We start from the raw sequence: 126,318 nt of genomic DNA, 5'->3' as shown, positions 1-126,318 counted from the left end.
GATGTAGGACAAGGTTCAGAGGAATTATCCTGTTAAAGTTAAGCCTGTTGACCCATCAAATTGGAGGGTTGTATCGTTTATTTTTTACCAAACTAGGATAAGGGGTCAGCCAGTTAGGACTGAGATGAAGAGAAATTTGTTCACTCAAAGCATTGTAAATATTTGGAATTCTCTAACCCATGCTCAGTTGTTGAGTATCGTCAAGACAGAGACTTTTGGGTTCTAAGGGAATTGAGGGATATGGGGATAGTGTGGGAAAGTGGAGTGGGTTTGAAGATAAGCCATGATCTTATTAAATGGTGGAGTAGATTCAAGGGACCGAATGGCCTATTCCTGCTCCTATTTCTTATGTTCTCGTGCTTTCAGGCTGTTCAGTGGAGCGATTAATGCCACTGGAAAAATGTTTACGTCAGACCTGAGTTTGTAACAGGAGCGTACAGTGATATCGCATATGACTTTCATGTCCCCAATGGTAAAAAGCTTCATTGTTCTCGTAGAAGCCCACTCTCCTTGATACTTTGCCCAAGGTCAGGTTTTGAGCTTGTTTTTGGAAGTCAGTTTTCATGTTAGGTACAATGAAAAGTATTGGCAATGAACACAAATCATAACACTTGCCTTGGCAACTCAAAAGTGAAGTCATTGTCTTTGCAATTAGTTTGTAAGCAAGGGCTATCTAAAGCTCCATGGGGGAGTGAGTGTCTATCTCTCACTCAAATCCTATAGCTCTCTATCTTGAGTGATTTCTGTCTGGTCTCACTTCACCAATGTAGAGTTTCAATCATTTTATTCAAAAGGTATCTCATTCTATCTAACTGTGTTCAATTTTGAGTGGATAGTACATAGGCCAATCTAAAACTACATAGGAAAAGCCTTATACAATATATATAAAATATATATATATGATCGTGTGAGGCAAGATATTACTCTCATTTCAACAATTGTGTGTATATGGTATATACATCATGTACTTGAAGATTATAATGTGTATAGAAGGATTAAATGCAATGTGTTAATACCATGCCTGATATATGTGCTCCCTGTCAGCCAATACTACTGTACAGCAGTCGAGAGAAGAACCTGTGACTTGATTATAGTAACCACTTTTAGAAATAGTCATGATTACTCATTTAGGACTATGATTAGATTAAAATATAATATTTCAACATTTATCAGCTTTTTTCAACAGCTTCTTGGCTAGAGTACATTGTCTTGGATCCAACATGTTGGTGACAACATAACAATTTTCTCATGGTGGCCTTTACATGTCTTGAAAAGAACAAAATTTAATTTGCTCAGGCTTTTAGATGAATAATAAAACATTTTTGCCATTGGGAAATGTATTAGCACGATATATCACTGTTCATCCCTGTTACAACTTCAGCCTATCAGAGACACTTTCTCGGGTTTAATTGCTCCGCTGAGTCCCTTGGGCATTTCACTTCTGTGGAAATGAATGCATATTCCTCTATGAGAATGGTTCGAGTGTGGAGCTACCACAGGAAGTGGCTGAGACAAACAGATGCTTTCCAAAAGGAAAGTAGACGAGTACATGAGAGAAAGGTGGATAGAAAGATAGGCTGAATGGCTGGGATGAGTCACTTGGAATGACAGGAGACTCATGCAAAGTATAAAGACTAGCACAGGCTAGTTGGGCCAAATGGTCTTTTTCTGTGCTGTATATTCTATATAATATAATATTCAGGAGTTACTCAAAAGGAAAATGTATATCACTGTCCCCCTGCACGTTTTACATCTTTATAGCATTCTTAGCTGTGGGAAAATCATAGGTACACTTTTACATTGTAAAGGTGACTGAAGTACATCATTCTGCAAGTAGCTAATGTTGATTTTATTTTAGTTTTAACTCCTTTGTGTCAGATAAGCACTTAAATTTTCTGGATATAGCACTTCATCTGGTGATGATATGTTAAATATTCCCTATGGTGCGTGTCCGATACCTCTTATTGCGAACAATAGCAGCTTTCTTCCTCCAGTGCTAAGATCTTGATTTTACTGAGTCTGTCTTTGCTGTTTTCTTCACTTTTTTCTCAGGTTTACTCCGTACTGCGAAAAACAACCACATTTTCTGATCGTTGTCTTGATATTTATTTCTGTTGCTGAAGGCCCTGTTGCCTGTAGAGCACAGAGTCATGGCCACTTTTAATTTGTGTTACCTGTGACTCAGTTGGTAGCACCCTCGCCTCTGAATCACAGCGTTCTTGGTTAAAGTCCCACTCCAGGACTTAAGCACAAAACTCATGATGCTCCAGTGCAGTAGTGAGGGAGCATTGCACTGTTGGAGGAGCTACCTTTGGAGTGAGACGTTAAACCAATGTCCCATTTGCCTGCTCAGGTGGATGTAAAAGATCCTGCAGCACTATTTCGAGGAAGAGCAGGAGAGTTATCCCGGGGTCCTGGCCATATATCGCTCAATCAGTATCACAAAAAAAGCAGATTATCTGGTCATTATTGCTGTTTGTGGGAATTTGCTGAGCGCAAATCAGCTACTGTGTTTCCTACATTACAACAGTGACTACACTTCAAAAAGTGCTTCATTGGTTCTAATGCACTTTGAGAAGCTCAGTGGTCGTGAAAACTACTAGATAGATGTAAGCCTTTCTTTTTTTTAATGATATTCCACGTCACTTCCACAGACATTGATTTGTACTGTATTTGTTACAAGCACAGTGTTTATCCCCAAGAGGATGGCTGCTTCATTAAGCCTGATTTTGTCATCTTTTGTGAAGAAAGCACAGCCATAATTGTTAACAACAGCAACATTCATTTCTGAAACAGAAACAAAAGTAGCTGGAAAAACTCAACAGGTCTGACAGCATCTGCGGAGAGGAACATAGTTGACATTTCGAGTCCGTATGACTCTTCATCAGAACTAAGGAAATAGAGAAATGAGGTGAAATATAAGCTGGTAGAGGGGGGTGGGACAGGTAGAACTGGATAGAGGACCAGTGATAGGTGGAGGCAAAGAAGAGATTGCCAAAGATGTCATAGACAAAAGGACAAAGGGGTGTTGACAGTGGTGATATTATCTAACGAATGTGCTAATGGGGACATTAAGGGTGGCAAGCAGGACAAGCTAGTGGCAGATGGCCCTAGTGGGGGTGGGGTGGGGGGAAGGGATCGAAATGGGCTAACAGGTGGAGATAAAACAATAGATCGAAATAAATTTAAAAGTAGGTGGGAAAAGAAAAATATATTCTGTTCTGATTAAAGTCACTGGCCTGAAATGTTAACTCAGTTTGTCTCTCTCTCCACAGATGCTGCCTGACCAACTGAGTATTTCCAGCAGTTTCTGTTCTAATGTCAGATTTCCAGCATCGACAGTATTTTGGTTTTGTAATTTCTCCAAGGAGAAAATTTTAGAGGAAAGGGAGGCTGGTAATGAACAAGGACAGAGAGATTGAGGGTGGGCTTTTAGTGGGTGATGCTGGACACGTTTAAATAAGGTGGCGGGGGGGACATGCCTGAGGAGAGGGAATGATACATGAAATCAGTGGTGAGCACTCAGTCAGATTCTACTTGTTGTGTTGGATGTCAATATTTATTCTAAAAACAATTCTAATAGAAATATGAAACATTATATAGATTTTAAAATAAACACTAACTGAGCAAAAACATTTAATTACAAAAAATTGTTTCATATAATTTCTGCAATTCCTCTTGGATCAAGACATATATATAGAATTCCTATCAGAATAATGTATGTTTATATCAAATTGCCTTCCATTGGAAACAATGAATTTATGATAGAAAATTACTTATGGGGCTGTAGAGAGGGAGAGGATCACGGCTCATGTTAAGTTAAACACCTGAAACCAATTGGAGCAGAATTGTTGTGAGAGAGACGCGAATTCTAATTTTCTCAATTTTTAAAAGGCCATTAACAGGCACACGCACGCTTTCTGCTATGTTTATGTGTGTACGTTTGCATGGAGACTAGGGTGTAGGATTGGTGGAGATGGCGGGAGACATCTCTCTGAATGAATTTGCTGCATAGTGGTTGGAGAGAGTATTGTATTACATGATAATCAGCTCTGTTCTCCTTTACTGAAGGAGCGTTGCAATAAAATTGTTTATTTAAATGAAGCAGTCCAGCATGACTACTGGTATCCGAAAAGAAGCAGCACTGTATTAACACTGCCCTTTTAACTGAAGCAATGCTGGGCTAAAACTGCCCATTAATTGAAGCAGTACAGCACTCACACTGCCCCTTTAATAAATAAGTGATCTACTATCGCTTTGCTTTTAATGAAAGTAGCACAGTGCTAATACTGCCCCGTAATGAAAGCCAGTCTGTGGGTGATCACGGCTGTCCCTTTAATTACACTGACTCTGCTCTTTTAATTGAAAACAGCACAGTACTAGCACTGACCCTTCAAGTAAAGCAGCACAGCTCTGAAGAAGCCAGAAGGACTCGAAACACTTAACTCTGTTTCTCTCTCCACAGATGCTGTCAGACCTGCTGAGTTTTTGCAGCATCTTCTGTTTTTGCTGCATTAACAGTCCTTTTTGCAGCTGAAGCAGTTTTGCATTAACACTTCCCCTTTAATGGAGAAATGTTGCATTAATAATCAAAACAGAAAATGCTGGAAAATCTCAGCAGGTCTGGCAGCGTCTGTGGAGAGAGAAACAGAGTTAACGTTTCAAGTCTGTATGACTCTTCAGAGCATTTTGGATTTTTATTTCAGATTTCCAGCATTCGCTGTATTTTGCTTTTATCTTAATGCTGCATTAACGCTGCCTCTTTAAATGGGGCAATGCTGCATTAACGCTGCCCCTTTAACTGAAACCGCACTGTCCCTTTAAGCATGTGACGCGACGGCTGAGCGGCTACGTGTGCTGCCACGTCGCCGCGCAGTCGCAGTGACGGATTTTGGCGGCGCCGGCACCCCATTCCCGCCTGTGCGCAGGCGCGGCGACCGGTAACCGGCACTCCGGCTCCCACTTGCGCAGGCGCGGGTGCCGGGAGCCGGCGCTGGCTCGGGTGGTGACCGTTGGGCGAACATGAACTTCCTCCGCGGGGTGATGGGCGGCCAGAGCGCCGGACCCCAGCCCAGCGGCGCCGAGACCGTGAGTATCAGCGAGACATCCTCACCCAGTCACACACCCACCCACCCGGGGCTCCGCCGCGCAGCCCCGGGCTGATTCACTCGGGGCCTAGGCCCCAGGCCTCGGCCTGGATTTGTTGGGGAGGCCGCTGAGGGAGCGGGTTTAGCGAAGCCGGGCTTGACCCGCGGGTGACAGACTGTCCCGGAATCAGCGGGTTGTGGGTTCAAATTCTGCTCCAGAGAATAGAACACAACATCTATACTGCACTACAGAGGGAGTGCTACACTGTCGGAGGGTCAGTACTGAGGGAGTGCTACAAAGTCAGAGGGTCAGTGCTGAGGGAGCGCTGCACTGTCGGAGGGTCAGTGCTGAGGGAGCGCTGCACTGTCGGAGGGTCAGTACTGAGGGAGTGCTGCACTGTCGGAGGGTCAGTACTGAGGGAGTGCCGCACTGTCGGAGGGTCAGTGCTGAGGGAGCGCTGCACTGTCGGAGGGTCAGTACTGAGGGAGTGCTGCACTGTCGGAGGGTCAGTACTGAGGGAGCGCTGCACTGTCAGAGTGTCATTACTGAGGGAGTGCTGTACTGTCTGAGGGCCATCACTGAGGGAGTGCCGCACTGTTGAAAGGTTGGTACTGAGGGAGCACTGCATTGTCAGACGGTCAGTACTGAGGGAGGGCCGGACTGTCGAGGGGTGGGTACTGAGGGAGGGCCGGACTGTCGGGGGGTGGGCACTGAGGGAGGGCTGCACTGTCGGAGGATGGGTACTGAGGGAGGGCTGTACTGTCTGTGGTTATGTCTTTTGAATGAGAAGCTAAACAGGGCAGGTGAGCTGAGCCAGATGCAGGGATGGGCGAGGTGATGGAGGTATGAGTATTCTTTCGTGATTGCGGAAGTGGAAGCTCAGTTTTGGATGAAATGGAATTAAATTCCTGTAACCTTACTCTTCTATCCATCTCTGTTTGAAGTATTTTTTAATATATTTTTTCTTTCTCAATCTGACTGATATTCAGTCTCTTAGCTTGTCAATTGTTCGAGCCCTCTATTGCTGCTCTTTGTCTATGCTCATCAGTGCTCATGGCTTCTAACTGAGAAACCTATTCTCCTGTCTCCCTCCCTTTTTGGGTGTCTTAATTTAACTGATCTCTTCAATCTGACATTCTGTTATTATTTTTCTCGTGTTGGATCTCCTGCTGGGACGAATCCCATTCCCATATTGAACCTTCTCCCTCAGTTGGCTCTTCCTCCCTTAGATCCCTTTTCCTGATGCTGTCTTTTAAGATGTGAATATCATTGACCCACATTCTTGACATTCTCAACCCTCCCTGAATAACTTTCAGACCCCAGTAAATTCCTTCTCTAACGACATGGACTCTTTAACATCCCCCACCCTCATGCCATCGCTCAGAATGTTAATACCCTGACTACAGTACTAGCAGGCTTCAGCACTCGCCGCTTTCATTCTACCAGACCTAACACTATGGAAGTATGGGGTCTGCACTACTGCCACACCCCAGAAACCTACCCAAAATTTTCACTGCTGCCATACACCTCTTGAGTACCTTTCAGCCTTTAAGATCTTGGATGCAATCTTACCACTTTTTAGAGGCAAAGTTAACTATTTATTTTGGTGAAAGGAACATTTGATAAGCAAGGTGGCTTATTTTCACTGTCCATGCATTATTTGCACAATTTGAGTCCAGAAATACCGTTTCAATGCTGTGAAATTAAACAGAATGTCACTTTAACTGTTACTGTAAACTGGTGATCTCTCAGTTCCTTATTACATTGCACAAAATACTGTGGCCTCGCAATTGCTTGAAGCAACACCACCCAACATTTTCTGAATTCCTACAAACAGCCACAATAGAAATACTCTTTCTGACTATCCCGATGTTGAGTTGGCCTTGAGTTATCAGATGAAACAAACCTTTTTCTGTGGAGGAATTAAAAACAAATAATCTTAGATGACCATAGGTTGAACCTTGAAGTAAAAATGAAAAAAGCTAGAAATCCATAGCTGGTCAGTCAGCACAGTGAAAGAGGCTTAAGTTTAGGTGTGATTGATCTTTCTCCTGTTTAGCTGATCAAAATCAGCATTGTGCTGTTTGTGCATAACCTAAAACTTCTGAATGGGCAGAGGTTGTTTAATTTGCCATGGTTTCATACCATTTGCATCCTACAGCACTTAATCGGTGAAGAGGACTGTCCCTGTCCTCACTGTCAGGGAAATGCTGGCTGGATGGTGATTTAAATAAATTGCCAGAAGTAGAATTTGAAAAATGAAGATTTCCTCCATCTGTGTTTTCATCATCCTTATATTGCTATGTCTCATTTTCCGACTGAGGGGGCAGGCAGATGATCTGCTTTCCTGTTAGCATCAAGTCAGTAACTGCAAGGTCCACAGGCAATTCAAGTGCATTCGCTTTTATGTCTTTGGTAAAATGCTTGATAATTTTCTTCACCTAATAGCATGGTAGATGTCACAATCGACACGTGGCAAGATCTGACATGCTTTACCGTTCCTTATATTAATATCAGGAAAATGAAAGCAGCCATGTACTTACTTAGATAAGAAGTGCATGGAGTTGATTTAGACATGTGGTTGTTTCCTTGAATTTTATGATTCCAGGCTTCTTCACACAAATCACTTAACAGGATCCTCAACCTGATGTTCGTTTCCTAATTCCTAAATGAAATCTAATTGAAGTCTAAATGAAGTTCAAACATAAATGGAAAACTCCAATCTGTAGCACTCCTGCAAATATATTTTATTTTATTAGATGTTTTTTGACAGAGAATACCTGAGCATCCACAGAAACAGTGAGCTAAAATACACATACGATGAAAGTAGAAACAGAAATAAGGTCACACGTAGGAAAAGCTAACACGAACCTCGATGGATTTCCACTTAACTATCGATGGAAGTTGAAGGGCTGAATGATATGTTTCTTGTCTACAACAGTCTAATTGTAAACGTTGTTTTCAGTAGTGGTCAGCTTGGCTCAGTTGGTAGTACTCTTTCTCTGAGCCAATTCAAGCTCTACTTCAGGACTTGACCACCTAATCCAGGCTGACCGTCAGTACAGTGAGACCAGGGTAGTGGCTGGAAACATTTTCATTGTATACTTTAAGCCTCTTCCTTGGCCCCCTTTTTCGTATTCATTGCTCTTTAGTGCCTGCTTATTGTTTGGCCTTTCCTTCCTGGTTGCTTTTGTCCCTCATTTTCTCACAATTAACTTGTTCAGTAATGAGCTATTCTGCAGAGATTAAATTGATCAATGCCAGCAGTCCTATGTCATGACCTCAAAGTAAGACCTCAAAGGTAGTCATCTCAGGATTACTACCAGTGCCATGTGCTAGCAAAAGTAGAAATAACAGGATATATCGGATGAATACGTGGCTGAAGAAATGGTGTAGAGAGGAGGGATTCAGATTCCTGGTACATTGGGACCAGTTCTGGGGAAGGTGGGATCAGTACAAACAGGACGGGTTGCATCTGGGCAGGACCGGGACTAATCCTCTCAGGGTTGGGGGCGGGATGGGGGGGCGCGGGGAGGTGTTTGCTAGTGCAGTCAGGGAGGGTTTAAACTAGAATGGCAGGGGGTGGGAACCTGAGCAGGGAGACAGAGGAGGGGGAAACAAGGATAGAAACGAAAGGCAGAAAAGTAAGAAGCATAAGTGGAAGGCAGAAAAAACGGGCGAAAAACAAGTGCAAAATAAAGCTGAGATGACTAACAAGGTTAAAAAGACAAGTCTAAAGGCATTGTATCTTCATGCGCAGGGCATTCGCAATATGGTAGATGAATTAACAACGCAAATAGATATAAACAGTGATGATACAGTTGCAATTACGGAGACATTGACGGTGATCAAGGATAGGAACTGAACACCCAGGGGTATTCAATATTTAGGAAGGACAGACAAATAGGGAAAGGAGGTGGGGCAGCACTGTTAGTAAAGGAGGAAATCAATGCAATAGTGAAGAAGGATATTGGCTCGAAAAATCGTGATATAGAATCTGTTTGGGTGGAGATAAGAAACAACAAGGGGCAGAAAACATTGGTGGGGGTTGTCCACAGGCCCCCAAACAGTAATGAAGATGTAAGGGAAGGCATTAAACAGGAATTTAAAGATGCATGCAATAAGGGTACAATTGTAATCATGGGTGAGTCTAATCTACATATAGACTGGACAAACCAAATTAGCAATAATACTGTGGAGGAGGATTTCCTGGAGTGTGTACCTGATGGTTTTTTAGACCAATACTTGAGGAACCAACTAGAGGGCAGGCTATTCTAGACTGGACATTGTGCAATGAGAAAGGATTAATTAACTGTTTTGTTGTGTAGGGAAGGATGACCATAAAATGATAGGATTGTTCATTAAGATGGAGAGTGAAGAAGTTGAATCCGAAACTAGGATCCTGAATCTAAATAAAGGGAACTACGAGGGTATGAGGCACGGGTTGGCAATGATGGATTGGGGAACCTTACTAAAAGGGTTGGCGGTGGATAGGCAATGGTTAATATGTAAGGAACATATGCATGAATTACAACAATTATTCATTCCTGTCTGGTGCAAAAATAAAACAGGAAAGGTGGCTCAACCATGGATTACAAAATAAATTAGGGATGGTATTAGATCGAAAGAGGAGACATATAAAAACGCCAGAAAAAGCAGCAAGTCTGAGGATTGGGAGCAGTTTAGAATTCAGCAAAAGTGGACAAAAAGATTGATCAAGAAGGGGAGAATGGAGTATGAGCGTAAACTTGCACGGAATGTAAAAACTGACTGTAAAAGCTTCTATAAATATGTGAAGAGAAAAAGATTAGCAAAGACAAATGTAGGCCCCTTACAGTCAGAAACAGGGGAAATTATAATGGTGAACAAAGAAATGGCAGAAGAACTGAACACGTATTTTGGTTCTGCCTTCACAGAAAAGGACACAAATAATTTCCCAGAAATGTTAGGGAACCAAGGGTCTAGTGAGAGGGAGGAATTGAAGAAAATCAGTATTATTTTAAAAATGGTGCCAGAGAAATTGATGGCGTTAAAGGCTGAAAAATCCCCAGGGCCTGATAATCTACATCCCGGAGCACTAAAGAAAGTGGCCCTGGAAATATTGGATGCATTGGTGGTCCTCTTCCAAAATTCTATAGACTCTAGAGCAGTTCCTACAGATTGGAGGGTGGCAATTGTAACCCCATTATTTAAAAAAGGAGGGAGAGAAAAAACAGAGAATTACAGACCAGTTAGCCTAACATCAGTAGTGGGGAAAATGCTAGAGTCCATTATAAAAGACATTGTAACAGAACACTTGAAAAGCATTGACGGAATTAGACAAAGTCAGCATGGGTTTATGAAAGGGAAATCATGCTTAACTAATTTACTGGAGTTTTTTGAGGATGTAACTAGTAGAATAGATAAGGGAGAACCTGTGGATGTGGTGTATTTGGATTTCAAGAAGGCTTTTGATAAGGTCCCACATAAGAGGCTAGTGGGCAAAATTAAAGCACATGGGATTGGGGGTATATACCGGCATAGATTGAGAAATGACAGATCGGAAACAGAGTGGGAATAAATGGGTCTTTTTCCGGATGGCAGGCAGTGACTAGTGGTGTACTGCAGGGATCAGTGCTTGAGCGCCAGCTATTCACGATATATATAAATGATTTGGATGAGGAAACCGAATGCAGTATTTCCAAGTTTGCTGGTGACACGAAACTGGGTGGGGTTGTGAGGAGGAAGCTTCAGGGCGATTTAGACAAGTGTGTGTGGGCAAACACATGGCAGATGCAGTATAACGTGGATAAATGTGGTTATGCGCTTCGGTGTGAAGAACAGAAAGGCAAAGTATTATTTAAATAGTGCTACATTGGGAAATGTGGATGTACAAAGGGATCTGGGTCTCCTCGTATGCAAGTCAATGAAAGTAAACAGGCAGGTGCAGCAAGCAATTAGGAAGGCAAATGGTATGTTGGCCTTCATTGCAAGAGGATTCGAGTTCAGAAGTAGGGATGTCTTACTGCAGTTATACAAGGCCTTGGTGAGACCACACCTGGAGTATTGCATGCAGTTTTGGCCTCTCTATATAAGAGAGGATACACTCGCCATAGAGGGAGTGCAGTGAAGGTTCACTAGGCTGATACTGGGGATGGCAGGACTGTCGTATGAGGAGCGATTGGTTCAACTGGGCCTGTATTCACCAGAGCTTGGAAGAATGAGAGGGGATCTGATTGAAACGTATAAAATTCTAACAGGGCTGGACAGACTAGATGCAGAGAGGATGTTTTCCCTGGTTGGGGAGCCTAGAACCAGGGCCACAGTCTCAGGATACAGGTCAGGCCATTTAGGACTGAGATGAGGAAAAATTTCTTCACTCAGAGGGTGGTCAACCTGTGGAATTCTCTACCACAGAAGCTGTGGGGGCCGGGTCACTGAGTATATTCAAGAAATAAATTGATAATTTTTTGGATATTAGGGGCATCAAGGGGTATGGAGAGAAAGTGGGAATTATGGTGTTGAGATAGAGGATCAGCCATGATCATATTGAATGGTGGAGCAGGCTCGAAGGGCCAAATGGCCTACTCCTGTGCCTAGTTTCTATGTTTCTATGATCTATTATTTCTGGAAGCAGTGCAATTTGTCTTCTACCTCTCCTCCCCCAGCCCCTCCCCATCCTTCCAACTCATCACACCTAAAGAAGCTCCAACTCAGCTGCTGAATTGGCTGATACCACTAGTTGAGGAACAGAGCCTGCACCTAGAGAAATCTCCTCTTCCCAGGGAAGATTCTCTCTAACTAAGCCTCTACCTTTGATTGGCACAGATATTTGGAATGATGCTTGTGCTGTGGATGTTGATTAAACAGCTTTGCTAACTACTTCCTTTCCTGTCATCCAGTGTTCTTCAGGAATTTCTAGGTAAATCCCATCGACTCTTGCTTTGTCTGACTTTGTAGCCATCAGGGCATTGTCCATTTCCTCTTGTGTGTAAGGGCTTGAGAAATCTGTCTGCTCTGGGGCAGTCTTGAGAGGCTGCATCAAGACTTTTTTATTGTTATCGCTTATCTTCCTAGCTGCTGGGATCTTTGAGCTTATTGGGAGTTGTGGAGCATCGGCATCAGCATTGGTTCTTGGCCGCTTGGTTGTTGCTCAGCTGCTCCCGGGAGGTGCAGGAGTTTCCATGCCTTTCGTTTAAGGACATGAGCCAATGTTCTCCGTTGCTTCCCACCATCTTATGAAGCGTCCTTCATCAAAGGACTCAAAATACTGTTGTCACAGGATCTTCATTTTCACTGTATTCGTCAAGAAGCCATTCGCTTTCTGGGGCCCAGCAGAGGCTGAAAGTTTTTATGAAGCCCCAGGGAGCTGATTTGGTGGCTGCCAGTTTGTGAAGTCGAGTAAAGCAGTTGTAGTTTTTGGAAAGGGATGGGATCTGTTAATGGTGCTTTCCATTGTATCTGCAGTAGACACCCCAGTTGTCCTTCCACAGATTCTGGCATGGTTTTGGCTTGGAATTTATGGACGGTAGTTCAAGTCCAATGTGAGTGAGCATTGGGCGATGTTGGAAGTGGGATAAGATGGGCAGCACTTGTCAGGAGCTCATCAACAGATGTCCGTTGCTGTCGTGGGTCGTGAAGCAAAGGTCAAGTGAGTAGCCCTCCTTGCACCTGGCAGAATGGAATGTGCCAGGCTGCTCTGTATTGTACACAAGTTTTAGGTCCTGCACAGAGGCCCAGTCTGACAGCATTTCTCTCTTGTTATTGAGGCAGCCCCCACATGTGATGTTAGATGTTGAAGTTGCTAGTCTAGATGGTTGCATATGCTGCAGGCTGTAGTACAATGTTGAACCACAGGTTGTTTAGTGGCTTGTAGACATTTGTGATGGTTATCTTATTTACTTTGGAAATGGAGTAGAGGTCATCAGATTTTAAGTTCTCTGTGTCTTTGGTGAGACTTTCTTTGATGTAGGTAGCTAGGCCGTATGCCCTGTTATCCCTGTTTGCAATGAATTAGCAGCCGGGAATGTGGGCTGGATAGCTGGAGCGGTTCACAAGCTGGGTTTCTTGCAGGGCGATGTTACTGTCAGAGGGTTCCTTTACGCGTAGCTCATGTTTTGCCCAGGATAGTTCTTGTGTGTTGAGCTGGTATATTCTTGTTGCTGGTCCTGTGTCTCCGCTTTATTGCCTGAGAGTGCAGTGGAGGCAGGATAAATCGAGGCTTTCGAAAGAGAATTGGATCATTATCTGAAAAGGAAAAATTTGCAGGGCAGGGGACAAATGTGGGGACGTGTCACGAGGAGAATTGTTCCTTCAGAGGGCCAGCATAGACACAACGGGCTGAACGGCCACTTCCTGTGCTGTAACCATTCTATGATGGTAAAGTCATAGAAGGCTAATCTTAACTGAATTTTAGCAGAGGCTTCCAACCTTTGAATGACATATACAGTTAAAAGAAAATGCTTTAGTAACCTTGTCTATGTTTAATAATCAAATTGTTATCCTTCCATTTTCTGGAACAGGTTCAGAAGCTGTGTGACCGAGTTGCCTCTTCAACGTTATTGGATGACCGCAGAGATGCTGTCCGTGCACTCAAAGCACTGTCTAAGGTATATACTCAATTTTTCAGCTATTGGCTCTTAGGCACACATGAAATAGGAGTAGGTCATTTGGCCCCCTGAGCCTGCTCCACCATTCAGTTAGATCATGGCTGATCTTCTGCTTTAATGCCATTTTCCTGCACTATCCCAAAATCCCTTCAATTGTTTGTTAATGAGATGTATATTTTTTAAAAAGATAAAGCATTGCTTGGTGGCCATGTGGCTTCCAGCAGGAAATGATTCTGCAGCCTGCTATTTGAGCTAATACATCTCACTGTTGAGGTAAATTGATTTTGATCCAAATTGAATAAACATACTAATATAATAGAAATGTGTTCAAGTTATTGGTGGTGGTGTGGTGGTGGGGTCATGAGGAAATTGGCATCAACCATGGAGTGACATGTACTTAAAATTCTACTGCACCGAAATGGGCCATACGGCCCACTAAAGGCCTTATTCCATTGTTTATACACCACGTAACCCTTCTCCTACTTCTCTTCCGCCCACCCTCCTTCCTCTCACCCTATGAACATATTCCTTTCTTTCTTTCTCCACATGTTTGCCCAGATTACCCTTAAATAGCATCTGTGCTTTTTGGCCAAACGAATCCATGTGGTAGTGAGTCCCACACTCTCTCCACTTTCTGGGTAAAGAAGATTCTCTTGAGTTCCTTTAGAAGTTATTAGTGACTATCTTCTACGTGACCTCTACTTTTGGACTCCCCCACAATTGGAGACACATTCTCTACATCTTCCTTATCAAACCACATCATAATGTTAAAGACCTCTAGATCACTCCCCTGCCTTCTCTCTCTTTTGAGAGAAGAGCTCCAGCCTGTTCAATCTTGATAGTTGTACTCCTCATTTCTGTTGTCATCCTTGTAAATATTTTTTGCACCCCCTCCAATGATTCTTATATCCTTATTATCATGTAGGAACCAGAACTATGTACAGTACTGCCAAAGTTCTATATAAGTTTAACATTTTTGGAATTCTTTTCCTTTATAAATGATCTCCAGTGCTTTGTTTGCATTTTATATGGCTTTGTTAACATGCTGCTGCTTGTAATATTTGGCTCTGTACCCTAGATCTCCTTGTACCTCCATTTCGATTGGACTCCTACTTTCCAAGGAGTATATGGCCTCCTTATTCCTCCTAGTCATTAAAACTAATCTGCAGACAAATACCCTACTACCTGGAGGAGGGTATAAGAGTTTTTTGTTCTCAAAAATGCTTGCTTTATTTATTTTTTTTGTTTAGAAATATCGCCTTGAAGTGGGCAGTCAAGCCATGGAGCACCTTGTTAATGTGCTGCAGACTGACCGGTAAGTATCTGTTCCTACGTATGGAAAAAGCATTTAAATATTTGAAATTTCTTGCCTCAAGTATCCCAGTACAGACAGGGATGTGTCTAGAAATGGTTCCTTCTTATATTTAAAGGTTAGTAAAGTAAAATTATCTAAATTCATCTAACTTGTAAGTTGGAACTGGAGGAATACTGTGAGGGCTATTCTCATGCTTCTGAACAACTACTGGAGGAATGAGTGATGACGTTGCTACTTTAACAGCTTGCTTCAAATGTAGATCATGTTCAATTCAAGAGTGCATGAGAAGGATACTGCCTCTGGCTCCAGCCACACTAACTAGTCAAGTTTTACAGCTGAGATATGGTTGGTCTTTTCATGAAAGATGCTTGCTGTGTATTTCCAACATTTTCTGTTTTTATTTTACTGTTATTGCTTTGGCTCCGTATCTTTTAGGATTATAAAGTTTATGACATCTGCTGTGGCATAAGAAGTTTTTCTATCAGTGTTGTGGTGATCTATCTGGGACTCATTGCTACCCTGTTTTATACTTTGATCCCATCAATTTTGAGCTTGGCATAACATTCAGGAATCCTATCTAGGCTGTTACACTGTTTTGTAGCTGCGGCAGCAATGCACTAGGAGCAAATCAAGACAAGCTGTACATCATGGATAGTCACAGTCACTGTAAGAAATCTAAAACATGTTGGAAGCAGCTGGGAATGTTAAGGCCCTGATGTATAATCTGGCTGTCAAATTAATCTTAGTGCATTGCTTTCAAGTTCAACCTTGGCAACAGTGGAGCCCTCAGAATGTTTGGATTTTATGGTGAAGCAAAATGAAAGTATAGTCACTGACTTTATTGTGATTAATTGGCAACCTAAAAGTCTAACTTACCTGATGGTGACCTTATTGTGCAGCAAAGTTGTACATGTTCTACTGTTTGACAAAAAAAAATCATTATTTTAATAGATGAAAATTAAATTGGTTGCATTTTCCTCCTTTTGAGAGCAGAATTGGAGAAACTTTAACATGATAACCTTTTGTCTTTTCTCCATTCTCCACCTCCCCTTCCCCCAAACACATTTCTCAGCGTTTAAAAAAAAAAATCCTTTTGATGCGAGGGTCCTGATTTATAAGGCCCAAAGGTCAGCTGCAGTCATTGAACCCTGTCCTGTTTCACACTCCCACTAGGTTTATACTGCTCGTGATTCTAACTCTGTTCATATCCTATCTTTATCGAATTAGTGACTGTGTCATGTGCAGCCATTTTCTTTTACATTCATCTCGTGGTTAAGTTAATAGAGTGGCCTTTCTATTTCCTTGGCCAATCACATGGCCTATTTGACCAATAATATGCTATGCTGGTGCCTTGAATGCAATCCCTGTTGTAAATTGGCCTGGACCTTCTGAGGAACGGCAGTCATTGTCGGTTTGCTGTTCCACTCCCACTTTTGCTGGCCCCTGACACTACTCCGCGTTGCCGTTTGGGTCTTCCGAGCCTGGCTTCTTCACAAATGCAGAGTGCAGCATCCATCCAAGAACTCCATCAGAATGCCATAGCGTCAGGGGGAAGACTGAACACATCCCCTTTTTATGACACTAACTGCCCTAAGGTAAATTTAAATGTCCAATGTGAATGGGTGAGTGGATGAATGAGTGAATAGCTAGGCTGGTAGGGCAGCAGGGTTGGTAGGGTGGTGGATGGCAGTTGAATGAGTGGGTAGGTGGGTCAGGATAGTCACATCAGGTTGGGGAGGTAGTTGGGTCTTGGGGCTTGTCACGTTAGTTTGGGGAGTTAGTTGGGTGATGAGTAGTTGGTCAGGGGGACAGTTGGGGGGGACTGGTCGGGTTTGGTAGGTCAGGTGAGGTAGTTGGTGGGTCAGAAGGTCAGTGTGAGTGATTGGGTACTCAATTTTGTCATTACCCAGGAGTTAGACTAGGATTTTTTCTATCTAACATTTCATGGGTAACTATTCAGGTAAGTATGTTGGAACTGTCCAACGTCTCTGACTCTAACTCAGAGTTGGAGACTTTCATGGAGGGTCCCAGGGAGCATAGGAATTGCCCATTGGAATTCAAACTCCCTGGGCAAATCTCACAGAGGTCAGCACGTTGAGACTTCTACAGGGTCCTGAAATGCGCCTTGGGTCGTATGTCTGGTCTCCAGTGACCCAGGGACCAGAAGATCTGGGCCATTACATTCAGATGGACCATCTCTGACCTGGGAGATAGGCTGGAGATGTGATTCCACAGCTGTACTTCAGGTAGAAGTGTTCTAGTTTGGGAGTTTTCCAATATAACTTGGCTGCAGCTTCTAGAAGCAGAGTACATTTCATAAACTGAAATGTAATGCCCTTTATCCTCCTCAACACTGTTTAACAATGAACTCTGATCGGAAATTTCTTCCAGGTGGTCACAGCATCTGTCGGTCCTGAAGGTGGGAAAGAGCAGATTAGATTGTTTTACGCAAGTGAAACGGCTGATTAGATTTATTTCACAAAAGCTAAAAATACCAACATCTAATGTAATGTGCAATAAATACATGAAACATTTGAAAGCAGTCCATAAGGTATTAATATAAACAAAAAGCTAAAAGCTACTGCGGATGCTGGAAATCCAAAACAAAAACAGAATTACCTGGAAAAACTCAGCAGGTCTGGCAGCATCGGTGGAGAAGAAATCAGTTAACGTTTCGAGCCTTCATGGCCCTTCGGCAGAACTGAAGCATAGTTAGGAGAAGGGAGAAATATAAACTGGTTTAAGGGGGTGGGGGGGGAGAGACGTTGAGGGTGTGGTGATTGTGGAGATGAGCAGATAATCAAAAGATGTCACAGACAAAAGGGTCAAAGAGGTGTTGAAGGTGGTGATATTTGTCTAAGAAAAGTGCTAATTAAGAATGGAAGACAGGATATTCAAAGTACAGCTCTAGTGGGGGTGGGGTGGACAGACTAACAAGGTTTTAGTTTTAGATTTAAAAATAATGGAAATAAGTGGGGAAAGAAGAATCTATATAAATTATTGAAAAAAAAGGGAGGGGGGGAGAGACGGGGTGGGGATGGGGGGAGGGGGAGTTTAAGATCTAAAGTTGTTGAATTCAATATTCAGCCTGGAAGGCTGTAAAGTGCCTAGTCGGAAGATGAGGTGCTGTTCCTCCAGTTTGCGTTGGGCTTCACTGGAACAATGCAGCAAGCCAAGGACAGACATGTGGGCAAGAAAACAGGGTGGAGTGTTAAAATGGCAAGCGACAGGGAGGTTTGGGTCTTTCTTGCGGACAGACCGCAGGTGTTCCGCAAAATGGTCGCCCAGTTTGCGTTTGGTCTCTCCAATGTAGAGGAGACCGCATTGGGAGCAACGAATGCAGTAGACTAAGTTAGGGGAAATGCAAGTGAAATGCTGCTTCACTTGAAAGGAGTGTTTGGGCCCTTGGACGGTGAGGAGAGAGGAAGTGAACTCCTCCATCACCCCCTACTCCTCAACCCCCACTTATGGCACCTCCCCATGCCCACGCAGAAGATGCAACACCTGCCCCTTCACTTCCTCTCTCCTCACCATCCAAGGGCCCAAACACTCCTTTCAAGTGAAGCAGCATTTCACTTGCATTTCCCCCAACTTAGTCTACTGCATTCGTTGCTCCCAATGCGGTCTCCTCTACATTGGAGAGACCAAACGCAAACTGGGCGACCGTTTTGCGGAACACCTGCGGTCTGTCCGCAAGAAAGACCCAAACCTCCCTGTTGCTTGCCATTTTAACACTCCACCCTGTTCTCTTGCCCACATGTCTGTCCTTGGCTTGCTGCATTGTTCCAGTGAAGCCCAACGCAAACTGGAGGAACAGCACCTCATCTTCCGACTAGGCACTTTACAGCCTTCTGGGCTGAATACTGAATTCAACAACTTTAGATCCTAAACTCCCCATCCCCACCCCGTTTCTCCCCCCCACACCCCTTTTTTTTCAATAATTTATATAGATTCTTCTTTCCCCACCTATTTCCATTATTTTTAAATCTAAAACTAAAACCTTGTTAGTCTGTCCACCCCATCCCCACTAGAGCTGTACTTTGAATATCCTGTCTTCCATTCTTAATTAGCACTTTTCTTAGACAAATATCACCACCTTCAACACCTCTTTGACCCTTTTGTCTGTGACATCTTTTGATTATCTGCTCATCTCCACAATCACCACACCCTCAACGTCTCTCTCCCCCCCCCCCCCCCCCCACCCCCCACCTTAAACCAGTTTATATTTCTCCCTTCTCCTAACTATGCTTCAGTTCTGCTGAAGGGCCATGAAGGCTCGAAACGTTAACTGATTTCTTCTCCGCCGATGCTGCCAGACCTGCTGAGTTTTTCCAGGTAATTCTGTTTTTGTTTCATAAGGTATTAATGTACATTTCCATGCATTTGTTTTTCAAGTTTGCAGTCAAACAACGCATTCCCATACTTTAAATTGGGGCATTGTTTTAAGATAATCAAACCTGTCTGCTCCAGTTACCTGATAAACAGCAGGTCCAAGCTCTTTCAGTTAGACGAGTTACTCATGTGAAAGTTCAAACGTTTGCAGAGTTTGCAGATTAACGACAGCTGGTCGCTAACAGAAATGTGGACCATGAAAAGATTGTCTTTTGAAGACCTTTCCTTTTTGACATCACAAAGTAATATCTTTGCTGACTGTACAGCAAACAAAATGTTAAAACAGTCTTAACACTTGAGTAAATAATGGAGTATATTGGTTTGGGACTTGTCTCATCCCTATGACGACTATATTTGCATTAGATGATTGTAGTGCACACAGCAGGTGGAATGCTATCCTGCCGAATGCTGTATTTGTTTGCGTTTCAATCACTTGCCCTCCATCTTTCTTGCGATTACTTCATGAATGAAATTACTTCAAATATGTTAAACCTATTAAAGGAGCACTTTCCAATTCAATCTTAGTTATTCTTGCTGGTTAAGTAAAAATATGAAACCAAAGCCAAAATTGAGCTGGCACAAATGGCTCCCATTACAAAGCAGCTCTGTAGTTTTCCTCATTGCTAAACTATTTTAGTTAATACTCTCAATCAGGAGGTGCCTGAAATGGGACAATCAATTTCCAATTGTTAATGAGCGTGTGAGTATTGATGTTTGTGATATTGAGGATACATGATTGTCAAGCCACACGGAATGTTCCAGATCCTTTTGCTATTGGAAACCCAAAGTTGAGGTTGAGCTCTGGGGAGACAATTCTCCAGCCTGTCATCTTGACACTTGGATGGAGAAGGTGCCCTGACAGAACATCACAGGACAGAGAGAGATTTACTTCCATCCATTAAAAAAGAACTTTGAAAGTTTATTTGATACTGTTTCTGTTGAGACTTGCAGAATCAACCAAACTTTAGACAACTAATGGAGAAGTTGCTAAACATGCTTCAACTACTGTATCCAGTGCCATAAGAAAGTATATATGTTGGTAGGAATGATCTGCTTTTGTGCTGTAAACTTCAGTGTTCGAAACTAAGTTTAAAAACTGCTTTGATGTTTTTGGTTTTGTTATTTTCTCCACATGTTTGTGAAGTGTGAGTGCTTCTATTTCAGAGTAAGTATGTTGGCGATAACAGCCCTTGTACATATTGCAGCATGGACTTGTGATCTTTTCCAAATTGATAAATACTCTTGCTATAGTGTCCAGAATTAAAAATAGTATAAGATGCAACCTGCTGAATAATTGCAGCATGCATTATTTGGGCCTGTTCAGGCTTGTTATACCTTGTACTTAACCATCCCGCCTCAATGGTGCAGATGGAAAGCAGCAAAGAAAGTAGGCCTCATGTTTAATTATTCCAGAGAAATGGTTCCTGTATTATATGTATCTGCTCAGTGATCCGTTGTTGCCTTGATGTCATGGGCGGCTATGCTTACCTCTTGGCATCTTGTTTCTGTGGCCATGTTGACATCAAGATGCAAATGAGGTCTGGAGCAGAGTGCTTTTGGTAAACTCCAATTGGTGTGTTGTTATGCAGGTATTTCTTAATGGCAACGTTGCTAACTTCAACACTTCATTAATGATTAAGAGAAGACTAAGGGCAGTAACATTTTTTTGTGTGAGTGGGACATAACTGGGCATTCTTCTTTAAAGGTCCTATAGATACCGTCGTCATAACTGAACATTCGTTTGTGGATATTTTTGCACAACTTTTTATATACTAATTAAAAAGCAAGGTTAAAAAGAACAGCAATGTTATCAATAATAAAAACAGAAAATGCTGAAAACACTCTACAAGTCAGGCCACATGCGTAGAGTGAGAAACAGTTAACATTTCAGGTTGATGACCTATTGTAAGAATTGATATTACCACTTTGGTTTTACGTGTCTGGATTTGAAAGGATATTTACATCATCTATTGCCTCTCCAGCTCAGACTCTGAAATTATTGGCTATGCATTGGATACTCTTTGCAACCTGATCTCCAATGATGTTGAAGAGGAGGAACCAGGTACAGTGGAGCATTTCAATACTTTATCACTTTCCAGCTAGAGTTTCTGATTATACTGTATCATTGTTTATAGCTCTTAATCTTCACTGACATTTCTCTTTGAATTCAGTGCGTGCTTTGATTTTCAACTTGTTTCATTATAAATCTTTGAAAATACACCATTTAAAGAATCTTGATTGAGCTAGGACTGCCACATGAAAGGAGATTAATAAATTGTGCAATGAGATCATTGAATAACAAACTTTGGGTCTGTTTCATGGATGACTGAAATCAAGATGAGATTGAACTGAAGTGAACTATTTTATTTTTATCGAAAATATAACTTTATAGTACAGCTAGCTGATAGCTGTTTTCTAATCTTTCTCTTAATATAACTTAAAAAAACTTTGAGGAAAAGTGCTGAATGAAGCTGTGCTGTTCAACAGGGGTAATGGACATAATGTATTAGAGAAAGTTTTATTGGAAGTATGGCACTTGGAAGTGTGCGCAATATGTAAAACTTAATGCATTGAGTAGACATGATGTGGCATTGCGCCTGGTAAGTTGGCACTGCTGTGTCCACATATAATCATATAAATATAGAAAATGTATGGCAACAAAGGAGGCCATTTGGCCCATTGTGTCTGTGGCAGATGAAAGAGCGATTCAGTCTATTCTCATTTTCCAGCTCTTGGTCTGTATCCTTGTAGGTTATGGCACTCCAAGTGCCTATTCAAGTATTTTTGAAAATGTTGTGAGAGTTTCAGCCTCTACCACCCTTTCAGACAGTGAGTTCCACACCCCCACCACCATAATCTGGGTGTTCCATTCTGCTCCATTTGTGCAGCACCCAAGGCGCACAAAAGGTTAGCTTAAACAATACTTGCCACTTCAAAATTATTGAGTTATAAAAAGGCTCTTGAAGCATTCCAGATCAATACTGTACACCTGTCCACCCAATATATGGTGCATCAAGGCAGAATTTATTATGTTATCTGCAATAATATGAAAGGCAAGTTTGAAAGATTTTGTTTTATTTTTAATCAGTTTTTTAAAAAATAACAAAGCTCCTCATTGGCTAAGGCACTTAATGAACTAGTAATTATTATATCAAGATATAGCATTGTGCTATGAATTTGGAATTTGTTTAACTGGCACCAAACATTGGAGAATATGGGGAGAGAAGAGCTACGGGTGTTTGAAGAGATGAGAGTACAGTGTCGAGGGTGAGAAGGGGCTGCAGGCTGTGACATGGAACCACAGCATGTGATGGTGGATCACTAATGGGATTATGAAACTTCATTCATAGGGGACGGTGGAGACTGTCCCACGGCTGATTCAGCAACAGTTGGGTTGTGGCTAGAGCCAAGTGTAAAGTTTGACAGCAGGTCACATAGGCTGGGTGGGAATTGGATAAAGTGCTACCAAAAGCCTGGAATGAGGCAGCTGAGAACAGATAGGGGAGATCCTGAAATTAAAAGTAATGCATCAGACAGCTGTTGAAATTGGCTTTTTTCCCATTGTAAATGTAAACATGCAAATATTGGCAGGATTTTTGCAGTTATAAACTTTGACATAAAACAATGACTCAAAATTGTAAGGAAAGTAAGGAAATGATTAGGAATCTTTATATGTAAGCCATCTTAAACATAACTATGTTTCAAAGTAAAATAGCAATTATTATACAGCGCGTATGATCTGACTGTCTGTGAACACCATAGGGCATATGCAAATGTTCAAAGACTGATCCATTGGGGATTTTCCCTAAGATGTCAGGGACGTAAGACAAAGGGAGTGTTAATGGTAGTGTTAAAGGCTAAAGGTGCTAATAGAATGCGTTAATAGCAGAACAAGGGTCAGCGCTCTGAAAGCATAACATAAGTTACAGATGGCCCTGTGGGCAGGAGATGTTGGGAAAAAAAAATAAAGATCAAAATGGAGGACAGAGCTCATGTTTGATATGATCCAAGTCATCATCAGGCTATGTACCTGGCATCGCATCGACACTTAAATTCATATGCCACGTTACTTATTTGTGTGATAGGCAGAATGTATTTTTGGCTTGACAGTGGCATCCTGTTGGTGGAAAACACCACTCTTGTTGCCACTGCATAGTGGCAGGTGTGAAACAGCTTCACCTGCTGCTCAAACTTTTGAGATATTTTGCCCCTCCAGAGTACTTTTCAGATCTGAAAGTTGCGGCCTTTGGCCCATTCGTGTGTATGCTCGGTACACAGCGAGCAATAATCTGATTGGGTTAGCCATTATCCTGCAGGATAGCTCTGTGCCCTATTTCAGCGTCAAGCTTGCACGGTGAGCAAATTGCTCGGGCCCTATTTACAAGATTGCTGATAAGGCCAATCTTGTAGCGAGTGGAGGTGTAGGAATCTTTGAAATTTGGCATTCTTGCATCTATCCTGAAGACTGCAAGATGAAAAGCTTTGGCAGCATGTCTATTTTTTCAGCAGTATTCAAAGTTTGTGCTACCAATAACTTAAGAGGCTGCGCTCCATATAATTTGGATTTTTTGTTCTGGTCTTAAAAATTTGGTGCTGAGTGCAGAGGGTAGTCAAATTAGATGTGCATAAAGACCTGAAGCATTTTTCTCTCCTAGGTTAACCTTAGTGTCTCAAACAGCTATGAGCAGAAATGGGGAACATTTTGGAATAATGTACCTTTAAAGTAGCATGATTTTCCCCAAGGTACCTTTATTTTAAAATTTGTATTATGGCATGCTTTCTCGCCATATTTGTTTTGAGCTTCAGTGCTTCAGCATGTCAGCTACATACAATGCTTTGCATTTGACGATCTGTTTTGTCTCAGTTGATGTTTCTTCTCTTTCATGTATAATTCAGCAGATGAATCTGAAGGTAAAACTTTACTTTTGTATGGTACTGCTTCAAATAAATTTGCAAATGAAAATGACATTTCAAATTTAACAGCCTGCACAAACCTTGAATGCAGACTTACTAACTGGACTAATTGCATTTGTTTTTGAAGGTGAGTGCGCATCTAACCCTTAGTGCATCTAATCCTAACAGAAGAAGCAGTTAATAACCATGAGCAAAGATATTTTTTAATTGGATTGTGTGTCACATACACAACTCTTCAGAAAATGTGTGTTTTTTTTCCTCATTATAAATTAGTACTCCTGGTTTGAAGGGCTTATCAAGTAACAAATAATTTAGAAGTGTCATCTTCAGAAACACTAATCTTAAGGTAGAACAAAGCTTTCAACATAAAGCAGGTATGTTTTGAGAATTTGGCTTGGCAATGTGCCAATGTATTGGCACATTGTGTGGTGACTAACCGCTTTCAGGCAGTGTATTTTTGATTTTTGACATGTATGCACAGAGTGGTAGACATTTTGTGCTGAAATTGAGTGATCAGTTTCATTTTGGATTTCAGTAATTACAATCTGAAAATGTCCTGCAATCTAATACCGCGAGAGCTTGGGAGTTTCAGATTTAAAGCCTTTAAAATAAATATTGATGATTTAATATAGAAATTAGGAATAAATCTTGGAATCTGAGTAATCTGGTTGAGCATAAGCACTAACATTATCAAACTCTGCTTTTGTTGGACACGAGCTTTTCATTTGCAACCTTATTTTTTTTCACCTTTTTGATTCTTTAATGTTCTCCTTTTTCGCTTTATTTCTAACCTTTCTAAATTGAAGGTGTTTACTACTGCTAGGAATTCTGGGGTAGTCCAGCCTCCATAAAATTATCTTGATTTTTTTTTCTCTTTTCTATTGTTTTGTCACTGATCAATGCTGCCTTTTAGGTAAATGTAACATCTTGATGCTGAGGCAGGAAATTGGGATAATGTAATCTCTAGCCTGAGCCTCCTTTTTTAACATGCAGGAGAGTTGATAGACTTGTCTAGGCCCGAGGAGATTGTGCTAACACTGGTGAGACTGATCTGTGTTAACCCATATACAATTTATACAATAAAAGACTGCAGACACTGAATCTATAAATAAAATAAAGTTTTATTGCCTGTTCACATTGTTTTGATTGGTCAAGTCGGGTCTGTTGGGCAGGATCTGGTGCGCATAGAGGACTGGAGTATCTGTTGCATGTGCAGCTGCCAACAGTTGGCTGCGGCTGATAGAGAATGAAAGCGGTGGGGGAGCCCAACAACATAGTTACCCTGGCTGGAGAGAGATGGGATGTGATTGGCAGGGATGGGGATGGCAAGGGAGGGGTAAAAGGAATGGAGGGAGAATAGCAAAGGAAGAATGGGGATGGTGATTGCATAGGAGGGGTAGATGATGTGATGGAATTGGTTAAGTGTGGCAAATTGGTGGGGAGAATTATTTCATACAAATTATTATTCAAAAGTTATTCTTTGTGCTAAAAATGAAGATGCACAAGATTTGAATGAAAAAGTTTTAGAAAACCTGCCAGGTGAATTAAAAGAAAACATCAACATTGATTCTATAATCGAAGAGGATGGTAACAGTCTATACCTTGCTGGAGCTTCTACACAGTTTAACTCCAATGAGCATTTCACCGCACAATCTTAGATTTGAGGACGAAGCAGTTGTAATGTTGCGAATGCAACTTGGAACTTAAACAATGACTTGGTCCAAGAACACAATTGGTAGGAAGTTGTTTTCTTTCTTAGAAGCTGAAATTATAACAGGCAGATTTCAAGGAAATAGTGTTCATTCTTCAAACAACATTGAACCCGTCAGATGCAAACCTGTCGTTTCAACTGTGGGGTAAACAGTTCCCAATTAGACTTTCATATTGTATAACTATAAACAAGTTACAAGGCCAGATTCTTGACCAAATTTGTATTTGTATTCCTAGGTCTGTTTTTACACATGGACAGCTTTATGTAGCTTTTTCCAGAATGAGAACTTTTGATTGTGTTAAAGTCTTTACGAAAGAATAACTAGAAATTGTGTGTTTAAAGAAATACTGTTGCATTAAAGATACTGAGTTGACTGCAGATGTTTTGTGGGCCTCTGCTAGTTTTTGAATTAGAAACTGAAAATGCTGAAAGCACTCAGGAGGTCAGGCAGTATCTGTGAAAAAACGAATGTAGAGCTAACTTTTTTTAGGTAGGTGAGCTATATCAGAACCCAATTCTGTATGCATTGGCAATTAGGATCATATTATTTCATTGCTTTCCCACTTTTAATATAGCCTGTAATAAACCTAATGTAGATTATAACAATTGCAGTCACAATTCTGAACTGGGAGAAAATGTAACTGTTTTGCTAAGAAATAAGGAAATTATGCTAAAGCTGTATAAGTCACTGGTTAGGCTCCTGCTGGAGTATTCTCTCAATTCTAGGCACAGCACCTCAGAAAGGGCGTCCAGGTATTGGAAAAGGAACAAAGGAGTATTGTTAGAATGATACCACTGATGCGGGAATTCAATCATATGGAGAGACTGGAGAAGGGGAGGTTGTCCTCCTTTATAGTGGAGAAGAGAAACAGTTGAATAGAAGAGTTTCAAAATTGAAGGATTGCATAAGAGTAAATAAGGAGAAATTGTTTCTAGTGACGAGAGCGTTAACAGCCAAAGGAGACAGAAAAGATTCTGGCAAAAAAATTCAGGGGGTTGAGAATTTCTTTTTACGTAGCGAGTTATGATCTGGAATGCGCTGCCTAAAAGGGCAATAGACGCTTCTTGAATAATAACTTTCAAAGGGTATTTGGGTATTTACTTAAAAATGAAAAATTGCTTTGCTATGGGAAAGAGCGGGTTTGGGGGGGTGGTTGGTGGTGGTGGTGGTGGTGGTGGTGGGGGATAGCGGGATTAATCAGTTCTTGCAAGCAGGCTGCTACAAGCACGATGGACTGAGTGGCCTCTTTCTGTGCTGTGGTCCTGATTCTCATCCTCAGTGCAAGCAATTGCTGACTTAATGATCGATCATTAACTCTTAATGGGTTTAAACAATGAATATCTTCAAAATTATTCTCTGGGAGCAGCCCCATTTGGAGGTGACACACAGCTTATGTATGTCATGAACATCAGGAAAATGAAAATAGTGTTTCTGCTACCTTTCTACCACTTTTTTCAAATACCATTGGAATGTTTTAATATAAATTTGACTTCTTCCCAACCTGAAAATTCAAAGATCTTGATTGTTAAAACCTGGTAAATTCTATTGTGTATTGCTTTCATTTATTAAGTTTACCAATCTTTTTGATCCTAATATTTAGTCTCTTTCACATTGCTGTTCTGGTTGTTTAACGATCTTCGATTATAACAGCTTCTCCCTTCTAACCGTACTTCCCTAATCTCTAGATTCTGGTGGTGCCCAAGTATAGTGCTCTGGCTTGACATCACACTTTGATTTCTTTTCCTTCCCTTTTTTTTTACAGAGGAGAATGCCCAGAAGACCAACTCTGATGATCTGGCTGGGCAGTTCGCCGAGATTTATATCAAACAGCAAGAAAATCTAACCCTACTGTTATCCTTGTTAGAGGTCAGTTTCTGTTTCCATTTCAACACTATTGTGGATTAGGAAAATCAGATGAGTGTGACAACACTGGGGAAATTGATCCATGGATTCACTATTTGGCACTCCTGATGCTCTTCACCTTGTTCGGACTATTAGCATTGAGAGAAATAGGCTTGACTGACTGTGTGGGGAGAATGGAGGGAGGCAAACACTGATATGTGGCCGAATTGACAGGATGGGGACTGAACTGGAAAGTGAGGAATGCCAACTTACCTCGCTTCAAGATCAAACCAAAACAGCAGAGCTTCTGGGAGCAAAATGGAAGCTGTCTGCCAAGCCACGTAGGAAAACCTCAACTCCAATCTTGCTGCCCCCTCCATGTCACAGTGCTGTTAGGGAGGGAGTTCCAGGATTTTGACCCAGCAACAGTGAAGGAACAACAATATATTTCCAAGTCAGGATGGTGGGTGGCTCAGAGTGGAACTTGCAGGTGGTGGTGTTCCCATCTACCTGCTGCCCTTGTCCTTCTAGATGATAATGGTCATGAGTTTGGAAGCTGCTGTTAAAAGAACCTTGGTAAGTTGCTCCAGTGCACCTTGTAGATGGTACACACTGCACCACTGACACACAGTGGCAGCAAGGAGTGAATGTTTAAGGTGGTGGATAGGGTGTCAATCAAGCAGGCTGCTTTGTCCTGGATGGCGTCAAGCTTCTTGAGTATTATCGGAGCTGCACTCATCCAGACAAGTGGCGAGTATTCCATCACATTCCTGACTTGTGCCTTGTAGGTGTTGGACAGGATTTGGTGAGTCAGAAGGTGAGTTAATTGTTGCAGAATTCCCAGCCTCTGACCTGCTCTTGTAGCCACAGTATTTATATAGCTGGCCCAGCTTAATTTCTGGTCAAAGATAGCCCTCAGGATGTTGATAGTGGTGGATTCAGTGATGGTTATGCCATTGAATGTCATGGGGAGATGGTTAGATTCTCTCTTGTTGAAGCTGTTCTGGCAATTGTGTGGCGTGAATGTTATTTGCCACTTATCAGCTTAAGCCTGAATGTTGTCCAGTTCTTGCTGCATTCGGATACGGGCTGCTTCAATATCTGAGGAGTCACGAATGGTGCTGAACATTGTGCAATCATCAGCGAGCATCCTCACTTCTGACCTTATGAAGGAAGGTTGGCCATTGATGAAGCAGTTGAAGATAATTGGCCTAGGACACTATCCTGAGGAACTCATGCAGTGATGCCCTGGCACTGAGGAAATATAACCTATCATCACTTTAAAGCATCTGATTGTAAAATGCTATGATTAGGTAAATTGCTTTTATCCTATTTTGCACAATTCTAACTGCACATCAGTTATATGGCAGTTTCTTTCCTCCTGTCAAATGAATTTATTGGATCAGTCTACAAATTTGCTGTGAAAGAAGGTGTTGAGAAAAGCAGTTGCATGGTTTTGTATACCAGTGGGAAATATTTATTTTTCGGGAGAGGGAGCTTGGTTTTCTGACAGTGTGCTTGTAGAGCATGTAGGTCAGAAAGTTACCTCTTGTGGGGATAATTAGTTTAATTTTCCTCTAAGAATTCTTCCATCCATATTGCTGCCTGTTCTTCTTATTCCCCACTGCCACCCCCTCACCCTCCACAGTTCCCCAGCATTTCCTCATTTGGCTGCAATTAAGTCATCTCTGGCATTAGCCTGAGTCTGCAATGAGCTTTAATATTATACAACTAATCACTGTCTATTTAGTTTTCAGTTTATCTCCTGAAAGGTTTTCCTATACCGACTCCACTTTGCCATAATACATCACAAACTCTTTGTGGTTTTTTAACATGTCAAACTTAACATTTTTTGTTTCAGGAGTTTGATTTTCATGTGCGTTGGCCTGCAGTGAAGCTTCTAACTGCACTTTTAAAAAACCAAGGTCCACAAGTTCAACAGATTATCCTTGTCAGCCCAATGGGTAAGAGCGTGGTTTACTCTGAACAGTGCATGAGGTAAAAGTTGAATAAGCTGAAAGTACTGTATGAAACAAGCTTCATAAACCCAGGACAAAATTAAACTTAAGCACATTAGTTAGTTTCATGCATGTTGATATTACAAATCTAGATAAAGTCAAAATTCAATCAATGCCAATTTTGAAGTGTAACCCTGTTACATTATCGATTTACTGAAGTCAAAATTGTCTTGTGTATTTTTTCTGGAAGAAAATAATTAAATAGGGTGGACAAACATTTAGCAAAAATAAAACAGTCTCATTGAATGTTCAACAAAATAGTTGTATATTTGGGGAAATGCTGTCTGCTGATCTATCTTAATATAGAGTTATAATTTCTTTGCTAAATGATGTATAATTTGCTCACTAATATAAAACTAAAACCTAGATCTTGGAACTTGTGATTGTGAAAAGTTGAAGTTGTTCTTGTCTCTCCCATGGGTTCTGTCGTTAACAACTCAATGCCCATGAACAGAAAATGTTTCAACACTCTAGTGTTAGACATAGATGCAATATGTGGATAGACAGGTACTGTTGCACTTGCAATTTGTCAACAAATCTTCCCTATGGAGATTAATCAGAATTCTCTTGCTGAGAATAGGACAGTTCAATTTCACAGTAGCATATCTTTACTTAGAGTAGACCAAAGGTTTGTGCTTCTTGGCAAGCAGCGTACAGATGGTACAAAAGATTACTATGAATGAAGAAAACTAGAGCTTGGGACAAACACTAAATTCAGCACTAGGCTTTCACACCTAGGATCCAGGACCTAGTGAAAGCGACAGCAAGGATTCTATATGGAACGACGTTGGACAGCCTGAATCTATTCCCAATGTTGATGGGTCTGTAGCCCCAAATCCTTTACTTGCCGATTGTAGCCAGAGACACTCAAAAGTTTGACAGCAGGAATCCATTCCCGGTGAGAATTGCCCTAGAGCATAAAATTGCCACTAATTTCCAATCCCTGTCATAGAGCCCTCAGAATTAATGTGGGTTGGGGGGGAAGTGGGATTAAATATCCCCCAGTCATGTAATTGAGTGGTTGTCTTAAGGTGGGGCAGAATAGAAGGAGCTTTTCCCTGCATCTAACCTCATCTGGGAAGGCTTGATGTGAGTGGTGGGGGTCCAGAATCAAAAGTAGTACTTTCCCCACGCTAACATCCTTATATTGGGCACAAATGAGCAATTTCAAAAATTAATGCTGGACCGAAGTTTCTTCTAATCACAGTGTGTTTTTGGGCACAGTTGCCAAAATTCAGGAATTCAGATACAGGAAGTCAAAAATGGTGATTTAAAATGTGCATGCAGTATCATCAAATAAACTCCTGTGGTGCTGATCAAAGGCTGAAGGGCATATGCTTATGAAGAGGTAGTGTGTGTGGCAGGCCAGTGCAAGGCAATTGATGGGGCTGGGGAGTCAGGGTGCTATTGCTCCACTGTGAAACACACAGACAGAGTGTAAGTGCATTATGAGACTGATGTTCAGTAACCCAGAAACTGAGCTATAACTTCAAGAAGCATTCCCCAGCCTGGACCTGGCTGCCCCTGCTACCAATCTACTGACTTCACCCAGTCATATCCTGCTCCTCATATAAGGCTCACTCCCATCACCTTCTGACTTAATGACCCTCCTGTCTTGTGTGCTGCAGTAGCCTGTTGCCTACTGTATCCCCAAAATTCACCCATTTCTCTCTTCCTAACACAATTGTTCAATAAAACTTAGAGATTTGATCACAAATTCTGCTGTTGCAGGGTAAATACCCATCTACAATTCAAAAGCATATGGACAGATTGTGACACACAGCTCTACACAAGTACACCATTTTAAAGCTATCGAAGGAATCCTGAAAGAAATTTAAGGGGACCGTGTGTAGTCTGTGTATACACTTTTGAACAAAATGGACAATTGTGTGTAGCAATATGTTGCCTTTGAAGATGTGGTACTATTTTACATGAGGTATAGAATAACTAATTCCTTTTCAGAAAGTTATATTAACTGTGCACGTTTATGTACAGGTGTGTCCAGGATGATGGATTTGCTTGCAGATTCCAGAGAAGTGATTCGCAATGATGTAAGTATCCTCCCCTGAAACCTCCTTGAACATGCTGGTCAAAACTGAACAAAAACTTTAAAATGGTTACTAAATATGCAGTCACTAATGTTTGTTTAACATGGGTTCAAAATAACTTTCCTTTTCTAAGAAATAGGGTAGACTTGTATAAGATATTTCTATTTGAATTAGTGAAGAGGGATTGAAACTAGAGAGCAAGTAGGGCTGTTGCTAAATTTCTACTCACTGGTTTCAAATGGAAACTTCATTTGGTTGGTTTACCTCATCCCCTGGTGGAGCAGGATATGTTACTATGTCTTCTGTTCCTCTGAGTGGTCTGAAGCACCAGTTTTGACCACAGCTTTTGGGTTGCAGAGAGCCAGTGAAGTTCTTAATGAGAGCCAATGATGACTTTCTCACACCTTCTCCCAAAGAAATAATAATCCACTCTTTATTATATGAAAACTATTTGTACCTAGTTTAAATGAATAAGTGCATATTTCAGCATTTTGTTTCAGGAGAGAAGGTAATAATTGCATCACCCAATGCAGTGATGCATGCTCTCGCGGTTGTGTGCATGTGTTTTCTGTCCTGTTGGATTATCAGACTTGTATTTGGGGTTCTGAAATTCAATGTTTAAGGCAAGATGAATTTATAGTAAGACTAAACTGGCAATTTTTGTGTCACAGTTAAGCCCTCCAAATACTAATACAAGCTGTTTCTGGAGGATATTGGGTGTTCTCCTTTTATCCCCAAAGGATTCAATGCTGACCTTGCAGAACATCGGTGGATGTAGATCCTAGTTCTAGAGAACCTGCTTTTTCAACATTGTGTTCAAACATGGATACTTTATGACACATGTCTCACTAATGTCAAATAACTGCAAGATTTTTGACCATACAGAAGTCATAGCCATTTATTAATTGCAATATGTTGTTCAGTAGTCCTGCACTTAACAACCCTTCTGTGTTTTTTCAGTGCTTTTGAAATAACATGCAATCACAGAAGGTATTAGGTGTGTTATTCATAGTTTACCGATTTTTAAAAAAAAATCTCCCTTTTTAGAATGGTTTTATCTCAGCTTTTTTAAACCAAAGTATTTTTCCTGTGATTACTTCTTACAAAGCAATCTCTTCCCCAGTGAAGTGGAGGTTTGTGCTTTCAAAGCTTTAAAGGATAGCGCACTGAATCCTCTGTCAGAACACAGCCCCACAATTATTTATAATCTTGCTGAATCTGGTTCACGCTTATCTGGCTTAGGAATTTGGAAAATCTGTAAAGCAGATATTGTTATTTCATCTCTAGTTTGATGGTGCTGCTAAAATAGCCAGGGGAGAGAGAGAGAATGAAAGACTTTTGTAAAAAGGAAAGGTAGTAAAAGCATCTTTTTTTTCTCCCCCCAGGGGCTGCTGTTGCTGCAACAATTAACAAAAGCCAATGCAGCCATTCAGAAGATTGTAGCTTTTGAAAATGCCTTTGAACGCCTGCTGGATATTATCACTGAAGAAGGGATGAGTGATGGAGGTATTCCTAAACCTAAACAGAAATAATTAGTGAATGAACAATTTCCCTGCAAAACAAAACCTGCCACAGAGATTTTTCAGTTGTATAGTTGTAAAAATCTGTGGTGTTGACTTGCTGAAATTGCAGTAGCTTGCTAGTGAATTTACCTGTCATTTCAAAATTTAATTTAACAAAATAATTTAAAGCTGAGAGACCTCCACTGTGATGTGCTATTCTTTTCACATTCAATTGAAATATTTCTGGCTAAGAATCTTGGCATTGCTGCAAAATGACAACACTGCCATGTCATGTAATTTAAGAGAGTGATGGGATGGCAGACACTAAATGAGAACCTTGCCTCAGATTTTGCAGAGGGGTTGGGCATTATGATTGTAGAAACATCTGAAATGGGTGTAGAATTATTGGTGGAGGCTATTATTTCGTGCTAAATGGTCCTGAAGAAGCTACTCGCACATGGCAGGGGTTTGCTGTTTTACATCTAAGGGAATAGAGGAGAGACAAAGAGGAGGATCCGACCGACTATAATTTTCCAAAATTCTGTTGAAGGGAAACTGTGACATCTCTCCAAGACAAAGGGAAAGGATACGTCAGGAAATTACAGGGATAAAATTACCAAGTATTTGGAGTAAAGTTAATCAAGACCAGTCAGCATTGAAGTAAGATCAGAAAGTGCTGGAAAAACTCCACAGGTCTAGCAGCATATGTGGAGAGAGAAACAAAGTTAACATTGAGTCCAGTATAACTTGTTCAGTCAGCACTGATTTTGAAAGGCAGTTTGTATTTGAGTTGTGCTATAGAATTCTTTAAAAAAAGAAGAGATATGTAAGGATGGAAGTCAAGCTGATGTGGCTTTTATTAATTTTCAAAAGTTCTTCTTAAGTTATCACTAGAGACTTGGTGGCAAAGTGAATGCCGTATGCAAACATATGTATACGAGCATACGAAATTGGAGCAGAAGTAGGCCATTCCGCCCTTCAAAACTGTTCCGTCATTCAATAAGATCATGGCTGATCTGTTTGTGTTGAGTTCTACATTTCCCATCTACCCCCAATAACCTTAGATTCTTGGCGAGGGAATCAACCTATCTCTGTCTTAAAAATATTCAATGAGCTTGTTTCCATTGCCATCTGAGGCAGAGGTCCGAAGTCGCACAACCCTCAGAGAAAAAAATTCTCCTCATCTCTGCCCCAAAAGGGCAACCCCCTAATATTAAAACAGTGCCCCCCTAGTTCTGGACTAGCCCACAAGAGGAAACATCTTTTCAACGTCCACCTTGTCAATCCGTTCAGGATTTTGTATACTTCAATCAAGTCACCCTTCACTCTTCTAGACTCCAGTGGAAACGAGCCCAGTCTGTCCATCCTATCCTCCTAAGGCAACCCACTCATTCCAGGTGTCAATCTAGTAAACCTCTGAACTCTCTCCAATGCATTTACGTCCTTCCTTAAATAAGGAGACCAAAACTGCGCACAGTATTCGAGATGTGGTCTCGCCAATGCCCTGTATAACTGAAGCATAACATTTTTACTTTTATGTTCAATTCCTCTCGTAATAAAGGATAACATCCCATTAACCTTCTTAACTACTTGCTGCACCTGCATACTAACTTTTGGTGACTCATGCACAAGAACATTTAGATCCCTCTGCACCTCAGAATTCTGCAGCTGTTCTTCATTTAAGTAATACTCTGCGTTTTTATTCCGCCTGCCAAAGTGAACAACTTCACGTTTTCCCACATTATACTACTTCTGCCAGATTTTTGCCCACCCACTCAACTTATCTATATCTGTCTGGAAACTCCTTATGTCTTCACAACGCACTTTCGACCTATCTTTGTGTCGCCTGCAAATTTAGCTACCATGCCTTTGCTCCCCTCATATTAAGTCATTGATGTAAATTATAAAAAGTTGAGGCCCCAGCACAGACCCCTGTGGGACTCCACTCGTCACATCCTGCCAATCAGACAAAGACCCATTTATGCATGCTCTGTTTTCTGCTAGTCAGCCAATCCTCTACCCATACCCATATGTTACCCCTCTACACCCTGAGCTTTTATTTTCTGCAATAACCTTTGATATGGCACCTTATCAGATGCCTTCTGGAAACCCAAGTACAGTACGTCTGCAGGCTTCCCTTTATCCATAGCACATGTTACTCCTTCAAAAAACTATAATAAATTGGTTAAACATGATTTCCCTTTCGCAAAACCATGCTGGCTCTTCCTGATTACCTTGTGTTTTCTAAGTGCCCAGCTATAACCACTTTAATGATCGATTCTAACACCTTCCCCACAACAGACGTCAAACTAACTGGCCTATAGTTTCCTGTTTTCTGCCTCCCTCCCCTTGAATAGAGGGGTTACATTTACTACTTTCCAGTCTGATGGAACCTTTCCAGAATCTAGGGAATTTTGGAAAATTTAGCGCCAATACTACCTCATTAGCCATCTCTTTTAAGATCCTCAGATGAAGCCCACATAGTGATGGAGATTGTTGAGGAATAGAAAGTGTAATTGTAAAGTGACTGACTGGATGGATGAGTGGTGTGCCATAGGGGCCTATGTGGGTTTGGCTATTACCATTTACAAAACCAACCTGAACTTGGGCATTGAGGGAGCAATATTAAAATTTGTTCAGGGAGTTTTGTAGAGGGACTAGGAATGTGCAAGACTGAAGACTGCAGGAAGGCAAAAAGGTAGTGTAGCCTGATCGATGGATGGATGGCAGATGAAATACAGTGCAAAAAAATTTGAAGTAATAAATTTTGCCTTCAAGAATGAAGGAGGCATGTGCACCGTAAAGGGAGTGGAGGAGCAGGGGGATCTTGTATAGATCCACAGTCTATACAAGATTGTTAATCAAGACCAGTTAGATAGCATGGTGAGTAGGTAAGGGCAGTGAAAGGGAAAATCACATTTTTTATTGATTCGTGGAATGTGGTTGTCACTGGCAAGGCCAACATTTATTCACCTTGAGAAGGTGGTGGTGAGCTGCCCCCTTGACAACTGAGTGGTTGCTAGGCCATTTCAGAGGACAGTTGGTCAACCATATTGTTGTGGGTCTAAAGTAACATATAGACTGGGACAGCAGTTTTCCTAAAAGGCATTAGTGAACCAGACTGGTTTTTACAACAATCTGGTAGTTATGTGGTTACCATGAGTGATAGTCGGTTTTATTCCAGATTGGCTTTATTCTCCAGCTGCCTTGATGGAAATGAACTCATGTCTCTGCATCATTCATTCAGGCCTTGGATTCTCCAGTCCAGTAACTTAACCACTATGTTACCATTTATCTATTAAGCATTAAATATGAAAGCAAGCTAAATTTGTACTAGACCTTAAATTTTGATAAGGGAATTGTGTACGTCCCATTATGGGGAGAATATCCAAAGTGCAATGTAGATTGCCTAGGACTTGGTAAGAGATTGCAGCAGTAGAGAGTTTTCAGAAGTTGGGAATTGTTTTACGAGGTTGATGAATGATCTGATAGAAACCTTTAAAGGTGATGACAAGGTTATGAATGCATAAGTAGTAATAGAGTGTGATGGTAACAAGAGGGCACATTTAAGATTAAAGACATGAGATAACAAAAGCATAGTTTTGGTCAACATTGCTAGCACACCATTAGTGACTTGCTCAATATTTGCCTCAATATATCCACCTAAGTGATTATGTCTGGCTGGCAATCTGTGAAGCATGGGTGCTCTTTATCTCAAAAAAGCAATATTTTATTAAAAAAACACAATGGCTTGATCATCATCATCATGGAAATTATTTGTTCCAGATCTTCTAGCTCCACTCTAAAATGTGACATTGGGTGAACTTCTGAAGAAATAGCTTGAGTTTTGCCATGGATCTTGACACATTGTCCTAGTCTGTCCTGCCCATTAAATATGATTGAAACAATCCCATTCTGAAATGGGTCAATCCTCTACATTGCTAATTCATAAAATCTACAGATAGATTATTGAGACCTTCCAAGCCCTTTTGACCATGCCATGTGCATCAGGATTCCTCTGCTTTGGCAAAAATGCATATCTGCACAATAGTGCAATTAATTTTAATAATTAATTAATTTGAACAATAACTTGAGAAACTTCTACCCCTTGATTTACCTAGGTACCCATTTGAATTTCTTGACAAAAAATTGCCAGTCCTTAACTAATTCTATGACTGTCCTATAATTTGAGTTGTGTAAAATTTAGGACAATTTATGACTTAATAAAGTCTTTAACTGTCTTGTGTGTTCTAGGCATTGTGGTTGAAGATTGTCTTTTGCTGCTCCTTAACTTAATGAGGAACAATAGTTCAAATCAGAATTTTTTCAAGGAGGGTTCATACATTCAACGCATGAAACCTTGGTTTGAGGTTGCTGAAGACAATTCTGGTTGGTCTGCACAGAAAGTGACAAATCTTCACCTGATGCTGCAGGTAAATAAATAAAACTTCATACAGATCTTATAAAACCCTTAAGCCACCCCAAAGGAATGTCTAGCCAGTTGGTTATTTTTCAAGTGTAGTCACTGTTCTAATGTGGTAAGTACAGCAGCAAATTTACCTCCAGCAAGTTCTCAAACAGCAGTGATACATTTGAAGGATGAATGTTGACCAGGACATTGGAGAAAACTTCTGGATCTTTGGAAAATGCCAGGATCTTTTTACAGCCAGCTGAAAAGGCAGATGGGGCCTGGGTTTAACCTCAATTGAAAGGCAGTATGTCCAACAATGCAGCAGTCCCTCAGCACTTACCTGGTTATTACATATGAACAAGGAGCAGGAGTAGGCCATTCAGCCCCTCGAGCCTGCTCCACCAATTAATAAGATCATGGCTGACCTGAACCTGAAATCTGCATCCCACCTACCCCTGATAACCTATCATCCCCTTGCTTACCAAGAATCTATCCACCTCTGCCTTAAAAATATTCAAAAACTCTGCTTCCACCACCCTTCCAGGAAGAGAGTTCCAAAGACACTCAACCCTCTTGAGTGAAAAATTTTTGCCTTGTCTCTGTTTTAAATGGGTGACCCCTTATTTTTATACAGTGACCCCTAGTTTTAGATTTTTTCCACAAGAGGAAACATCCTCTCATATTCACCCTGTCAAGACCCCTTAGATTGGTTTGTTTAGCCATGCCACTTTCTAGCAACCTGGGCACCTTCAATCACCTAATTCTTATTTCCATTACTATGCTAGAGACTGAATTGTTCTGACTGATAACCCACCACTGTTACTATTTTGTCTGTGTTTACTATGCAGTCAGTCCCTGGTTTCATTATTTGATGTAATTGCAGTGTGATAGCTCAGTTCATATGAGCTGTGTAACCCTTTCAATCAATGACTTGTCATGTCCCGAAACCTACCAGACTCTCCTCTTGCAGATTGTAGTGACTCTTTTCAAGAAAACATAGCCACAAGAGATGAATTCATGTCACTGCAATTCTATACTGATTTTACTTTAACCATTAAGCTATCCTTGGATAATTCCAAATATACCTGCCATAAAGCCTTGTAAATTGGTCCAATTTTCATGTCTTTTCATAAAATTGAGAACTTTGGTAAACTTTGCAGGAATAACTATAATATAGAGCTTTTTAAGGAGGTGGGCTGTTTTAGAAAATATTTTCTTAAATCTGATTTTTAAAACCTGTTGCACAAAACATACGAATAATCTTCCTGGCACTGATCATCCTACAGAATGTGAGAACCAAGCTCTAGTCTTGTGCTGGCCCATTTTACTCAAAGTTGAGTCTTAATCATGCTGACCCCTGGTGTTGGTAATTATAACATAATTATTGAAACTGCAGTGCATGTGATTTTATAATACAGCATTTTGTTTTGTTGGAGAGAAATGCAAGCTATGGTATTATTTCACTCCATTCTCCTCCACTATCTCTTGTCAGAGGACTTCCTTTATGAGAGTGTCTTTGCAAACCCCTTCCTATCGATCTCTATTGCGGTTACACCACCTCAAACTATTTTTTCCTTCCATGATGATACAGTCAACTGCAGCGTGTTCTCCTTCACTTGCCCTTTTGTTTATTAAAAAAAGACTTGCATTTATATAGCGCCTTTCATGACTGCAGGATGTCTCAAAGCACTTTAGAACCAATGAAATACTTTTAAGTGTAATTACTGTTATAATGTAAGCTTGGCAGCCATTTTGTGATGTTGACTGCCCTACTGCTCTTCAAACACTGTCATGGGATCTTTTACATTGACCTGAAGGCAGACAGGGCACCAATTTTAACATCTCATCTGAAAGATGGCACTTCAGAAAATGCAACACTCCCTCAGTAGTTCACTACAGTGTCCGCCTTGATTTTTGTGCTCACGTCTTGAAGTGAGAATTAAACCCATAAAGCTTCCGACTCAAATGTTGAGAGTTCTACCAACTGAGCCATAGCTGTCGCACATGCTACTAACCCTAACCAAAATCACCAATGAAGGCACGGGGTCACCTTTCCAATACACCCAACAGACCCTAACTCTGTCATTCTACTACCTACTGTTGACGCCAAGGCTTTTGTGATGACTTACGGAGGAGATGATAATGTAGTGGTAATGTCACTGGACTAGTAGTCCAGAGGCCCAGGTTAACGCTATCGGGGCATGGGTTCAAATCCCACCATAGCAGCTGGTGGAATTTATATTCCACATTTATTAATTGAATTTAAAGCTAGTCTCAGTAATGGTGCCATAAAATCATCAATTGTTGACCTTCTGGTTTGCTAATGTCCTTTAGGGAAGGAAATCTGCCGTCCTTACCTGGTCTGGCCTACATGTGACGCCAGACCCACAGCAATGTAATTGACTCTTAACTGCCCTCTGATATGGCCTAGCAAGGCACTCAGTTCAAGGGTAATTAGGGGTGGGCAAAAAATGGCCTTGTCAGTGATGCCCACATCCCATGAAAGAATAAAGAAAAAATACTTAAGATGAGACAAGAGTTTGCTGCTTATCAGGCAATGCCAAACCTTCTGCTTCCTTACCTGTCTCTATCTATGTGCCTCAGGTCCCGTTCTGTCAATGTCCCCAGTTGCATGTTGAGGTTTAACCATGAAGTGTTTAGTGTTCTGCTCCTCCAGGCATACATCTGATGCATCTCAGCTCCTCCTCCTTTCTGTAGCATTGCTTATCTGCTTGCCCCTACCCCACTTTGCTAACATCCCAAATCCACATCAGTATCTCTAGAATGTAGTTCTTAAATAACCTCTTCACTACCAGTATCTTTTCCAGGTCAGTTCAACTGATGTATTTGCTAATACATTTAAGGAATAGATGATTTTTTTATGCCTGTCAGGAGATGTCATTCAGACTTACTTGCTTGGGAGAGTTGGTTAATTTATAACTTGGGATACTACTTGCAACTAAAGTTTCGAAATATGTTTTCTGAGAGGCGCAAAATGTGGTTGACCTAAAGAGCAAATTCTGTTAACAAGAACTCCTGGACTGTTCTAACGTCCTATTCCCAGATTCTATCGTTCTACCTGCAGAGTTGTTTGATTGAAATTTCCTGTGGTTTTTAAATTTAGCTGGTGAGAGTGCTGGTGTCTCCTGTGAACCCTCCTGGTGCCACAAGTAATTGCCAGAAGTCAGCATTCCAGTGTGGCTTGTTACAACAGCTGTGCACCATCCTGATGGCAACTGGCGTTCCTGCTGACATTCTCACTGAGGTGGGTTGCATATCATTTTACAGCACAGAAATGGGGCGTTCAGCTCATTGGCTCCACACAAGTCTCCGCCCGTCTTAAGTCACCCAATCAACATAATATTCTATTTCTCTCTCCCTCTTACTACTGAAATTCAGGTAACCAGGCAGAGAAGGCTAGAACTGGAGCCTAATCTTTCCATACTTCCAAACCTTATTTGCAGACACACATTATACATTGTGCACCTCCAAACCAACAGCTGCATTGTCGGCTTGCTCCTATATATGTAACCACAGCTGAATCCAATTAAACACCCAATTAATACACAATTAATAGTTACTTATCTAACTTTCCCCATAAATGCATCTATTCCAATTGCCTCAGCCACTTCAGTGTGGTAGTGAGTTCCACAATGTCACCATTCTGGGTAAAGAAGTTTCTCCTAAATTCCTTATTGGCTGTATTAATGACTATCTTATATTTATGGAGTCCACCTCAAACAGAAACATTTTTATGTTGACCCTATCAACTGCCTTTTATGGACCTTGGACCTCAATCAGATTGCATAAATTTATTGTACAAGTTAAATTAAATTTATAATCATAGCAACATTCCTGAAAATTGCTAGGATAGGAGCAGTTTAGCAAAGGATTTCTAGTGATGAGGATTATTTGTTGTATGTATAATACTAAAACATGATCAAATGTGATTTAAGCTTTTTGTATGTTGTCTATGGAAAGTGTTGAAGCATTAAAAGCATAACATTTTGTTAGTGGTAGAACTGCAATATTCAACATGTTGCTGTTAATATTTTTGAGCTAACTGCTTTTGATTGAAGGTGTAACTTGTGTTCCTGGAAATCTCCTAAGGGCAGGATTTTTTACATAACACTTCTTTTTAACTAAAATGTCCTTTTACAAAAAATCATAAATGTTCAGCACAAACATCACATCTGTGATATTTGATTTTTCATTTGGCTTTCCTGTCTCTATAGACCATTAACACAGTATCTGAAGTCATCAGAGGCTCCCAGGTAAACCAGGATTATTTTGCTTCTGTGAATGCACCTTCCAATCCACCAAGGTAAACAGATTTTTTTTTAAAAACCCTCAAAAGCTTAGTTTTACTGTATCACAAACAAAATCAAAAACAGCTGGGAAAACTCAGCAGGTCTGACAGCACCTATGGAGAGGAAGACAGAGATCCTCTCCACAGATGCTGTCAGACCTGCTGAGTTTTTCCAGCTGTTTTTGTTTTAGATTTCCAGCATCCGGAGTATTTTGCTTTTATCTTCGTTTTACTGTATGTTCATTTGCTGATGTGTCCAAAGCTGCAGTGTTGTAAATGCAGGGCCAAATTTAGAAATTACAGATTTTTGTTTTGATCATTTTGCTAATTGAGTTATGCAAAGAAATTGTAAGCATCCTGAGCCTGTGAAATGATTGCAATTTAGAGTTCATGTAGCATCATTTCATCTACTTCTGCGTGGGGCCTTCCTTCCCTCAGTTATGAGTTACTGAATGCAGTGCAACTTACTTTTATGCATTGTGACTGAAAGGTGCAAGTCAATCAGTATTATCCTCCTGTACTTGTCCTGAAGTTATTCAACCCAGGCAATGAATGCATTTTATTGATTTGGTGAAATGCTAGTGCCAACACTCTAAATGTACAGTGCTGACTTTAATGTTATATTGACTGAATTTAGATTGGCTTGTTTTCGTAAGCCAATTTTAATATCAAGGTCTTCTGTTAGGTAATGCAGATGATGTTTTGAAGTTGGAAGGACATGTTAATGAATTATGCTGATTTACTACAAAATACACTTTTCTACAAGTGGCAGTTTGATAAAACCTCATAATGGTCTGAACAGTCACTTGATATTACAGATTTTGAATATTGTCCTGATTGCCAGACGAAAAGATTCAGCCACATGTCTCTTTTCAGCAACATAATGACTTACATTAGTGCTGTATTGTGCACCTTTTTAGACAAAAATACAAATTCTGAATATCCCCTGAACGTTGAGAGAAGTGCCTTGACTGTTCGCACCTCACTAAAGGAAGAGAAGCAACAGTGAGGTCTCAAAGAAACAATTAATCGATTAGAGCAGCTTTCTCAGTCTGCAGCATTGGCTTGTTTAATCCCAACTACATTGTCTGTCAAATGTCAGCCTATACTTGATGTTTTGAAAGTTGTGTTCTTAAAATCTCCTTTTCCAAAGTTTATAAAATAACTCCTTTTCCGACACAGACCTGCAATTGTAGTACTTCTGATGTCCATGGTGAATGAAAGGCAGCCATTTGTCCTGCGTTGTGCTGTGTTGTACTGTTTCCAGTGCTTCTTGTACAAAAATCAGAAAGGACAAGCAGAGATTGTTGCCACGCTTCTGCCAGCAACTATTGATGGTAAGTTTTCCTGCTCAGACAGTTTCCAGGATATGTCAATAGCTGATCCTAGAAGTGAGAGGACAAGTTGCCAAAACTTTCCTTTCCTTTTCTTGGAAGGAAAAAGTATATATGGAGTCTTAAAGGCGCATAAAATAATAAGCTAGGAGGGGATGCTAAGCATTTATGTTGGATCACTTGTGTCCAATTTTGGGTGTATTCCTTTAGGGAGGATGTCAGGACCATAGGGAGGTTTCAGAAGAGATTCAGCTTGATGGTAACCAGGTTGAGAGCATTCAGTTATGAAGAGACCAGAAAAAAGTGTTCACAATTATATTGGATTTTGCTGAGGTAAATGGGCAAAAAAAAATATTTCCACTAGTTGGTAGTTAGAGGCTGTTATGAATAAGATTACCGTTGAAAGAGCAAAGTTCGGCAAAAGTTTTATTACATAAAGGATTGTTTGGATCAAAATGCCCTGCCCAACAACAGTTACAGAAACTGCTTTAAAAGGGAACTGGGTGAATATTTTAAAAGATAAACTCGGAAGGGAAAAGACCAGAGAACAGGGATCAATAGGCCAAACAAAACTCAACTGTGCTGTAAGAATTTCATTCTTGGAATCATAGAACAGGAGAAGGTATTAGCACAATGGATTAAATGACCATCTGCTGATTTAGACTCTAATCCTACAGCCCTACATTTACCTTGTATCCTTCTATGTTTATTTTCAAATACTTAGTCTTTTTGCATGTTACACTCGTAACCTCAACAGTTAGTCGTTTGGTAGCACAGAACTTGAGTATTGTTGAAAAAAGAGACATGTCGAAGCTTTTCATCTTGGACTCATCCGAACACTTTACAAGATTACTAACATAAGGGGAAAGCAACAATTTATACTGAGAAGAAAGTGCTGATGAACTGGCAGTTGGCAGTTAACTGTCAGTCACCATCACTGGTGCATTCTCCAGGGCACCGTCTCTACCTGAGTCCGCACCGTATCTACCTGAGTCCACTTGCCAACCAATCCGCGTTCTCTTCTCATACAGTGTAAATTGTTGTTTTCCCCTTATATTGGTATTCTTGCGAAGAGTTCTGATGAGTGCAAGACGAAAAGCTTTGACGTGTCTCTTTTTCTCAGCAAAACCTCAACAGTGTAAGCGAGGTTGTTTTTATTAAGGTACAGCTGAAAGTTTAGAAACCGTTCATGCATTCTGCATATGTAACAGAATTCTCACTAATAATTCTTTAGTCTCAGTGGAATTGTGCTTTCTCAGAAGTATTGTCATGAACAAGAATTGTTTGCCAAGGAATAAGCTGTCCTTCAAGAATAGTAGTATTCCCTTTTTACTTGTCTCTTGCTCCAAGTCCATGATAATTTATACATTGTTCAAATTTGACTAGGCTTTTTGCTTTTTTTTGTTTAGCGAATTCCATCTCAGCTGGCCAGCTGCTGTGCGGGGGCCTCTTCTCTACAGATTCACTCTCTAACTGGTGTGCTGCTGTGGCACTGGCACACGCCCTGCAGGATAACTCCATCCAGAAGGAACAGCTGCTCAGGGTACAGCTGGCAACCAGTCTTGGAAATCCTCCAGTCTCTCTGCTCCAGCAATGTACCAACATCCTGTCTCAGGTACGAGGTTGTGGAAGTTACTAAACCTAATTTGAATCCTGGGCTCCTGAGCTATAGCCTGGGCTAATGTTTTGAGTTCCCTGTATCGATATTCATCATTTTAGAAAATTTCAGAGTCATTGTGGTGCAGAGCATTGGTGCTGCACTGTGTTCACTTCCACCCTGTGGATTATTTGCAATTTTGGTGCAAGTTTCTGTTCTCGCTAAAGCTTTTCAGGGAGTTGAGTCATTTTTGAACCCTTCCAAAATCAACCAGGAAAGGTGAAGGCACATAACTGTTAGTCTAAGCTGAAGAAACTATAAACAGATGGACTTTTCCAAATGGGAGATGCTTGAGAGAGAAGGGACGTCACCTTTATTCAGGACTTCACTGGTTATAAAGGTGCTGCTCACAGATTTCTGTTTGTTTCATTGCTAACTCACTGAACCATCATTGTTCAATGAGAACAGGGCTGGAGATCAGTCTCTCTTCAACTTTTTTTAGACTTAAAATTACTGTTTCTGAATCACTGTAAAACTCCCCTGCTGTTGAAAATGTGAAAAAGTTTCATGTGGCTGATGACTCTGATTTTGAGGATACAAATGGCTGGTGTCCATCACAATCATGTTACTGTACAGTAATGCCATCTTGGCATCACTGGGTGTAGACTGACAACTTGCAAAACCATTGAAGTTAGAGAGATTGCTGTTTATGTTGGAGCTGTGGCGGGTTTAAAGATTAAATTTTTATATTGAAAATGTGAAATGTCTTTCAAGAGTGAGTATGTTGGCACTTTATACTTCCACCTGTGAGACCAGAATTCAGCCCAAGACCTGAGTAGTGAGTGATAATGTCAGTTCAATGTACTTAACCTACACAGAACACCCACTCTACTCGAACCTACCTATGAGTAGTGCTACAGGAGGACTTCCCTTAATATATTTTATATGGTTTCTTTAAGTGCTGTGTTTGTAGAATGAATAGTTTGAGTTTCTGTAATTTTACTTCAAAACCCATTCCTTTTAAGATACTTGACCTTATTTTTTAAGGGCTGCAATTAATTGTAGTTAACAACCGTGATTAGCATGTTCATTTTTTTTTTGGAGATGTTTGTTGAAGTGCGTTAATGATAAATGTTGAGGTAAATGAATGAGGTGCATTTAATTGGGAGTTAAAGTGTCTGTGGGAGAAAGGACTAAAATTGCGCTGATAAGGTTATGTGACACAGGATGGGAAGAGGCTCATGAAGCACATAATGCCATGAGTCAAAGAATGGCCTGTCTCTGTGCTGCAAATTGCAATTTACTAATAAACCTCAGCGGAAATACTGGAGTTGTATTATTTTTCAATCGGTCTAAATGTCCTAGGTACTCAGTCCATTTCCGGAAGGGTAAAACTAACTGTTCTAAAAATGGAAGTTTTGTTTAACCTTGGTCGTCTATGGTGCAACTCGTGGTTTGTATCCAAAGACTCCTGAGATCAAGCTTTCGCTCCTTTCTGGGAAAAAATCCTACTGTGTATTTATGAGGGAAAGCATTGTTTGGTTTGTTAAAGGGCATTTTCTGGATGCCTGTAATATATATATATTCGAAGGCCAATAAGATTTGGAGTTATTGCTGGTAGTAAATATGGAGGAAACGATTATGTTCAAGATGTAAAATAAATAAGGAAGGAGCATAATTTACATTTCTCTGTGCAGGACTTGGAAAAGCCAATTTATTTCCAGTCTAAATTGCAGGATAATACGGAAGCAAGCACAGGTCACTATTCCATCCAAATAAATGATTCTGCTGCTAAAAGCAATTTAGCAATGTGGTTGACTCTTAGATGCCCTCTGAAATGACCTAGCAAGCCACTCAGTTGTATCAAACTGCTACAAAGTCTCAAAAAAGGAATGAAACCGGACGACATCAACCTAGGCACTGGAAATGACAATGGCAAAATCAGCCCTGTCAACCCTACAAAGTCCTCTTTACTGATATTTGGGGCTAGTGCCAAAATTGAGAGAGCTGTCTCTCAGACTAGTCAAGCATCAGCCTGATAATAGTCATCCTCACGGAATCATGCCTTGCAGATAATGTCCCAGACACCACCATCACCATCCCTAGCTATCTCCTGTCCCACCGGCAGGACAGACCCAGCAGAGATAGCAGCACAGTGGTACACTGTTGGGAGGGAGTTGCCCTGAGATCCTTAAAATCGACTCTGGACCCCATGAGTCTCTTGGCATCAGGTCAAACATGGGCAAGCAAACCTCCTGCTTATTACCATGTACTGCACCCCACTCCAGCTGATGAATCAGAGCTCCTTTGCGTTGAACACCACTTGGAGGAAGTACTGAGGATGGCAAGGGCACAGAATGAACTCTGTGTGGGCGACTTCAGTGTTCATCACCAAGAGTGGCTCGGTAGCAGCACTACTGACCGAGCTGGCCGAGTCCTAAAGGACATAGCTGCTAGACTGGGTCTGTGGCAGGTGGTGAAGTAACCAACGAGAGGGAAAAACATACTTGACCTCATCCTCACCAACCTGCCTGCCACGGATGCATCTGTCCACGATGGTATCAGTAGGAGTGACCACCGCACAGTCCTTGTGGAGATGAAGTCCTGCCTTTGCATTGAGGATACCCTCCATCATGTGTGGCACTACCTCTGTGCTAAATGGGATAGATTTCAAATAGATCTAGCAACTCAAAACTGGGCAACTATGAGATGCTGTGGGCCATCAGCAGCAGCAGAATTGTACTCAAACACAACCTGTAACCTCATGGCCCAGCATATTCCCCATTCTACCATTACCATCAAGGGGATCAGCCCTTGTTCAATAAAGAGTGCAGGAGGGCACCAGGAGCAGCACCAGGCGTACCTAAAAATGAGGTGTCAACACAGAACTACTTGCGTGCCAAACAGCATAAGCAACAAGTGATAGACAAAGCTAAGCAATTCCACAACCAACGGATCAGATCTAAGCTCTTCAGTCCTGTCACATCCAGTCAAGGATGCTAGTGGACAATTAAACAACTTGCTGGAGGAGGAAGCTCCACAAATATCTCCATTCTCAATGATGGGGGAGCCCAGCACATCAGTGCAATAGATATGGCTGAAGCATTTGCAACCTTCAGCCAGAAGGTCCCCTCCAAGCCAGTCACCATTCTGACTTGGAAATATATCGCCGTTCCTTCACTGTCACTGGGTCAAAATCCTGGAACTCCCTTCCTAACAGTACTGAGGGTGTACCTACACCACATGGACTGCAGCGATTCAAGAAGGCAGCTCACCCCCACCTTCTCAAGGGCAATTAGGGGTGGGCAATAAATGCTGGCCCAGCCAGCGAAGCCCACATCCCGTGAATGAGTTTAAAAACAAATATAAAATATCATCAGTCTGTCAAGTAAAAATATTTCCTAATGCGCTTTTATATTGCCTGTTAAATTGCTTAGCTTGTTATCTGTTAAGCTAACCGTGCAAACACTAGGTTTATCTAACTGGATAAGATTTAGTTTGTCCGTCAGCATTAAAGTAATTAATTGCGTTATAGTGAGCAGTTCCTGGAAGTCCATGAGTAGGAGATGGAACTGGGATTCTGGAGGTATTTTTTTCTCACTTACATTTTATTTCCCTGGTGTTAGAATCAGCTGAGTGAAAAAAAGCAAAAAACTCCCAACCATCAGTTGAAGGTGGAACTGGGAGGCAGCTGGAAAATCAGCTCTAAACTGCCACCCACTGGCCACAGTCTGCAATTGTATTGTAGCAGGAAGATTGGCAAATTGAAGGGTAATTATGGACATCAGTCCATAATGGGAAAGGTTGATGCAGACGTCTGAATAAGAAAATGACAAGACCGCAGCAACTTTGGAAGTGAACTTCTGCCACAATCCTAGGCAATCTTAGTTGAAACATTCCTCTCTTTATTCTAATTGATCCACATTTCTTTAGTTTATCTCTGTCTGATTCTAAGGGCAGTTATCTGCCAGCCATTCCATTTTCTACCGAGCTGCAGATGACCAGTCAAACTTCAAACAAACTCAACAATTGAATAGCTCCCAATAAGCTTGGGCAGTTTAACACATTTAAACACACATTTTTCCAATTGGGGTAATTTCCTACAGTGCTTATCTTCATTTCCTACAGAGGCAAAGCAATCATAAAAGGTTTGTTTCAACTCCCACTCTCCGAAACCCCCTGTTCCGCTGTCTCCAATCTATAAATTCACCTGTCTAAATAATCCCAGGTTCTGATCTGCAGCCCCTCTTGTAATTCACTCCAGTGTTTCATTTCAAGAACACTGAGCTTTATAGCAGCATTCAGCTAGATCATGTTAACCCCCCCACAAAGGAAGTGGGTTTGATTTGGGTGGAAAGTTTAAAAAAAAATAAAAATTCAAAACTGGAATCCAACGCTCCTTGAACAATTTTAATGGAGGTTGTGGTCGGACAACCAGTCTGCTCAGAGGGGGCAGGTTTGTGGTTGTTAATCCTTTTTAATGAGGTGGTCCACCTCCATTTTAAACAAAAATAAAAATACCTGGAAAAACTCAGCAGGTCTGACAGCATCTGCGGAGTGGAACACAGTTAATGTTTCGAGACTCGAAACATTACAGACTCGAAACGTTAAGTGTGTTCCTCTCCGCAGATGCTGTCAGACCTGCTGAGTTTTTCCAGGTATTTTTGTTTTTGTTTTGGGTTTCCAGCATCCGCAGTTTTTTTGCTTTCACCTCCATTTTAACACTGGTTCTATTGTTAACCACGGTCAGCCAAGTTAGCCTGCCTCCCCAGTCCTGTGTGATCGGACTCTCGCTGTCACCAATTCAACTTCTCTGTGATCAGTCCCTCCTAACTGCCACTACCCAATATAACCTGCAGTTTTGTGTTAGTATTTTCAGTCAGCTCCAGCAGAGTGTTTTTCTTGGCATCACCCAATGTGATTGGAAAAGGAAAGCTTGCATTTATGTATCACCTTTCACGATCTCAGGAATTATAGTCACTGGAGGTGTAGCCGTTGTTGCACTGTTGAAAATGCAGCAGCTAATTTGTGCACGGCAAGCTCCCACAAGGAGCTATGTGATAATGACCAGATCACCTGTCTTGATGGCGTTTGATATTAGGGGTTTAGTGTGCCCTTGAAAATGCACAGAGCCAGTTCACACATGTGCTTGTGCCACGACAAGAGTACAAATGTCCCATTGGGCTCACATCGTCGGTGCACTGTCTGCATGCTGTCCATTCTATTCAATACAAGTTATTTTTTGGCGTAGTAGAGGCAATTGTCAAGTGTTTGTGCTCATCTGTAGGGCTACTGGAGGAGGCAAGTCAGCCATTAGCCCCTCTACATAGTTTTACCCTGCTTATATTGTAAGCCTGTCTCCAATGGCAGTATAAATGTCCAATGGTGCTGACGTTGGAGGCAGCAAGTACCCCTCAAAAGGAAGTTTTACAGTTGTTGCTCCCAAGTCTGTAGGTGTTGGCTGATATAAACTGGCAATGGCTTGTCCTCCTGGGACCTATCTGTCCCACCCAGAGCAGCGTATCCTGAATAGCTCTCCCTTGATAGAGGAAAGACCTGCAGCCAGGCAAAGTATAACATTACACGGTATAAGTCGGCACTTCCAACAGTAACACAAAACCAGTATATATTTCCAATGGAAACTGGCCAGTAATGTAAAAGTGGAATGAAAACAAAATGTTGGAAATACTCAGCAAATCAGTCAGCACCTGTGGAGAGAGAAAGAATTAGCGTTGTAGGCCTGAAAACCTTTCATTAGAAAGGTGGTTCTAATGAAGGGTCACGGACCTGAGCCATTAACACTGTCTCCACTGATGCTGCCTGACCTGAGTGTTTCCAGCATTTTCTGTTTTTATTTGATTTCCAGCATTCGCAGTAAAAGCGGATATGTCTTCTAACTAGATTCATGTGGCCTTTAGTTTGCTGTAGTTAGAAGCTTTTCATTGAAAATCTGTTAATAGCTTCTTAATAGTTAAGCCATCTATATGGAGTGACCTCCCTTAATCTGCGCTGTCCTGAATCAAGATTGTTTTGGATGCGATCTTTCCTTTCTAATGTATACTGCCTGTTTTAAGATGGTGCTGAATAGTTACTCTCATTGCTTTCTCATGAGACTGGGACTGTAACACACAACTCTTCCTAATTCATCATCTGGTGTCACGAGTATGGAAATATGGTACTAATAGGGATGATTTTTTTCCATTAAGACCGAGGTACAATGAGTGACTTCTTGCAACTTTGTGCAGCCTGAGTTCGTGCCACCAAAAAAATCCTGAAAGCTGAAACAGTTGGAAATACTCCGGGGTCAGGGCACGTTTGGAAAAACAGAAAGCAATTGGTCAATGTTTCATCAGAAATAGGAGCAGGGGCAGGCCATTCGGCCCCTCGAACCTGCTCTAAAACATTCGGGAATGAAAAAAGGTTTTATCCTCAAGCATCTTAAATGTTAGAATTAACAAAAGAAGAAGCCTTTGATTAAAATTATTTTAAGTATCTTTTTATATTACTCATTTTTTGCTGTATGATTTACAGGGAGATAAGATCAACAGACGGGTAAGTTATTTGGCACAGAGACCGTTTGCTTGTTGCAGCAGGGATCTTTTTTCTTGCCTTGAATTGAGCTATTTTCTCTAACTGCATTGAGTGATTGAAGCAACTGTCCTGGGTTCCTCGGTTTTATGTTTATGTTGTTTGGGCTTTATGTAACATGGGAGTTTACATTGAGTTTCTTTTCCTGTACTTTCTCGCTAGCATAGGTTGCAGGGACTTGGCGTTCTCACTGATCATCTTCGTTTCCTCAAGGGGGCAGTGTGCAATAAGAAATTGTGAGGGCTTTTCCTAGTGTCAACAAACCTGAGGTGTAGGCTAAATTGGACAGCTCTCTCAAAGAGTTGATACAAGCATGTCAGGCCAAATGCCCTGTTCTCTGCTGTCAAGCTCCATTCTTTGGGTTATGGATGTTACCTCCCCCAGCCTCCCCACCACCTCGGATACATATCTGGTACATACGATAGATGTAGGGACCTTCCTGGACTGCCTGTGTCTGTACAATACAAACTTCACTTATCCTTATGAGTGATTGAGGATTCCTGCTACTTGAACAGCTTGACAAAGCTGCCACCGTCACCCATGTACTGTACCTAAACATACAACAGCCCCATGTACAGTTCACATACATTCAGACTAAACCATACAGCGATTTAATAAATGCAACTTGCCGTTGCCATGATGTTGATTTTTTGATTGTTAGCCTTTCCTCCTCCTGTTTGTGCTACTGTTCATTCAAGGTGCATCTGAAATCTAAATTTAAATACATCACTTGGTACTAAACTGCAGCCATTTGCTTTTTCCAATTCCTGGCACAGACTGGCCATCATCTGATGCATACTGGGCAGTTTCACTCAGTTGCTGTTGTGGGAAATGAAAGTGGGTTGCACTGGCATTGTCCTTGAGGTTAATGCATGTTAGGGTAGTGTGGAAGGAATAGTACTCTACAACCCATCATATAATTGTTGTGCAAGTGCTTGATACAAATATTTAACGCAAAAGTTGGGAAATGTTGCATTCTGCCAGCACTAACATCCCATTTTTGCAGATATTTTAAAACTAATTTGTTTCCCCCTTCCCTGTGGCTGGGCATGCAGTTGTATTTGTAAAATCCTAGTGACTGTTTGTGCAGCATTTTGAGGAGTCTATGTTTTGCTGCATATTAACAATCCTTGGCTGAATGTCGGTTGGGTGTGTGCTGCTTGTGATGCAATCTTTCCTCCTGGGCAGTGGTGGTAAGCGGATTTGTCTCTGCCAGTAGTTAGCACCTGTCTGCAAAACATTGCTGCTTCAAATTGATAAAAGCCAGTTTTAAAATATTAAACTGCTGCCCTGCTTGCATACTCACGTTGCTGGGAATAAATGGTCGTACTGCTTCACCACTGTCCTTTCCTGTGGTGTATCTCAATAAACAATGCAGGAAAATATGAAGGAAGTTATCGATATTGAGATTGGTGTGTTAGACAATTAAACTTAGAATGGCAGCAAAATTACCACTGCAGGAAAATCTGACCCGTGAAATTTAGTTTTGATGACTGTCAAAAAGATAAAGCTGTTAAGGGTTCAACTTGTGGACCATAAACACAACATAATTTCAGGCACCTCCTTTTGTAACCTTGTTCAGACATCTCCAAGTACTTGAATACTCAGACACAGAGCCTTAACTTCTCTGGTATGGTTAATGTACTTTCAAATACACTCTGTTGTAAATCAAAGTAGCTTAATTCAAATGATCTGATTTTTTTTTTTTGTCTCAAAATCCCTAATTTCCTGTATTGCTCACAGGGCTGAATTCAAATTATTGAATAACTCAAAATTGTTTTGGCACAGAAAATACTTTCAATCATCAGAATTATACTGCACAAGCCTGAGTTTATTAGAGAAGCAATTTCCACTACTACAGAATCTTGACATTTGAGTTATGTCAGTCTGATATTAAATCTTTGTCACTTAGGGGGAAAAAATAGCTATTGGTTATCTCTTAGATTGACACATACTGCAGTTGCTGGCAAAATTAAACTTTTTTCCCTGCAAGAATTAAATTCACAGCCGTGGAAGTGGTATTTATCAGTACCCCTATCACATGTAATACACTATATCGATGCGATTGTTTCTCTTGTACCGACAGACATGGGGTAAGCTCATTCACCATGATTGTACATAGAGAAAATTGGCATGGTGTTTGGTGAGGGAAAGTACATTGCTCAAGAAGTTTGATCAGGAGTGTACATTTTCAGGTTGCCACATGTTTCACCATCGAAATATTTTAGTTTAAATTGTGCCAAATTAAGGGAGGGATTGTCAGTTATATCATATATATTGAGTTCCTTTCAAATGTCATTTTAAATGTGGTAATCTGTCACCACCTGGTTCTGGTTGTAAGAAGGAATTCTTTGCCCCTGGAGCTGATGGTCAACTTTGTAGTGAAATATATAACGTGTCAATAGTTGAACGTTGTGGTTTAATGCAAAATATTCACTGCAAGCTTTATGCAATTTAATGTTGGAGTTGACAATTACATAACAAAATAAGGGGTCGCTCTTTTAAGACTGAGATGAGAATTTTTCTGAGGGCCAATAGTCTGTAATTTCTTTCCCAGAAATCAATGGAGGTTGGGTCATTGAATTCACTCAAGGCTGAGTTGGACAGATATTTGATAGTTGAGAGAGTCAAGGGTTATAGGGAGCAGACAGGAAAGTGGAGTTGAGACCACACCAGATCAGCCATGACCTTATCGAAAGACAGAGCAGACTTGAAGGGCAAAATGGCCTACCCCTCCTGAGTCCCATGTCTCTATAAGTGTTAACTGGCTAATTTAAGGCCCTGTAATCTGTTCTTAGGCTAACTGAATTTTATGACTGGCTCTCAATTTTAGAACAAAAGGAGCTTACTTACGGGGATAAGTTTAGGAACGGGCGTGTGGGGCGCGTTGCCATTTTACGTGGGCGGGCCAATTAAGGCCTGCCCAGCATAATGTCCGCAAGGAAGCGCTATACGCTCCCTGTGCAGGCGGGGGGGTGGGGGGGGCGGGGGTGCGGATTCCCTGAGCCGAGGATGCGCGCGAAAGAGCGACTCATCTCCCTGAGGCCAAGCGCTGCCTCAGAGATCGGCTCCTATCTGAAAAAATTTTTAAAACAGAAACAGAAACTTCCCTGACATGTCCCCTCATGTGACACTGTCACATGAGTTGGGACATGTCCATCACTTTCATTAACAATTTTATTAAAAATTTTAAAACCTACATGAAACCTCATCCCGCCCGTGGATGAGGTTTCAGGCTTTTTCTAATGCCCGCCAGGACTCCCGGCCTGCCCGCTAACCCTAAGGTTGGACGGGCAGGTCCATTAATTATTTTAACTACTTTGTCAATGACCTCAATTGGCCATTGACAAGGTCTGTGGGCGCACAGCTGATTCGGCTAGTCCCTGCTGACCTGAAAATTTAAATGGGACGGGGTGTCGTTGGGAGTTCCGCCTGTTGTCATCCCGCGTCATTTTACCCATATGCAAGCAAGCCCCGCCCCCGCTCGCCGACCAGGAAATCCTGGCCAAGCAATTTGAGTTGTAATTCATTAGAATGAACTTTGCTAATCAATAGAATGGAAACAGGAATAGAAGTCTAGTTAGTTTTTTTTAAAACTTCAAGACTCCTTTGTGATCATTTTTTTTAAAAAAGTGTTTGAAAGATTGAGTGGGCTGGGGGCTCTTTTTAAAATACAGCAGACTGGGGGCTGACCTGATGGATGTCTTTAAGATATTGAAAATGTTTGGGGTCAATCAAAAAGAAATATTTGAACTTGTGGGATGTCCAACCAGAGGCCCTAAAGATAAGATAATCAATAATAAGCCTAAAAGAGAATTCAGGAGAAACTACTTTACCCAGAGAGTGGTGAGAATGTGGAATTCACTCCCGCAGGGAGTGGTTGAGGTGAATAGCGCAGATGTATTTCAGGGCAAGCTGGATAAGAATAGCGGGATAAAGGATTAGAAAGATATCTTGATAGGAATAGATGAATTCTGGTGGGAGGATTCTTGTGTATTCCTTCACCAGCATAGACCAGTTGGACTACATGGCCTGTTTGTGTTTACCCAACTTTACTCAGTGTTTTTAATGGATAATTTGATGATGCAGTGGGATTCTCTCCAGTTCCAGTACCTGCTGCTACTTGGATCATCCTTTTGTAGTTTTGTGCTGCACAGCTGGCCCTTCCAGTGAACTGTCTTTCATCTCTACAGCAACAGATTTTTTTTGCACCTCTAATATTTTGAGATGTCTCGAGGTGCTTAAGTAACTGAGTAATTTCCAGTTAAGTAACCTTTTCAAAGCTGTGATGTAAGTAAGTTGGCTTGGTGGAACAAGATCTGTATAAGGACACGTGCCTCAGTAATTGTAAACATTTTCAACCCACTGCCTCAGGAAGTCCCTATACCCAGGTGTAGGGCAGGTGTTGATGTCCAAAGCAGTCCCCCTCTAAATGTGAACACAGAAAAGAAGATAAAGCTTGTATCAGAAGCTTAGAATAAACTGGAGCCGAATTAGAAATTATTTTGTTTGCCAAGCAAGATGGCCCATTGATAGTCCAATGATTAGGCTGAGTTATTAGCCTATTATTGTGTGAATGTAAGTTGTACTGATCGAACGAGCCTGCTCATAACTGCTGCTAGATATGTTCACTTGTTGTGGAAAAATCAGCTTCATTTGTGTTGGCGTCGCTTTGCCAAGTTATTTCTCAGTCCACATTTAATAGCAGAGGTGTGAGTGTGAATAACACAAATTTCTGATTCTGATCAGAAAGCTGTGGTTACACTATTGCCTGGTTAGATACTGGGCAGTATGGATACACCCCTGTATGCAAGACTCATTAGAGCAGTACTGCAGCTGTGCCTCCAAAGGATATCTAAAGCTAGATCCAAGCCTGCAATAGATATCCCTCCTTTAACTTTTGTACAGTTTAGAATTCATGGGTTTTATAACCAGGCCAGCATTATTGTTTTCACAGCTTTGATTTATCCTGCAGCACTAAATATTATAATCAGTTGTACTACAGACCGCCTTACAAACCCAGTTAACAGCTCAAAGCTTTAATTGGAAATTTGGAAGCTAAATATAACCATATAATTGTTTATGTTTTGTCGTTCAAATTCAGGGAAGCAAGGTACAGACACGGGTTGGCCTGCTGATGCTGCTGTCCACGTGGATGACCAACTGTCCTATCGCTGTGACTCACTTCTTGCATAACCAGACCAATGTCCCTTTTGTATCCTTTTGCGGGTTGTTTCCAAGAGTTGGAGCTATCAGTTGGCTCATGAGGATAAATATAGATGATAGTGGACCAGCAATGGAAGGATAGTTCCCTTCACCTGTGCACTGAATGTAGTCATATGCATGCCACTTTGAGTGACTGTTTCTCATTAGATTTTTCAAAGTTGTACTTGTGTACAGGAGGCGAGTGTGAGTTTCAAAGTGGATGACATTTTCTTCATGTGTATTTCAGTTTTATTGAGATTGTACTTGGTTATCATAGGATCATCCATATTTCTTTGGTCAAATTTTTCTCATTACTTGAGTTTTTCAGTTCTCATTCAGTTGAAAAATGTGATGTGCATTAAAAATAAATAGTGGCAATGAAGATGTTTAATCTGGAAATATAATTCTAAATATATTTTGAACACTGTATTTGCTGAAGAGAAATACTTCCTGAATAAACATTCCATTCCATAGCCACTTTCCTAACCACTTTATTTCCAAGTTGTTGGTTTTAAGATTGGCCTTGATGACATTCTTCAGTTAACTGCACAGATATCCGAGAACCTTGGGGAAGAGGAACAACTTGTGCAAGGTCTCTGTGCCCTTCTATTGGGCATTTGCATTTACTACAATGAGAACTCACTGGAGAACTATACTAAGTAAGTGATGCGACAAGCCCTGAGTGCAGAACAAGCTCAAGGAATATAATTAGTTGCAAAGAGCCTATGTGGAACACTTTTTTTTAAAGGAGCAAAATTTTACCACCTGAAAAGGGTGTGTCTTAATAATCTAGTTTTTAATTTGGGATAGTTGTAGCTACAGTGTTGAAAATTACTTTGTGATTTCTTTTTGCTTGCTGTGAATTATTTAATCAGAAGAATGGGGTTGGTTGGGCACCTTGAGAAAGCAAGAAATGTGTTGTGGTAAACACCATTTTTATATATTTGTATCTTCATTATTTGTCTTGAGCATTTGAGTGCAGAAAGTATCAGGCCTGTCAACGTGCTCCACATGCATTGTCCATTTTATAGATTGAGTTTAGCATTCATGGTAATAATCTCCAAGATCCAGATCTTGGAATGAAACCATAAAGCCTCAACTGTCTTGCTGATTGCTGTGTTAATTTTTGAACCCTGACCTATTGGCGATGTCAAATGATTGAGGAAACCAATGTATTACAGAGATTCCCATGAAGACTGGTGTTTCCATGTTACTGGTAATCCTCGTTGTCTTCATCGTCATGGTATTGCTAGTGACAAGTTGTTGCTAGCTTCAGAAGAGCTTCCTGAAAAACTTTTCTAGGTCTCCAATACTTTCTTGTTGTGGGACAATGTCAACAAAATCCAAATGTATAGGTCTAATGGCCTTTAGCCATTTGATGCTTCTGCTTTCTTCTACAACGCTTAAAATCTAGTCAATTCCAGTATCAAAACAAAAAAAGCCATGTCTAGTTCCCATTATTTCAAACCAGCCTGGGAGTGGATTGGCAGGCAGGGGAGACATTAGATCAAGTGGCCTGCTTGCCCTTGGGCCAATTGAGTCCCCTAAGTAGCTAATCAGTTGTTACTTGCGAGCTGCCTCCTGCAACGGGTGCCCAGCTTGTGTGGTGATCTGATGGCCTTGTTGCAGACTGGGTTGGCGTGCCTCCTGTTTGAGCCCTCTGTGCTGCAATAGAGGCCCCTCCACCCTGCAGGACCTGGCCCCAACCCTCTCACCAGAGTCTGCCAGCCTGGCCTGAGTGAAACGCCAGACTCTTCCCTGATATCCAGCTCCTCTTTGTTGGGGACTGTCTGTAGCCCCAGCAGTGGCTACCACTCTTAGTGCCGGTGCTGGAATGAGACAGTTGCCAACCAACTGATTGTCCGGCAGCAGAAGTCTTACCCCGAGCCAATTAACAGCCCAATAACTATAAAATCAACTTGGGGCTTGCCGGCCTCATGTGGCAGGATTGCCCTGACCAGGAATGAGGCCACTACCCCAAGGTAAAATTCCCCCCATTATGTTTGCAGCCTCTGTCTTATTTTTGCCCAGGTTCTTGATTATTTTTGGATTGCATAAACGGTTGTAAAATAATCCAGAAGTAGATTCATTAAACACTCCAATGTATTTATACAGTGCATTAAAAATTAATGGCTTCTGAAATTCCTGCGCTCTCGTTATCCTTCTCAGAAGACCGTCTGGTAAGTGGTCTTCGCTGTATTAACCACATGGAAAGTTCAATTCATTCCTCTCTTCATACAGGGAAAAGCTAAAACAGCTCATAGAGAAGAGGATCGGGAAAGAAATTTTCATTGAGAAGCTGGCTTACATCAGCAAACATGAGCTGTACTCTCGAGCTGGTCAGAAACCCCAGCCCAGCTACAGCAGCCCAGAGCAAATGCTGTTTGACCACGAGTTCACCAAATTAGTTAAAGAATTAGAAGGTAAACTTCGCTAACTTAACTATGAAGCTAGCTGCTACCAGTATGAAGCTGTTCAACTCTGCACCTTCACTTTATCTATCACCTTACCCGCTGTTTCTTCCCGCACTGCTCCTCAACCAATTTTTCAATTTCTGTTTCCAATTAGTTCTTATAACAAAGGCTGTCCAAAAATCCAGTGAGGATGAGAAGAAGGAAGAGGAAGTGAAGAAGTCATTGGAGCAACATGACAGTATAGTCAGTCAATACAAGGAACTTATCCGTGAACAGGTAATAACTTTACACAGATTTAAACTACATGGCCCAAGACTGTCTAATGGTTTTTTAAATTTGTTCATGGGATGTGTGCGTCGCTGGCTAGGTCAGCATTTATTGCGCATCCCTAATTTCCCCTGAGAAGGTGGTGGTGAGCTGCTGCCTTGAGCTGCTGCAGTCCATGTTGTGTAGGTACACCCACAGTACTGTTAAGAGGGGAGTTCCAGGATTTTCCCCCAGCAATAGTGAAGGAACGATGATATATTTCCAAGTCAGGATGGTGTGTGGCTTGGAAGGGAACTTGCAGGTGGTGGAGTTCCCATGCATCTGCTACCCTTGTACTTGTAGGTGGTAGAGATTTAGGGCTTGGAAGGGCTGCCTAAGGAGCCTTGGTGAGTTTGTGCAGTACGTCTTATAAATGGTACACTCTGCTGCCATTGTGCGTTGATGGTGGAGGGAGTGAATGTTTGTGGATGTGGTGCCAATCAAGTGGGCTGCTTTGTCCAGGATGGGGTCAAGTTTCTTGAGTATTGTTGGAGTTGCACTCATCCAGGCAAGTGGAGTGTATTTCATCACACTCCTGACTTGTGCCTTGTAGATGGTGGGCAGGCTTTGGGGAGTCAGGAGGTGAGTTACTTGCTGCAGGATTCCTAGCCTCTGTCCTGCTCTTGTAGCCACAGTATTTATATGGCTAGTCCAGTTCAGTTTCTGGTCAGTGGTGACCCCAGGATGTTGTTAGTGGGGGATTCAGCAATGGCAGCGCAATTGAATGTCAAGGGGCGATGGTTAGATTCTCTCTTGTTGGAGATGGTCATTGCCTGGCACTTGTGTGGTACAAATGTTACTTGCCACTTGTCAACCCAAACCTGGATATTGTCCAGGTCTTGCTGCATTTGGACATGGACTGCTTCAGTATCTGAGGAGTCGCGAATGGTGCTGAACGTTGTGCAAATCAACAACGAACGTTCCCACTTCTGACCTTATGATGGAAGGAAGGTCACTGATGAAGCAGCTGAAGGTGGTTGGGCCTAGGACACTACCCTGAGGAACTCCTGCAGTGATATCCTGGAACTGAGATGATTGACTCCCAACAACCACAACCATCTTCCTTTGTGCTAGGTATGACTCCAACCAGCAGAGAGTTTTCCTCCTGATTCCCATTGTGTCCAGTTTTGCTAGGGCTCCTTGATGCCACACTCGGTCAAATGCTGCTTTGATGCCAAGGGCAGTCACTCTCACCTCACTCTGGAGTTCAGCTCTTTTGTCCATGTTTGAACCAAGGCTGTTCTGAGGGCAGGAGCTAAGTGACCATGGCGGAACTCAAACTGAACGTCAGTGAGCAAGTTATTGCTAAGCAAGTGCTGCTTAATAGCACTGTTGATGACCCCCCCCACCCACTTCCATCACTTTGCTGATGACCGAGAGTAGACTGATGGGGTGGTAATTGGCCGGGTTGGATTTGTCCTGCTTTTTGTGGACAGAGCATGCCTGGGCAATTTTCCTGTCAGGAAGATATTATCAATTCCAATAACATTACAAGAATTATTGTAAAATAGTGGTGTGTGTGTGTCTTTAATTGGATTAAAGGCAACTAATCTGAAGGCTTTGATGTAAACATGGGGGAAGTTTAGAATGTAAGGTGTAAAAAAGACATTTGCACTTTTAAATAAACCAGATTAGCTTGTTTTCAAAGGAGGAATGAAATGTGTCACCTAGCCAGGTGAAGTTTAGAAGCAGTGTGTTTATTTTTCCCAAAGATTACTGGTAAAACCTAGTGCGAGATTTTTATTATCGGAAAGTTGAAGTCCAAAGATAAAGTGAAACAATGGGAACTTTCATTCAAAGGGCAAAATGTGTATTAAGGAGCGAAGACTGTGGGTAAGGGTAGGCATTAAGATCCACCAAGTGTGAAAAGCACCTATTCCTCAAGCTGCTGTTTTCAAAGAACTGAAGTTAAGAAAACTCACTTTGAATTCGACTGGTTCAGAGTATAGTGTGTCACCTTGCCTGGGTCATTTAAAATCTATGTGTCTTACTGTTGCCTTAACGAAAGTGTATGTAACTGGGAATCAGATTAAGTAGGGGATTTAGAAGTTATCATAGAAGTAATTTGTAGACCTATGTATCTGTTTAAAATCATTTCTCTTATTAATAAATATTTAATCTAGTTTTGTAAAAACCTATAAGACTTGGTGGTCATACTACTACTGAATTCAAGCCATGCATCTTGAAATTTTATGCAAATTGTAAAACAAGTTGTGAAAGTTGTTTCAAGTTTCCCAATGGGATATGAACAGCTCAGCATTTACCATCAGCTGTACCATAACATTCCACGTTGCCAGGTAGATGCCAGTGTTGTAGCTGTGCTGGAACAGCTTGGCTATTGGCACAGCAAGTTCTAGAGCACAAATCTGCAGTACTATTGCTGGAATATTGCCAGTGCCAATAACCTTAGCGGTGTCCAGTGCCTTCAGCTGTTTCTTGATGTCACATAGTGAATCAAATTAGCTGAAGACTGGCATCTGTGATGCCAGAGCCTAACAGGGGAGGCCGAGATGGATCATCCACTCGGCACTTCTGGCTGTAGATTGTTGAAAATGCTTCAGCCTTATCTTTTGCACTGATATGCTGGGCTTCCCCCATCATTGAGGATGGGGATATTTGTAGAGCTTCCACCTCCAGTGAGTTGTTTAATTGTCCACCACCATTCACCGTGAGACTTCATGGGGTACGGAGTCAACTGAAAACCACTCTCTCTGTGATTGCCATCTCTGTTGGGCCTGTCCTGCCGATGGGACAGTACATAGCCAGGGATGGTGATGGTGGTGGGACATGATCTGTAAGGTATGATTCCGTGAGTATGACAATGTAAGGCTGTTGCTTGATTAGCCTGGAAGACAGCTCTCCCAATTACGGCAGAAAATTGTGCCCCCCCGCCCAACCACTAGATGTTCATAAGGACGACTTTGCAGGGTCAACAGGGATTGTCATTGCCATTTCCGGTGCCTAGTTTGAGGCTGAGAGGTCATTCCAGTTTCATTCCTTATTGACTTTCTAGCAATTTGTTACAACTTAGTGGCCTGTTAGGCCATTTCAGAGGACAGCCTCATTGCTGTGGGTCTGGAGTCACATACAGGCTAGGGCAGGTAAGGATGGCCGATTCAGCGCACCAGATAGGTTTTTACGGCATTCATTATTAGCCTTTTAATTCCAGGCTTGTATTGATTGAATTCAAATTCCACCATCTGCCATGTGGGATTCGAACCCAGATCCCCAGAACATTACCCTGGGTCCCTTGATTACTAGCCCAGTGACAATGCCACTATGTCACTGCCTTCCCTGTTTTCTGTTGGCACTGCTTAAAAGATTCAGTTTCTTGCAGGTGATTTCAGATGTCAGTGTCTTCATTAAGCATTCCAAGTATTGTATGGGGACCTGAAACTAGAATGTTTTTCCTATGGAGTGTGACGATAGAATTTTCATTGCCAGAGGGGCTCAGTAATCAGATGACACAGACATAAGGCGATTAATAAAAGAGCCAGTGGCAACATGAGGGAAAACCTTTTACACAGTGAGTTGTTAGGATTTCGAATGCACTGCTTGAAAGTGTGGAGGAAGCAGATTCACCAATAATTTTCAAAATAAATTGGATAAATACTTGAACATTTGCTTGATTATGGGGAAAGAGCAGAATGAGTGGTGCTTTTTAGATAGCTCTGCCAAATGGTTGGCACGGACACGATGGGCTGAACAGCCGTCCGTGTTGTACAATTTTATGATTCTATGCTAGTATAAAAAAATTTGCCCATCTTTCATTGAAATACAGGATATGCAGCTGAATGAATTGAAGAAACAAGTAGCTGCCTTGACCAGCCAGAATGAACAGGGTCAAACAACGATAACACAACAGACATCCCAGATTCAGCAGTTGCGGGACCAGTACAATCTTCTCAAAGTACAAGGTATGATGCAGTGTAAAACAATCCCATCTAACTTTTCTCTCTTTAATATCCAAGGCACAGTAACACATTTAGGAAGAGTGCAGATTTTCAGGAATGCATAGGGACAATTACAATGTAACGTGATTTTCCTCCTCTCCCTTGAGTCTCTACAAAATTTTTAAGACATCATTGTAAAGCACTTACAAACGAACAAATTGTTTTTCTATCATAATGAGTTTCTTTAGATTTAGTTGAATTATAAGCAGATGGAAAACATGCTAATCAACAGACATAAAGCATGATTCTTTTAGGACACAATTATCAACGACATTCTGGAGATTCCACAATTAATTCTTTTGTTTTGGCCATTGTTGCCAATAGTTTAGGGCACATGTTGAGAACCAATTTTAGCATTGTGTAAATAAGTGTCCCGTAAACTAGGTGAGGATCCACTGTTTACACAGTTTCTTATCATTTGGAAACAACAAGCTGGTTAGACTGCCACCCCTTCCCTCCAAAGGAGTAGTTGTTTTTAGGATTGTCTGACCATTCAGTGAGAATATGTTTATCTTCCAGGGGTAGAATATGTTTATCTTCCAGGGGTAGAATATGTTTATCTTCCAGGGGTGGCGTTATTTTCTTTGCATTTTTGAGCCACAGTACTTTTCCTTGAGTTTTTTTATTAATCCCCATTTTTAAATTGAGCATTGGTGAAAAGAAAACAAACCACTGATGTATGGGCTGCAGCTGAGCTGCTTCTCCAAATCTAAACAACACCCAAGTACGTTGAAGTTGGTTCTTAGAAGCTTAACTGGTACAGGAAAAAGAAAAGGTGACAAATGAAAATCAGGCCATCTGTAAACTTCAAAGGGCGGTTGGAATGTTTCAATTCTTGTTAATGCATTGCAAAGTTTTACTCCTGACCTCAAAATTTTACAAAATTACGTTTTGTTCTTGTACATGTCACTGTCAACATGATATCCATACGTTCAAGCTGTTTTGCAGAATGGCATTGCAGACCTTGCTTTGATTATTACTAGTTCAGTAAGTCAGCGTGCTAATTTTGTTGCTTAGGTAAACCCCTAGACAGCCAACATCACATTCACAATGAAGCAGCGCAGATCAATGGCATCCAGCCCAAGGCTGAGGCAGAAGAAATTGGAAGGTTACGAGAAGAGATCGAAGAACTGAAAAAGCAGCATGATGTATTAGAAGGGCAGCTGGCTGAAAAGGAGTCTGTGATTGATAAACTGGTACAAACTATTTGATATTTTACCCATTAAATATAACACTTCTCACTGGCTTCTAGTTCAGGCCAAGGATGAGATTGCACGTGAGAACAGATCTGCAGCCCAGAACGTCCTTTCAGAAGCGTTGCTTGCTTGTAAATGATAAACTGAGAAGGTTAAGGGTAGATTAACTACAGGTATTCAAGGTGGTGAGGGTTTTTGATGTAGCCGGTGGAGAGAAACTGTTTCCTCTGGCAAGTGGGTCAGTAGCCAGAATCATGGATTTCAAATAAGTGGCAAAAAGAATTTAAGGGGAAATGAGAGTCTTTTTCAGAGGGCTGTTAAATACACTATCTTAAAGGATAGTGGAAACAAACCCGGAGTTTTCAAATCACATGTGCTCGAAAAGTCTAATTTATGGGGCAATGGGGAGAAGGCTGAGGTGTGGGACTAAGTTGGCCTCCTTTGCTTTAAGATTCTGTGATTCGAGGAAAGGGATCATTGGGTGATTTTTCTTTCTCTCATCCCCCCCACCCCCCCACCGTTCACCCAGTTATCAAGATGAGGAATGTAACTTCTGGGAAGCAAGACATGTTTCTCCTCATATTCCTGTATTGCACAATAAATTGGGTACTACAAGTATATTCCCTTTCACTCTGCCTAAGCAGCCTGCCATAACCCAAACTCAGTAGGACCCCCTCACCCAAAGTGATCACAGTTCCTTTGTTATGAATAAACCTGCTACTTTAGTGTGACATTATAGATTGTTTTGCTTGGGGATTGTTTTTGTGGCCATGCGTGTTCAATTTCACTTAATCCAACGGAATGCCTCTTGATCACATCAGTCTGCACCAGCAATTAAATTGGAATTCAATTAAAGCTGTTTAGGCTCTTGGGAATATTTTATGCATATCTGGTCTGCTTTGCAATCCAGGCTGTGGCAAATTAAACGTACACTATCTACTCTTCAACTGGACTGAGTTCCATGCTCTTGTCTATTCTTCCCGGTTGAGAGACTATACTGATACCAGTGTTCTCTTAACATTAAAAAATAGAGTAGATCATATTCAAACCTGCTCCACCATTCAATATGATCGACTGATCTTCTGCCTTAACTCCATTTTCCTGCCTGCTCCCTATATCCCTTGACTCGCTGAAGCACACAAGATCTATTCTCAGCCATGGTGTTTTTATGGGCCATTTGACCTGACCGTTGCTTCTGCTCTGAGTCGCAGGTTGGTGTTTTGGCAGCCATGATTTGTTTATGTATTTGTGAATTTTAATTTGATTACAGAAAGTGCATTTTTAAGTTGCATCTGATTCTTTTTGAGTTGATCAGTCTGCACCTATTAACATTGCATCATAGCTCTATACGGTAGAAAGTGCAAAGTGGATAAACAACTGAGAGGTATCTGGTTTAACTGATTCTGTAGAGGACTAATCAGACAACAGGAAATACAGGTGAAGGCTGCTTGGATCCTGCTGGTGAACAAACAACAGAACTGCACAAGGTAGGGCTTCTTTCCTATATTTTATTTATAAATGTGCACATTTTAAATGGATTTTTAAACCCCTGAGTGCATGCCACTAGGATTAGATTTTTGATCATTCTAATATATTTAACCAGTATAACTTCATTAATAGTTATTTGTTACACAAAGATCACTAGAACTCTGCAGAATCTGTCAGATATCATGCATATTATCACTAAGGAACTAATTATTATCTTCCCAACAAAAACATTCCTAAAAGTACTAAGGCTGTGATTTAATCACAGTTAACTGCTGTCATTAATAAGTTCATTTTTCACCTATTAATTTTCTCAGCGTGAGTTGATTGCAGGAGTTGTGCAAACAGGATTGTTTTTTTTTGCAAAGCCTCAAACTTGCATTTCTTTACTTCAAGATTCTTCAATATTCATTCCCCCTTTCACTCAGGCTGTTCACTAACATCATCTAAGTAGCCAAGTGATCCACTCTGAGGTCTCAGCCAATCTTGTTCTGAGCTGATTAGTGTGAACCATGCAAGAGCTGTCTGTTGGTGACTTCTTTTACACTTTGTTTCAGTCTCTGGGGTCGCACTTGACCTTGGGCTTGATACTTTCAGAGACTGCAATGGTGTCAGGTGCTGAATCACATCTCTAAATCCACTCCTTAGTGCTCCATGGTAGGGTGCAATAACGCACCATTCCACCTGATGTGGTAGCATGCCACCTGACAAGGAAGACTTCTGGACACACAACACATTCACCAATACAAGTATATGAAGCATTTGCACAGTGTGTGGGTTTTCTGAAAATTGGGAATCAAGCATGGTAATTACGTTGTAGATAATACATTTAGAAAATATATAACCATCTGATGAAAATCTCCTTGATCCCTCTTCTTAAAGAAACGAGGGCCTATTTTTCCTTCAGATTTGGGAAACGTTCAGTTCCCCAAAGGTGGAGATAAAGAGCCTGTCAAGGGACGGGATATGCCCTGTCGGTACCAATTTAGGAAATCTCAGGTTTTTATATTTGTCTTATTGCATTAAATCAGCCCTCTGTATTCTGGAGATGGTGTGATTACAGTAAAGGAACATGGCCAAGTAAATGCTTGTCCACTTGAACTGTAAAGATTATCACAAAGCCTAATTGTGTACCTAGATTTTACTTTTCCAAACCTGAACTGTGAAATAAAAACAAAAACACTGCTTGAAATGTACACCAAGCCAATTGGCCCTGGAAAGAGAGAAAAATGCAAGATACTTTTTTGTATGTGAACCCATAACTTGGATTGTCCCTGGAGAGATTTTTTTGAACCGTTAGATAGATCTGCGAGGAGCACTGGATTTGCAATTGGTTGTAGCCGGTGAATTAAGAGCATCTCACAAAGTGTTAATATACCAGGAAAGGTGTGAGTGATGAATTCTGTACCATTGCCATAACATTATGAAGAGTGTTGATTTGGGTGAGATTTCTCCACCTCTCTGTCCTCCCCCCTGCCCCCAAACTGAGTATTGGCAAATAGATTCGATGGAAACACTAGATTATGCAAATGATTCTAGATAAACTTAATCCCATGTATTGTAACAGAAATTAATCCAGCAATTTCTAGAAATTACAGCCATCACAGCTATTTTTTAAAAACACCATTAATGTTAGCAAGTCTTTCCTTGAAAAGTTGTTTTTTGCTTAGTTAGTTATCGCCCGGTTGAGTTTTAGGCCTGGCTGTGCTTCTGAAATAGCCTGCTCCAAAACCTTAACTTCAGTAACACCCTGCAATTACACCCTATGTAAATTTTCCCTCCTGCTGTTAAAATGCTGCTGCTTTCTGGAATCTCTCTTTTGCCCATTCTGCATGTGAGACCAGACTGGGTGTTGGTGCTGTTTAACCAGGAATGGCATCACAGCTGAACCTGGTTCTGTCCTCGCCCCCACCCCTGCCCCCCTTTTTCTATCATTCCTTTGTATGCGAAGGATTAGTGAATGAAAACAAAGGTCTCGGGGGTGGGTGGGGGGAAGGTTGAATGCATTTTTGTGCCATTCGTGCCCCATGTGTGTCTTTTCTGCCACCTACCCCCCCCCACAAACAATATTTCTTCTGTCAAAACAGGAGTGCATTAGCATTGGCTAATTTATCTGGTATGATGTCACTCATTAAAATATAGATACCGTTTGAGTGCTAACTCAAAGTCATTAATTGGATAAGCAAATGCATTCAAAGAGTAAGGAAGCCTATCTACTGAAGGTAACCTAAGGTTTTCTTACTGATCCCTGCATTGAGCGTAGAAGCTCCAGCCGCATTGTAATGGGTAGAACCATTATAAAGATTTTCAGTGGTTCCAGATTAATCTGTAACTTAAATTAACCTCTGTTCAAAGTAGTTTTGTTTCTCTCCTTGGGCATGGTGAGGTTTAGCATTTCCCAAACACCACTGAACAATTTTTTTTTAATTCTTTCATTGGATGTGAGCATTGCTAGCAAGGCCAGCATTTGTTGCCCATCCTTAATACAAGGGTAAGGCTAGAAGCACTGAGTTTACAACTGTTGGTAGTAGGAACGGTACAACTTTAGAAGACCTTCAAAAGAAGTCTTGAAGTCCATCAAAAACTGTTGTGATGCCTTGTGCAGAAAAATTTTACACTAAGATTTCATTGAAACTTTCAACTTTTTTAACTTCCACTGAAAAGTTTATAATCATTGCTACAAGCCAGTATACAAGTAATGGCAATAGCATTTTTTTTGTGAATTAATTTACAACAATTTAAACTTGTTCACTTGCACTTTGACACCCTATTTAAAGCCTGTAGCCATAGCAGAAGCTGCATCAGGGGATAATGACAGTGCTTCTGCATTAATGAAGATCACACAGCTCGAAAGCAGACTATCAGCATTGGATGATGAAAATCAAAAGTTAAAGGTAGGTTATAAATTAGTCTATTGTGTCTATTTCTACTAAACTGAACAGCTTTCAAATTGAATAAAAACAGAATTACCTGGAAAAACTCAGCAAGTCTGGCAGCATCGGCGGAGAAGAAATCAGTCAACGTTTCGAGCCCTCATGGCCCTTCAGCAGAACTGAAGCATAGTTTCAACAAGGGAGAAATATAAATTGGTTTAAGGTGGGTGGGGGGGAAGAGACACATTGAGGGTGTGGTGTGAGCAGATAATCAAAAGATGTCAGAGACAAAAGGGTCAAAGAGGTGTTGAAGGTGGTGGTCTTTGTCTGAGAAAAGTGCTAATTAAGAATGCAAGACAGGATATTCCTGTCTTGCATTCTTAATTAGCACTTTTCTCAGACAAAGACCACCACCTTCAACACCTCTTTGACCCTTTTGTCTCTGACATCTTTTGATTATCTGCTCACACCACACCCTCAATGTGTCTCTTCCCCCCCACCCACCTTAAACCAATTTATATTTCTCCCTTGTTGAAACTATGCTTCAGTTCTGCTGAAGGGCCATGAGGGCTCGAAACGTTGACTGATTTCTTCTCCGCCGATGCTGCCAGACTTGCTGAGTTTTTCCAGGTAATTCTGTTTTTATTTTGTTTTGGATTTCCAGCATCCGCAGTAGCTTTTAGCTTTTTGTTTTTAGCTTTCAAATTGAAATACGTTTATGTGAGTGGTGCTTAAATTGTGCATTATGGTTATGGTTTAATTCTAAATGTTATTTGTGTTGAGCTGCTTTGTTATTCTGACTTGTCTCGTTGCTTTAAACATTAAAGTGCACATGCATTCAGTTATAACAATACAAGATCAGATTTTTATTGAGATAGCATACTACACGTTCTGGTATGTTTACTCAGCTGTATTGCACTTCACGATTCCAGTATGTGAACAGCAACTTTTACAGTAATTCTAACTTTGATCTCTATATTCCATATATACTACCCAAAATCATAATACATCAAAGATATATACAAGTGGCATCAGAGAAACAACATGGAGCCAGCAAAATTCACTTAGACCCACTCAATCTATTCTAATCATTTACTTGCCATGATATATTGCTCACACACTTTCTATCATTTTATTACTATAAATAGAAGTGATCAGATTAACATCTTCTAAACCATCAGAATGAGTTTCACACATCCCATCACCCCATTTCTCAAGGGCAATTAAAGATTGGTGTTAGGACGTGGCAGATGATGTGTGTCAGGTGGACCAAATCTACAAGGGAAACTTGGTTGCGCTATTACAACAGTTTTGCAATTTGTATTTATTATGAGATGTGTACGCTGAATTCAGAAGTAATGAGTCCACCAAGGCCTTTAGAGATTTTAAAAAATTAAATTAAAATATTTATTAACAAAATGAAAGATTTCAAGCACATACATAATACCACAATTACTTAATACTGTAACTGCTTCTAAAATTCCTAATTAACCTGACTCCCAGTTACACACCCCCTTTAAGGCAATAGCCCAAAATAGATTTTAGATTTAAAAACAAAACCAAGTTAACACAGTACCCACTTGACAGTGGAATTCCAAATGCCTTTCTCCAACTTCAGTTACTGGACATAGTCGACTTATGCATAAATGGCTGGAGGCTTCTTGAAGGCTGTTTCGCACACTCCTGTTAGATCTTACATGGCCCTCCTCACATAGCCTTTCATTCCCCTTTATATATGTTTCTCCCACTTTAATATGTAAATTCCATTGTTTCGTACATTTTTGGAATGGCACATTTCCCATAATATAAAAAGCTTCATGTTGATGATATTGTCAGTAACCTTTGGGAAAAATAAACACATTCCTTAGCCTTGCTTATCTGGCTAGTTGTAAGCAGACTAACATCCCTTTGAAATCCAAGCAATCCCTTCGTTTATCTAAAAATGCAATTCCCCTTCACACCTTACATGCTAAGCCAGCATCTATGCTTATTCATTAGCATTTCAAGCATATTTCTACATCTAGCTTTTTGATAATTCTAAACTTGCAGTCTACCTCACTCCAAATGTAATTAAATCACACACAACCAACTATACTTACCCCCATAAACCTACTTTACAATAAACCAGAAAAATATTATGAAAATTATTATACTTTCGTAACATCGGCAATCAATGCTGGCCTTGCTAGTGGTGCTCACATCCTAAGGATGAATATTAAAAAAAAACCTTCCAAGTTTTGAGCACCTCTATCCGACTGCCTGTTAATCACATAGCTCTAATGAGAAAAGCCTTCATGCACTAATCAGTGCAGGGAATGCAGCATGAGTTTGAGGGTTAAACTAGGTATTAACATTGCAGCTTCATCTGGGATTATTGTGTTTGATTCATATGCACAGGACCAGGTAAAGCTCTTGACTGAGGAGCAAAGGACCCTGAATCAGCAGCTTGCCTCAACAACTAGTACAGTTGCCATTCTTGAAACTGACAAGAGAAAACTCCAGCAAGAGGTGACGGAATCAAAGAAGGAACAGGATGATCTGTTGGTACTTCTCGCAGACCAGGACCAGAAAATCTTTGGATTTAAGAACAAGCTCAAAGAACTTGGAGAGCCAGTATGTATGATGTAGCAGCATCAATATTTTAATGACTACATGGGTTTTTGCTAGGCCAGTTAATATGGGTGTAGTACAGACTGTGTACATGTTTTATCTGGTCCTTCATTTACAGCAGCAAATCTAAAATTGCTCTAATTAAAGCTAGACAATGAGCATGTTCAGGCAAATGCACTGTAAACACCAACCTTAGTCTTAACTATTTATATTTACTTTAAATATGTCTATCAGTAATGTCGTATTTGTACTAGGCCAATTGGAAGTGAATTTGTTATTCTGATTCAGAAATTAAAGCTAAATATCCTTATGTAGTATGATAATCATTACAGTTGAGTAGAATTTTAAATGGTTGAAGCATTTAGGAAGGAGTTTGATATGGTCATGTAGTACAAGGAAAGAGGGAGGCCTGGAGTGGTTGTAACTCTTTCGAGTACATTTACAGTTCTTGACTTTTTTTTTGTTCAAAGTCCTGGAGTGGGACATGAACCCACAACCTTCTGACTCAAAGGTGAGAGTGCTATGAACTGAGCCACAGCTGACACCTCCTGGGGTGGTTGTAACTCTTTCGAGTTATCAACAGTCACAGATTGTAACTCTTTCGAGTACATTCACAGTTCTTGGTTTCCGGGAGTGGGACATGAACCCACAACCTTCTGACTCAAAGGCGAGGGTGCTATGAACTGAGCCACAGCTGACACCTCCTGGGGTGGTTGTAACACTTTCGAGTTATCAACAGTCACAGATTGTAACTCTTTCGAGTACATTCACAGTTCTTGGTTTCCGGGAGTGGGACATGAACCCACAACCTTCTGATTCAAAGGCGAGGGTGCTATGAACTGAGCCACAGCTGACACCTCCTGGGGTGGTTGTACACGGATCTTTGAAGCTGGCAGGACAATTAACAAAGTTAATAAAGCATATGGGACCTTTCGCTTTATAGAGACATGGTGTGTAAAATCCAGGAAGTTATGCCAAACCTTGTTGAACACTAGTGCAGCCCCAGCTGGAGTATGGTGTCTAGATTGGACACCACTCTTTAGGAAGGATGTGAAGTTTTGAACAAGGTACAGAAGCAATTTGCCAGAATGGTTCCAGGAGTGAGGGTTACAATTACTTGGGTAGACTGGAAAAGTGGGGATTGTTCTTCTTTAGATTAGAGAAAGCTAAGAGTGGCTTTGAGAGAGGTGCTTAAAATCATTTAGATTTAGTTGGAGTAAATGAAGAGAAATTGTTTCTATTGGCTGAAAGGTTGATAACCAGTTGACACTGATTTAAGGCGATTGGTAAAAGAACCAGAGGCAACATGTACTTAACAATTTGGAGTACGCTGTCTGATGGTCAGTAGTAACTTTTGAAAGGGATCTGGGCAAATACTTGAAGGAGAGAACATGTCAGGTATATGGGGAAAGAGTGGGTGAGTGGGACTAACTGGAATGCTCTTCAAAATGGTCGCCTCCTGTATTGTATTATCCTTTGATTCCACGAAGATATTTGCACATAAGTCTAAAACTAGGGAGTCGCAAATGTGTGATCGTCAACAGTAAATCCAATAGGAGATTCAGGAGAAACTTCTTTTCCCAAAGTGTGGAGAGAATGTGGAACTTGCTACGGTGGTGAGTGATTGAGGCAATAGCTTATACGTGTTAAAGGGGAAGCTGGATTCACCCAGAGAAAGGAGTAGAAGGATTTGATGATAGGGTGAGATGAAGTAGGGTGGGAGGAAGCCCATGTGGAGCATGGACTTGTTGATCCAAATGGCTTAGGCTTTAAATTCTGCATAATTTACATACAAATCAAAAATGTGCTAGTAGTATGTTAGGCATAATTGTAAGAATATTAGACTTAAAAAAAAACACTTGCTTAGGTTTAGGAATATGAAGTTTAATTAACACATAAAAAAGTTATCATGTTGATTGATTTGGATAAGTATTTTGAGAATGATTTTGGGCTAATTTGCAGTTGTGATTAGTCACCATGTGTAATGTTTTTACTGTAAAATCAAATGTTTATTTAGTATCTATTGAAGCAATGTAGTACGATAGCAAACAATTTCTATTGTTTTATCCAGGTTGAGGATGAAGATGATTTGGAGTCTGCTGACCAAGAAGACGATGATGATGATGATGATTATGAACCGAGTTAATTGTATTATGATCACACAAAGGCAGAACAAGGAAATAAAATGTAAAGATGGTCAAGGCTTCTATTACCACAAAATGCATAATGTAGAAGCAGAGTTAACAATATTTTGTTTTTCTTTTGGAAAGGGGTTTTGAAATTAGTTCAATTGTATCTTCTACCAGTTAACAAGTTTGCTTACCAGGCAGGAGAGAAATTTTTAATTTTCAAAGTATTAAAGTTTTAACAAAGCAACGTTGTTTTTCTCCAAGGGAAAAAAATAAATTGAAAACATTCCCTCATGGTACACTAAGCAGCAACTCATTATTGGAGTGAAGAATAGCTCACCAACTTTAGTCTACAGTTATGCCTGTATAACTTGCAGCATTTTGGAAGTCTAAACCGAAGCAATGTTGCAATATGTTGTATTTTCTAGAGAATGCATTATTGTGGGAGGTTGCAGACCAACCTAGTGTTTAAAAGCAGCCCTTGAGAAAATGGCTAGATGTCAGATCAAGAATCAGGGCACCTAGATGTCCTACACAACTTTCCTGTGACAAGAACTGATTGAATCACAGTGGCCGCCTTTCACCATTCATTTCATTGATTTACATAAACCCATGTATCCATCAAGCATGAGAGCAGTGTGTTGTAGGAGTGAAATGTGGGGCATCTATCTTGCCGACCTTTGCGTTGTTTCCAAGGCATTGTGTCTCAGGATCTGGAGGCACACCAAAATTTGGCGGCCCTTCTGAATTGAGGCATGTGCTGGTAAACAGCTGAACTGGTCATCACCCTGATTTATATCAGTCAGTCATTCACGGAGGATCTAGTGTGCCTTTGCATTGTTCAAAAGCTGTGTTCTGTCCCTCAAATTCAACAACGCATGGAAATATGTGCCGAGAAGCTAATAACTGAACAACGTTTGAACAGTTTGGAATTGCAGGTATTGCATTAATGTCGATTATTGTTTGCAGACAATGCCACAGACAAAGATTTATTTCTACATTAGCTGTATTGCTGAGATACAATATCCTGTATGATTTATATAATTTATTGGCTGTTACGCCAAAATTGGAATAAAATGAGATAGTACACTTTATAGAAAAAGAATGTAATTGTGTTTTGGAAATAAAGTTCATATCTAGGAAATTTCAGATAAACGTTTTCACTAGTTTCATGCAGTGGAATTTTTTACCATTCTATCCTATTATGTTTTAACTGAGTATGGAGTCAAATGATTGTTGTACAGTGAATATCTGATTTCTCAATGTTATTTCCTTTTCGACCTGGCAAGGGTTACGAGAGAAGTTTGAGATCTGATAGTTTCCAAACAGAACATGAGAGATTTTAATAATTGCAACAGCCTACTGAACTGCTGACTGCGCATCTCACCCATGTATTTAAACCTAGTAACAAGTTCTGGCCTCTTGCACACCTCTGATTTCCATTGGTGACGCCAACATTGGCGGCTGTGTTTTCAGCCACCTGGCCCCTAATCTCTGGAATTCCCCCAAACCGCTCCATCTCTTTCTCTCTCTCTCTCATCCTATAAAACATTTCCCTAAACCTGCTTTATAGACCAAACTTCTAGTCACCTGCCCTGATGTCTCCTTATGTGTCTTGGTGTCGATATCTTATAAACCACCTTGGGATGTTTTATTATCACAGAATCGTTACAGCACAGAAGGAGGTCATTCAGCCCATCATGTCTGTGCTGGCTCTCTGAACGAGCAGTTCTGATAGTGTCATTCTTCTGCCTTCTCCCTGTAGCCCTGTTCATTCTTCCATTTCAGATGATGATCCAATTCCTTTTGAAAGCCTGAGTTGAACCTGTCTGCACCATGCTCTTAGGCAATGCATTCCACATCCTAACCACTTGCTCCATGAAAACGCTCTCCTTCATGTCGCCATTGCTGCTTTTGCCAATTACCTTAAATCTGAGCCCTCAGGTTCTCAATTCTTCCTCCAGTGAGAACAGTTTCTCCCCTATCTATTCTGCCCAGACTCCTCATGATTTTGCATACCCTATCAAATCTTCTCTCCACTTTCTCTAAGGAAAACAGTCCCAACTTCATTAAAGACAAAATGGATAGCTTCAGGACAGATCTTTCAGCTCAAAACAAGGCATCCATGAGGTGCTGTGAACCATCAGTAGCAGAATTGTTTTCAGTAACAATTTTTAATCTCATGGCATAGAATATGTCTCACTCCACCAAAAGCTTCAAGCAAAGGGACCAACCCAGATGCAATAAGAAGTGTAGGAGTGTGTGCCAGGAGCAGCACTAGGCATAACAAAGTGAGATGTCAACCTGCGATGCTATAATGCAGGACTGTGTGCATGCTGATCATCAGAAGCAGCATGCAATAGACGGCTTAAGTGATCCCACTGCCAATGGATAAAATCTTAGCTCTGCAATCCTGCCTTAACCAGTCATGAATGATGGTAGACAGAGTCACTACCCTCAAAGATGGGGAAGCCTAGCATAAGTGCAAAAGACAAGGCTGAAGCATTTGCAATCATCTTAAGTCAGATGAGTGAATGTTCCACCTCATACCTGAGGTCCCAGCCATTACAGATTCCAGTCTCCAATCAATTCAATTCACTATAGCAGGAAATAGCTGATGGATGAAACAAAATCTATGGGCCCTAACCGTGCTAAAGACCTGTGCTCTAGAACAAGCCATGCCACTAGCCAAGCTGGTCCAGTACAGCTACAACACTACATCTGCCGGAAAATATGGAAAATTGCCCAGTTATGTCCTGTAAGTCTACTCTGAATTATCAGCAAAGTGATGGAAGGGGCCATCAATCGCACTATCAAGTGACACTCACCAGTAACCAGCTCACACATCTCGAACTTACATTCCACCAGGATTATTCAGTTCCCGGCTTCGTTACAGACCTGATTCAAACATGATCAAAAGAGCTGAGTTCCAGAGGTGAGGTGAGAGTGACTGCTCTAGACATCAAGGCAGCACTTGAATGAGTGTGACATCCAGGAGCTCTAGTAAAATTCAAGTTGATGGGAATTAGGGGGCAAAATCTCCAGTAGTTGGAGCACAAAGGAATAAAAACAGAAAATGGTGGAAAAACTCAGCAGGTCTGACAGCATCTGTGGAGAGAAACAGTTAATGTTTCAAGTCTGTATGACACTTGAGAATTTGAAGAGTCTCGAAACATTAACTCTCTCTACAGGTGCTGCCAGGCCTGCGTTTTTCCAGCATTTTGTTTTTATTTCAGATTTCCAGTATCCCCAGTATTTTGCTTTTGTTTTAGCACAAAGGAAGATGGTAGTGCTTGTCGGAGGTCAATCATCTCAATCAGGACATTACCCTGAGGAACTCGTGCAGCAGTGTCCTAGGCCCAACCATCTTCAGCTTCCTTATAAGGCCAGAAGTGGAGATGTTGGCTGATGATTGCGCAATGTTAAATTTAATTTGTAACTCCTCAGATACTGAAGCAGTCCTTGCCTGCATGCAATAAGACCTGGACAACATTCAGGCTTGGGCTGACCAGTGGCAAGTAACATTCATGCCACACAAGCACCAGGTGATGACCATCCCCAACAGAAGAGAGAATCTAACCATCCTCTCTTGACACCCATTAGTGAGGAAATCAGCATAATGCTATCAACCTGGGTCTTAACATTACCACAAACTGAACTGGACTAGCCATATAAATAGATAAAAACAAAAAACTACTGCGGATGCTGGAAATCCAAAACAAAAACAGAATTACCTGGAAAAACTCAGCAGGTCTGGCAGCATCGGTGGAGAAGAAAAGAGTTGACGTTTCAAGTGCAATGACCCTTCAACAGAACTGAGTGTAGTTAGGAGAGGGGTGAAATATAAGCTGGTTTAAGGTGGGGGGCGGGGGGAGAGAAGTTGAGGGTGGGGTGGTTGTAGGGACAAGCAAGCAGTGATAGGAGCAGATAATCAAAAGATGTCACAGACAAAAGGATCAAAGAGGTGTTGAAGGTGGTGATATTATCTAAGAAAAGTGCTAATTAAGAATGGATGGCAGGACACTCAAGGTACAGCTCTAGTGGGGGTGGGGTGGAAAGACTGACAAGGTATTAGTTGTAGATTTAAAAATAATGGAAATAGGTGGGAAAAGAAAAATCTATATAAATTATTGAAAAAAACAAAAGGGAGGGGGGAGGAACGGGGTGGGGATGGGGGGAGGGGGAGTTTAAGATCTAAAGTTGTTGAACTCAATGTTCAGCCCAGAAGGCTGTAAAGTGCCTAGTCGGAAGATGAGGTGCTGTTCCTCCAGTTTGCGTTGGGCTTCACTGGAACAATGCAGCAAGCCAAGGACAGACATGTGGGCAAGAGAGCAGGGTGGAGTGTTAAAATGGCAAGCAACAGGGAGGTTTGGGTCTTTCTTGCGGACAGACAGAAGGTGTTCTGCAAAGCGGTCGCCCAGTTTGCGTTTGGTCTCTCCAATGTAGAGGAGACCGCATTGGGAGCAACGAATGCAGTAGACTAAGTTAGGGGAAATGCAAGTGAAATGCTGCTTCACTTGAAAGGAGTGTTTGGGCCCTTGGACGGTGAGGAGAGAGGAAGTGAAGGGGCAGGTGTTGCATCTTCTGCGTGGGCATGGGGAGGTGCCATAGGTGGGGGTTGAGGAGTAGGGGGTGATGGAGGAGTGGACCAGGGTGTCCCGGAGGGAACGATCCCTACGGAATGCCGCCAGGGGGGGTGAAGGGAAGATGTGTTTGGTGGTGGCATCATGCTGGAGTTGGCGGAAATGGCGGAGGATGATCCTTTGAATGCGGAGGCTAGTGGGGTGATAAGTGAGGACAAGGGGGACCCTATCATGTTTCTGGGAGGGAGGAGAAGGCGTGAGGGCGGATGCGCGGGAGTTGGGCCGGACACGGTTGAGGGCCCTGTCAACGACCGTGGGTGGAAAACCTTGGTTAAAGAAGAAGGAGGACATGTCAGAGGAGCTGTTTTTGAAGGTAGCGTCATCAGAACAGATGCGACGGAGGCGAAGGAACCGAGAGAATGGGGGTTCTGTTGAAGGGTCATGAGGACTCGAAACGTCAACTGTGCTCTTCTCCGCCGATGCTGCCAGACCTGCAGAGTTTTTCCAGGAGATTTCTGTTTCTGTTTTTGTTTTGGATTTCCAGCATCCGCAGTTTTTTGTTTTTAATTCCTTTTCTGTTGCTTTTGATTGCTAATATCACAGTAGAGAAAAAAAGCATGCCAGTTGTGATGCAAAAAGTAATTAGTTCAAATGTTCAGTACACAGTGTTAACCTGGAATATTGTGTGGTAAACTTTGCTGATGAGCAGTCTCCAACATTGTTTTGCAGCGTATATAGCCTTTGGACAGCTTGAGTTTCTACCTGAGCTAAGCAAACAGCTGTCTGCCAATATAGCCACAGGAATGAGTTTATAATACTTACTTACTGAGGTAATACTCAATGCAATATGCCTTTCGTCTAGACATGAGGGAGTGCATCTTGTGTCTACCAGCTATTGGGAGAGGATAGATGTTCTCACTCTTATAATTTACTCCTGAAATCAATCTGGTTTGTAAACATTGAGCATGAGGTGTCACAGGTGTATTCCATCTAGAATACTTAAATATACATTTAAAATGTGTACTTTTTATTTTGTGGGAGTGCTTTTTCCGCAAGTGGAACCTAAAGGGAAATGTGAGGGATACGAGGAAATGATCAGAGATGGTCTTGTCAGTGACTGAGATTATAATGGCAGAAAGTTGCAAAGTTGAGTATTTTGTGGTCAGAGACTTTATATGAAGGAACTGTTAATGGAGGACAGTGAATTTCGGAGGGAGGATTAGATGAATTGAGATGAAGGTTGAAATCAATAAGGGCAGACTCCTGGGGATGTTTTCCCATGTTAAAGGTGCTATATAAATGTAAGTTTTGTACACCATAACAATACAATTGTAGAGTTGTATTACAAAAATGAAATATATTTTAAAAATGCATCTGTTGAAGTCTCCTACTGACTTTAGAGTCATAGAGGTCTACAGCACGGTAAAAGGCCCTTCAGCCCATCGAGTCTGCGCTGATCAAACAAGTGCCTAACTATTCAAATCCCATTTTCCAGCACTAGCCCCATAGCCTTGTCTGCCATGGGCATCCCAAAGCGCACATCCAAATACTTCTTAAATGTTATGAGGGTTTCTGCCCCTACCACCCTTTCAGACAGTGAGTTCCAGATTCCCACCACTCTCTGGGTGAAAAAGTTCTTCCTCACATCCTCTCTAAACCTCCTGCCCCTCACCTTAAATCTATGCCCCCTGGTTATTGATCCCTCCACCTCCTTCCTATCTACCCTATCAATGCCCCTCATAATTTTATACACCTCAATCATACCCTCCCTCAATCTCCTCTGCTCCAGGGAAAATAACCCCAGCCTATCCAATCTCTCCTCATAACTAAAACTCTCCAGCGCAGGCAACATCCTGGTAAATCTCCTCTGCACTCTCTCTAGTGCAATCACATCCTTCCTATAATGCAGATTCCAGAACTGCACACAGTACTCTAGCTGTGGCCTAACCAGCGTTTTATACAGTTCCAGCATAACCTCCCTGCTCTTATATTCTATGCCTCGGCTAATAAAGACAATTATCCCATATGCCGCCTTAACCACCTTATCTACCTGTCCTGCTACCTTAAGGGACCAGTGGATATGCACACCAAGGTCCCTCTGACCCTCGTTACTTCCCAGGGTCCTACCATTCATCGTGTATTTCTGTGCCTTGTTTGTCCTGCCCAAGTGGATGAATCTGGGTGCTTGTGGATTTGCTTATTGGAGTGGCCAGTCCTGGGCCCTACATATCGAATTGACAGCCGGATGATGAAGGTAGATGAGTTAAGTACCACACTGGGCACTTGACAGCCAGATTCAGAAACCTGGCTGCTTTAAATTTATTCAAATCAACCTGGCACATGACTCTCGGAGTCCTCAGAGCTCTGAAGAAGAGTCATACGGACTCGAAACGTTAACTCTGTTTTTCTCTCCACAGATGCAGTTAGACCTGCTGAGTTTTTCCAGCATTTTCTGCTTTTGTTTCAGATTTCCAGCATCCACAGTATTTTGCTTTTATATTATGGCACATGATTCTGTTGGATTGCATGTGTCAAAGTTCATATCCAGGATGTTTGGGCAAGCGTGTGTTTCAAAGTGGACAGTAGCACGTAATGATGTTCTGTGTCTCCATGGGTTCTTTAATGCATCGAGTCCCTTGAGCTGCCACGATGCAGAGATTGTTGTGCTTATGGCTGTGTTATGGCATGGCGGATGGTAAATCCCAGAGGGAAACTTGAAACAGCTGCCACAACTGTTTTGCAATTTGTATTTTATTTCAAGATGCCCGCCTTGAATTCTACTGAATTCAGTAGTAATAAATCCACCAAGACTTGAGGTTTTTTTAACAAAACTAAATTAAACATTTATTAATAAAAGAAAAGATTTTAAGCACATACATTGGCCTACAAATTACTACTATAATAACTCCTAAATCCCCTAAATAATCTGGCTCTGAGTTACACCTCTGTTAAGGCAACAGTGAAAATAAATAGATTTAAACAGACCCAAGCAAAGCAACACATTACCCTGGACCGTGATATTCAAAAGTGTTTCTTAGTTTTGGCTCCTGTAGAGAGCAACTTGATGCACAGAGCCTGGAGGCTTTTCACACTTGTGTTAGATCTTAGAATGCCTTTTTTCCCTTACAAATAATCATCTCCTTTATAAATGTTTAGTCCTTTTAATGCAAATTCCATTGTTTCCATAAGTTTTTGCAACTTTACTTTTCTCATAAATCTTTCATAGTACTAATTTTATCAGTGACCTTTGGGAAGGGAATAAACACTCTTTGGCTAGGTGTAACATCTCACCATCTCTTCGAAATTCAAACTAACCTAATTGATCTAAAAATGCAAATAGTCCTCATACTTCACATTCTAAAACTTCAACCATGTTTACGTATTTAGCATTTCAAACCGAGCTTCTCTTGATGGGTCAAAGCCTCCAGACCAGCTGCCTGCAATTCAATTAAACCCTACACACACACACACACACAACCCAAACCCCACTACTAACCCACATTTACAATAAATCACAATAATATTATGAGAATTATTATATTTTCATGACAGGCTGGGAAAAGAAAATAGCTGTGTGGATTGTGGAAAGTGAGAGCATGTTGGAGAGGGTGTGGAGACGTGGTGGAAAATTGAAGGTAGACATATGGAATGAATAATGCAACATACAGCGCATTCGCAATCAGAGTATAAAAAAGGGAAATGAGGGCAGGAAAGGGAGAAATGTCAGGAGACTAAAAGACATGAAGGGCTGAAGTGAGGATTAAATGAAGTAAATAGAACAATAAATATTGGCCTAGTTTTTGCCATCAACAACCAGATGACCTTCTCCAAACAGACATTGAAGAAAGCTGCCCACAAAGATCTAGCAACCTCTAGGACATGAACTTCCTCTTCTCTAATGTTAATTTGAATCTGGTGCCAATTCAAGGTGTTGCTGTCCAATAGTGATGTCATCAAACATAGTAAGCGGCCAATCACACTGAAGAATTCTTGCAATGACCTAGGAAAATGCATTGATTAAAATTTATGCAAACTGAAGGATACAGAGTGAAATAAAGATTGGGAACTACACATTAGAAGCTGAAAAATCACAAATTTTAAAACAAAACTATTATATTACAATAAAAACAAAACACTGCAGATGCTGGAAATCTAAAATAAAAACAGAAAATGCTGACCAAACACAGCAGATCTGGCAGCATTTGTGGAGAGAGAAACAGTATTTCAAGTCCATATGACTTCTTCAGAGCTCTGAAAAAGAGTCATACGCACTCAACATTACCTCTGCTTCTCTCTCCACAGATACTGCCTGACCTAAGTTTTGTAAGCATTTTCTGCTATCTTATGTATTAAAATAAGGAATGTTCATCATAAAATGGAAACATTGATATCGCTTATTGATATTGATATGTGCTCTGGAACTTGCCGCGCCCCTAGCCAAACTGTTCCAGTACAGCTACAATACTGGCATCTACCCAGCAATGTGGAAAATTGCCCAGGTATGTCCTGTACACAAAAAGTAGGACAACTCCAATCCAGCCAATTACCGTCCCAACAGCCTCTCCACTGGTTGGAGTCATATCTAGAACAAAGGATAATGGTTGTTTTTGGAGCTAAGTCATCTCATTCCTGGGACATTGCTGCAGGAGCTCAACAGGCAGAAAAATTGGAGGCAAAAGAAAAAGAATTGGAAACGGAAAAACTGGAACTGGAGGCAGCAGAAAAAGAAAGGGAAAAAGAGAGATTATTTGAAAAAGAAATGGAAATGTGAAAACTTGATCTCCTGAGGGAAAAGTTAGCAATGGAGGAGAGAAAGAGAGAAGGAAAGAGACAGAGCGCCAACTTAAAAATCCAGACTAGAGACCTCAGATGATGAGGAAAGTTCTGATGATGAAAAATCCTTTAACCTAAAACTCAGTGGGGAGATGTTTAAATTTGTACAAGCTCTTCTAAAGTTTGAAGGAAGAGATGTGAAAGCATTCTTTATTTCATTTGAGAAGATAGCTAAACAGATGAAATGACCACAAGAAAACTGGACATTGTTGATACAACCTAGGTTAGTGGGTAGAGCACATGAGGTTTATGCTTCACTGTCAGAAGAAATGTCAGTGGACTATGATGTGGTAAAAAAGGCTATTTTGAGATGCATATGAGTTGGTTCCTGAGGCATACAGGCAGAAATTTTAGTAATATAAGAATGTTATTAATTTAAGAGTAATGTTTTCATGAGAAAGTGGCGGCTGTTTCAGATTTCAGAAGATGAAAAGTGAAGGGAAGTACAGATTGTTATACCATTTGGATATAAAAATGAGATTCTCAGAATAGCTAGGGGGCGGGTGGGGGGAGGGGGGGGTGGACATTTAGAAATGAGAAAGACACAGGCAAAAAGACAAAAACATTTTCATTGGCCTGGTTTGCATAGGGATGTAGTTAAATTCTGTAGAACGTGTCACACATGTCAGGTGATAGGGAATTCACAAGCAGTAATTAAGCAAGCTCCTTTAATTCCAATTCAAGCATTTCAAGAACATTTTACTAGGGTCATGATTGATTGTGTGGGACCCTTTCCTAAGACTAAAAGTGGAAATCAGTACTTACTGACAATAATGGATGTGTCTACAAAGTTTCCTGAAGAGAAATACTACAACCTTTGAGAAATATTACAACAAAGAGAATTGTGGAAGAGTTAACTAAATTTTTTTACAAGATATGGTTTACCAAAAGAAATACAATCAGATCAGGGTTCAAATTTCATGTCACAGCTGTTTAAGGAAGGAATGAACAGCTTGGGGATAAAAGAGTTTAAGTCAACAGCTTAACATCCTGAATCACAAGGGGCATTGGAAAGATGGCATCAAACTCTAAAATCTATGATGAGGGTGTATGGTCAGGGCTATCCATAGGATTGGGTTAGGGGAATTCCATTCTTGTTAGTTGCTATTATGGAGGCTCCTAATGCATTGACTGGGTTTAGTCCTTTTGAATTAGTGTATGGTCATGAGGTAAGGGGACCACTGAAATTGATTCATGAGAAATTGGTGGGTCAAAATTTGGGAACGACTCTCCTGGATTATGAATCAAACTTAAGAGAAAGATTGGACAGGGCAAGTGAGTTAGCTGGGGAACATTTAAAGATATCACAGCAAATGATGAAAGTGAAGACAGACAGGAAAGCTACAGCTTGTAGTTTTATTGCTGGGGAGAAAGTGTTAGTCCTGTTACCAGTACTGGGTGACTCATTAAAGGCAAGGTTTAGCAGCCCTTACAGGATTGAGAAGAAACTGACTGAAATAAATTATTCAATAAAAACTCCAGATAGAAGAAAGAAGCAGAGAATGTGTCATGTAAATATGCTTTAAAAGTGCTTTGACAGGGACGAGGACCAAAAGGAGATATTATTCATGGTAGATAAGGAGAAAGAGGTAGAAATGACAGATTCTGAAATTGATTTTCCTCTAATCAAATTGGATAATGATGGGGTACTTGGAAATATAAATGAAATATTGAGTTACCTTCCAGGCAAGCATCAGAGTGATTTGGAGAAACCATTGCGTCACACAAAGCTATTTGTGGGAATAAGCTGGGAGGATAAATTTAGTTGCACAGTATGTGAGTGTAGAAGGTTCACCTTTGATAAGGCAACATCCTTATAGATTAAATCCAGCAAAGTTATCACAAGCACAGAAAGAACTTGAATTCATGCTTCAAAATGATACCATTGAGTCTAGCTGCAGTAACTGGAGTTTGCCTACTGTGATGGTACCAAAACCGGATGGAACACAAAGGCTGTGTGTGGACTATCGAAAGGTGAATGCGATGACAAAAACAGATTCATATACTATACCATGGTTGGAAGGTTGCATTGAGAAAGTGGGACAATCAAAGTTTATCACAAAGATTGACTTGCTGGGAGGATATTGGCAAGTACCGTTATCGGAGAGAACAAAGGAGATATCAGCTTTTGTAACGCCAGATGGACTGTATCTGTTTAAAGTCATGCCATTAGGTGTGAAAAATGCACTTGTAACATTTCGAAGACTGACAAAGTAATTGCAGGACTGAGGAATTGTGTGAATTGACAGTTGATAGTTGACAGTTTTCAGCCAAGTGTGGGAGGAGCATTTACAACATCTGGAAGAATTATTTAGTCAACTACAAGGAGCTAATTTGGTGATGAACTTGGTTAAAAGTGAATTTGCAAAAGCACAAGTTACATATCAAGGCCACACCATTGGACATGGTAAGGTGGCTCTGAGAGATGTGAAAGTCAAGGCTATCGTGGATTTCCCAGTGCCTACAACAAAACGAGAAGTTTTGAGATTTCTGGGCATGAGTGTGTTTTACTGGAAATTTGTACCAAATTTTGGCAGTGTGGATGCTGGCAGTACCCAATTATGCCAATCAATTTAAGTTGACCATTGACACAAGCGATATAGGCATTGGGGCTGTACTATTGCAAGAAGATGAAACTGGAATTGAGAAACTGATAGGGTATTTTTCACTGAGGTTGAATGTACAACAGAGAAGATATTCAATGATCAAAAAGGAGACTGTGTCTAGTGTTAGCATTGCAGCATTTCAAGGTTGATGTTGCAAACAATTCATCAGAAACAATTGTTTATACAGGTCACAATCCTTTAAAGTTTCTGGACAAACTTTGAGACCAAAGTGCAAGGTTATTCAGATGGAGTTTATCACTGCAACCATTTAATCTACAGATTATACATGTGGCTGGACAAGAAAATCTAATTGCAGATGCATTGTCAAGAGTTTGAAGCTCAAAGGGATAACTGGACATTTAGAACTTAGACACTGGACTGAAATGACTTCTGTAGATACCAAGGATGTGTGTATATACTGTTATGTTAATGCATACATCTGGTAATATAATAGTGTGAGTATATAGATAAGTATAGGAGGTAGTGTAAGAAAGGTTAAGAAAATGAAGCTGTCATTTTAAATTATGATGGTTCATTTTCTCGTAAGGAGGGGGGTGTCATAAAAGTTTAATAATTTTCATAATATTATTGTGGTTTATTGTAAAAGTAGGTTAGTAGTGGGGTTTGGATAGTTTCTGTGTGTGTGGTGAGGGGTGGGTTTAATTGAATTAGAGACAGCTGGTCTGGAGGCTTTGACTCATCAAAATAAGCTAAGTTTGAAATGCTAAATACGTAAACATGGCTGAAGTCTTAGAATGTGAGGTGAGGAGAATTGGCATATTTAGATAAATCAGGGTAGTTTGAATTTCAAAGCGATGGCAGGATGTTATACCTAGCCAGAGAAGTGAGGCCAAGCAGTGTGTTTATTTTTCCCAAAGGTTACTGTTAATATTAGCACCATGGAAAGATTTATATTATGAAAAAGTAAAGTTCCAGAGACATATGGGGACAATGGAATTTACATTAAAAGGGAGAAGCATGTATAAAGGAGAATGAGGCTGTGTGTCAGGGAAGGCATTGTAAGATCTAACAGAAGTGTGAGAAGCCTTCAGTACTTGTGCATTAAGCCTACTGTCTACAGGAACTGAAGCTGAGAAAAAGCCATTTTGAATTCTACTGTCCAGGGTATTGTGGTAACCTGCTGGTACCTGTTTAAATCTATGTTACTGTTGCCTTAATGGGGGTATAACTGGATGCCAGATTAATTAGGGGTTTTAGGAGTTATTAAAGTACTAATTTGTAGACCTATGTATGTGCTTGAAATCTTTTTTTTTGTTAATAATGTTTAATTTAGTTTTCTAAAACTCTCTCAAGTCTTGGTAGACTTATTACTTCTGAATTCAGGGCACACATCTCGAAATAAAATACAAATTGAAAAACTGTTGTGACCGTGTGATTGAGATTCCCTTGTGGATCTGATCCGCCTGGCACACATCATCTGCCTCACTATAACACAGGCTCGAGGTTCTCTCAGCTTGTTTGGATGGGAGTGGAAGCTGCAGGGTGGATGAGCTGACTGACCACGGCACTGTGGTACAGGAAGCCATTCACATTTGTGGAGCAAAAAGGAATGTAGCGGTAGGAGGGGACAGTATATTGAGGAGAATTGACACTGTAGCAAGGAGCGAGAGTCCAGACGGCCGTGTTGCCTGCCCAGTACCAGGGTTCAGGACATTTGTTCAGGGCTGGAGAGGAACTTGACTGGATCCTCCCCCTCCCATTTTATTGTGGTCCATGTAGGTACCAATGACATAGGCAGGACAAGGAAGGAGGTTCTGCATAGTCAGTATGAGGAGCTAGGCACCAAATTAAGAAGCAGGACCTCAGCCAAATGCAAATTGGCATAGGGCAAACAAGATTAGAGAATGAGTGCATGGTTCAAAGACTGGTCTGAGAGATGCAGGTTCTCCCACACCAGTAGCAGTGGAGGTAGGGTCTTTGCATATTTTTAAGGCAGAACTAGATTAACAAGGGGGTGAAAGGTTATCGGGAGTAGGCAGGAGTTTACAATCAGATCAGCCATGATCTTAGTGAACTGCAGAGCAGGCTTGAAGGGCCCACGTGGCCTACTTCTCCTTCGTATGTTGTATCTCCAACAAGAGAGAATCCAACCATCTCCCCTTGTCATTTACACAGTATCACAGAATTGTTAGTGCGAAAGGGAGCCCTTCGGCCCATCACGTCTGCACCTGCTCTCTGAATGAGCAATTTCCCAAGTGCCATTCTCCTGCCTTCTCCTCTTGTGTCTCCACCACACTCTCAAGCAGAAAATTCCAGACCCTAACCACCTGCCTCGTGAAAAAGTTTTCCCTCTTGTCGCTTTTGTTTCTTTTGTCAATTACTTTAAATCTGTGCCCTCTCATTCTTGATCCTTTCGCGAGTGGGAACGGTTTCTCCCCATCTCCACTGTCCGGACCCCTCCTGATTTTGAATACCACTATCAGATCTCCTCTCAGCCTTCTTTCCTCCGAGAAAAACAGTCCTAACTTCTCCAATCTACCTTCACAGCTGAAGTTCCTCACCCATGGAACCATTCTCCTGAATCTTGTCTTCACTCTCTCCAATGTCTTCATATGGCATTACCATCACTGAATCACCCACTATCAACATCCTGGGGATTACCACTCACCCGAAACTGAACTGGACCAGCCATATAAATATTGTGGTACAAAAGCAGGTCAGAGGCTGGGAATCCTGCGGTGAGTAACTCACCTCCTGACTTTCCAAAGCCTGTCCACCATCTACAAGGCCCAAGTCAGGAATGTGATGGAATACTCTCCACTTGCCTGGATGAGTGCAGCTCCCACAACACTCAAGAAGCTTGACACCATCCAGGACAAAGCAGCCCACTTCATTGGCACCACATCCACAAACATTCACTCCCTCCACCACAGACGCACAGTGGCAGCAGTGTGTGTACCATCTACAAGATGCACTGCAGGAATTCACCAAGGGTCTTTTGACAGCACCTTCCAAACCTGCAACCTCTACGACCTTGAAGGACAAGGGCAGCAGATAGATGGGAACACCACCACCTGGAAGTTCCCCTCCAAGTCACTCACCATCCTGACTTGGAAATATATCACCATTCCTTCACTGTCCCTGGGTCAAAATCCTGGAACTCCCTCCCTAACAGCACTGTGGGTGTACCTAGCTCACCACCACCTTCTCAAGGGCAATTAGGGATGGGCAATAAATGCTGGCCCAGCCAGTGACGCCCACACCCCGGAAATGAATAAATAAAACATTGTAGACAGAGACTATTTGAGCTTAGCTGCTACCGCACATTTTGTATAACTGATACCTCCAAAACACGTCACATTTCCTGGAGACATCCAAGATCAGGGTGTTGGCACCAACTGGATCTGATCATCACCAGATGTAACTATCTGATCAGCATTCTCAACACATGCAGCGAGCACAGATGTCCTTCGACACAGAATGTCAGGGGCATGTATGAGGAGATCAAAAAGGCAACAAGTCACCACAAAGAAAATGGCCCCATTGAAAACTAAGGCAGGGGAGGTCATCACCGACTGTAATAAACAGTTGGAGAGATGGTTGGGACACACCTTCAGTTGTACCCTCACTGAAATACTCCCTGAGGAGGCTCTAGATACCAGAGAAAGGCTGCCTGTTGTGTCAGACTGTTTATCAACCCCACAGTGGAGGGAGGGGCTTAGCAAAGCTATTTTCTCGCTTGCCATTGGCAAAGCTCCAGGTGCTGATGCTAAACTGCCTGAACTCATCAAGCTTGGGAAACCAGCACTCCAGCAGCGTCTGTACAAACTTCTTTGTCTCTGCTAGAGGGAGGGGGCAGTGCCCCAGGATATCCCTGACCCTGTACAGGAACAATGGTGACAGCAGTGATTGCAATAACTAGCAAGGCGTTGCCCTGCTCTTGTCCATAACGTACGCAGTTAACCAGACAAATCCAGAAGTTGCTGTCAGTGATTTCCTGATGCAGGGACTTCAACTGCACCCTGAAAATAGCAGCAAATCACTGACAGCAACTTCTGGATTTGCTATTTAAGTGCATAATGATGGACAACAGAAATTGCTGTTAGTGTCACAGGGTAATAACAGTGAACATTTACAGCTTCACTTCATTACAAACACAAAATCTTGCCCTTTTTCTGCTATAAACATTATTCAGAAAAAAAACCCTCCTTCTCCAAGTCAGAAGATGCCTTGCTATTCCCTTTTATGTCAATTGATGCTTTTATTTCATACTCCCCTTAACCTCTCCCAACGACGACCTGCTCTTCCAAGCTTTTCATGTTCCCATTTAAATATTTTTTATTCTTCCATGGGATACGCGCTTTACTGGCTGGGCCAGCATTTATTGCCTATCCCTTGAGAAGGTGGTGGTGAGCTGCCTTCTTGAACATAAGAACAATATAAGAACATAAGAACTAGGAGCAGGAGTAGGCAATTCAGCCCCTCGAGTCTGCCCCGCCATTCAATATGATCATGGCTGATCTCATTTCGGCCTCAACTCCAATTTCCCGCCCTCTCCCCATAACCTTTCAACCTGTTACTAATTAAAAATCTGTCTATCTCCTCCTTAAATTTATTCAGCGTTCCAGCATCCACTGCACTCTGAGGTAGTGAATTCCACAGATTCACGACCCTTTGAGAAAAGTAATTCCTCCTCATCTCTGATTTAAATCTACCACCCCTTAGCCTAAAACTATGGCCTCTCGTTCTAGAATGCCCCACATCTGCTCCACGTCTACTTTGTCTATCCCCTTTAGCATCTTATATACCTCAATTAGATCTCCTCTCATCCTTCTAAACTCTAGCGAGAATGGGCCTAAACTGCTCAATCTCTCCTCATAAGACAAGGTACAACCACAGTGCTGTTAGGGAGGGAGTTCCAGGATTTTGACCCAGTGACAGTGAAGGAATGGCCAATATATTTCTAAGTCAGGATAGGCAGTGTCTTAGAGGGGAACTTCCAGGTGGTGGTGTTCCCATGCACCTGCTGCCCTTGTCCCTCGAGGTGGTGAAGGTCACAAGTTTAGAAAGTTCTGTCAGACTTTGGAAGTGGCTGCTTTGTCCTGGATGGTGTTGAGCTTTTCGAGTGTTGGAGTTACACTCATCCAGGCAAGTGGAAAGAAACAAACTCTAGTGCTTGGTTTGCTTTTGTTCTGGCCCTTTTGACTTTTGTTGCTAGGTTTAATGATTTATACTCTCTGATCCCTCTGCTCCTTTTAGATTCTTATTTCCTAAGTAATGTGTTACCTGCTTAAATTTCTTACTAAAATGCGATCCCTAATTTATTGCTGTTGAATTTCATTTTCCAATTATATGCCCATTCTACAAGTTTTTTTTCTTAGTTCTTTCATGCGATGCGGGTGTCGCTGACAAGTCCAGCATTTGTTGCCCATCCCTAATTGCCCTTTAACTGAGTGCCTTGCTAGGCCATTGCAGAGAGCAGTTAAAGAGTCAACCACATTGCTACGGGTCTGGAGTCACATATAGGCCAGACCAGGTAAGGATGGCAGATTTCCTTCTCTATAGGAGGGGCAAATCCCGAATGTCCTTTGGAGATAGAAACCAGACGGGTTTTCATGGTCTCCTTTACTGAGACTGGTTTTATAATTCCAGATTTATTAATTGAATTTAAATTCCACCAGCTGCTACAGTGAGATTTGAACCCTTTTTTTTAATTCATTCATGGGATATGGGCACTGTTGGCTAGGCCAGCATTTATTGCCCATCCTTAATGGCCTGTTAGGCCAATTAAGAGTCAAGCACATTGCTGTGGGTCTGGAGTCACATGTAGGCCAGACCAGGTAAGGATGGCAGATTTCCTTCCCTAAAGGACATTAGTGAACCAGATGGTTTTTTTCCACAATTGACAATGGTTTCGTGGTCATCATTAGACTTTTAATTCCAGATTTTTTACTGAATTCAAATTCCACCATCTGCTGTGGTGGAATTCCAACCAGGTCCCTACAACTGGATTACCAGTCCAGTACCACTATGTCACCATCTCCCCATACCCCATATCCCCAGAGCATTAGCCTGGGCCTCTAAATTACTTGCTGAGTGACATTAGCATTACACCACCATCTCTACCTATCTTCCTCTTCCTTGCCCCTCTCCCACCCCAAGGTATACCTACAGAGCTTTTATGTATAAAATGGCTACAGTCCTGCCACTGATTACCAAACCTCCCAATTGGGTATCATCCACAAGTTTAGTAATTGTGTTTTTGATTCCAAAGCTTAAATAATTAATACAAATTGTGAAATAATTTCAGCATTGATCCTTTTAGGTCCCTACTTCCCAGGGTTGACAATAACCATGTTTTCTTGCTTGGTGTGGTTACTGAGCAATAGCTGAGAAAGCTATCTTTTACTCTTTGCTTTCTGTCTTGCACCCAGCTAGCTATCCATCCTGCTACTGGTCCCTGACTCTGCATGCTCTGACCTTATTCACGTGTCTATTATGTGCTACCTTAGTGAAACCATTTTTTGGAAATCTAGATATATTACATCTCCTACATTACCCTTACCTACTCTCTCTCGCCTTTTCAAAGAGTTCAGCAAAGTTGGTCAAGCAAGACTTTCCATTTTGAAATGCATATTGACCATTTATTACATTTTATCATTGCTGGTTGTAATTGTGCAGCCAGACTCAACTGTCTCCACTGTTGCATTGTTTGAGAACATCTAAATTAGAATAAACATGGAAATGAATTTGAGTGATTCCAGATAATAGAACAAAGCCATGTACCAGTGCATTTACCCTCTGAACAATTGTGGGAGCTCCAAGTACACACCATTTGGGGATTGGGGTACTCAAGAATTTGTACATCATCACCGATCTTGTAAAACATGGGATCTTTACAACATTCCCAAAAATTTGGAGCCATGTTCATAGAATTAAATCACTCCTGGGGAAGAGGTTTTTCCAAAACATTTTATTGGATGAAGTGAGAAGAGTTTATCAAATAGATTTACCAAGAGCAGACATGAGCAAACACACAATTAAATCAAGTCCTATTCATTACAGAAACAACTTTTTAAAAGCCCTTTATATTTCACACAAACACACCTATATTATATATATATATAAAAATAATGTAAACATGTAGAGATTACTAGGGGCATCAATGTCTCCAACAGGAATGCCCTTGTCTTTGACGACTTGGTATTGACGCTAAACAAAATTGAAGTGTCCTGACATTTAATAGTTAATAATCAATGATTGCTTGGATTCTTCCAGCCGTGTATCCAGTTTGGGGAAATCATGAATATTCATGAGGAATTGCTCAGCATTTTGTCTTCCTACTCTATATAATACCAGAAAACCTTATGCCCCAAATAGAAATGTATTTAAACTGCAAGAAAAGGCCATGTTTGTTTGAATATTTTCAGTGATGAAGGTGATATTCACTGTCCAGCAGTAGCGTCTCGATAGATCAAAGATTGTCAGATGTATAGGAGTCAAAGTTTAGGCCCGACATCGTCTTCAATGCAGTTAGTCAGCACATTAGTGGACAAGGTTGGGATTAATGTCCTCTGCAACAGAAAGAGTGGTCAATTTTCAGTAAGGCTTGATATCTTTTCTGTCAATTTTATTCTTTGAGCCCTGAGCTAACCTTCCAATTCCATGTACTCTCCACCATAAAGACTGCCTAATTTCACATCGAATAGCGGGTGCCTTAGCCCATCTGCTGCTCAAATCCTCATCTATGGTTTTGTCATCAACAAACTCAACTATTCCAAAGCACCCCATTCCGGCCTTCCATTCTCCACCCTCTATGAATTTCAGTCCATCCCAAACTCCACACTCTGTGTTCCATCCTGCACTGCCACACTCAGCATCACTCCTGAGCCCATTGACAAGCATTGACATCAGATTCCCTGTGCTTTACATATAGATCTCTCATCCTCATGGTTAAATCTCTTTATAGCCTTGCTGCTCTCTATCTAAACTTTTCCAGCTGTACAATTTCTTCTCCTCCCCCTCAAATTATCTAGCCCTCGAAGTTCTTGTGCATCCACCCACTTGTACCCCTCCCCCGACCCCACTTTCCCCACAACTCCCAGCCGTGCCTACACATGCTGAGACTCCACACACTCTGCAAGTTATTTCCCTAAAAGCCTTTCTGCCTCTCCACCTCCCTCCTACTCTTAAAAAAGCGGTAAATTTCCTCACCTTCTTTGAGGGAAAAGCACCTGCCCCATTCTCTCAGGGAGATGTCTCTGTCACCATCAAGGTCGCACCCTCTGAAAAACTGGGACGTGCAGTGCTCCAAGGGAATTAACGAAGTGCGGAGAGGGGCCAGCTCAGAGTGGCTAAGATAACTGAAAAGACAATGACAGCATCAAAGGTTTTATAACCTGCCATTTAAATAGTCTGGACCAATTTCAGCAGAGGGTCCCCCATGTGGATGATGAACCATATTCTACTGCAGTATGACCTCCTGTCACTTATCTAACAATGCAATGATCGGAGCTTTCAAGAAAGATAAACATTTGAATAAACTCAGTTTGCCTGATGGACAAACTAGGCTGTAAAGATAGAGGTCAAGGAAGGCTGGCCTCAATCAGTACTTGTTAAATAAAAAAGCAATTGTCAAATACTAGCATTTCCTTCAGTCAGTCTCGGCACAATGGTTACAATCCCATCTAATGGGCCTGAGCTCTTGTCCCTCTCCATTGATTGAAATGAGTGTGTTATCATGTTAGATTTTTGTTTTCAAATGAACAAATCTGTCATGTAATAAAGGGGAAAATGTATCCCTACCCATCCACTGGATGACGATCCAGTTGACTGAACTGCCAGTGAACAGGGTAGATGTACATTTGGTAATTCTGACTGAAGTCATTGAAGAGCTGGTCGAGAGAGTGATGGCCAGGGTGAAGACGCTGCTCATCATCATAGATTTCTTTAACCTGGGAAAGAAAGCATTGATATGATTGTATAGCTTGTTGTCTGTCAGAACTCAACAGGTCCCGGAGAAGATATTTTTGGATTGTAATGGGTGCTGATAATTTGACTCCATTTTCTGGTAAGCGATTGAGCATCACAACATCGGACCTCATTTCAAGTTTAAATTAGTAAGCAAACCTGTTTTACAAGATGTGAACAGGCAGAAAAATAACATTAACCTGAAGTGTAAACCTGAAACAGGAATCAATGTATCTCTTTCTTTGCAATGAAAGCAATACAAGAGGTAATGATCTGATGCTGTTAACTTCTTATAGAATGCACCTGAATATAATGGACTGGGAAGTGGATTTTTATTCCGAGGGGGGTTTTGAACGACCAGTCAGCATTGTTATGTGATCCGTACCTGATAGTGCTGGGCAGGATTGCCTGTCCCATCTCGAGTACAACTTTAACCAGCGAGGGAGAACAACATAAGGAATAGGAGCAGGAGTAGACCATTCGGCCCCTCGAGCCTGCTCCGCCATTCAATAAGATCATGGCTGATCTTCTTGTGTTTCAATTTCACATCTAACGTTCCCATCTAACCCCGATAACCTTTGATTCCCTTACCTAACAAGAATCTATCTACCTCGGCCTTGAAAATATTCAAGGACCCCACCTCCACTGCCTCCCGAGGCAGAGAGTTCCTGGAGCAGCTGCAATATTTGGGAGAAGGAACCAGCTGTCGGAGGGTTGTCAGTCCGCGGGGGCGATCTTGGTGGGGGAAGGGTGCCAGGGGACTAAACCGGAGCGAGAGTGGGGCCAGGCTGAGTGGGGCCAGGCTGAGTTTGTACAACCCGGGAGGGAGGGCCCCATAAGAATGGACATGGATTCACACGGTGTCTCTTTGTAGTGGGGAAGCTGCACCATCCTCTTAAACCAAGCAGAATGCTCACTCTCCTAAAACAGCAGCCCCACGTCCATCACAGGGCACGTTCCTGCCCTGAAGTAGCTGGAGGGATTTATACGAATCCTGAAAGTTAAAGTGTAGTCCAAGCCTCATTTCCACAGCAGCAGGTTGCAGTTCCAATCCATCCCGACCCCCCACTGCCTCGAATTTAAAAATCGAGGATCTGGTGACCCATGGCTGGATTTGAGGGGACAGCCATGAAGCCAGAAGCGGGAGAAAGATATTTAACTTTTCTCACAGGGACAAAAATAATTTGGGATTTCATTTCACCTAATCTTTGCTTGATTACTCCTGAGGTGTGGAATGATACAGTATAGGAGGCCATTCAGCCCATTGTGTCAGTTCTTTGAAAGAGCAATCCAATTAGTCCCACTCCCTACTCTTCACCATAACACTACAAACTTTCCCCTTCAAGTATTTATCCAATTCCTTTTTGAAAGTTGCTGTTAAGTTTGCTGAAGGCAGTGCATTCCTGGCTGTAACCGTAAAGGACAACAATTTTCCAAATATAACACTCAGTGCGCAGAGAAACACTTCATTCTTTTTTTTAAAAAGTATATACATGAAGCTTACCGTTGTTCTCTCTTTCGGAATTAGTAAGCCAGGAGAATGTAAGTCTCGCTCATACATCTGTATCAGGATATTTTTCAGCCAAGCACGCAAATGTAACGGGAACTCTTTCAGCTCATTATCCAAGCATGGAGCAATATCTGAACAGAACCAAAATAAATCAAGTTAGAAGTGCCTCTCTCTCCCTCAATGCAGAAAAAACTTCCAGAAAAACTAGCTAATCCTGTGTTGATGTAAATTTTTACAAATAAAATTGGTTCAATATCTGTTGAGCTAGACAATTGGATTCTTGGTCTGTTCTTCAATGATACCGACCTCAGTAGGTCTGTTTAATTCATGTGAGGATTATAAAAAAGAGCATTTATATATCTTGTGGGTTCACGTTTCAGATAGTTATGAAAGCTGTGGCCTTTATCAGTCCAATGGCCTGTTCTTGTTTCAAGTATCTTACATTTTAATTTTATAAACTAATAGATTCCCTTTGGCGTATTTTGTGGGCAGTCCAGGGATCTGTATGGGAGTTCTTGGTGCTTAACTCAGTAATAGTACACAGGGAATCAGTGCCTAACAGAGATGGAGATGGAGTTTGTGGAAGAGATGAAAATTAAAAGGCCATAAATAAGATGAAAGAAGGAGCTGCATATATAGTAATGTAGTCACTGTTGTAATGTAAGAAATGCAGCAACTAGTTTGCACTCAGCAATCTCCCACAAACAGCAATGTGATAATTACCAGATAACCCGATTGAAGGATAAATATTGGCCAGGACACCAGAGATAACTCTTCTGCTTTTCTTCAAAATAGTACCACAGGCTCTTTTACATTCACCTGAGCAGGCAAACGGGGCCTCGTTTAGCATCTCATCCAAAAGACTGCACCTCTGACAGTGTAGCACGCCCTCAGTGCTGCACTGGTGTCACTTTGATTTTTGTGCATAATGCCCTGGAATGGGACTTGAAACCAGAACCTTGTGTTTCAGAGGTGCTACCAACTAAACATCTCGTCATTAACAAATCCCATGGGGATTCAGGAGAAACTCCCTTACCCAGAAATGTGGAACACACAGGGAACAGTTGAGGTGAACAGTACAGGTGCATTTAAGGGAAAGCTAGATAAGCACATGAGAGATAAATAACTAGAGGATTTGTTGATAGGTCAAAGGAGATAGATGGTAAGAGGCTCGTGTGGAGTATTAACACCAGTGTAGACCGGTGGGTCTGAATGCTCAGTTGCTGTGCTGTCCTCATGCTGTAACTCTGGTGATGGTGTTGTGTCATGATTCACTCAGAGTCTAAGTGAACATGCACCTTTCCACGCACGTTGTAGTCTGGGCTATGGAAAGTGATGGTAGAATCTCCAACTTTCTTTCCATCGTATGGCTGACCAAACATCTCTCCCGCTCTTACCGCCTGCCATTGGCAAGCGTTAGAAGGATTTACAGGTTGATACTCAGCCCCCCTGACCATGTTATCAACAAAATTATCTCGGTCATCAAGTCCTGGGGTGGGATTTGAACCCAGCTTCTGGCTCTTAGGCAGGGACGCGACCTACTGTGCCACAAAAACTCTGACAATGTAACGCTAAGTATTACATAATATAGCAAAACTTATTTTCTAAGGATTAAGTGGCAGTATTAAAATGGGGCAAGACATTGTTCACCATATAAAAGCTGCAGATCCTATTGTCATTAATCATGGACCTTATGTATTTGTTGCAAATGATTAGAACCTACATTTGCAGGATCCCATATAGTCCAGGTGAATGTTGTGTCCCATCTTGGTTCCTTCAAGAAGACACTTAGAAGCGAAAAACTGGCAAGAGTTTCCATATGTCCTGTTGTTTGTGCCACACACCTGTTAGATCAAATAGGACAATAATTGGAGACAAAGTGTTAAAGGAAGCAAGCAACCAAGAACATACTTCTCTTCTCTTGAACTTCAGACCAATACAGTTAAAGGAAACTGATCAGTCATTGACCTAAAACGTTAACTCAATCTCTCCGCAGATGCTGCCTGTTGAGTATTTTCAGCATTTTCTGGTTTTATTGCGATTATTAGTGGCAAGAATTATGACAGTAGTTATAATGGGGGGACTTTAATTATCTGAATATAAATAATAGTGGGCAGAGAACTGGGGCAGTGAAGGGTAAGAGAGTGCTCTGAAGAAGGGTCATACGGACTTGAAATGTTAACTCTGTCTTTCTCTCTCCACAGATGCTGCCAGACCTGCTGAGTTTTTCCAGCATTTTCAGTTTTTGTGTCAGATTTCCAGCATCTGCAGTATTTTGCTTTTATGTCAGTGTTGGGACCCCTGCTTTTCCTGATATATATTAATGACCCAGACCTTGGGTAGAGGTACAGGGCAGAATTTCAAAATTTGTGGATGAAACAAAACAGGAAAGTGTTGTGAACCAATGAGGAGAATAGAATAGAACTTCAAAAGGACATAGACAAGTTGGTGGAACTTGCAAATATGCGGCAGGTGAAACTTAATGCAGAGAAATATGAAGTGATTCATTTTGGTAGGAAGAACGTGGAGACATAACATAAAGTAAAGGGTACAACTGTAAAGGAGGTGCAGGAGCAGAAAGACTTGAGTGTATATGTCCAAAAATTAATGAAGGTGGCAGGACAGGTTGAGACTGTGGTTAATAAAGGTTACAGCATCCTTGTTTTATTAATTGGGACATAGGATACAAAAGCAAGGAGGTTATGTTAAACCCGGACAAAACACTGGGTTGGCCTCAACTGGGACATTGCGTCCAGTTCAGGGCACCACACTTTAGGAAGGATTGAAGGCATTACAGAAAGTGCATAAAAGATTCACGTGAATGGCTCCAGGGATGAGGAATGTAGGTTGCAGAAGTTGGGGCTGTTTTCCTTGGAGAAGAGAAGGTTGAGAGGAGATTTGATAGGGGTGTTTAAAATCCTGAGGGGTCTGAACAGAGTCGATAGGGTGGGAAGGATTGAGAACCAGAGGACCCCGATTTAAGGTTTCTGGAAAAAGAAGCAATGGTGACTTGAGGAGAAACTAGTTCACTCATCAAGTGGTTAGGATTCGGCTTGCACTGCCTGAGAGGGTGGTGGAGACAAGTTCAATCGAGACATTCAAGAGGGAATTGGATTGTTATCTGAAAAGGAAACATGTGTAGGGTGATGGGGGGAAGGCGGGGAAGCGGCACTAGGCAAATTGTTCATTTGGAGAGCTAGCTGAATGGTCTCCTGTGCTGTAAACATTCTGTGATAATAAAAGGAGCCTAATGTTTTCTGGTGACTTCCTAATGATAAGCTGCTGTTCAGTGGGTAACACACTTGTCTTTGCGTCAGAAGGCTGAATGCTCAAATCCCACAGACTTGAGCACAAAACCTAAGCTGCCACTCCAGAACTAAGGGGGTTGTTTCACTCTGAGATGCCATCTTCTGGATGAGACATTAAACCATCAGCCCTCTGAGGTGATGGTGAAAGATCCCATCGTTCTATTTCGAAGAAGGGCAGGGGAGTTCTCTCTGGTATTTTGGTCAACAAATATCCTTCAACCAACACCTAAAAATAGATAATCCAGTCATTATCTCATTGCTGTTGTGGGATCTTGCTGTGTACACATTGGCTCCATGCTTCTTACATTACAACAGTGAATATACTTCAAAGATACTTCATTAACTGTAAACCGCTTTGGAATGTCCTGAGGTTGTGAAAGATGCTTTTGAAATTCAACTCTTGCTTTCTCGATGTGAGTGCAGATCCTCTGTGAGGTGAGGTGAGGCTTCAGGGTCAGGGACTCTAGTATTGAGGCTGTTCGAGTAGGGAAATGTCAAGCAGCAGCATCTCTCTACGTGAAACAGGCTTGTGTCAAATTTGGATCTTATTACTTCCTGGCAGCTGGTTAAAAGGGGCAAAGTGTTTTGGAATTTGGCTAAATGATTGCCATCTCTATAGTAAAGGTATTAATGATGGACGGAGGACAAAATACATGGAGAAAATAAGCCGCATGGATTCTGGAAAGAAGATTGAAGAATTCAGCAATATAAAGTGAATGGGACAATATTATAGGGGATGCGGAAACAGAAACCGAGGGGTTTATAGACACAAATCTCTGAAGACGATGGAACAAGTTGACAAGGCATTTTATTAAGTCAAATTATCCTTTTTTAAAAAATATATACACCCAGGGCAGGATTTTTAGGCCGGTGTGTGGATGCAATTGGCAGGCCCGAGAGTTAATTGGCCGATTAACAGCCAACCAACATGAAGCACATTTCAGCGCTGTCAGGGTGGGGGTGGGAGGAGGGTGGGCGCTGATATAAACGCGGGCGAGCGTTGAATGAAAGCTCCCTGAAGGCAGAGAGCAAGACTTCAAAACAATGAAATAAAGGTTTTAAAATCCAGAAAAAAAATTGTCCACACATCAGAATCAGTCACCTGAACATATAAATGATGGGAATTCTGTCCAGACATTTTTATTATTTTTTAAATTTAATAACGGAAACCTCATCCCGCCCTTGGATGAGGTTTCATCAAAAATGCAAACTCTGCCTAGCGGATTTGCCCGTCCGCCAACCGTGAGGTTGGCTGGACCACGAAAAATCCGGGACAATTGGAGCTTTAGTTGTCTTAATTGTCAGTGGGCGCACTTCCAATACTTGCGCGCAGCCGCTGACTGAAATATTGCACGAGCACTGGGTGACGTTGGGATGCTCGCCCGATGTCATCGCGCACCCAATTGGGTCAGGTACTCGCCTGCACACTGAACTAAAACTTCTGCCCCTAGAGTACAAAAGCAGGGAGGTTATGCTAAACATTTATAAATCACTGGTTAGGCCTCAACTGGAGCAGCGTGTTCAGTCCCGGGCTCCACACTTTAGGAAAAATGTCAAGGTCTTGGAGAGGGTACAAAGGGGATTTATTAGAATGTTTCCAGGAACGAGGGACTTCAGTTAATGTGGAGAGACTGGAGAAGCTGGGATTGTTCTCCTGAGAGCAGAGAAGGTTAATAGGAGATTTAATAGAAGTGTCCAAAATCACAAAGGGTTTTGATAGAAGAGGAGAAACTATCTCCATTGGCAGGAGAGTCAGTAACCAGAGAAAACAGATTGAAGAGAAATGACAAAAGAGCCAGAGCGGATGGGATTCTTCATTCTGCAGTTAGAATGCACGGCCTGAAAGAGCAGTGGAAGCAGATTCAATAATAACCTTCAAAAGGGAATTGATTAAACACTTGAAAAGGAAAAAAATTACAGGGCTAAGAAAGAAAAAACAGGGGGAGTGGGACTAATTGGCTAACTCTTTCAAAGAGCTGGCACAGGCTCAATAGGTTGAATGGCCTCTCTATCCTGTAAGATTCTACGTCAAATTGTTAGATATATTTAGTCAATTATATCTGAAGTTTTCTATGGGCAGAATATTGCGCTGGGTGTGCTGGGGTGTGCCCGACATGCCCGAGAATAAAATGACACGGGGTGAGGTCGGGTGTGCATCCTAACGTCATCACGCAGCCTCACGATATTTCGTTCAGCGGGTGTGCGCCGGAATCGGCTGTGCTCCCGCCAATAATTGAAAGGCCTATTAAGGCCATAAACAATCTAATTAAATTCAAATTTATGCTGCCTGTCCAACCTTACGGCTATCGGGCAGGTGAAAAGGCCAAGCGGCCTTTACATTTTTAGGAAACCTCATCCACGGGCAGGATGAAGTTTCCTAAAGCAAGAAACGTTAAATAAAAGCTTTATTTTTGAATTAGAAACATGTCCCAGCTCATGTGACAGAGCCACATGAGGGGACGTGTTTTATTAAATTTTTATTCTCTTCATTTTTTTTTTAAACAGCGCTTCAATCTGTCTGAGGCAGCTCCCTGCCTAAGGGAGGTTGAAGCGCTCTTCCGCATGCATGCGTGCACTGCGCACGAGGCCCGTCTCTCCCTCCTCTCCCCCCGCCCACACAGGCAGCGCTCAGCGCTACCGCTCGCGATCCATGCAGAGCCCGCCCGCCCCACGTGAACTCTCGGAGCAGAACCGACTGCCCCCCCGCCAAGCACTCACGCCAAGGGCAAAATCCTGCCCTATGTGTGTATTCCATTTATTCATAGTATAACTTGTCAAAGCTTTGTTTTGAAGTTGGGGCAGGGTTGGGTTAGAAACCGCCGTGATCCTGTTTTTTTCTTTACTATACCTGCTTCAGGTGTGATTCCCCTCCTCGAAATGTCAATTGTTATTACCGATATGGTTGAACCTTGGGGCCGTGGAACAAACAGGAGGGTCATGACATTATGAGCTCCTTTTTAATCCATGCTGTCTGTGTTCAGGTGAAGTTGAAAATGGTTAACTGGACTTACCTGTTGGAACTCAGGAGAAGTTACAGGGCAGGCTGTCAGGTCCTGGCAGATGCAAGTGGGGTATCCATTCTCATTGAGCTTGCACACCCTTCCATGCCTGCAACGGATCTTCTTACAAGAGTCTAAAATCAGAATAATGTGGAAGTATATCACCTGTAACGTTCTCTTCACTTTTTGATGGGATGGGGGTGGTTGTGATGATCAGAACTTATATTATGCACCATATTCTTTCAATGACCTGAGTACAGTCTTAATTTCAAGCCTCACTGACTGGTGATAACTAAGGTGAATATTTATAATCGTTGCTCTCTGATATTTACGTCCTTCCTCTCCTGATGCTGCTGACTCTGAGAACATGTACCTGTCCTCCAGCACCTTTCCTCTGGTGAGATGACGAGTGTCAGCATTCAGTCACACGCCTGAGTCCAATGGACCTGTGCTCACAGGGAGTGTAAGTTGGTGAACTGAAGCTGCAAAGTTTGAAGAATTATAAGCAGTTGGAATAAAAGAAGTAAATGGTAATGTTCCCAAGACCCCAGTCATCTTATAACTAGAACAGCCATATCACCAAGGAAGTGTAAAAGGGTGAGAACTACAGATCAATAATAAGGCCAAACACACAATCACCTCTGTCCACTATAATAATGTTCCATTGCTATTGGGATTGCTGTTAATGAGACTGTGAAAACAAGAGTTAGTTAGATCTTTAAGGTACTGATTCTGAAACATGAGAAAAGCACAGAAAGGATTAAGACTCAAGTAAGCAAATTGTTCACATTATTATTGATAAATCCACCCTGAGGTGATACTTACTGAGTTCGTTTTGCATGTTGTTAGTCTCACTCCTATCATCTTCACTGGCTCCATCACCATTTGTACCCTGATTGAAATCAGCTCCATTGTTAACATTGGAATTATTGCTGTCACCATCCTCGTCATAAACAGGTCTATCGTCAACATTGGAATTTGCTACATTGATCTGGTTGAGGCCATCTTCATTGGATTGAGAATTATCCAGCGGATTGGAATTTGCTACATTGATCTGGTTGAGGCCATCTTCGTTGGATTGAGTGTTATCCAACGGGTTGGAGTTTGCTACATTGATCTGGTTGAGGCCATCTTCATTGGATTGAGAATTATCCAGCGGATTGGAATTTGCTATATTGATCTGGTTGAGGCCATCTTCGTTGGATTGAGTGTTATCCAACGGGTTGGAGTTTGCTGCATTGATCTGGTTGAGGCCATCTTCATTGGATTGAGAATTATCCAGCGGGTTGGAGTTTGCTACATTGATCTGGTTGAGGTCATCTTCACTGGACTGAGTGTTATCCTGCTCCTGAGTACCTGGTCCATTGTTATTGAATACTGCTACATTGAGATTGGATTCTATTCCATCATCGTTGTCATCTTCATCATTGGAAAATGCCATTGAATTCATAGCCACTGTGTTGGTACCAATATTCTGGGTCTACAAACAAAAGGGAAACTTCCATCAGATTGTTGAAAGGATATGCAGCACCTGTGAATATAGCTTCTATGCAGGTCATGTTGATAATATTAAACTTTTTTTATTTAAAAAAAGGAACTTTTCAATTAAAAGTTTACACATGCTAATTTAACTAATTAAGAACTTGATTTGTGCAAAAAATATGAAACATTAAAATCTGACAAATGGAGAAAATCTTTTTTGCACCTACTGGAAGTATTAAGAACATCCAGGGCTGGGAATAGATGCATTATTACCAGGTAATGTGCTGTTACTCTGCTGCAAAGATAGGATTTTGTATCTTTAATGTCACCTAGTTGGAATGCTGTTAAGTAAACACAGCATGAAGCATTCGGAGATGAAATCCTATTACAGAGATTCTAAACTGCTTATACATGGTATTCTCTGGGTCAGAAAAATCCAACAATAAAGATTGTTTTGCATCTGTAACTAAGTGTGACATCCCAAGTGTGACAGACAAGCTAGGCATAGACTATTTTATAAGTGCAGATCCTGTGATTTGAGTTTGATGATATGCTATTTAATAACCATTGGAGCCTTTACTACAAACACACAATTATTATAGTCAAGGGGCTGAACTCATTTTCCATAAATTGGCAGCTTTGATCAATATGATATGTCCTTTTACCTCTGGCCTTAATTTTGTGTTTTTTTAACATTATACTTTAAAATTCATTATACAGAGAAGTACCAGGTTTAAGATGGGCCATTGTATTGGGGGATTTGGGACCATAAAGTGCAGCAACACTGACACATTCCTGCTTTTTGTGGATTCTTTTCAACAACCGAGCATCCAAATCCCTCTGGGATAAAGAATTCCAAAGATTCACAACCGTTTGAGAGAAGAAATTTCACCTCACCTCAGTCCTATATGGCTGATCCCTTCCTCTAAATTAGGGCCCCCAGTCCCAGATTCTCCAGCCAGGAGTAACAGCCTCTCAGCACTGAAATGTTGGCTTGGGATTTGAGGGAACATTGGGGTAGAAATTTGAAGCATTGAAGGGAAGGCTCAATGCAAACATGAGAGAGAAACAGGGACAGTGGTAATTAGAGTGGGAAGGGGTTGGTGAGGAATAGAAACACCAGTTGGGCTGAGTAGCCTGATCAGTGCTGTTGATTCAATGGGACGGATGGCGGAGATGCTGAGACATCCTTTGTGGGCAGTTTTCCTAACGACACAAAGTTGGGAAACTAATGAATCCTCACCTGGCCAGATCACCGTGTTATCAATGCTGAAAAAGCTGAAGAGATTCAGCCCCTTATATTTTATCAACTAATTCAGCTCTTAGGCTGTCTAGCAATAAATTGAAGAAAGGGAAAAATACCTCATCCTCTAGAGTTTGAACATCTTCATCCAAGTTTTCATCTGACATTTGCAGATTGGCCAATTCCTCATTATTCAGGGTTTGATCATATATCACATCCAATCCAGCCGGCTCATACATTGTGTTTTGTTGGCGAATGTCTTCATTACTGTATCCAATCATAGAATCATCTTCACCGTTTAATCCCAATGAGCCCATTCCTTGCACAGTGTCAGAGTATGGGAGAATACTAGCAGGTTCCTCTGTATCAGAAACTTCAATAGACAGTTCCTGGGAGTTTTGTTGGTCGAACCCAACATCCACAGCATTGGTATCTACCCCGGGTGCGAAAGGCCTCTCATTGTCTGGCAGAAAAGGTCCCTCATTATCTGGCACTCCAGGTACCCCATAATCTGGTACTTCGAATGGCACATTTATAAAGGGAATCCTGACCAGAGTACCTTCCATACTGTTTGTGTCCTCAGCTGATATCTCAGAACTCATGCTGAGGGCGTTCCTTTGAACACCATTTACTCCCAAAACATTAGCTCTCCTCCCTGTCCAAGGATAGGCATTAAAGAGCATTGGATAGCTATTAAATACATTTGGATAACTAGGATATTGCTGGGAAGGGTAGTAGTTGTAGTTGGGGTCTCTGTAGTTAGGATATTGCTGGGAAGGGTAGTAGTTGTAGTTGGGGTCTCTGTAGTTAGGATATTGCTGGTTCACATCATAGCCATTGTGGTTTGGATTTTGTGGATTTGGCAAGTAGCCAAAGTAGTTTGGAAACCTGGAGTTTAAGCGATAGTTGGGACCAATTTGGCTCGGACGGTATAAACGGTTGTTTGTAAACAAGAGAGGATTTATCACTAGGTTCTGTTGATTGAAGTTAAACAATTGTAATTACAGAGCAAAGGCATAACATTATAAAACATTCTCAAAGCTTATTCTATAAATAGACTGTGGTTAAAAACATACACAATGTACATGGAACAACGACCTCCATTTATATAATCTTTTTATATTGGAAAAAGTCTTCACAGATGCCTGATCAACTTTAGACTGACATTCACCTAGGTGTTGCCGGAGAGATCTATCTCACAGCGTGTCCCATTAGTTAAATATTCTCATGTACCCTTCACCTGGAAAGTTTCTTGCACTGTAACTTCTGGAAACATGAGCGGATAATGGCTAGGCGAGGGGAATGGGGTATCAGGGATTAACAGTCTATCTCCTTAATCATTGATATTTAAGGATTGAGAAACAGAGGAATGATGGAGAAGGAATTCGAATCAAATCAGGTCCAGAAAGAAAAATAAAGAGAAGAAAAGAAAATATCGTACTGAGAGAGAGGAAAGATACAAAAAGAAAAAGTGTGAAACAAATGTTAAAAGTAAACACTTTACTATATGTAAGAATGAGATTGAACAATTTAAATGGTTCCCTTTCTGGGCCAGAGGGGTAGATTGACATTGCATTAACAAGGCATTTAAGTGATTTAAGGTATTTAAGAGCCACATGCAAATTGGCGTAGTGTAAATAAGATTAGAGAGATAAATGTGTGGCTCAAAGATTGGTGTGGGAAAAATGGGTTCCGATTCATGGAGCACTGGTACCAGTACTGGGGAAGGAGAGAGCTGTTCTGTTGGGACGGGCTTCATTTGAACCATGCTGGGACCAATGTCCTAGTGAATCATATAACTAGGGTTGTAGATAGGACTTTAAACTAATTAGAGGGGGTGAGTGTTCAATTGAAGAGAAGTTTAAAAAATCAAAAAGAAACTTGGCTTGGTTGTAGGAGACAGAGGGTGATGACAGAAGGATGCTTTAGTGACTGGAAGCCAGTGTCCAGTGGCGTACCACAGGGATCTGTGCTGGGTCCCCTATTATTCTTCATTTATACAAACGACATAGATGACTATGTGGGGGGTAGGATTAGTAAGTTTGCGGATGACACAAAGATTGGCCGGGTGGTTAACAGTGAGGTTGAGTGTCTTGGGCTACAGGAAGATATAGACGGGATGGTCAAATGGGCAGATAAGTGGCAGATGGAATTTAACTCTGAAAAGTGTGAGGTGATACACGTTGGAAGGAATAATTTGACAAGGAAGTATTCAATGAACGGCATGATATCATTAACATATCATCACAACAAGATTCAGCTCATTATATTATTAGGTTTGTGTGCAATCTCATACCTGTCATTGGAATAATTTCTACCCTATCATTCCTAGAACTGGCCCTGGGAAGCAATAGAATGGACAACTATCATCGGGTTAATTCTACAGATGCCCAAATGATGTGCTTAAGAAGGATACTGAGGGTAAGATGAACGGAAGAAAGACTTACTGGACAAGTACTGAATGAGGCAGGAAGAACACTTAAATAGTATCAAAAGACGACAAATGGAGCTCTTTTGACATGTTATCCATGCAGAAAGGTTAGAGTGCCTAATCACCACTGAAAGGGTTCATGAAAGAAGAGTGAGAGACCAACAGTGAAAGGAAGCAGCTAGATAACTTTAAAGACTGGCTTAACCAGAACTCCAGCAATGAGGGCATCCACTGTTGCTATGATCAGAAAGTCTGAAAGACCACAGTTGCCTACGCCACTTGACATGGCGACCCAGATGAAGAATAGTGAAATAGTGGAGAGTTCACTTCTCTTTCAAACTCCAGAAGATTGCTCCTGTGACTCCGAGATAACCACTCAACATAGGAACATAGGACGTGGGGCTTAGGAGCAGAAGTAGACCATTTGCCCTTCAAGCCTGATCCGCCATTCAAAAAGATGCCTGATCTGGTGGTGGTCTTAACTCCACTTTCCTGTCTGCCCCCCATAACCCTGACTCCCTTGTCTATCAAGAATCTGTCTAACTCAGCCTTGAATAAATTCAATATCCCAGCCTTCTTCTGGGGAAGAGTATTCCACAGACTAACAACCCTCTGAGAGAAAAAAAAATTCTCCTTATCTTCACCTTAAAAGATTACACGGGTTATTATTAACCTGTGTCCCCTAATTCCTATCAACCACACAAAAGGAAAGATTTTCCATCGTATCCACGCTATCAAGTCCCCTCAGGATTTTATATGTTTCAATAAGATCATCTTTCATTCTTCTAAACTCAGGGACAATATCAAGTTCGAGATAGTGCAGCCTTCAGGCTAGGCTGAGTTTTTCTGTTCAACCTTACAATGGATGGAGCCCTTGGCCTCCCAATTTTGTGGAACTATACTCCTCCTCCTCTCTTTTCACATTGTATGGTACAGGTCGGGCAATGACTCTGATCCCCTCAAAGTATCCATAAACTTTGTCACCTCCAGACCCAACTATTCCCGTGCACTCACCAGGGCAATCTCTAATCCTCCTTTGTGAATTCAATTCATCCTGAACTCTGCTGCTTATATAAAAACTTGCACCAAGTCCCTCTCACCCATCACACCCCCATTCTCACTGACTCACCTTGGCTCCCACTCATCCAACATTCAAATTAAAATTCTCATCCAATTGTTTAAGTCCCTAATTCTTCAAACCCACGCTCACCCCCACCATCCCGCCACCATTCTCCCTGACACTATCTTCTTGTATGTCCTTCTCTTTCTTTGCTCCCGCCATTGGCGGCCGTGCCTTCAGCTGCCTAAGCTCCACGCCCTGGAATTCCCTCCCTAAATCTCTTACCCTCTAACACTTTCTCATCTTTTAGTCCCTCCTTTCCCCAGCTCTTTAGCCAAGCCCCTGGTCAGTCCTCCGAATAGCCCATTGTTTAGCTAAGCGTCCATTCTATCATCTCTGTGAAGCACTTCGATATGTTTATATTACATTATAGATGAATTGAAAAGGATTTTATTTTATAAAAGCACAGATTAAGTAAGAATGATGGAAAAGATGAATTACCTCCCGACTGCTGGACATATCTCTGGCTTTACGGATCTGAAAAATTAAATGGATGACATTGTGAATCATACAAAGGAATTATCAGGATGGTCACTGGAACTGAGTAACTTACTCTAACTCAGTTTCCAGACACCATTGTCTTTGGGGTTTTGGAGGAGAATCTCTCAGGGATTTGGGAGAGAAATTTCCAGTCTTCTGGGGAGAATCACCCAGAATTTGGGGGGGGGATCTTCCCAGAGTTTTGAGGGAGAATTGCCCAGAGCTCTCCCTGTTATTGGCTGAATCATCTAGAGCTCTCCATGTTATAGGCTGAATCACCCAGAGCTCTCCCTGTTATTGGCTGAACCACCCAGAGCTCTCTCTGTTATTGGCTGAATCACCCAGAGCTCTCCCTGTTATTGGCTGAATCACCCAGAGCTCTCCCTGTTATTGGCTGAACCACCCAGACCTCTCCCTGTTATTGGCTGAATCACCCAGACCTCTCCCTGTTATTGGCTGAATCACCCAGAGCTCTCCCTGTTATAGGCTGAATCACCCAGGGCTCTCCCTGTTATTGGCTGAATCACCCAGAGCTCTCCCAGTTATTGGCTGAATCACCCAGAGCTCTCCCTGTTATTGGCTGAATCACCCAGAGCTCTCCCTGTTATTGGCTGAATCACCCAGAGCTCTCCCTGTTATTGGCTGAATCACCCAGAGCTCTCCCTGTTATTGGCTGAATTGCCCAGAACTCTCCCTGTTATCGGTTGAATCACCCAGAGCTCTCCCTGTTATTGGCTGAATCGTCCAGAACTCTCCCTGTTATTGGCTGAAAATATTCTCTGTCCTCTGAGGTTGGGTGAGCGTGATCAAGGCTTAATGATCTGTGCTCACCTTTCTATTCATGGCTTCATCCACAAGTTCCTACAGGCCTCTCCCTGCTTTACCTTCTATCAGTTATTCCTCGGAGACCATTCTCCCTGTACACAGGTATCTCAACCCTCCCTGTTCCCAGGCACTGCCATGAAACGTATCGATGTGTGCTTAAAGCAATACCCCTCACAATACAACAAATATTTAATCCGGGTGTGCAGTGAGTCTTTTCAAACAATTTCACCAGCTTCATACAATGCCCTTTAAGGGTGATACATGGACTGATTAATCAGGAGAATTAAACTTGGCAAACATTCAATTTAAAAAGCTATCATATTATTTCTGATTTATTTTAATTAGCAAGTAGTTTCTTATTTTGAAGAAGTGATACTCACTGGGCTGCTAAACACTGCGGCCACCAGGCATGTGATGAGAATTAGAGTTTGCATCTTTTTGCGGAGTTTTTGATCTGCAATACAAGAACTTCCTTCATTACAGCACGCAGTGTGAAAAGGTAATTGGATAAAGGCTTGAAATGGTCACTTTTCCAGCTGGCAAAATACTGTTCCAGTAGAGCTCCAACACTGGCATCTACCCGGCTATGTTGAAAATGGTCCCGTTATATCCTGTCCACAAAAAGCAAGACAAATCCAACTCGGCCAATTACCGCCCCATCAGTCTATTCTCCATCATCAGTGAAGTGATGGAAGGGTTCATCATCTCAGTCCTGGGACATCATTGCAGGAGTTGCTCAGGGTTGTGTCCTAGGCACAACCATCTTCAGCTGCTTCATCAATGACCTTCCTTCCATCATAAAATCAGAAGTGGGGATGTTCGCTGATGATAGCACAATGTTCAGCTCCATTCGCGACTTCTCAGATACTGAAGCAGTCCATGTCCAAATGCAGCAAGACCTGAGCAATATCCAGGCTTGGGCTGACAAGTGGCAAGTAACATTCACACCACACAAGTGCCAGGCAATGACCATCTCCAACAAGAGAGAATTTAACCATTGCCCATTGACTTTCAATGGCATTTCCATTGATGAATACTCCACTATCAACATCCTGGGGGTTACTATTGACCAGAAACTGAACTGGACTAGCCATGTAAATACTGTGGCTACAAGAGCAGCTGGGAATTCTACAGCAAGTAACTCACCTCCTGACTTCCCAAATCCTGTCCACCATCTACAAGGCACAAGTCAGGAGTGTGATGGAATGCTCCCCACTTGCCTGGATGAGTGCAGCTCCAACAACACTCAAGAAGCTTGACAACATCCAGGACAAAGCAGCCCGCTTGATTGGCACCCCATCCACAAACATTCACTCCCTCCATCACCGATGCACAGTGGCAGCAGTGTGTACCATCTACAAGATGCACTGCAGGAATTCACCAAGGTTCCTTAGACAGCACCTTCCAAACCCATGACTACTACCCTCTAGAAGGACAAGGGCAGCAGATAGATGGGAACACCACCACCTGGAAGTGGAAGTTCCCCTCCAAGCCACCCACCTTCCTGACTTGGAAATATATCGGCCGTTCCTTCACTGTCACTGGGTCAAAATCCTGGAACTCCCTCCCTAACAGCACTGTGGGTGTACCTACACCACATGGACTGCAGCGGTTCAAGAAGGCAGCTCACCACCACCTTCTCAAGGGGCAATTAGGGATGGGCAATAAAAAGGCCTAAACAGTGATGCTCACACTCAATGAACAAATAAAAAAATCTTTCCCTCTTGTTGGAATGTTATTATGTTTATACACACCCTGGTAAACTATTAGTCTTACAGTTCATCTTTAATGAGTGGAAAAATATGGCGGGGGGGGGATGCGTTTAGGGTGTGGAATATGGAGAGGGGGGCATGGGGGGAATGGGGAGAAGTGGGAATAGAAAAAAGAGGGCATGGGGAGCTGGGGAAAATGGGAAGTAGAGGGATTGGAGAGAAGAGGGGAACGGGGAGAGCGGGGGGAAAATGGGAGAGCGGGGGGAAAATGGGGAGGGGGTAATGGGGAGAGGGGGATAATGGGGAGAGTGGGGGGGGGGTGACCAAAATATTGGTCAAAGAAGTTGCGGGTCTTAAAGGAAGAGCAGGGGATGGAGAGACTTGAGTGGTTTTGGGAGGGAATTGGGGTAAGATGAATGGATGAGCATTAGGGATGGAGAAAGTTACAGGGCAAGGCTCTGAAGGAACTTAAACTCAGGGATGAGAATTTTAAACATGGGATTTTCTGAGGAATCCGACTGAATGTAAGTCAATGAGGGCTGGGGTAATAGATAAATGGGGCAGCATATCGACAGGAGAGTTTTGGATGTGGTCAGTGAGGATGGAGACCAGCAAACAGAGTATTTGAATAATCAAGTCCGGAGGTAAACAAAGGCATGGATGAGGGTTTTGTCTGCAGGAACCCTTGATTTCCTCAAAATTGGAATCACAACATTCTGAGGTAATTACATACAACATAAAATTAAATATAAATACCTTCAAATATCTCCCCACACAGAAACAAAATCACTCTCCAGACAATTATCAGAATCTGGAATGCTTGGCATGAAAAGGTGATGGAAGGTGTTTCCATAAATAATTTTGAAGGGGAGTTGGAGATGTATTTGAGAGTGAGGAACTCACAGGACCTAAAGCGGGGGTCTGGGGCTAAACACTGGGACTGTTCTTTCAAAGCACAAACACGGACATGATAGGCCAAATGGCCTCTTTCAGTTCTGTAGTTTTCTACAATTCAAACTTTCTAGATTCATGCAAAGATGATGAGTGGAAGATGGAGCATTTTGCTTTGCAGATTTCCTACACAGTTATAGTCCTTTACACCTTCAGGCCATATCATGGAGAGATTGCAACATCTACTGTCTAATACTGCACTGTCATTAGATGAGATTCTCCACACCCTCGAGTGTTACACCTGGATCAGTTTGTGAACAACAAGTTCACTCCAGGCACTGCTCCACCACCACAATACATCTCTTGACTCCAAACTTCAGTGGACACAGTCTCTGGATTGGGCAGCACAATAAATAGCACCTTTGACTTTGTGAAATGTCCCAAGATGCTTCACAGATGTTTTATCGAACAAAAATTTGACACTGAACCACTTAAGGAGATATTAAGACAGGTGTCCAAAAGCTTGGTCAGGGAGATAGGTTTTAAACAGACTCTTAAAGGAGGAGAGTTGGAGAGGTTTACAGAGGAAATGTCAGAGTTTAACACCCAGGCAGCTGAGGGCACAATCACCAGGAAATTGGAGATTGGGCAGAATTGAGGAGTGCAGAGATTCCATGGGGCTGGAGGTGGTTACACAGATTGGGAGGGGTGTGGGCACGACAGTTTTGAACATGGGGAATGGGAATCTTAAAGTTGAGATGGGCAGGACCAGGAGCCAGTGTAGAGAGTGAGAAGAGGGGTAAAGTGTGACCTGTATTTGGTGGGAGATAGGACATGGGCAGTAGAGTTTTGGATAAACTCAGGATACAAGATGGGAGGCTGCAGGGGTACATTGGAATGGTCAAGTCTAGAGGTGACAAAGGCATGAAGAAGATTTCAGAGATTAGCTGAGTCAGCAATAGAATCAGGCACTATGGAATTTTGACATCACCACACTACTTTTGCAACTTTCTAGACATAAAAAGTGCAGGTGAAAGTGAGCTGTGGTCTCGAATCACAGGGTGAGTCTTGTTACCATGGTCCCGACTTCATTGTCGCTTTACTTTCAAACCCAAGGGTGTTGGTGAAAATCTCAAACTGAAGAAGAATCTCTACTGATATGAGCTTTTTCTCTCTCAATCCTAACTTTGCTTTTCACATTTATCCAAACCCTTTCCCAAAAGGAAGTTTAAAAAATATGATTCTTGTCAATAAAAACTCACTGAAGGAAGCTTGAGTTCCAGATTTCCTCTCCCGTTTGTGTGAAGAAGTGTTTCCTGACATCACCCTGAATGGCCTGGCTCCAATTTTAATGTTCTGTCTCCTTGTTCTTGACTACCCCCACCAGAGGAAATAGTTTCTCTTTCGTATACTTCAATCATGATTAGATCACCCTAAATCTATACTTGGGAATACAAGCCTAGTCTGTGGAACCCGTTTTTATAATTTAACCCTATCCTTGCCCCTTATCCATCATCCAAAAACAATCACTTTCCACATTTAGCTGACAATGCCCAGCTCTAACTCATCGGCACCTTTCTCGACCCCTCCCCCACTGTCAATCAATTGCCAGACCTCTTGCCAACATCTAATGCTGATCAGCAGAAATTTCTTCCAATAAAATATTGGGAAGACTGAAGCCATTGTCTTCCATTTCCGTCACAATTCTGTTCCCTCGCCAATGGACACCGCACCCCCCCCCCCCCCCCCCCCACCCCCCCCACCCCACCCACCCATTCCTCTCTCTGGCAACTGTCTGAGGTTGAGCTAGACTGTTTGCAAACTTGGTGCCATAATTGAGCCTAAGATGAGCTTCTGACAACATATCTGCACTACCTGACTGTCTATTTTCCTGTCAGTAACATCACTGGATTCCTTCCCTGCTGTAGCTGATCTGCTGCTGAAAACCTCATCCATGCCTCTATTACCTCTGGACTTGACCATTCTTACACACTCCTGACTGTCCACCTACATTCTGCTCTCCATAAACTTGAGGTCATCCAATACTCTGCTGCCCATGTTCTTACTCACAATTAAGTCCTATTCACCCTTCACCCCTGTGCTCACTGACCTACACTGGCTCCGGGTTAAGCAATACCTCAATTTTAAAATTCCCACCAATTTTTAGAAATCTATCTATGACCTCACCTCTCCCTATCCCTAAAGCCCTCCAGCCCCACACCCTCCAAGATCTCTGCACCCCTCTAATTCTGGCCTCTTGAGTTCTTCATTCTAAATCACTCCACCATTGGCAGCTGTGCCTTCAGCTGCCTAGGTCCTAAACTCTCGTATTCCCTCTTAAACCTCTCTGTCTCTCTCTCTCTTTCCTCTAAGATGCCCCTTGAAACCTTTCTCTTTGAACAAATATTTTGCATTTCAGGACACAACAGATCAACCAGGGCAGGTGAATGACAGCTGCCACAGATGGCATTAAGATACTGCTCTCTACTGGGGTACGTGAGACTTGGAGAGCTGCCTAACATCACCTAACATCCATCAGGACTGAATCAGACAATACAATCCCCTGAGGCAGTCACTGACAATTACTACCTGTCTTTTCTACGAATGTTCCAGGCTGATTTCAAACTCCCCAAAACGTTCTATCATGTACGGTCTAAAAGTCAATGAAAATATGCACAAATTAAACAAACCCTAAAGGTTGAAAAGTAAGTCATTCTGCTGAATGTCATGAAATAAATTGGAATATGTTGAATGTGAGAGTTTGAACATAAATAAACTTCCATGACAATTAACAAATTCCCTTTCCTGAGGCAATTGCTTAAACACAGGCAGTCACTTCCAACACAGAAACTTTTAAAAATTCCTTCCGATCAGCTCAAATACAGGTCTTTCATTTAAATGAATTATTGTTCACTTGTTATAAATGATTACTAGTCCTCTCAGTTTTTTTATTCAAGATACAACACCACCTAATATTTTTCAAACTGTTAAGTAGACATTTCAGTAATTTGACTGTCAGTTTGTACTTGAATAACGTAACACGCAAGTGCTTAAAACATTTCTGTCGTTACCTCACCACTTCTCGTAGATGCAGAGATCACTGGAGTCAAATAAAAAGTAACACAAAGTCTTTCTCAGCTGTGAATGGACTAAACTCAGCTGGAGTAGAAAGATCAGTCTCGCTGGGTGAACTAACTCACTCTGGAAACTTATCCTCCTGGGGCTCAGGCTGTGTCCAAATCACAGCCAATCGCTGCTTCGAGAATCTGATGTAATGAGGTTATACAATCATTATTAACCCTGCAGACATTAGTCACTGGGGAGGGAGGGGGATAGAGCAACATTTTCCCTCAGGTAACCTTTGCTGACTAGGCAAGGTTTATTAAAATTCTTAACCCTTGCTTCATCAGATCCACAAAAACCTCCAACTTAGGAAAGGTTGGGTCCTGACAATATTTAAATACTTAGATAGGTCAGTCAGCATGTATTGTTGTTTCTTGATTAAATATAAAAATGTTGTTGATTTGTGAGTGTTATTTTCATATTTATTTAACCATTCGAGGTCCATAAATAAAAGCAGAAAATGCTGGAAAAACTCAGCAGGCCTGGCAGCATCTGTGGAGAGAGAAACAGAATTAACGTTTCGAGTCCGTATGACTTCTTCAGAGGCCCATTAATGCTGGATAGATTTGTTGTTTTTCTTTCTAGATATTGATGAATGTGGGTTCACAGCTGTTTATGATACGTGTAGTGTAACATATTATTGCAGGACAGTGTGTCTTACGTCATGTTACACAGGAATATTCCTGTCAATATCAACGCACTCACCCTTGTTATCAATGGTACATCAATCAGCCTAGTCTTATATTTTTTACTCTGTGCTTTGATTTTGAAGAAATTCTGTTTGCTTGCTTCTCTTTGTCATTGTCAATTTCAAAACCTAGGAACCTGATGCTGATCACACAAGGCATTCCCATTGGATGGTTCATTGATTTAACGACATGATCTACCAATAATGTAACAAGCCCATCGGAACTAAAGGAACTTTTAGAAGTTTTCTCAATGTGTTGATGCCTGTTGGTGGTTTCTGGGTGGGGGAGAGTTGTTTGTCATTTGCAATCATACCAAGTCAAGAACATTCTATGAAGATTGGAATTAACTCTACACGGTGATTTAAATATTCAGGCATCAGTAAAACCTTACAGGGGAAACTGTCTCCTGTGCGTTGGGCATGATGGGACACTGGGGCTGTTGGATTTGGAGGTGCATGTTTATAATGTGTGTCTCTGCAAATAATGGTTTATAAGCGTGTAAAGATTGACCTCATTGCTGTCCTTCACTGCCTGGCCATCTGAAGTAGAACATGACACATTACACACAGAGTAACTCCTTCCATCCATGTCTAAGGCTGCAGTTGGATGCTCTCCTCAATATGACAAAGATGTCTTCATTCCTACTCTCCCCAGTGGCTTCTGTTGTGACTTTATCTCCTGGATTCTGGGTTGTTTTCTGTATTTTGTTGTTACTCTGGTGGTTTGCCAGTCGAGTCTTATTCAACAGGGTTTCTTAAATCAAGGCCCTGTCCATTAGTGTATAAGTATACTGACAATGGACATCACTGTGCTAAATGGGTTAGATTCAGAACATATCAAACAATTTAAAACTGGGCACCCATGAGGCACTGTGGGCCACCAGCAGCAGAATAATTGTCTTACACCACAATCTGTAATCTCGTGGCCTGGCATAGCCCTCACCACTATTTATAACAGATTGGAAGAGATGGTGGTGCAGTGCCAATGCCCCTCGTCTTGTGTCCCCAAAGCCCAGGCTAATGCTGTAGAGTCATGGGTTCAAATCCCACTATTGCAGCTGGTGGAATTTAATTTCAATTATTAAATCGGGTAGCCTTAGTAATGGTGACCATTAAACTATCATTGATTGTTGTCTGGTTCACTAATCTGCCATTCTTATCTGGCCTGGCTGACAGGTGACTCTAGACACACAGCAATGTCGTTGACTCACAACAGTTTTCTGAAGCGCTTAGTTCAAGGGAAGTTTGGGATGGGCAAGAAATGCTGGCCGTGTGAGTGATGCTCACATCCCATGAAAGAAAGTAGAAAGGTTTGCATTTCTATTGTGCCTTTCTTCATTTTCTTCTCATTTCTCATTTGAAAGCACTGTACAGCTGATTTTACAGAATTCCTTAAGTGTAGACACTGTTGCAATGTTGGAAACACCAATGCATACACATCAAACCCCATGAAACTACAACCCAGAACTACCTGCGTGCCAAACAGTATAAGCAGCAAATGATAGACAGAGCTAAGCGATACCACAACTATCCAATCAGATCTAAGCTCTGCAGTCCTGCTACATCTAGTCACGAATGGTGGTGGACAATTAAACTCACTGGAGGAGGAGGCTCCACAAATATCCCATCCTCAACAATGGGGAATCCCAGAACATCATTGCAAAAGGTAAGGCTAAAACATCTTCAGCCAGAAGGGCCGAACCATCTTGGCCTCCTCCAGAGGTCCCCACCATCATAGATGCCAGTCTTCAGCCAATTCGATTCACTCCACATGATATCAAGAAATGGCTGAAGGCACTGGATACTGCAAAGGCTATGGGCCCTGACAATATTCCAGCAATAGTACTGAAGACTTGTGCTCCAGAACTTGCCGTGCCCCTAGCCAAGTTGTTCCAGTACAGTTACAACACTGGCATCTACCCAGCTATGTGGAAAATTATATGTCCAGGTATGTCCTGTCCACAAAAGAAGGACAAATCCAATCTGGAATATTACCACCCCATCAGTCTACTTTCGAACATCAGCAAAGTGATGGAAGATGTCATTATCAGTGCCGTCAAGCGAATGTGATGGTATACTTTCCACTTGCCTGGATGAGTGCAGCTCCAACAAAACACTAAGAAGCTTTACACTGCCCAGGACAAAGCTGCCCCACTTGATTGGCACCCCATCTGCCAACTTCAACATCCAGTCCTCCATCACTGGCACACTAGCATAAGTGTACTATCTCAAGATGCACTGCAGCAACTCAAAGCTCCTTCGACAAGACCTTCCAAACCTGCAGCCTCTACCATCTAGAAGGACAAGGACAGCAGGTTGATTGGGACACCACCACCTGGAAGCTCCCCTCCAAGTCACTCACCATCCTGACTTGGAAATATATTGGCCGTTCTTTCACTGTCACTGGGTTAAAATCCTGGAGCTCCCTCCCTAACAGCACTGTGGGTGTACCCACACCACATGGACTGCAGCGGTTCAAGAAGGCAGCTCACCATCACCTTCTCAAGGGCAATTAGGGATGGGCAATAAATGCTGGCCCAGACAGTGACATCCACGTCCCATGAGTGAATTAAAATAAGTAATCTAAAACTCTGTCCGAAATATATCATTCAATCCAATCAGTGTGAGGGAAGCCAGCTCAAGTTTACAGTGATACTGATGGAAAGATGCATTCAGGGTTCGGAGAACATTTAATGCAGACATTCACAAATTCAGAGATGCACAGCACTCTCACACCCGAGCTCAGATCAATTTCATACAAAGGCAGTTTAATGGCCAGGATTTTTACCTTGTTGGGTGGGTGTGGTGAGCAGGCCTGGGGTGTTGTGGGTGTGGTGAGCAGGCCTGGGGGGTAGTGGGTGCGGTGAGCAGGCCTGGGGGGTTGTGGGTGTGGTGAGCAGGCCTGGGGGATTGTGGGTGCGGTGAGCAGGCCTGGGGGGTTGTGGGTGCGGTGAGCAGGCCTGGGGGGTTGTGGGTGCAGTGAGCAGGCCTGGGGGGGTTGTGGGTGTGGTGAGCAGGCCTGTGGGGTTGTGGGTGTGGTGAGCAGGCCTGGGGGATTGTGGGTGCAGTGAGCAGGCCTGTGGGGTTGTGGGTGTGGTGAGCAGGCCTGGGGGGTTGTGGGTGCGGTGAGCAGGCCTGGGGGATTGTGGGTGCAGTGAGCAGGCCTGGGGGGTTGTGGGTGTGGTGAGCAGGCCTGGGGGGTAGTGGGTGCGGTGAGCAGGCCTGGGGGGTTGTGGGTGCGGTGAGCAGGCCTGGGGGGTTGTGGGTGCGGTGAGCAGGGTTGGGGGATTGTGGGTGTGGTGAGCAGGCCTGGGGGGTTGTGGGTGTGGTGAGCAGGCCTGGGGGATTGTGGGTGTGGTGAGCAGGCCTGGGGCGTTGTGGGTGCGGTGAGCAGACCTGGGGGGTTGTGGGTGCAGTGAGCAGGCCTGGGGAGGGGTTGTGGGTGTGGTGAGCAGGCCTGGGGGGTTGTGGGTGCAGTGAGCAGGCCTGGGGGGGGGTTGTGGGTGTGGTGAGCAGGCCTGGGGGGTAGTGGGTGCGGTGAGCAGGCCTGGGGGGTTGTGGGTGCGGTGAGCAGGCCTGTGGGGTTGTGGGTGCGGTGAGCAGGCCTGGGGGGTTGTGGGTGCGGGGAGCAGGCCTGGGGGGTTGTGGGTGCAGTGAGCAGGCCTGGGGGGTTGTGGGTGCGGTGAGCAGGCCTGGGGGGTTGTAAAGCCGCCTGTCGCCTGCGATTAGGCCCTGACCGTGAGTTCACACTGGCTGGCCAATAAACGGGGTAAAACGTGCATTCCAACGCTGAGCGCTGCCGGGGTGGGAGTGGGAGGAGGGCGAACACAACAGTTCATGTATGTGTGCAGGGGCACAGAGCTGTCTCAGGGAGCTGAAGATTTAAAAACATAAAAATTAAACATTTACCACTGTTAAAACCTTGTCCCCTCATCCGACTCTGTCACATGAGCAGGGACATGTTATGAATGAAATTTAAACATTTTTATTTTATTTTTATTTGTCAGTACTGACCCTCTGACAGTGCAGCACTCCCTCAGTACTGACCCTCTGACAGTGCAGCACTCCCTCAGTACTGACCCTCTGACAGTGCAGCACTCCCTCAGTACTGACCCTCTGACAGTGCAGCACTCCCTCAGTACTGACCCTCTGACAGTACAGCGCTCCCTCAGTACTGACCCTCTGACAGTGCTGCACTCCCTCAGTACTGACCGTCTGACAGTGCAGCACTCCCTCAGTACTGACTCTCTGACAGTGCAGCACTCCCTCAGTACTGACCCTCTGACAATGCAGCACTCCCTCAGTACTGACCCTCTGACAGTGCAGCACTCCCTCAGTACTGACCGTCTGACAGTGCAGCACTCCCTCAGTACTGACCGTCTGACAGTGCAGCACTCCCTCAGTACTGACCCTCCGACAGTGCAGCACTCCCTCAGCACTGACCCTCTGACAGTGCAGCACTCCCTCAGTACTGACCCTGTGACAGTGCAGCACTCCCTCACTACTAACCCACTGGCACCACCACCACAGACACCACCACCACGGACACCACCCTGGACATCACCCCAGACACCACCCCAGACACCAACACAGATACCACCACAGACACCCAGACACCACCCCAGACACCAACCCAGATAACACCACAAACACCCAGACACCACCCCAGATACCACCACAGACCCCCAGACACCACCCCAGACACGACCCCAGACACCCAGACACCACCCCAAACACCACCCAAGACACCCAGACACCACCCCGGACACCACCCCGGGCTCCACCCCAGACACCACCCCAGACACCACCCCAGACACCACCCCAGACACCACCCCGGACACCACCCCAGCCACCACCCCAGACCCCCGGACACCACCCCGGACACCACCCCGGGCACCACCCCAGACACCACCCCAGACACCCGGACACCACCCCAGACACCACCCCAGACACCACCCCGGACACAACCTTGGACACCACCCAAGACACCACCCCAGACACCACCCCGAACACCACCCCAGACACCACCCCGGACACCACCCCGGACACCATCCCAGACACCCAGACACCACCCTAGACACCACCCAAGACACCCGGACATCACCCCAGATACCACCCCAGACACCACCCCAGACACCCGGACACCACCCTGGACACCATCCCAGACACCCAGACACCACCCCAGACACCACCCCAGCCACCACCCCAGACAGCACCCCGGACACCACCCCGGACAACATCCCAGACACCCAGACACCACCCTAGACACCACCCCAGCCACCACCCCAGACACCCGGACACCACCCCGGACACCACCCCGGAAACCATCCCAGACACCCAGACACCACCCCAGACACCACCCCAGATACCCAGACACCAACCCAGAGACCACCCCATTCACCACCCCGGACACCCCTCCGGACACCCAGACACCACCACAGACTCCACCCCAGCCACCACCCCAGACACCCGGACACCACCCCAGACACCAACCCAGACACCACCCTGGACACCACCACGGACACCATCCCGGAAACCACGCCTGACACCACCCCAGATACCCAGACACCACCCCAGACTCCACCCCAGCCACCACCCCAGACACCCGGACACCACCCCGGACACCACCCCGGACACCATCCCAGACACCCAGACACCACCCCAGCCACCACCCCAGCCACCACCCCAGACACCTGGACACCACCCCAGACACCACCCCGGACACCACCCCGGACACCACCCCAGACACCACCTCTTTCACCACTCCGGACACCAGCCCGGACACCCAGACACCACCCCAGCCACCACCCCAGACACCCGGACACCACCCCAGACACTACCCCGGACACCACCCCGGAAACCACCCCAGACACCACCCCAGACACCCAGACACCACCCCAGACACCACCCCAGACACCACCCCAGACACCCGGACACCACCCCAGACACCACCCCAGACACCACCCCGAACACCACCCCAGCCACCACCCCAGACACCCGGACATCACCCCAGACACCACCCCAGCCACCACCCCAGACACCCGGACACCACCCCGGACACCACCCCGGAACCCACCCCAGACACCACCCCAGACACCACCCCAGACACCCAGACACCACCCCAGACACCACCCCGGACACCACCCCGGAAACCACCCCAGACACCACCCCAGACACCACCCCAGCCACCACCCCAGACACCCGGACACCACCCCAGGCACCACCCTGGACACCACCCCAGACACCACCCCAGCCACCACCCCAGACACCCGGACACCACCCCAGACACCACCCCGGACAGCACCCTGGACACCACCCGGAAACCAACCCAGACACCACCCCAGACACCCAGACACCACCCCAGACACCACCCCGAACACCACCCTGGACACCACCCCAGCCACCACCCCAGACACCCAGACACCACCCCAGACACCACCCCGAACACCACCCCGGACACCACCCCGGAAACCACCCCAGACACCACCCCAGACACCACCCCAGACACCAACCCAGACACCACCCTGGACACCACCCCGGACACCACCCCAGAAACAACCCCAGACACCACCCCAGACACCACCCCAGACACCACCCCAGACACCAACCCAGACACCACCCTGGACACCACCACGGACACCACCCCGGAAACCACCCCAGACACCACCCCAGACACCACCCCAGCCATCACCCCAGACACCCGGACACCAACCCAGACACCACCCTGGACACCACCCCGGACACCACCCGGAAACCAACCCAGACACCACCCCAGACACCCAGACACCACCCCAGACACTACCCCAAACACCACCCTGGACACCACTCCGGACACCACCCCGGACACCACCCCGGACACCACCCCGGAAACCACCCCAGACACCACCCCAGACACCACCCCAGACACCAACCCAGACACCACCCTGGACACCACCCCGGACACCACCCCAGAAACAACCCCAGACACCACCCCAGACACCACCCCAGACACCACCCCAGACACCAACCCAGACACCACCCTGGACACCACCACGGACACCACCCCGGAAACCACCCCAGACACCACCCCAGACACCACCCCAGCCATCACCCCAGACACCCGGACACCAACCCAGACACCACCCTGGACACCACCCCGGACACCACCCGGAAACCAACCCAGACACCACCCCAGACACCCAGACACCACCCCAGACACTACCCCAAACACCACCCTGGACACCACTCCGGACACCACCCCGGACACCACCCCAGACACCCAGACACCACCCCAGACACCACCCCGGACACCACCCTGGACACCACTCCGGACACCACCCCAGACACCACCCTGGACACCACCCCGGACACCACCCCAGACACCACCCCAGACACCACCTCAGACACCACCCCGGGAATAGGATAGCCGCGCGCTGTACTATGTTGTGATTCCCAAGCCTTGTTGCCAGGCTGAGACTCAACATGGAGACAGGCAGCTGCACATCTCAAACCTGTTTGTCTTTTTCTTTCATGAAGACACTTTTATCCCCTTGGGGAATGGTGTGAAATTGATGGTAATTTTGGCAGGCTGTTTATCAACCTGGTTCTACTGCATCCTGAAAGCTCCTTCTGTGACCAACAAACCCTGGAATAGGACTTAAACCCAGAGGGTTTTTCTTTCATGGGGTGTGGGTGTCGCTGGCAAGGCCAGCATTTGTTGCCCATTCCTTATTGCCCTTGAGCTGAGTGGCTTTGATGGGCCATTTCAGAGGGCGGTTAAGGTGCAACCACATTGCTGTGCGTCTGGAGTCACGTGTAGGCCAGATCAGGTAAAGACGGCCAATTTTCTTCCGGGGTTGGTGCTGCCGGGGCTGGTGCTGCTGGTGCTGGTGTTGCCGGGGCTGTTGTTGCTGGGGTGAGTGTTGCCGAGGTTGGTGTTGCCGGGGTTGGTGCTGCCGGGTTTAGTGTTGCCGGGGCTGGTGCTGCCAGGGCTGGTATTGCCGGGCTTGGTGTTGCCGGGGCTGTTGTTGCCGGGGTTAGTGTTGCCAGGGTTGGTGTTGCTGGGGTTGGTGCCACCGGGGTTGGTGCTGCCGGGGTTGGTGCCGCCGGGGTTGGTGTTGCCGGGGTTGGTGTTGCCGGAGTTGGTGCTGCCGGGGCTGCTGCTGCCGGGGTTCGTGTTACCGGGGTTGGTGTTGCCGGGGCTGGTGCTGCCGGGGCTGATGCTGCCGAGGTGGGTGTTGCCGGGGTTGGTGCTGCCGAGGATCGTGCTGCTGGGGTTGGTACTGCCAGGGTTGGTGTTGTCGGGGCTGGTGCTGCCGGGGTTGGTTTTGTCGGGGTTGGTGCTGCCGGGGTTGGTTTTGTCGGGGCTGGTGCTGCCGGGGTTGGTTTTGTCGGGGTTGGTGCTGCCGGGGTTGGTTTTGTCGGGGCTGGTGCTGCCGGGGCTGGTGCTGCCGGGATTGGTGGTGCCGGGGTTCGTGTTACCGGGGTTGGTGTTGCCGGGGCTGGTGCTGCCGGGGCTGATGCTGCCGGGGCTGGTGCTGCCGGGGCTGGTGCTGCCGGGGCTGATGCTGCCGGGATTGGTGCTGCTGGGATTGGTGCTGCCGGGGCTGGTGCTGCCGAGGCTGGTGCTGCCGGGGCTGGTGCTGCCGGGGTTGGTGCTGCCGGGGCTGGTGCTGCCGGGGTTGGTGCTGCCGGGATTGGTGCTGCCGGGGTTGGTGCTGCCGGGGTTGGTGCTGCCGGGGTTGGTGCTGCCGGGGTGGAAAGCCTTGGGCTGGGGAAAGAGAAGCAGAAATTGGTGCCATCGAGCAGGAGTGGCCAGCCCTGGTGTAACATGGAGAGTGGCAGAAGATGCCAGGAGCAGCACCATGCAATGTCTGCAAATGAGGTAGCTCATCAATTTGTTGTGGCATTTATGTGTAGCACAAGTGACCTGGATCATATTTCTGAATGAAGTATTTGTGAAGAGTAATCACTTCAGCTTGTGCACAAGAAGCTCCCATAAACACAATGACCAGACAATCTGTTTTTGTGATGATGATTGAGGGATAAATAGCAGCCAGGACACCAGGGAGAACTTTCCTGCTCTTCAAAGTAGTGGCATGGAGTCTTTTCCATCCAGCTGAGAGAGCAGCTGGAGCCTCAGTTTAACATCTCATCTGAAAGACAGTACTTCCAACAGTGCAGCACTCCCTCAGTACGGGCACTGGGAGTGTCAGCTTGATTTTTGAACTCAAGCCCTGGGACTTGAACCCTGAAGTTTGTGACTAAGAAATGTGAGTGCTACCAACTGAGCCACAACTGAGTTGTTTAATTCTCCACCACCATCTATGACTGGATGTGACAGGACTGCAGATCTTGGATCTGATCCGTTGGTTGTGGGATCACTCAGTTCTGTCTATCACTTGCTGCTTATGCTGTTTGGCATGCAAGTATTCCTGTGTTATAGCTTCACCAGATTGACACCTCATTTTGAGGTATGCCTGGTGCCACTCCTGGCATGCCCCCCTGCACTCTTCATTGAACCAGAGTCGATCCCCTGGCTTGATGGTAATGGTAGAGTGGGAGATATTCCATATAGAACCATAGAAAAGTTACAGCACAGAAGGAGGCCATTCGGCCTATCTTGTCCATGCCAGCCCGAGGACACCCAGGTGCCCTTTCTAATCCCACCTTCCTGCACCCGGCCCATAGCCCTGCAGCTTACAGCACTTAAGGTGCAGATCCAGGTACTTTTTTAAAGAGTTTA

General features: G+C 42.8%; 2 protein-coding genes across 3 annotated transcripts; one reads left to right on the top strand and one right to left on the bottom strand.

The window, feature by feature from the left end:
- The first annotated feature begins 4,934 nt into the window (after positions 1–4,934).
- On the top strand, positions 4,935–74,988 carry uso1 (USO1 vesicle transport factor). Of its 2 annotated transcripts, XM_078566234.1 has the most exons (24): positions 4,935–5,088; positions 13,590–13,676; positions 14,927–14,991; positions 21,366–21,445; positions 24,280–24,294; positions 27,772–27,875; positions 29,713–29,815; positions 31,865–31,920; positions 33,303–33,423; positions 37,674–37,852; positions 40,955–41,095; positions 42,066–42,154; positions 43,322–43,476; positions 44,883–45,088; positions 56,763–56,873; positions 57,404–57,522; positions 59,105–59,286; positions 59,432–59,553; positions 63,365–63,500; positions 64,554–64,732; positions 66,142–66,219; positions 68,995–69,111; positions 71,488–71,703; positions 73,772–74,988. In XM_078566234.1, the coding sequence occupies exons 1-24, from the start codon at positions 5,023–5,025 to the stop codon at positions 73,844–73,846; spliced, it is 2,802 nt and encodes a 933-aa protein (XP_078422360.1). In that variant the 5' UTR covers positions 4,935–5,022; the 3' UTR covers positions 73,847–74,988. The 2 variants fall into 2 exon arrangements, with proteins under 2 accessions (XP_078422360.1, XP_078422418.1); XM_078566292.1 differs by lacking the exon at positions 24,280–24,294.
- Positions 74,989–92,776: 17,788 nt separating this feature from the next.
- Positions 92,777–115,979, bottom strand: LOC144695015 (uncharacterized). Its single transcript, XM_078565921.1, has 11 exons — positions 115,855–115,979; positions 110,561–110,634; positions 109,317–109,352; positions 105,444–106,298; positions 103,425–104,079; positions 102,612–102,733; positions 98,016–98,136; positions 96,287–96,423; positions 94,618–94,766; positions 94,027–94,175; positions 92,777–93,386 (listed from the first exon to the last, which is right to left on the bottom strand). The coding sequence occupies exons 2-11, from the start codon at positions 110,612–110,614 to the stop codon at positions 93,358–93,360; spliced, it is 2,307 nt and encodes a 768-aa protein (XP_078422047.1). The 5' UTR covers positions 110,615–110,634; positions 115,855–115,979; the 3' UTR covers positions 92,777–93,357.
- Positions 115,980–126,318: the final 10,339 nt, after the last annotated feature.

This window comes from Cetorhinus maximus, chromosome 1 (genome assembly GCF_964194155.1).
Source record: "Cetorhinus maximus chromosome 1, sCetMax3.hap1.1, whole genome shotgun sequence".
NCBI lineage: Eukaryota > Metazoa > Chordata > Chondrichthyes > Lamniformes > Cetorhinidae > Cetorhinus > Cetorhinus maximus.
This window is presented reverse-complemented; position numbering and strand designations above follow the sequence as displayed.

Excerpts from the sequence above, each read along its gene's own strand:
- LOC144695015 (XM_078565921.1), bottom strand. The coding sequence starts at position 110,614 with ATGCAAACTCTAATTCTCATCACATGCCTGGTGGCCGCAGTGTTTAGC. Across the intron at positions 104,080-105,443 it reads TTCAAACTCTAGAGGATGAG|ACCCAGAATATTGGTACCAA; the intron begins GTATTTTTCCCT and ends TTTTGTTTGTAG. Across the intron at positions 94,176-94,617 it reads GATCGTCATCCAGTGGATGG|TTATCTTAGCCACTCTGAGC; the intron begins GTAGGGATACAT and ends TTGTCTTTTCAG.
- uso1 (XM_078566234.1), top strand. The coding sequence starts at position 5,023 with ATGAACTTCCTCCGCGGGGTGATGGGCGGCCAGAGCGCCGGACCCCAG. Across the intron at positions 5,089-13,589 it reads AGCCCAGCGGCGCCGAGACC|GTTCAGAAGCTGTGTGACCG; the intron begins GTGAGTATCAGC and ends TTTCTGGAACAG. Across the intron at positions 66,220-68,994 it reads AAACAACAGAACTGCACAAG|CCTGTAGCCATAGCAGAAGC; the intron begins GTAGGGCTTCTT and ends CCCTATTTAAAG.